Source organism: Mugil cephalus, chromosome 22 (genome assembly GCF_022458985.1).
Source record: "Mugil cephalus isolate CIBA_MC_2020 chromosome 22, CIBA_Mcephalus_1.1, whole genome shotgun sequence".
Classification (NCBI taxonomy): Eukaryota; Metazoa; Chordata; class Actinopteri; order Mugiliformes; family Mugilidae; genus Mugil; species Mugil cephalus.
Window position 1 is genome coordinate 216,610 of NC_061791.1, and position 121,896 is coordinate 338,505.

The 121,896-nt window shown below is 47.1% G+C and overlaps 9 protein-coding genes and 2 non-coding genes across 22 annotated transcripts in view; 1 reads left to right on the forward strand and 10 right to left on the reverse strand.

Moving 5' to 3' along the window:
• Positions 1-1,057, reverse strand: part of dusp16 (dual specificity phosphatase 16) — a 7,960-nt gene extending 6,903 nt beyond the window's left edge. Inside the window, exon 1 of the mRNA XM_047575759.1 lies at positions 843-1,057. The gene's annotated coding sequence lies outside the window, so the exon portion shown is untranslated. The remainder of the gene's footprint in view (positions 1-842) is intronic.
• A 996-nt stretch (positions 1,058-2,053) lies between these two features.
• On the forward strand, positions 2,054-6,278 carry gpr19 (G protein-coupled receptor 19). Its single transcript, XM_047575769.1, has 2 exons — positions 2,054-2,835; positions 4,466-6,278. Exon 2 carries the CDS (start codon positions 4,492-4,494, stop codon positions 5,764-5,766), a length of 1,275 nt encoding a protein of 424 aa, XP_047431725.1. The 5' UTR covers positions 2,054-2,835; positions 4,466-4,491; the 3' UTR covers positions 5,767-6,278.
• Positions 6,279-6,921: 643 nt separating this feature from the next.
• crebl2 (cAMP responsive element binding protein-like 2) lies at positions 6,922-8,661 on the reverse strand. Its single transcript, XM_047575780.1, has 3 exons — positions 8,441-8,661; positions 7,571-7,768; positions 6,922-7,487 (listed from the first exon to the last, which is right to left on the reverse strand). The coding sequence occupies exons 1-3, from the start codon at positions 8,453-8,455 to the stop codon at positions 7,338-7,340; spliced, it is 363 nt and encodes a 120-aa protein (XP_047431736.1). The 5' UTR covers positions 8,456-8,661; the 3' UTR covers positions 6,922-7,337.
• Positions 8,662-9,484: 823 nt separating this feature from the next.
• Positions 9,485-18,804, reverse strand: tbk1 (TANK-binding kinase 1). The gene is made up of 21 exons (XM_047575758.1): positions 18,651-18,804; positions 16,960-17,066; positions 16,702-16,842; positions 15,991-16,120; positions 15,720-15,901; positions 14,054-14,214; positions 13,866-13,976; positions 12,629-12,808; positions 12,345-12,541; positions 12,207-12,265; positions 12,036-12,127; positions 11,782-11,883; positions 11,570-11,648; positions 11,319-11,440; positions 11,153-11,229; positions 11,006-11,045; positions 10,813-10,914; positions 10,605-10,701; positions 10,374-10,474; positions 10,231-10,302; positions 9,485-10,111 (listed from the first exon to the last, which is right to left on the reverse strand). Exons 1-21 carry the CDS (start codon positions 18,694-18,696, stop codon positions 10,072-10,074), a joined length of 2,238 nt encoding a protein of 745 aa, XP_047431714.1. The 5' UTR covers positions 18,697-18,804; the 3' UTR covers positions 9,485-10,071.
• Positions 18,805-19,393: 589 nt separating this feature from the next.
• lrp6 (low density lipoprotein receptor-related protein 6) lies at positions 19,394-41,157 on the reverse strand. Of its 2 annotated transcripts, none has more exons than XM_047575751.1 (23): positions 40,847-41,157; positions 38,231-38,627; positions 33,743-33,940; positions 33,256-33,452; positions 32,214-32,345; positions 31,564-31,960; positions 31,313-31,484; positions 29,273-29,489; positions 28,311-28,600; positions 27,301-27,527; positions 27,042-27,226; positions 25,559-25,885; positions 25,268-25,470; positions 24,941-25,170; positions 24,676-24,866; positions 24,297-24,506; positions 23,444-23,569; positions 23,124-23,360; positions 22,932-23,042; positions 22,615-22,845; positions 22,381-22,517; positions 22,144-22,241; positions 19,394-21,888 (listed from the first exon to the last, which is right to left on the reverse strand). In XM_047575751.1, the coding sequence occupies exons 1-23, from the start codon at positions 40,899-40,901 to the stop codon at positions 21,573-21,575; spliced, it is 4,884 nt and encodes a 1,627-aa protein (XP_047431707.1). In that variant the 5' UTR covers positions 40,902-41,157; the 3' UTR covers positions 19,394-21,572. The 2 variants fall into 2 exon arrangements, with proteins under 2 accessions (XP_047431707.1, XP_047431708.1); XM_047575752.1 differs by having other exon boundaries at positions 21,868-21,982.
• Positions 41,158-42,238: 1,081 nt separating this feature from the next.
• Positions 42,239-78,101, reverse strand: LOC125000291 (filamin-C-like). 9 transcript variants are annotated; one of them, XM_047575742.1, is made up of 50 exons: positions 77,307-78,099; positions 71,197-71,445; positions 70,984-71,081; positions 69,673-69,823; positions 69,204-69,322; positions 69,039-69,116; positions 68,309-68,471; positions 67,915-68,115; positions 66,905-67,027; positions 64,983-65,120; positions 64,639-64,765; positions 64,358-64,494; positions 63,771-63,964; positions 63,571-63,684; positions 63,339-63,482; positions 62,633-62,756; positions 62,193-62,353; positions 62,016-62,106; positions 61,497-61,666; positions 61,301-61,418; positions 60,872-61,134; positions 60,183-60,780; positions 59,579-59,752; positions 58,268-58,430; positions 58,014-58,174; positions 57,770-57,937; positions 57,326-57,449; positions 57,097-57,253; positions 55,531-55,647; positions 55,071-55,260; positions 54,931-54,954; positions 54,603-54,850; positions 54,207-54,293; positions 52,158-52,257; positions 51,865-52,005; positions 51,278-51,406; positions 50,263-50,436; positions 49,968-50,129; positions 49,675-49,878; positions 49,448-49,600; positions 48,131-48,253; positions 47,728-47,964; positions 46,543-46,812; positions 46,298-46,435; positions 45,487-45,602; positions 45,048-45,180; positions 44,524-44,700; positions 44,225-44,443; positions 43,130-43,336; positions 42,239-43,046 (listed from the first exon to the last, which is right to left on the reverse strand). In XM_047575742.1, the coding sequence occupies exons 1-50, from the start codon at positions 77,683-77,685 to the stop codon at positions 42,859-42,861; spliced, it is 8,424 nt and encodes a 2,807-aa protein (XP_047431698.1). In that variant the 5' UTR covers positions 77,686-78,099; the 3' UTR covers positions 42,239-42,858. The 9 variants fall into 9 exon arrangements, with proteins under 9 accessions (XP_047431698.1, XP_047431703.1, XP_047431701.1 ...); XM_047575747.1 differs by lacking the exon at positions 47,728-47,964 and having other exon boundaries at positions 77,307-78,101; XM_047575745.1 differs by lacking the exon at positions 66,905-67,027 and having other exon boundaries at positions 77,307-78,098.
• Positions 78,102-82,258: 4,157 nt separating this feature from the next.
• LOC125000401 (coiled-coil domain-containing protein 136-like) lies at positions 82,259-89,379 on the reverse strand. The gene is made up of 9 exons (XM_047575950.1): positions 89,176-89,379; positions 88,197-88,391; positions 88,000-88,074; positions 87,584-87,602; positions 87,296-87,534; positions 86,325-86,427; positions 85,907-86,117; positions 85,691-85,837; positions 82,259-82,746 (listed from the first exon to the last, which is right to left on the reverse strand). Exons 1-9 carry the CDS (start codon positions 89,225-89,227, stop codon positions 82,657-82,659), a joined length of 1,131 nt encoding a protein of 376 aa, XP_047431906.1. The 5' UTR covers positions 89,228-89,379; the 3' UTR covers positions 82,259-82,656.
• A 527-nt stretch (positions 89,380-89,906) lies between these two features.
• c22h11orf98 (chromosome 22 C11orf98 homolog) lies at positions 89,907-93,076 on the reverse strand. Its single transcript, XM_047575779.1, has 4 exons — positions 92,950-93,076; positions 91,807-91,931; positions 91,575-91,672; positions 89,907-90,823 (listed from the first exon to the last, which is right to left on the reverse strand). Exons 1-4 carry the CDS (start codon positions 92,986-92,988, stop codon positions 90,681-90,683), a joined length of 405 nt encoding a protein of 134 aa, XP_047431735.1. The 5' UTR covers positions 92,989-93,076; the 3' UTR covers positions 89,907-90,680.
• A 719-nt stretch (positions 93,077-93,795) lies between these two features.
• On the reverse strand, positions 93,796-104,446 carry pthlha (parathyroid hormone-like hormone a). Of its 3 annotated transcripts, XM_047575528.1 has the most exons (5): positions 104,316-104,446; positions 103,555-103,595; positions 98,263-98,377; positions 94,831-95,415; positions 93,796-94,312 (listed from the first exon to the last, which is right to left on the reverse strand). In XM_047575528.1, exons 3-4 carry the CDS (start codon positions 98,370-98,372, stop codon positions 94,854-94,856), a joined length of 672 nt encoding a protein of 223 aa, XP_047431484.1. In that variant the 5' UTR covers positions 98,373-98,377; positions 103,555-103,595; positions 104,316-104,446; the 3' UTR covers positions 93,796-94,312; positions 94,831-94,853. The 3 variants fall into 3 exon arrangements, with proteins under 3 accessions (XP_047431484.1, XP_047431483.1, XP_047431482.1); XM_047575527.1 differs by lacking the exons at positions 103,555-103,595; positions 104,316-104,446 and adding an exon at positions 102,669-103,305; XM_047575526.1 differs by lacking the exons at positions 103,555-103,595; positions 104,316-104,446 and adding an exon at positions 98,487-98,665.
• On the reverse strand, positions 95,974-96,046 carry trnat-ugu. Its single transcript has one exon. It is a non-coding gene; the product is annotated as a tRNA-Thr (tRNA).
• Positions 96,383-96,455, reverse strand: trnat-ugu. Its single transcript has one exon. It is a non-coding gene; the product is annotated as a tRNA-Thr (tRNA).
• Positions 104,447-121,896: the final 17,450 nt, after the last annotated feature.

Consider the following 121,896-nt stretch of genomic DNA (forward strand, 5'->3'; position numbering starts at 1 on the left):
CTGAAATGACTTTTATCACCTTATGTAGGTTCTGTCAGCTCAGAGTCTGGTTCTGTTTTTAACGTTTCACCGATAATTACATTAAATTTCCACGTTTGTTTAAGGTGGAATTAAAGCTTTATTTAAGGTAGTCCAGCTGAAGTCTCACATTTATAAATTAAAGGTTAACATTAGTTAATAAAAGATTATTTGGGTGTATATAAGTAGAAGTCCTGTTATATTTTATGTTAATATTATTACTATTCATCCTAACTCTTTATTTTAAGATATTCTGGGTTATACACACAGATATTATTAAAGTATTTATTATTAATCTAAAAGACTCATTTATAAATTAAAGCTTTGACGTTAACATTAGGTAATAAAAGATCATATTAATGTATTTGGTGACTTTTGGTGTAATTTAAAGTAGTTTAAAGCTCTAATGTCCAGGTGTTGTGGTAGTTTCTCTTTCTGTCTCAGTCTCTGCGCTTTTTCTGACACAGTCTGGTTTATTTCAGGCCACTTTTCCACAGTTGTGCTGGATTTTAGTGAATAAAGAGGTTTTAAAGCAGGTTTTAATGGAGGTTTTAATGGAGGTTTTAATGGAGTCTCTGTGAACTTGTGGCGACATTTTCAGCTGGTAGCTGTGTTAGCCGTTAGCCGTTAGCTCGGCGACTTTAACGGAGGAGTGTCCGGTTAAACCCGCCGTCCTGCTGCCGTGTCCCGGCCTCAGAGTCGGTGTCGGTTCGGTGTGAACGGACCCTCGGAACAAACTTTAACTTTAGGCCCCGTTGACGGAACTTTACCGGACTCCGCCGCCGCTACCTGCTCACTTTAACGACACATTCCGGTAAACTCACCGTTTAAACTCGACGTCAGAGTCCGGTCGGCGGCTCCACCGTCCCGGCTGGGTCCCCGGAACAGTCCGGCTGGATGTACCGGGAGGACGGCTGGGGAGAGACGGAGGAGCCGAGGAGCTGAGGCTGGAGCGGCGGAGAGGAGTCGGTGAAGAGTCGGAGAGGAGTCGGTCGGTGCTGCCGTTAGAGATGAGGTCACCGCGACAGAAATAAAACATGTCGTCATCGGAGCGGAGCGCCGGCTCTTAAAGGGCCAGAGCAGCCGGCCCGGGCCCGCGGGCCCCGTGGGAGGAGCCAGCGGCTCTGAGCCGACAATAAATACTGCGCCTTTAAGAGAAACAACACACACAGTACAGAACACACGCTACAACACACACACTGAAACCAACTGTAAAATACACACTGTAAAATACACACTGGATACTTCAGGTACAGGCTGTAAAGTTCTCTGTTACGTCTCATTCTGCTTCATTAACTAGTGTTTTTTTCCAGGTTATAATTTGATCCAATCACGTGATTAAACTCATTAGAGTAACAATTGAAAGAATAAAAAAACTCCAATAAATGACCGAAAATCAAACATTTGATTTAATTTCTGTCTAAATTATGAAAACTGGACATTATTTAATTAGTTTAATTATTTAATGAGACATTTAGTGTATCTTTCCATTTTTTATTCTTTCAATTATTGTACTAATGAGTATAATCACGTGATTGGATCAAATTATAACCTGGAAAACAAAACTTGGTAAAAGGATGTTTAAATATATTATAGATATATTATATATTAATATATTAAGAGCAAATCAGAAACACAGGATTATTACATTTATAATTTATTTTAAGACAATAAATGAATAAAATGTTACTATCTCAGAGTTTGATCCATGAATAGTTTTATTTGTGCCAATATTTCATGTGACATTAACTGAAAGTCAAACATGTTCTCAAACCCTTCTCTTTATGAAATAAACCATCCACATCTCCTCCCCCTCCCCTCCCATCATCAGCACCATTGTTGGTTGCCCAGGACAACCGGTTGCTCTCCTCTGCTCTGCGGTTGTCATGGCAACATGCTGCGACAGCATCCGCCGTCAGTATCAACCAATAAGAGCAGACAGACGCCACCGTCTCCTTTTATAGCGGAGACGAGATGAAGGCTGAGGAGGATGAAGATGATGATGAGCATCAGACAGAGAGATAGATAGATAGATAGATAGATAGATAGATAGATAGATAGATAGATAGATAGATAGATAGATAGATAGATAGATAGATAGTTCAGCTCCCTCTGGTGGGACATCGTGGGGACAGAAACTAGCGCCCCGCAGAGGCAGAGCGGATCATTGAGCCTGAGTCTGAGCTCAGGGCTTTGAGGTGCTTGGCCGCTGTTGCTAGGCAACTACTGGTATCTAGAGCTAACGAGCAGCTACCTGATGATGATGGAAATGGAAAAGACGTAATGACAGGAGGGGTCTGGTGTTAGCATGTTAGCATCATTCTTATAATAAAGATCATGAAGATATTTTTATTGTATTTATTATTTTATTTAACTGTATGTCGTAAGAAGTAAATAAAATAAAAATAAAATAAACATAATAAATAAAATAAAATAAATAAGTCGGGGGAGGGGGGCTCGTTCTCTGCTCTGGCCCCAGAAACTGTCCTGCCGCCCCTGCTGGCCGAGAAGAAAACATCCATCCTCCTCTTCATCAGCTGCAGCTTCATCCTCCAGCTGCCATGATGTCTGCTGGCAGCGCGGACCTCCTCTTCCTCTCCCTCCTCTTCCTCCTCCTCCTCCTCCTCCTCCACCCGCAGCGAATCACGGAAAATCCCCGGGATGAAGCCTCGGTCCGGACCCCTGCAGCCCGCTGAGGAAGACTCGTCCTCCTCCGTCTTCCTCCTCGTCGCTGAGGCCGGAGACCTGATGCTGCGACACGGCTCCAGTGAGAGTCTTCATCCCTGAGAGACTTTGAGGCCGGAGGATGCTGAGCAGGTCAGAGCCGGAGCTTTATCTCCATTTACATTATTTCACTTCCAGCGCGGAGTCTGAGCTGCTCCCGTCTCCATGGAAACGGGTTTAAATCGCAGGGATCTGATGAAGAGGTTTGTTGGTGGCCTCGGGTTGAGAGTTTTTTAAGGGGCTCGTTGAAAGATTTATGACATTTAAAGTTAAATGTTTGGATGTTTACGTGAAATCAGCTGATGTTTGATCGTGGTGCCTTCAGGGACCTCAGTGAAACCTCAGCACTGACACAGAGGAGCTGTCCACAAACTTTTGACTGTTTAATCATCGGTGTTGATCGACCCAGTCAAGATGGCGGCTCCATCGCTTCCTCTGGTCGATTAATCGATTTATTGGTCGTTAAATGAATTTGATCATTAATTCGTTATTTCTCTTTTAATGATGTTTGTTAATTATTAAAATAAACAAATAAATAAATAAAAGCAAAGCAGCAACAAACTAAAACCCAAATAACTGATCTCATTTTAAATTATTTTTATTAATGAACTAAAAACACATGTCGCTCTAATTATCACTGAGATGATTCTGCCTCGATGCTCTCTCGCGCTGAAGTTGTCGGCCTGGATGCGGTTGCCATGGAGACGTCCAGCAGACTCAGCAGAACAGCAGCATCCATTAACGGAGAGCGTTCTCTCACGGGCTTCATCTCGTCTTAAAGAGAGACCTCAGAGGACAGGAGGTCTCTGGAGAGTCCGAGATAATCAAATAATCAGCCCGCGATGAAGGTGATGAAGAAGAAGAAGAGTCATTCATGAGAATATGAAAAGCTTCAGGTGATTTCTAAACCAACCAGGTCATTAATCAACTCAAAAACACAACCAGGCCTTCACCAGTCAGTCCTCCACCCAGAGCCAATAATAACCAGCCTGGTCCAAGAGCAGGTATCAGACCCACCTGGTCCCTGGAGGACCTGGTCCCTGGTGGACCTGGTCCCTGGTGGTCTGGTGGTCCTGGTCCCTGGTGGGTCTGGTCCCTGGTGGACCTGGTCCCTGGAGAACCTGGTCCCTGGTGAACCTGGTCCCTGGTGGTCTGGTGGTCCTGGTCCCTGGTGGGTCTGGTCCCTGGTGGACCTGGTCCCTGGTGGTCTGGTGGTCCTGGTCCCTGGTGGGTCTGGTCCCTGGTGGGTCTGGTCCCTGGTGGACCTGGTCCCTGGTGGTCTGGTGGTCCTGGTCCCTGGTGGTCCTGGTCCCTGGTGGGTCTGGTCCCTGGTGGACCTGGTCCCTGGTGGTCTGGTGGTCCTGGTCCCTGGTGGGTCTGGTCCCTGGTGGACCTGGTCCCTGGTGGACCTGGTCCCTGGAGAACCCGGTCCCTGGTGAACCTGGTCCCTGGAGAACCTGGTACCTGGAGAACCTGGTCCCTGGTGGGTCTGGTCCCTGGTGGCTCTGGTCCCTGGTGGACCTGGTCCCTTGAGAACCTGGTCCCTGGAGAACCTGGTCTCTAGTGAGTCTGGTCCCTGGTGGACCTGGTCCCTTGAGAACCTGGTCCCTGGAGAACCTGGTCCCTGGTGGGTCTGGTCCCTGGTGGACCTGGTCCCTGGTGGACCTGATGGTCGGAGGTCATGGAGGATGTTGTCAGTGATTCTTCTTCTTTGTCTCCACAGCTCCGGTCGGGTGCAGCGCTGCAGCGATGGTCTACTCCCGGTCCACGAACACAGTCGGTGTCAGTCCGTCCCTCTACGCTCCGGCCTTTGCACATCCGATGTCATTTAACTTCTCCGGGAGAGACAACGCAACTGTCCTGGCAACTTTACCCACAACCCCCCTGTGCAGCCTCGAGGGCTCCGCCCCCGGCCGGCCCAACGCCACCTCTGCCTCCTACGAGCTGACGTCGGGCGAGGTCGCGGCGCTGGGCCTGGTGTTCGGGGTGGTCTGGCTGGTGTCCATCCTGGGGAACGCCCTGGTCTGCCTGGTCATCCACCGCAGCCGGAGGACTCAGTCCACCACCAACTACTTCGTGGTGTCCATGGCCTGCGCCGACCTGCTCATGAGCCTCGGCTGCGGCCCCTTCATCCTCCTGCAGGTCTCGTTGGGGCGGTGGCCTCTGAGCGCCGCCGCCTGTAAGGTGGTTCGCTACCTGCAGCACCTGTGCCCTGGCGTGCAGGTGTACGTCCTGCTGTCCATCTCCATAGACCGGTTCTACACCATCATCTACCCACTCAGCTTCAAGGTGTCCAGGGAGAAGGCCAAGAAGATGATCCTGGCCTCGTGGCTGTTTGACGCCGCCTTCGCCTCTCCCTGCCTCTTCTTCTATGGTTCCAAGTCCACCGACAGCCATTGTGACTTTTTCCTGGCGGACAGCTGGGGGGGCGTGGCCTACGCTGCCGTCCACCTGCTGCTGGGGTTCCTGGTGCCGGTGGGACTGATCGTGTCCTTCTACCAGCGGGTGGTCCGCTACGTGTGGAGGATCAGCGCCGACGGACACACGGTGCGACGGACCATGAACATCGTCCCACGGACTAAAGTCAAGACCATCAAGATGTTCCTGATGCTCAACTCAGTGTTCTTCCTCACCTGGACGCCGTTCTACGTGGCCCAGCTGTGGCACCCGAGGGCGAGCGACGGCCCCGACAGGAAGGAGCTGCTCTTCTTCACGGCCATCGCCTGGGTCTCCTTCAGCTCCACGGCCTCCAAGCCCACCCTCTACTCCGTCTACAACGCCAACTTCCGGCGCGGCATGCGGGAGACCTTCTGCATGTCGTCCATGAAGTGTTACCGCAGCAACGCCTACACCATCACCGCCAGCTCCCGCATGGCCAAAAAGAACTACGTGGGCGTGGTGGACATGCAGGTGCAGGCGAAGACGCTCCACAAGGACTCGGTCTACGACACATTCGACCGAGAGGCTAAAGAGAAGAAGGTGGCCTGGCCCACGACGGCCAACCCCCCCAACACCTTCGTGTGACCCTGGACGCTTTCAAACTGTGAACATTTAAAAACCACGACAGCACAACGCCAGTGTTTGTAGGTGAGCTAGCTGGAGGCTAACAGGCTAGCACCATGTTTGTGTTCAGTTTGTACAAAGGGCTTTTCTCTCATGTAACAAACCTCCTGGCGGCCATATTGGATCATTTTATACTTCAGATTTGAATCTGATTTTAACCCGTGTTGTGTTTCGATGGATCGTTTTCAGCTCTGTGTTTTGGTAGCGTTAGCGCGCTAACATAGTCTGTGGGAAAACTGTCATTCTTGCGTCTGGTTCGCTGCAGTCATGTGTGTGTTAGAAGCTAACGTGCGTAAAGGCTAACGTGTTACCATTGACGTCATCTGCTTTGCTTCTTTAACAGTGAGCTAACAAGGCTAACGAAGCTAACAAGGCTAATGAAGCTAACGAAGCTAATGAAGCCCGAGGTTGCAGCTTGTTGACAGAAACTGGGCTCAAAGTGTTAATAAAGAGAATCAATGATGGGACATTAATCGAAGGGTTGATGGTTTGATTTGGATTTGAAATGTTTGAAAAAGGTCCCAGACATAGAACCTCAGCTAGAACGCCAGGATGAAGGTTCTGTGAGGTTCTAAAAGGTTAAAGAACCATAAACTAAAAGCTGAGTTAAGCCCCTTTGAATGTTTTGATCTGGTTCTACGTCAGAACCTCAGTGCTGGATATAGAACCAACATGAACTCAGGTTGGGTTTTAATGTTCAGTTATAAACCAGAAAAATCCTTTAGTTTTTAACATTTAATTCAGATCAACTAGAGACGTTTTATTCTTTTATTCTCTGGAGGTTTATTTTAGTCAGAGTTAGAATGGAAGGAGAAGCTTTATACCAGTGTGTTTGTTAATTCTCCAAGATTACAAGTTCATTTTGAGGTTAAAAGTCCTGTCCATGAAACATGGGGGCGCTAATGTCCTGGTTTGGGCCTGTTCTGCTGCATCTGCTCATCATTGATGGACCAATGAACTGTGAATTCTACCAGTGAACTCTGAAAGAAAATGTCAGGACATGAGTCCATGAGCTGAATGTGAAGAGAAACCGACCGTCCTGTCGTCTACGGGTCAGAATCAGCTGATTGTGTCAAATAAATAAAACAGAGGCTGGTGACGACATCGAGACGCTCAGAGAATCAAACACGTTTATTTAAGTTTAAAATGATTTTCATGGACAAAGTGCTTCAGATGTATTTAACAAAGTGCTCCAACGTTTTATCTCCTCACATAAACAGGAAGTTCAGAACAGAAACAATCATCATCATCATCAGAGCAGCTGATCCAGGACCAGCTGATCCAGGACCAGCTGATCCAGGACCAGCCTCTAACCTCTGACCTCTGACCTCTACAACACAACAGTAAATGTCACAGTAAACTAGAGACGAACAGAAAGTGGCGCCGATTCATCGGCTGTGACCTGGCAACCACAGAAACATGTGAATGAATCCAGCTTCAGCGTCTGTGGTTCTCCGTGGTTCTCTGTGGTTCTCCGGTTCCCTGTGGTTCAGAGGTCACAGCTGATGGCGGCGGAGGGTTCTCAGCGGGGTCTAACTCTGGCCGTTGCTGCTGATGCTGTTGTTCTTGCTGTTCTTGGACGTCTTGGTGCTCTGAGGCGTCTTCTGCTCGTCCCCAGTCAGCAGAGCTTTAATCTCTGACGGGATCTTGCCCTGGTCCATGGCTGAGCACCACTGCTTGTACTGCACCAAAAACAGAAGAGAGCGATGACACATTTATCTGAACACTTCATTCCTTCTCCTTGTTCCTTCTGGCGTCTCCTCACCATCTCCAGCTCCTCCCTCAGGGCACAGATGGCTCTTTCTTTGCTGGAGACCAGCTCCTCCAGGTACTGGTACCTCAGCTTCTTCCGGGCCCGACACTCTCTGGCGCTCTGCCGGCTTCGCTCCAGTTTGGCCTTCAGGTCGATCTTTGCAGGTTTGCGGCCGCGTTTCCCCGGCTTCTTCACTTTCCCGGCCACCACCTGAACACACAGTAGTGAGCAGGATTCAACCAGGAGACAAAGCTTCAGGGCTTCTTTATTTATTACGAACACAGAGAAAACGCTTCAATAAAACTAAATATCAACTCATTTAAATCCAACATGGCTGCTGCTTAAAGGGCATAAACAACTGAGTCACAATCTGAAAATATCAGTCAAACACCAGATGTTCAGTCTTTATTACCTTTAATCACGTGTCTGTACACACACATAAAATATAATCTCTCTTCTGAATTAAACATTTAATCCTTAGTGACAACATTAACTCACATTAATCAGATTAAACTGTGTTGACTTCTAATAATAACAATAATTATAATAATAATAATATGTTTCATCCAGTAGCTGGACCGTTAATAATAAACTGCTGCTCGGAGCTAATTCATGACTTTGTGAGATCAATACTAATTAAATGTCTTTAACCAACGTTTCGTAGTAACTCTTTGTACCTGTAAACATGCTAACTAGCGTTAGCTTCAGCTACGCGTAAACAAGCTAATTGACGTTGAACATGAAATCAACCGAGTCCGATCGTTTTAATGTTAACAAGTCGAGGACTAGTCGAACAAACTAGTTAAAACCCGTAAAAGCCCCGTTAACAACCGGGAGTAATCGCTGATCAGTTAGCATCGTTAGCATGGTTAGCTTTCTCACCTTGTTATCGTCCATTTTGGGCAGCGCTAGCGTACTAGCAGCTAGCTGTCGTTAGCTTCCTTCGGCCAAAAGCTCAGACTCGAGTTCAGAACCTGAAGCGACGTTAAAACTAAAAGCGGTTCTGGTGAGTTGTCGTTAAAAAGTTAAAGTGAACGCGGCGGCCATCTTCTCTCCTTATTTTTGTTTACGTCCAGCTTCTTCTTCTTCTTCGTCCCGATGTTTTGGCGGTTGGCAAACAACCAACTCATTAGCGCCCCCCTCTGGACTTCAGCGTGAACAGGAAACATAAACAAAAACAGGAAGTCGGTTCCAACATCCCGATATAATCACAAACCTCTGCCTCACTGACATGTATCACTGACTGGATGTTCTCTGACCATGTGGACGGTTTGAGAACCTTTACCAGAACGCGAGGGTTCTCCTCCATCCTACATTTACCCAACATGAACTCAGTTCCCTCTAATTCTAACCCATATCACAGTCTTACTTATTTCATTCAGGGTTAGGGTTCCTTAGATCCTTAGAACATCAGTAAAAACGGGTTTATTAGAGAAGTTCTCCTCTGGATACTTTAGATCTAGATGTAGATCTTCTAGATCTACACCTAGATCTATATATTCTAGATCTAGATCCTCTAAGCGCCGCTGATTGGTCCCGAATCAAAACAAACATCAGAACCTAGAATCAGTCAATGATCAGAACAGGACGTGTCCGTAGTTTATCTATGATATATATCTATGCGACGTGACGCGCTGACGTCACCCAGATGTCTTTCTGCCTTTTCAAATGAAACTTTATTGACAAAAACAAACTGGTCGAACAATCTGAATGTAAACAGGAAGTAGTCCAGTAATGTGAATAAGATGCGATTAATTCAAATAAACTAAAACTATAAAATATAAGTGACGTCAGTGAATATAATAATAGAATCTAATCTAAGATTTCTTTGTTTCCAGGCGGAGCAGCGGTGACATTAAACAGTTAAATAAAGTTAAATAAAATAAGGAAACAAAGACAGTGAGTCTGAGAATAAGAGGAAACGTGTTAGAAGAGGCTTTAAATAATGAATTATTTATAATAATAATGAATTATTTTGACAGGATCTCATTTATTGAGGCTGAAGCTCCAGACTGAACCAGTGACTATAGACCAGACTCACCTTCACCAGCGTAGACAGACTGAAACATCGCACATGTATTTATTTACAGACTGCTGACAAAGAAAGAAAGGACTTTACAGAGGAAGAGAGTAAATAAAGGTCGGATTTAATCAGGATCTTCTGCTTCATCCTTTTATTTTAACTCTAAAATGTTCATTCGTAATAAGATGAGAGGACAGGAGGGTTACTCGAGCTTTTAAAACATAAAAAAACATGAGGTCCGTGCAGAAGGATGAAACCTTTTAAACCTGATTCCAATGTTAATGCTTCTCTGAACATCTGAAGGGTTGAAGCTCGTCAATAAAAAGCTCCTGACATGAAACAAGAAGACAGAACCCGCCTCGCTCAGGATGAGGTTCTCCTCAGGTTAATCAAGTTTGTTTGTTTCCCACATGAAAGTGTCTCCAGCATCTTTCTCCTCCTCTCAGGTATTTACAGGTAAACACAGGCTATGTACAGACAGAGCGACGTCTCAGCCTCTCAGGCCTCCGTCCAGCGTCAGAGTCCCGAACCTGGAGCAGAGGAAACACAGGAAACAGAGACCATGAAACCTTTTTTCCTACATTTATTCTTTGGATTCATTGGTTTATTTGTTGATCGGCTGAATAAAGTTGTGTGAAGGTGAACCGACCTCTCCAGGAAGTGGTTGTTCTCAGCCAGCTCCTTCACGACTCCCTCCATCTCCTCCTTCAGCTTCTTCATCCTGAAACACAAACCACAGTCACATCCAGCTCACAACACGCGACCGGGAGGAGGAGAAGACGAAGGCCTCACCCCAGAGTCATCTCCACCAGCGTGTTCTGGCTCAGATACGCCTGAGGTTTCATCCCACTGGAGACCAGAGGAAGCAGCTTCTGAGGCAGCTGCTCCTGGAGCTGCACCAACAAACCGACAAACCGACAAACCAACAAACATCAGCGGATCAGAGAGGAGCCAGTTCACAACATCATCAGAGAACCTGGACCCGGACCAGGACCAGCGCTAAGAACCAGAGGTCAGGTTTACCTTGATGGTTCGGTCCATCAGCATCGTCACCTCCTTCTCGATACTGATCAGCTGACCAGACAGACCGAGCACCTGCTTCTTGACGTGATGAATCTTCCTGAGGACACAGTCAGAGGACACAGTCAGAGGACAGAGGACACAGTCAGAGGACAGAGGACAGAGGACACAGTCAGAGGACAGAGGACAGAGGACAGATCGGAGACTGTACCTCATCCACTCTTCGCTCTTGGAGATGAACAGCCGATACTTCATGGCACATTCCTCCGTGAACAGAGACCGAGCTTTACTGGCATGAAGGACCAACTTCTGTCTGAGGACACAGAGACACAGGACATAGTGAGAGGACATAGTCAGAGGACATGGTCAGAGGACAGAGGCAGAGACGCTGATCTTCCACTCACTTATCAAACTTATGGATCTGCTCCTCGTTATAGGGAAGACCTGAAGACAGGACACAAAGGGACTATTAAAGACCTGGAAATACTGAGTCAGGAGGACAGAAGACAGGGGACAGAGGACAGAGGACAGGGGACAGGATGTGATCTCACGTCTCTCTGCTTTGTCCTTCTTGAACTGCTGGTAGATGGCAGTGATGGCGTCCAGCAGGACTTTGATTTTCTCCACACTGCAGAGACAAAGACAGAGTCAGTCTGGTCCTCACGGGACAACGTCCTCACGGGACAACGTCCTCCGTATGAACACGCTCCGTCTTACTTCCTGTCCTCGGGATGCGTTCCAACTTGTTGTGTCCAGGTGTCGGTCAGGAGTCCTCCAGGAAGGAACTTACTCTTTATGTCCTGAGACGTTCGTTCAATGGGCTCCAGAGACCCAGAGACCTGAGGACGGGGACGGACAACGGTCAACGCCTCATTCATTCATCCATTCATTCATTAACACCTGAGTCATCTTTTTACAGTGCAGAGGCCAAAGATCTTCAAAGATCTCGTATAAGTGTGAGGACTCACTCTGAGGATTTTCTTGTGCATGTCTGAGATCTCATCATACTCTGATGACAACATGTTGGCCTGCATCAGAACCTCGAACCTGGACACAGAGCAGCATGAGGAGGAGAGGAGGAGGAGGAGGAGAGGAGGAGGAGGAGGAGAGAAGGAGGAGGAGGAGGAGGAGAAAAGGAGGAGGAGGAAAAGAGAAGGAGGAGGAGGAGGAGGAGACTCACAGCTGTTCCGTCTTCTCCAGAGTCTGGGTGCAGTAGTTACAAAGATGGAAAACCTCCGACTTCTTGTGCTGAATCTCAGTGAAGTCGTCCTTCATCAGCTGACTGCAACACAGGAAGTAAACAGGAAGTCAACAGGAAGTCAACAGGAAGTAACTAGGGAGTCAACAGGAAGTAAACAGGAAGTCAAGAGGAAGTAAAGAGGAAGTCAACAGGAAGTAGCCGGGATGTAGCGAGGACGTAAAGCGTGGACTCACATCAGACCTCGGACTCCTTTCCTCACCAGCTCCTGATAAACCAGCAGAGACTCGGAGGTTTTCCATAAATGTCCAACGTCTCCTGCAAATGTCTGAACAACAACACTGAGTTAACGTCGGGAGACACAAGGCGGCGCCACAGAGTCGCATGTCAACACGTTAGCGTGTTACCTTAGCGTAGCTGGCGTCCAGGTCCAGGTCGTAGCGCGGCTGGACTTTAGGAAGACTGGCTGTGGACACAAGACGCAGAGACAGTGAGAACCTGTTGCTCCTGGAGGACGGGGACAGACGAGGGACAGGGGGACCTACGGTCTTCAAAGATGAGTCCCACGGTGGCCAGGGACTCGCGGCTGACCAGCATCAGCGGGTTCTCTCTGGAGGTCTGGGGGAAGGTCTTGGCCTGGCGGCTGGGGTCCAGCAGGAGGCGCCGTCCCTCGTACAGCAGCTCCTGGTTGTGGACGGGAATACTGGTCCTACGGCACAACAGCTCCTGGAACAGCGCCGCCCTGAGGAACCACACGGAACCACAGCTAGAGAACCAGGAAGAACCAGGAAGAGCCAGACAGAACCAAGCCCAACAGAACGGGACTCACGTGTTGTACTCGTAGATGTAGACGTGGTGCAGCGTGGCCTGCTGCAGGCTGAACACGTAGACCACGTTCCTGTGCAGGATGTCGTTGGTCTCCGTGAAGAACTGGTCGAAGCCCCAACACTTCTCCTGGTCGGCCTCCAGGATGTTAGCAAGGACCGGGATCAGGAGGCTCTGCAGGCCCCTGCAACACGTAGCATAGCACAATGTAGCACGGTGGAGCAGGTAGCATGGTGGTAGCATGTAGCTAGCATGTATCATGGTGCTACTGTGTAGCATGGTGTTAACCTGATGCTAGCGTGTATCATGGTGTTAGCCTGATGCTAGCGTGTAGCACGGCGCTAGTGTGTATCATGGTGCTAGCGTGTAGCATGGTGCTAGCATGTATCATGGTGTTAGTGTGTAGCATAGTGTTAGCCTAATGCTAGCGTGTAGCACGGTGCTAGCCTGATGCTAGCGTGTAGCACGGTGCTAGCGTGTAGCATGGTGCTAGCATGTAGCACGGTGTTAGCCTGATGCTAGCGTGTAGCACGGTGCTAGCCTGTAGCACGGTGCTAGCCTGATGCTAGCGTGTAGCATGGTGTTAGCCTGATGCTGGCATGTATCATGGTGCTAGCGTGTAGCACGGTGTTAGCCTGACGCTAGCGTGTAGCACGTTGTTAGCCTTATGCTAGCGTGTAGCACGGTGCTAGTGTGTATCATGGTGCTGGCGTGTATCATGGTGTTAGCCTGATGCTAGCATGTATCATGGTGCTAGTGTGTAGCATGGTGTTAGCCTGATGCTAGCATGTAGGACGGTGCTAGCGTGTAGCACGGTGTTAGCCTGATGCTAGCATGTATCATGGTGCTGGCGTGTATCATGGTGTTAGCCTGATGCTAGCATGTATCATGGTGCTAGTGTGTAGCATGGTGTTAGCCTGATGCTGGCGTGTATCATGGTGCTAGTGTGTATCATGGTGTTAGCCTGACGCTAGCGTGTAGCACGGTGTTAGCCTGATGCTAGCGTGTGGCACGGTGCTAGTGTGTATCATGGTGCTAGCGTGTAGCACGGTGCTAGCCTGATGCTAGCGTGTGGCACGGTGCTAGTGTGTAGCATGGTGTTAGCCTTATGCTAGCGTGTAGCACGGTGCTAGTGTGTATCATGGTGCTGGCATGTATCATGGTGTTAGCCTGATGCTAGCATGTAGCATGGTGCTAGCCTGATGCTAGCATGTAGCACGGTGCTAGCCTGTAGCTCCTACTTGGACAGGCTGCAGGACGCCGGCATCTCTGAGCTCCACTCGATCTTCCCGTTCTCACACTTCTGGAGACCAGAGATGGTCCCTGACGGTTTCTCTGTGATGATCTTATACCTGGGACAGAAGGACACGGTCAGACCTGAGGACACGTCTCCGGGACACGTCTCCGGGTCACGTCTCTGAGCTCTTACATGACCTCCTTGTTCCTGCGCGGTCCTTCGAAGGGTCTGAAGGGGAGGCTGCCGGTGGCGGCGTGGTAGAACGTGACGCCGATGCTCCACAGGTCCACGGTGGCGCCGTACTTCTTCTGGTGATCCTTCCTCAGCACGGCGCGCTCGTACATGTCAGGGTGCTGCCAGAAACACACGAAGAAGAACGCAGGTTAGGCCAGGACACGCCCTCTACCGCCACCTGGAGGCCACGCCCCCTACCTCCACCTGGAGGACACGTCCTCTACTGCCACCTGGAGGACACGCCCCCTCTGCCACCTGGAGGACACGCCCCCTACCCCCACGTCCTCTACCTCCACCTGGAGGCCACGCCCCCTATCTCCACCTGGAGGACACGCCCCCTAGTGTCTCACAGTGTCTCTCATAGTGTCTCATAGTGTCTCACAGTGTATCATAGTGTCTCAGAGTGTCTCACCAGGTGTCTCAGTGTCTCATAGTGTCTAACAGTGTCTCAGAGTGTCTCATAGTGTCTCTCAGTGTCTCAGGGTGTCTCACCAGGTGTCTCAGTGTCTCAGAGTGTCTCACCAAGTGTCTCAGTGTGTCTCACAGTGTCTCAGAGTGTCTCTCAGTGTCTCACAGTGTCTCAGAGTGTCTCAGTGTGTCTCATAGTGTCTCAGTGTGTCTCAGAGTGTCTCAGTGTGTCTCAGTGTGTCTCATAGTGTCTCTCAGTGTCTCAGAGTGTCTCACCAAGTGTCTCAGTGTGTCTCACAGTGTCTCAGAGTGTCTCTCAGTGTCTCAGAGTGTCTCAGTGTGTCTCATAGTGTCTCAGTGTGTCTCAGAGTGTCTCAGTGTGTCTCAGTGTGTCTCATAGTGTCTCTCACAGTGTCTCAGTGTGTCTCATAGTGTCTCAGTGTGTCTCATAGTGTCTCTCATAGTGTGTCTCATAGTGTCTCTCATAGTGTCTCTCATAGTGTCTCACAGTGTCTCATAGTGTCTCAGTGTGTCTCAGAGTGTCTCATAGTGTCTCACTGTGTCTCACAGTGTCTCATAGTGTCTCACAGTGTCTCAGAGTGTCTCAGTGTGTCTCATAGTGTCTCTCAGTGTCTCAGTGTCTCAGAGTGTCTCAGGGTGTCTCAGGGTGTCTCATAGTGTCTCTCATAGTGTCTCTCACTGTGTCTCACAGTGTCTCATAGTGTCTCAGTGTGTCTCACAGTGTCTCAGTGTGTCTCATAGTGTCTCTCAGTGTCTCAGTGTGTCTCATAGTGTCTCTCAGTGTCTCAGTGTGTCTCACAGTGTCTCAGTGTGTCTCATAGTGTCTCTCAGTGTCTCAGTGTGTCTCATAGTGTGTCTCACAGTGTCTCATAGTGTCTCAGTGTGTCTCACAGTGTCTCAGAGTGTCTCATAGTGTCTCAGTGTGTCTCTCAGTGTCTCAGTGTGTCTCATAGTGTGTCTCACAGTGTCTCATAGTGTCTCACAGTGTCTCAGTGTGTCTCATAGTGTCTCTCAGTGTCTCACTGTGTCTCATAGTGTCTCTCACTGTGTCTCACAGTGTCTCATAGTGTCTCAGTGTGTCTCACAGTGTCTCAGTGTGTCTCATAGTGTCTCTCAGTGTCTCAGTGTGTCTCACAGTGTCTCATAGTGTCTCAGAGTGTCTCAGAGTGTCTCAGGGTGTCTCAGGGTGTCTCACCAGGTACTCTTCTGTCCCGTACAGAGACACAAACTGCTCGTCGTCCTCCAGTTCCCTCGCGGCTCCGAAGTCCGTGAGCTTGTAGACGGAGCGTCCGTCCTCTCCGATCACCCTCATGATGTTTCCCGGTTTGATGTCCCTGTGGACGATGCCGTACTCCCTCAGGTGGTTCATACCTGCCACTGGAGGGGACAGGACAGCCAATCAGAGACAGGGACAGACGTCCACACCCCTGGGACACGTCAGGTTTCCAGATCAAACTGTTCCTCACCCACATCGTGAAGAACGATGAGGAACTCGTCCTCGGGGAGACCGTAGGCGTTGGACGCCTCCTCCAGGACCGTGTAGAGACTCCCACAGGGACAGTACTCCATGACCAGGACCTTATGACGAGTGTTGGACTGACGGGACGGGGACGGAGACGGAGACGTTAGACACAAGTCTCACAGTCAGTTTGACTTAATAAATAATATTCATCGCTTTAAATAAAAAGACAACGAGGATCAACATCATCAAAACTATTCATAGAGTCAGATATTTATTCAGATTTATTCAGATTTATTCATATTTATTCATATTTCTAAACCCAAACACAGAGAACAGAGAAGTGGGAACGAAAAGGAAGCAGTGGTTTTATAGTACGATCATGGAGACGGGAACTGAATGAACATGAAACACACGACGCATCAGACTCATTATTCTCCTTCAGAATAAAAGTCATGTTTTCTAAGTTTCTCCAGGATCAAACTTTATCTCCTGGTAAAACTCTGGGACGTTAGTGTTGAACTGTATTAAACCACATATCAGCCTCCAGACACACAAAGAAATAAAGAAATAAATGAAGTGTTCAGTCGATCGACAGAAGATTTAGACACAAACAGACGATAAAACCTTCCTTCGCTCTGATTTAGCTGCTTTGAGTTGATCCTGTTCGGTTCTAAAGTTTCTCCCACTAAACCGAGTGAAGCGGGTGGAGACTGACCTCCTCCTCCACAGCGAACAGTTTGACGATGTTCTTGTGGTTGAGTTTCTTCAGAACCTCGAACTCTCTCATCTGGACGTCGAGCGGCCGCAGGAAGCTCAGGTTGTTGAAGACCTTGACGGCGTAAAGGTCTCCGGTTTTCTGACAGACAAAACCTCAAACTATCAGTGCTTTAAACCGACTTTCACCAAACGTCAAACCTCACGTCGTTTCAAAGACTCAGTGATTTATTCTGAGCTGGTCCAGTTCGTCTCGTACCTTGTGACGTCCACGGTAAACGTTGGCCGTCGCTCCCTGACCCAGAAGGTCCGAGATCAGCCACAAGTAGTTGGTGGTGCTCTGCATCGTGACAGCGGCAACTGGTCCTGTAGGCGGGAAAAAACAGGATTAATAAACCGGGATTAATAAACCAGGATCAATAAACCAGGATTAATAAACCAGGATCAATAAACCAGGATTAATAAACCAGGATCAATAAACCAGGATTAATAAACCAGGATCAATAAACCAGGATTAATAAACCAGGATCAATAAACCAGGATTAATAAACCAGGATCAATAAACCAGGATTAATAAACCAGGATCAATAAACCAGGATCAATAAACCAGGATTAATAAACCAGGATCAAAAAACCAGGATCAGTAAACCAGGATTAATAAACCAGGATCAATAAACCAGGATCAATAAACCAGGATTAATAAACCAGGATTAATAAACCAGGATCAATAAACCAGGATTAATAAACCAGGATCAATAAACCAGGATTAATAAACCAGGATCAATAAACCAGGATCAATAGTAGCTGTGTTTTCATTCCAGTTCTTCTGTAAATACAGGTGATATTTCTGACGTCTGTACGTGTTTCCAGTCGAAGGTGTTTTTAATGTATGAGCTGTGACTCATCTGCTGATATCCCATAATTCTCTCCATTTTTGAGATGAACTGGTCAAATGTATCAATATTTTATATGAATTCATCTGAAAAACCACCTGATGAGAGCGTGAAAATGTTCGAGCTTTAGATATTTGATGAAATGTATTAGAAACGTGGGTGTTTCGTTTAGTATTCGGTTTATTATTGAGATATTTAGGTTTTGCTCATTTCTAGGAGAAAAAGAAACACAGCAACTATTGCAGCTTATTAATCATTCCTATGGATAAACTCTATAATGTCTCTGTTTCTTGTACATTTGTTCATATGCATATTACTTATATATATATATATATATTTATATATTTTATTGTATCTTTATTTTTACTTGTGGCTCTTACGGGTGTTTTTACATGAAGTTACTGAGACCAAAGCAGTTTCCCTTGTGGATGAATAAAGTCTAAATGTAAATGTAAGAAAAATGAAATGTTAGAAACGTAATCTGATTTTATTGGTGCGTCATTCCGTACGGCATGACGTCACTGCGGGGAAAGTCCCGTAAGAGGCCTGAAATAAGAGAAAGATTTAAAACCACAGAAGAAGAAGTGGAGGCTGAGGGTGATTCAGGTTCTTACAGAGGATTTAAATTAAAGATATTTCACCGAAACATCCAACTCTTCACTGTTTTAACGAGGAGCCGCTAAACAAACATGACGTTAAAGTAGCAGGACACCAAACAAACATGACGTTAAAGTAACAGGACACTAAACTATTATGACGTTAAACTAACATGACGCTAAACTTCGTGTTTGTTTCCTGAACTGCGGTAAAACGCCGCGGCTCGAGTTTTTCTCCTATTTTCACTTTCTGTCGGCGGATATGAACTATCTGTCTCTGACTCTCTCATCGGACTCGACGCTTTAAAGCCTTGTCGTGCTAATGTGCTAACAGCTAACCCGCCCCAGAGCACCGGGTCCGGGTCTAAGAGGCCTCTCGTCAGACCAGTAGCGACTTTACTCGCCTCGGTTTCTTATTTCTCGTCTAAAATGGTTCGTTTCTATTTTGTTTATTTCCTCACCTTCCTCCTGCTGTCGAGCCCTCTGCTTCCGCTCTTCCTTGGTCATGTGACGCCAGCTGTCCAATCCACGAGCAGAGGCATCTAGGGGCGTGGCCAGGGGGCTACCGTAATACCCAGAAGAGCAGCGGCAGATACATGGAGCACAAAACAATTTATTTTCTGAACATTTTTCGACGTATTTATATTTGAACGAACCTGAATCCAAACTTTTGATACAGTTTTGCTCGATATGGATCCGAGTCCTGAGCCTTGGGCGGCCACATAATGTCTGGCTCAGGGAGGTCCTCGCTAATATCTAACCTGAGGTTATATTCACACCTGCGGGTCGGTATGTGTCGATTATTGTTGTATGTGAACAAAATTTCAAATAAAAAGGTTTTTATAAAAGAATATTCCGGTAAGTGTTGATGTTTGTGAATAATTTATGGATGAAATCAATCTGAACAGACTGCGGTAACACAGGGCGCTGGCTCTCATAAGTTATTACGGTAAATCAGAAATCAAAACTGATACCTATGAGTGACGTCATAAAATGTCGACCTAATTTTTACCGTCTCCTCCTTTATTGTTTTAGACTAAAGTGTCTATAAAAACTAAATACTTATAAAAATTGTTAATTCATATTTTCGTCTTCTTCAGTTTGTTCCATCTTTTATAAAATAGTCCTGAACATAAACTGACACACGTGTAATATATAAATATGTAAATAAATAGATTCACTGAGTCATCAATGAGACAGACAATGAGGGAGAAGTTCACTCACTTTATATTTAACAAAAAGAAAAGAAAATAATCAGCATTTGATGAGTTACATCAGCTGGTGAGTAGCTGGATGGGCTGTACAGGTCCATCTGGAGTCAGGTTTACAGGTAAAGTCATACAAACGTCCAGTCAGAGGAAATTAAACGCGACAAACCAAATGTTGGTTTGTCCCGACAGAAGCACCATGAGATCGACACCAAGGAAACACCAGCGTCTGTTTCCTGTCGACCCTTAAAAATAAAAAATAACCCGGAGACAAAAGTGCTTTTAAATTTTAAAAATGACCGTTTCAACCATTTTCTTTTAGTGTTTTTTTTTTTAAACATTTCTACTTCCTGTGACCATCTTCATCCACGTTCACCACAAACATCTGTCAAACCGTTGTCATGGAAACCTCCTGCTCGTCAGCTGGTAAAAAATAATCATCTTTTATCAAAAATCCTCATTTTAGATCAGATCAGATGGAGTTAGTGTAAAAAGCTGTGACTCGTCACAACACGACCAATAAAAGATGCTTTCAGTCTAATCTGCTTCACTGTCTCTTCGTTCCACTCGGCCGCGACGCTTCTTCTTCTTCTTCTTCTTCTATTTTTGTTCAGTTTTTTCTTTTTGTACCGAAATTAAAAAAAACAATAAAATCCTGTAAAGTGCAGTCAGGAAACGAGAACGTGTCCCAGAGAAGATGAGCTGAATGTACCACAGGTAGATCTGAGCCGAGGACGAGGACAGGGACGGGGACGAGGACGGGGACGAGGACTGGGACGAGGACTGGGACGGGGACTGGGACGGGGACGAGGACGAGGACTGGGACGAGGACTGGGACGAGGACTGGGACGGGGACGGGGACGGGGACGGGGACGGGGACTGGGACGAGGACTGGGACGAGGACTGGGACGAGGACTGGGACGAGACAAATGTCCAGGTTTTAATGAGATTCATTGGGAGAAAGTGAAAGTTGAAGCGATCGCTCGTCTCTGAGGATCTGGACCAAACGTGTCAGATTGTCTTCAGGTTTATGCTGGTGACGTTTGAAAGACACGACGTCTGATCTGAATACGATCCAGAACCAGAACCAGAACCAGGACAAACAAAAACCGTTGAAACCAAAGAATCTCAACATCAAACGTTATGACAGAGACTAAAGATCTGAATCAGCTCCGAGGCTCAAACATGTGAACGTTGGAGAATTAAAGCCGGGTCCCGGTCACGGTCCCGGTCCAGGTCCAGGTCCCCGGTCCCGGTTCCGGTCCCGGTCCAGGTCCCCGGTCCCGGTCCCCAGTCCAGGTCCCGGTCCCAGACGTGGACGTGTTGCTGTGGACTGATCTGAGATTGTCACCATTAGCGTCTGTAGAAAAATATAATGAGGCGATATAAAAAAAGAGGGAATGAAAGGTAGTGCGAGGCTGAATGGAGAGATTTACACTGATTCTCTAGAGTAGCTTATAAATACGATATCTACACAATATACGGTACAAAAATACTATGATGCTGCAGGCAGGCACACAGTCCTCCAGCTGAAGGACCACAGCTTTTGGTTTCCATCCTGGACGTCCACACCAGGTCTGGACGTCTGGATGTGGGTCACGCCGCCTCCCCCGCCTCCCGCCTCCCCCTCCTCCCCCCTCCTTCCCCCTCCTCCCTCTCCTCCCCCCGGGGGCCGGAGGAGACGACTCGTCCACCAATAAATATGTGATATGTGCCTTTCAGTCGCTGCTCACGACTCGTCCTCTCAACCACGACAAGAGGACGAGTCCGAGCACGGAGCCAGTACCGACAAGATGGCGGCCGAGCGGCGTGGCGGCGGCGGGGGGAGGAGCTCGTCTCTGCCCCGCCTCCTCCTCCGGTCATATTTGGCATCAGATAAGTTAAATGTCCTTCAGCTTCTCCTCCTCTCCTGCTTTAAGGCAACTTAGATCTGTGATGATTTTAATAAAACCTTTTCTTAAAAAATGTACAAATGTCTTAATACAAACCTCTATGACGTCATCAGTAAACACTGTATAGAAAATATATAAATATGCTTCTCTCTCTTTCAATGTACAAAAATTCTGCAGCTCCTGGTTTCCCTTTGATCTCCTCTTCCTCAGTCTCTCTTTCCCGTTTTTATTCCTCATTTATGCACAATTGCTATTTACAGTGAGGGGGCGGAGCTTGTGCGGCTCAGGACGAGTCCGTGCATGGCGACGGCGGCGGCGGGTAGAGGTGGTGGGAGTAGCTGCGCTCGGTGTAAGGCGACGGGGGGCAGCTCTCGCAGTTCTCCTCCGCCGACAGGTACTGGCTGCGTGGCGTGGGCGGGGGCGGGAAAGGCTCCGAGTCGTAGTTGAGGTCGCTGGTGTAGCCCTTGGTGGCGGCGGCGGCGGCCGAGCCGTTGGACTTGGGCGGCGCCCGGCGTCCCGGCGTGTAGTCGCTGTCACATACGTCGGTGCTGCAGGGGGTGGTGGGGGGGGCGAAGTGGCGGTAGGTGTAGGGGCGGTAGCTGGAAGACAGGAAGAGGAAGGGGTCAAAAGATGGAGGAGCGCCGTCGCCATGACGACCCGGCACAAGGCGAGAGGAAGGAAAGGACGGAACTACTGCCAATAACAACAACAAGGAAGGATGAAAGGAAAGAAGGAAAGAGGAGGCGCACAGGAAGTGAAGAGAATGTAAACAGGAAGTGAAGAGAATGTAAACAGGAAGTGAAGAGAATGTAAACAGGAAGTGAAGAGGATGTAAACAGGAAGTGGGCGGGTACCTGTAGGACCTGTGAGTGGACGGACTGTTGGAGGAATAACCGAACTCCATAGTGTACTGAGAACGAACGGTGGCTGGAGACGGAGGAGGGTTCAGGATCTGGAGACAGAGACGACAGAGACGACAGAGAGGACAGAGAGGACATCATCATCAATAACAACAACAACAACAACAACAACAACATCATCATCATCATCATCATCACACTGAGGTAAAGGAGGGTGAAGCTGGGACTGACCGGGGGGAAATACGTCCCTTTGGTGCTGGACGAGCTGCTGGATGAGGCTCCGGTGACGTGAGCTCTGTCGTAGGGGGGGCCACTGCTGCCCCCCATGATGCTGAGAGAACCCATCACTGACTTGCCCCGGGACATCCCTGGAGACAGGAGGGCACGTTAGAGGACACGTTAGAGGACAGGGGAGGAGGGGGGGGCCACTCCCTGAGGGAAACAGACTGTGAAGTGCGCCCCCACCTGGCAGCGAGCTGGACAGCGAGCTGGGGTGGGGGACGTATCCCAGAGGCACCGAGGACGGGCCGTGGACCACGAAGTCGTTGGTGACCGTCTCCCCGTCCTCCTTCATCTGAGGACAGAGGACGCGCTGGCACACGAAGTAGATGGCCCCCACCACGAAGAGAGCCATGACCACCGCCACGATGGAGCCGATGGTGTTGTTGGGAGGGGGCGGGGGCTCCTCGGTGGGGTCTGAGGACAGAGACGGAGACGGGGGGTTAGAGGCGGGGTCTGAGGACGGAGACAGAGGTGAGACATGGGGGGGGGGACAGACTCACAGCAGCCGATCTCGTCCGAGTTGTCGCTACAGTCCGTGTTGTGGTCACACTTCTTGTGTTTCCCGATGCACTGACCGTTGGAGCAGGTGAACTGGTCGGCCGGACACCGCACTGCAAACAAACAGGGACTCTGTTAGACCTGGTCCTGGAGCCACAGCACCGAGTCCTCCCAGGTCCTGGTCCAGGTCTCACCTTCACACTTGTTCTCGTCGGACCGGTCCTGGCAGTTGACGTCCCCGTTGCAGCGGAGGCTCAGGTCGATGCACTGGCGGCTGTCGCACTGGAACTGGTCCTCGGAGCAGACGGGACAGTCGTCCTCGTCGCTGCTGTCGTCACATTCGGGGTAACCGTCGCACCGCCAGGCCTGGGGGATGCAGTCCACCTCCCCAGAGGTGCAGGAGAACTGCTCCGGGGAACAGGTGGGGGGTTCTAGGAGGAACACAGGAACCTCATCAACATGAACCAGGACCAGACCCAAAACGTCGTTCATTCGGGACAGGAAGTGGTTTTACCTCCACAGGACAACTCGTCCGGCAGCAGGACCAGGTGGACTGGACACGAGCACCGAGTCGTCCCGTCCCCCTTCACGATGCAGATGTGAGAGCAGCCGCCGTTATCCAGTGTGCACGGATGTTTACCTGGAAACCAGATCGAACAGGATTAGACCAGACTGGACCAGGTTAAACCAGGTTAAACCAGATTAAACAAGATTAAACCAGATCAGACCAGACTGGACCAGGTTAAACCAGATTAAACCAGGTTAAACAAGATTAAACCAGATCAAACCAGGTTAAACAAGATTAAACCAGATCAGACCATGTTAAACAAGATTAAACCAGATCAAACCATGTTAAACAAGATTAAACCAGATCAAACCAGATTAGACCAGACTGGACCAGGTTAAACCAGGTTAGACCAGGTTAAACCAGACTGGACCAGATTAAACCAGATTAAACCACATTAGACCAGGTTAAACCAGGCTGGACCAGGTTAAATCAGATTAAACCAGGTTTAACCAGGTTAAACCAGACTGGACCAGGTTAAACCAGATCAGACCAGAATGGACCAGGTTAAACCAGATTAGACCAGATTAGACCAGATTAGACCAGGTTAGACCAGATTAGACCAGGTTAAACCAGATCAAACCAGATTAGACCGGATTAGACCGGATTAGACCGGATTAGACCAGATTAGACCAGATTAGACCAGACTGGACCAGACTAAACCAGACTGGACCAGGTTAAACCAGATTAAACCAGGTTAAATCAGATTAGACCAGATTAGACCAGGTTAGACCGGGTTAAACCGGATTAAACCAGATCAAACCAGATCAAACCAGATTAGACCGGATTAGCGTGGACTCACTGTACTCGGCCATGTCCAGCTCGTGGACGGCGTGGATGTCGCTGAGGTAGGCGATCCGGGCCTGGATCTTGGTGCGTCCCTCCCTCGTGGTCTTATCGATGCGCTCGATCATCTGCTGCTGCTTGTCGATCCAGTACAGGTGGTTCCCGAAAACCGTGAGGCCGACCGGCTGCAGGATGTTGGAGTCAGCGATCACGATCCGATTGGCTCCTACGCTCAATCATTTAGTAGAAGAAGAAGAAGGAGAGGAGGAGGAGGAGGAGGAGGAGGAGGGGAAAAACAAAAACAAGGAAAAACCTTCAGGAACAAACTTAACGGGGAGACTGGGGGTGAGGTTGGGGGTGAGGCCGGGCTCGGGGGGGGGGGTGGACTAACTGACCGGACAGGTCGCTGCTCTCGATGCGTCTCAGGTCCGAGTCGACCCAGAACAGCTTCCCGAGCTCGTTGTCCACGGCCAGAGACGCTGGTTTCCCGAGGCCGCTGAAGAACAGAACCTCCCTCTCCGTCCCGTCCAGGGCGCAGCGCTCGATCTTCGGAGAACGCTCCAGCAGGTTGGTGAAGTACAGGTACCTGGGGGGACACGGACGTTAGGGAGGACAGGGGGAGGAGGTGAGGAGGAGGAGGGGGAGGGGGAGGACACTCACCCCCGCTCCGGGTTGACCACGATGGCTCGGGGCTTGTCGTGCTCCCCCCTCAGGACCACGCCCACCCGGCTGCCGTCCGTCCGGGTCACGTTGATGACGTTGGTGACCTCGCTGGTCCAGTAGATGAAGCGGCTGTAGATGTCGATGCTCAGGTCGTAGAGCTGCAGACCCCCGCTGGGCCCCCCCAGGGACCCGGACCCCCCCAGGGACCCGGACACCACCGTCATACTCTGAGTGGACCAGGGACGGAGACGGGACGTAATGAAGCCACCATCATAAATAACACATAAATCACACAGAGAGACGTATGAGTGAAGGTGTCCTGACCTGGTTCCCGTCCTCCTGCGCTCGGCGGATCACGTTCTGCTTGGAGTCGATCCAGTACAGCTGCTTGTCCAGCGGGTCGTAGTCCAGGGCCCGGACGTTCCTCAGGCTGTGGATGGGCAGGATGATGTCCGGGCTCTGCTGCTCGTCCATCACCATGCGGTTTATCGCCGTCTTCTGGCTGAACAGCAGGAAGGAGGTGGGGGCTGGAGGACACAGGAGGACAGACGGGCGTGTTTAGCCTTTAGCTTCGGCTGCTAGCATTTATCCCGTAGCATTTGGGCTAACGCTCACCGCTGCAGGTCTTGTTGTCGTAGTTGAGGGAGAAGTGGGCGGGGCATCCGCAGACGAAGCTGCTGACGGGGACGGCGAGGCAGAGGTGGGAGCAGTGTCCGTTGGTGGACGCGCAGGCGTTCCAGCCGCCCTGCCGGGACGAGTGGAAGACCAGGATGTCCATGACGTAGTCCAGGTGGCCCTGGATCACGGTGCGGTTCTGGCCGCTGGTCTTGTTGGCCCGCTCGATGCTGCGCTGGCTCCAGTCCGTCCAGTAGATGTAGTCCTGGTACTGGGTGAGGCCGAACGGGTGAGGGAGGTCGTCGGCTATCACCTCCCGGTCCTGACCTGGAGGACGGGGACAAGAGGACACAGAGTCTCAGGAGGACGACACGACAGGAAGACAACTTGGACAACCACGAGGACGACGTTTAATAATGAGACTCAGAACAAAGTCTAAGACCTGGACCCTGTTCCTACAGGTTCCTACAGGTTCTTAAAGATTCCTACAGGTTCCCACAGGTTCTTAAAGATTCCTAAACGTTCCCACAGGTTCTTAAAGGTTCCCACAGGTTTCTAAAGGTTCCCACAGGTTCCTAAAGATTCCTACAGGTTCCCACAGGTTCTTAAAGATTCCTACAGGTTCCCACATGTTCTTAAAGATTCCTAAACGTTCCCACAGGTTCTTAAAGGTTCCTACAGGTTTCTAAAGGTTCCCACAGGTTCCTACAGATTCTTAGATGTTCCTACAGATTCCCACAGGTTCCTACAGGTTCCTAAAGATTCCTACAGGTTCTTAAATGTTCCCACAGGTTCCTACAGGTTCCTAAAGATTCCTACAGGTTCTTAAATGTTCCCACAGGTTCCTACAGGTTCCTAAAGATTCCCACAGGTTCCTAAAGATTCCCACAGGTTCCCACAGGTTCCGACAGGTTCCTACAGGTTCCTAAAGATTCCCACAGGTTCTTAGATGTTCCTAAAGGTTCCCACGGGTTCCTAAAGGTTCCCACAGGTTCCTAAAGATTCTTAGATGTTCCTACAGATTCCCACAGGTTCTTAAAGATTCCTAAACGTTCCCACAGGTTCTTAAAGGTTCCCACAGGTTCCTAAAGGTTCCCACAGGTTCCCACAGGCTGGCGTGTGACCCGGAACAAAGATCCAAGAAAGAGTCGCAGAAGAAGAAGAAGAAGGTAAACAGAGCTGGTAGAAGAACCATCTATCTGCTCCACATCACATACGAGATTAACAAAATCCACTATTGTTAAAATGTCTGACACATGAACGAAAGGAGCCGTATTAACGTGGGATTAACCCACAGAGAGGACACATATCGCCCCCTGGTGGGGAGGAGGAGGACATGTCCCCTCCTCACTAACATCATAGCTCCTGTCCTGGAGTCCCTCCTCAGACCAGACTCCTCTAGACTAGGAGCTGGGAGCTACATGTCTCTTTAGGGATCTGGGTCCTGGTCTAAGCCCCAGACTAGTCCTGTTGTCGTGGTTACCCAGCATGTTGGAGGACTCGATGAGCGTAGTGTCCAGGTCCGTCCAGTAGAGGCGCCGCTCTGCGTAGTCGATGGTGAGTCCGTTGGCTCGGCCCACGTCCGCCACCAGCGTGATCCTCCCGGTCCCGTCCATCGCCGCCCGGTCGATCTTGGGCTTCCCGCCCCACTCGGTCCAGTACATGTACCTGAGGACAGGACGCGGGTCAGAACCGACCGGGTCTCACATGGACTTGGACCTCCAGCTGGTGCCTGTACTCACCCCTCGGCCGGATCCAGGGCCAGAGCCCGGGGGCTGTCCAGGTCCTTCCAGACCAGGACCTGCCGGTGCTGCCCGTCCAGCTTGGCCACCTCGATGCGGTTGGTGCCGGTGTCGGCCCAGTACAGGTTCTTCCCCAGCCAGTCCACCGCCATCCCCTCAGGGTAGTCCAGACCGAACTCCACGACGTGCTCCAGGGCGCTGCCGTTCATGAAGGCCCGGCTGATGGTCTGCACAGGAACAGGGACCGTTACAGCCCGTTAGCTAACCAGTCAGAACCAGAACCTTCCACCGTTACACAGATAGAAAAGATAAAAGATGAAAGAGTGTATGACTCTGACCGACATTAGGGACATGGACGAGACAAGAGCACAGAGAGGAGGAGGAGGAGGATGAAGAGGAGGAGGAGGAGGAGGAGCAGGAGGATGAAGAGGAGGAGGAGGAGGATGAAGAGGAGGAGGAGGAGGAGCAGAAGGATGAAGAGGAGGAGGAGGATGAGGAGGAGGAGGATAAAGAGGAGGAGGATGAAAAGGATGAGGAGGAGGAGGATGAAGAGGAGGAGGAGGAGGAGCAGGATGATGAAGAGGAGAAGGAGGATGAAGAGGAGGAGGATGAAAAGGATGAGGAGGAGGAGGATGAAGAGGAGGAGGAGCAGGAGGATGAAGAGGAGGAGGAGGATGAGGAGGAGGAGGATAAAGAGGAGGAGGATGAAAAGGATGAGGAGGAGGAGGATGAAGAGGAGGAGGAGGAGGATGAAGAGGAGGAGGAGGATGAGGAGGAGGAGGATAAAGAGGAGGAGGATGAAAAGGATGAGGAGGAGGAGGATGAAGAGGAGGAGGAGGAGGAGCAGGATGATGAAGAGGAGAAGGAGGATGAAGAGGAGGAGGATGAAAAGGAGGAGGAGGAGGAGAAGGAGGATAAAGAGGAGGATGATGAAGAGGAGGAGGAGGAAGAGGGTGAAGAGGAGCAGGAGGATGATAAAGAGGAGGAGGAGGAAGAGGAGGAGGCGCCACCTTCAGGGTGATGTCGGTCCAGTAGATGCGGTTGTCGGTGACGTCGAAGTCGAGGGCGGACGCCTCCTTGACGCCGGTCAGCGGGATGGCCACGTTGTTGTTGTTGGTCTCCAGGGAGATGCGGCGGATGTCGGTGTGTCGGGAGAAGAGGAGGAAGGCCTCCGGGACGATGCACGTCCTCATGTCCGCGATGAGCTCCAGGCCGATGGGACATCCACACTGGACGCCCTGAGGCTTGAACAGGCACAGGTGACTGCAGCCGCCGTTACTCTCAGCACACGGGTTGGTCCCTGAGGACAGACACAAGAGACATCACCAGACAGACCTGGACACGGAGGACACGGAGGACAGGGAGGACAGGGAGGACAGGGAGGACAGGGAGGACACAGAGGACAGGGAGGACAGGGAGGACAGGGAGGACAGGGAGGACACAGAGAAGACGAGGATCTTGCCCAGGGATGGGTCCTGATACTGGGCACCATGATGCTAACGGTGCTGATGCTAACGGTACCATGATGCTAACGGTGCTGATGCTAACAGTACCATGATGCTAACGGTGCTGATGCTAACGGTACCATGATGCTAACAGTACCATGATGCTAACGGTAGTATCCAGACTGATCCGGGTGCTTCATTTGGTTCCAGTGAGTGTTTAATTAGCTTAGCCTCCTTAGCTCTATAGCTGCATGGATGGAAGTGAACCTTCAACACTGGTTCATTTATTTCTTATTTATATCATTTAAATTAATATTATTTCCAATTAACACGTCACAAACTGCCTTAAAAATAAAAAGGCTCTGTTTTTGGACAAAGCTGATATTATTTTTATAAGGAACCGGAACCGTTTCCTGAGGATAAAACACGTAAATACTGTGAGGTTTTCATGAGGCCTTTGTTTACGTCCTGGTTCCAGGAAGTGGAGCGTTAGGCTCCTCCCCCTGTGCGGCTCTAACAGGACTCACCGAGGGCGTGGTTGACGTAGGTGGCCTTGAGGCCCATGAGGTCGGGCAGCTGGTCGATGATGAACTCTCTCTCCGCGGTGCGTTTGTGGACGCGTTCGATGCTGCGCCGCTGCCAGTCCGTCCAGTAGATGAAGTCCCCGAGCAGCGTGAAGCCGAAGATGTGAGGCAGCTTGTCCTCCACCAGGACGCGGCGGGACGTCCCGTCCATGTTCATCACCTGCAGGAGGACACCAGGACCGTTAAAACCTGCCAACATGGCCGACAGCTCCCAGCATGCCTCGCTACGGAGCGCGCTCACTAGAGCTCGTAGCGCCGCTAATTAGAAGCAACAGATGGAGCAAACAAACAGCAGCATATGGTCGACACATTTACTCCTGCTCCTCCTCCTCCACCTCCTCCTCCTCCTCCTCCTCCTCCTCCTCATCCTCCTCCAGCTCCATGAGTCACAGATTCTCCGTTCACTAATTACAAACTTATTATTTAATCAACACTTGCAGGTCTAATCCAGTTTGATCCTGACACAGTATAAACACATTATTTTAATTATGTTGGTTTGGTTTCATGTAACAGAACTAAACATACTAATAATAATAATTAATAATAATAACGTGTCTCTGGTTTCAGGCTGGACGTGTCCACCTCTGATCCAAACAACAAGCTGAGCCTCCGAGTGTCAACACTGGAAAAATGTGAGGAATCTGTAGAAAAGAAAACCCAGTGAGGCCTGTAATCTCGGCGCTGCCTCCAGAACAGCCCCCGCGTGGCCGGCCGCCATCTCCCAGAAACATCCTCCGCGCTCAGACTCGCAGCCGTATAAATATAAAGCGAAGTTTCCATCCTCGGCGCGATGGCCTCAGCCAAAAGGTCTCCGCTGGTTTGGAGCCCAGGCCACAGATTCTGGGTCTATTCTAAACAGAGCCGACCGCAGCTGGAGGCCCGGCCACAATCGGAACCAGATGTTGGACCTCGCCACAAAAGCTGGGTCCTCCGAGGAACCTGAGGGAGGGGGGAGGGAGGGGGAGGGAGGGAGGGGGAGGGGTGTGAGGAGGGGAGGGAGGGGGGAGGGAGGGGGGAGGGAGGGAGGCCAGAGGGGCCCTCGGTCGGGGCTGGAAGGCTCAGACGGGTTCAGGTCCTGGTCAGAGGGGAGGTCCGCCACCCCGGAGAGGAAAACCAGAGAAATAAAATAACCTAGCAACATGGGGGGAGGCGTGAGCACGCACACCACAGAAGAAGAAGAATTAGAAGAAGAAGGAGAAGAAGAAAAGACCTATTTGTACGGGACTAGTTTTCTTCCTATTTACTGTTCGTGGTTGGATAATAAAACTAGCATCTCCGCTAGCACCACTATGAGCATCTCCTCTAGCATCGCTATTAGCATCTCCTCTAACATCACCATTAGCATCTGCTCTAGCAACGCTATTAGCATCTCCTCTAGAATGACCATTAGCATCTCCTCTAGCATCGCTATTAGCATCTCCTCTAGCATCACCATTAGCATCTCCTCTAGCACCACCATTAGCATCTCCTCTAGCACCACCATTAGCATCTCCTCTAGCACCACCATTAGCATCTCCTCTAACACAACCATTAGCATCTCCTCTAACACAACCATTAGCATCTCCTCTAGCATGACCATTAGCATCTCCTCTAACACAACCATTAGCATCTCCTCTAGCATGACCATTAGCATCTCCTCTAACACAACCATTAGCATCTCCTCTAGCATGACCATTAGCATCTCCTCTAACACAACCATTAGCATCTCCTCTAACACAACCATTAGCATCTCCTCTAGCATGACCATTAGCATCTCCTCTAGCATCACCATTAGCATCTCCTCTAGCATCACCATTAGCATCTCTAAACTCTGGACTAGTTCAGATCTTCTTCTTCTTTGGTTGAGTCAGGTCTTATCTCCTGGTGGCAACACTGCCCCCTCCAGGACAAACGTATTAACAACAACCAACATCTGTGTAGTTCAGACTCTGGATGTTGTTCATTCTGTAACGAACATGAAACTAGATGAATTAGAAGTTGGACCTCGATCTTGTCGGTCTTGGCGTCTCCCCAGTAGATTTTGCGTTCCTCGTAGTCGAGGGCGAGTCCGTTGGGCCACCCCAGAGACGTGTTGACCATCACCACCCGCTCCGTCCCGTCCAGGTCCGCCCGCTCGATCTTCGGCACCTCGCCCCAGTCCGTCCAGTACATGTACCTGCACCACAGAAGAAGAAGGTCACAACCAGTCAGACAAAGAGGCGGAGTCCGTGTTCAGCGCCGGGTCTCGGACTCACCCGGCCACGGGGTCCAGGACGATGGCTCTGGGCTCGTCCAGGTCCTCGGAGATCAGGATCTTCCTCATGGTGCCGTTGAGCCGGGTCACCTCGATGCGGTCGGTGCCGGTGTCGGTCCAGTACAGGTTCCGGGCGATCCAGTCCACCGCGATGCCGTCGGGGTGGTTGACCTGAGACGTGACCACGAACTGGGCGTCGCTGCCGTCCAGCAGGGAGCGGCGGATGGCCTTCACGTCGTCGTCCGTCCAGTAGATGTAGCCCTCCACCGGGTCGTAGTCGATGGCGATGGCGTGACGGATGTCGTCCACCTGCAGGATGATGTCGGTGAAGTCCGGCGTGTCCAGGGAGATCCGCCGAAGGTCGGTCCTCCGGGCCAGCAGCAGCATCTGGGTCGGACCTGGAGGAGGAGGGAGGAATAAATGTCTGGAGTCAGGGTCAACGTCCCGAAGTCTCTTTAACTTTGAACCAGGAACCAATAATGTTCTATTTTTATTTTATTTCCATGTTTTCTATCATGTCGTTCATGAAAATAAACAACAAGCTAATGAAGGTTTTGTTGTTTTTGTTGTACTTCCATCTATTACTCGGAGACATGTTCATGAACGTGCACTGTCCCCATCACATAAACGAACAGATGAAGACGTCCTCACCGTCTCTGCAGACCTTCCCGTCCTCCAGCTGCTGGACTCCGGTGGGACAAGCGCATCGGTAGAAAGGCGTCGTAGGAGAGAGGAGGCAGAGGTGGGAGCATCCTCCGTTATTCAGGGAGCAGGGGCTACTCTCTGCAGGACGACAACACATGGACACATGACCCACCGGACTGGAGACACGTCACATGACCCCGGAGACACGTCACATGACCCCAGGGACACGTCACATGACTGGAGACACGTCACATGACCCGGAGACACGTCACATGACCCCAGGGACACGTCACATGACTGGAGACACGACACATGACCCGGGGACACGTCACATGACCCCGGGGACACGTCACATGACCCGGAGACATGTCACCTTATTTCCTGAGCTCATGTCTGTTGGTTTTAATCTGTCATTATTGGGGTTTCGTAGTTTGTGGTGTATAGGTGTTAATGATGTCGTGGTGAAGTCTGTGTGTGAGTGATGTGTGTTAGTCTTTGTTATCTGTGTGTTCAGTGTGTCTCAGTGTGTGTCAGTGTGTGTTATAGTGTGTCTCAGTGTGTGTCAGTGTGTGTTATAGTGTGTGTGTCTCAGTGTGTGTCTCAGTGTGTGTTAGTGTGTGTCTCAGTGTGTGTTAGTGTGTGTTATAGTGTGTTAGTGTGTCTCAGTGTGTGTCTCAGTGTGTGTTATAGTGTGTGTGTCTCAGTGTGTGTTAGTGTGTGTCAGTGTATGTTAGTGTGTGTTATAGTGTGTTAGTGTGTCTCAGTGTGTGTGTGTCTGTTACAGAGTGTGTCTCAGTGTGTGTTAGTGTGTCTCAGTGTGTGTGTGTCTGTTATAGAGTGTGTTAGTGTGTCTCAGTGTGTGTGTCTCAGTGTGTGTTAGTGTGTGTCTCAGTGTGTGTTAGTGTGTGTCAGTGTATGTTAGTGTGTGTTATAGTGTGTTAGTGTGTCTCAGTGTGTGTGTGTCTGTTACAGAGTGTGTCTCAGTGTGTTATAGTGTGTCTCATTGTGTGTCTGAGTGTGTGTGTGTGTAGTGGGGGGCCGGACTCACGGAGGACTTGTCTCTTGGGGCTGAAGACGTGAATGTCCATGGGGGAGAAGATGTTGGCGTGGACGACGCGCTGCTCGGTGCCCGTCTGCTTCCTGCAGGAGTGGATGGAGTGAGTGTTCCAGTCGGTCCAGAACAGCGTGTCCTCGTAGAGGGTGAGAGCGAAGGGGTGAGGCAGCTCCCCCTTAACCACCACCTCCCTGCAAGACACACAGCGTTAGGGACGTGGTCCCGGGACAGACGTCCTCTGGGTCTGACCCACCGCAGCAATGTCCTAATCAGTTTTACACTAAAACCAACAAACTCCGTTTATTAAATCACCCACAGAACAAAACACTGACACTTTAAAGTTTATTCAGTTTATTCAATGCAAACTTTCTCTAATCCACTTGTTCTTCTTTTCTCTCCAACTAATGGAAAACGTCTTGTCGTTATCTGCAGGTTGTTACTGTGTTGTGTTACTGGTCTGGTTCTAGGATGAGTTCAGTACCTGGAGGACCCGTCCAGGTTGCAGCGGTGGATGAAGTTGTGTTTGGCGTCGGCCCAGTACAGTTTCTGCTGGCTGTAGTCCAGCGTCAGGCCGTTGGGCCAGTTGATCTCCTTGTCTATGATCATGGAGCGACTGGTCCCGTCCATCCCGGCCCGCTCGATCTTTGGGACCTCGCCCCAGTCGGTCCAGTACATGAACCTGGGGGACGGGAAGAGGACGAGATCAGCGAAGACCGGAGACACTGAGAATCTCAGACAGACACAGGTTATAAAAGCTCCACGACTGGTGATGAATAATTCTTTAGATTTTTATTCAGAACAGAAACACGAGGCAAGAACCCAGAGCTGAGACAACGAGGCTTAAACTGGTCCAGTCTGAGTCCGAGTCTCTGACCCTGGTCCAGATCAACATCACCTACATGGACCCACTCACAGGTACATTTACAGGGATGCTGCTGTTGCCAGGCAACCAACCAAAGAAGAAGCGAAAGAAGAAGAAAGAGGAAGAAGAGGAAGAACATTTGATCCGTTTCCTGTGATGAGACTGAGCTGATCCAGAGACGCTGGAATCATCACGTCTCTAAATGAACGTGACCCAGAAAGCGAGCGTCCGGCCGCGACACGTCATCTCATTCAGACCCAGACAAAAGGAAAGAATCAGCTGGTCTGGTTTCACCAAACACAAAGAGACAACGACAGCACGACTGTGTGTGCAGGGGCCGGTTTAACACAAACATTAAGAAACAACAAACACACAAAACAGAAAAGTCCCAAAGCAACAGCGAGTCAGTGAAAAGACGAATGAAAGGACGTCGTCTTCCAGGGACGGACGATGGTTCAAGCTTCTGGAGGAACAAACTTTTAACTGGAACACGAACGAAGCCTGAAGCTGATCCAAGATGGCCGCCCCGTGTGTGATTATGAGGGTCCTGTAATATTCCTCATTAGCTCTTCTGATTAAATCCTTTTTCCTCATTCATGCGTTTAAATCCTGTCATAGTGTAATTTAGGTTTTCATGTGTTGTGTGGGAACTACAAGCTCATGTCACGCTAACAAACGCTAACGTTAACGCTGTCACGCTAACAAACGCTAACGTTAACGCTGTCACGCTAACAAACGCTAAAAACAACGACAGGTAAAAGCAGAACAGAGACAAACACGGTGCTGAACTGGGACTAGTGCTGGACTCTGTCTTGTAGGTTTCATCACTGTTAATAATTCATACACTTTTTACCCAGAAACAACACAATGATCATTTAGTTACTTCACTAAACTGAACATTCTGGGATATTTTTCATTTTGCTGATAAACGGTATAAAAACAATGACTTATTTGTGATGGACCAGAGACGGACGTCGTGGTTTTTATCTCTGAAGCTTTGTTAAACTCTGCAGCTTCACAGCACAATGGAAAATATAACAGAAGAATGAAGAACGGCCTCTGAGTCTGGAAGCACTTACTGGCTGTAAACATGAGCATTAGCTTAAGGCTAACGATGACGCTATCATTAGCGTTAGCACGCACCGCTTATTAATGTTAGAGCAGTGATGTCATGTTTGAACAGGAAACAGTTTGTGTTTCATTGTGTTTATGTTAAAAGCTCCAAACATTTACAGCTAAAATGTTAAAGGAATTAAAGTTCGTTTAAACACTGGAACGATAAAAGCTGCATCATCATAATGATCTTTATGTTTATCTTTATATTTATTATTATGGGGGGGGGGGTATCAGGTGAGGTCTGGAGGAGCAGGCGGGAGGAGGTGACCCGGGGCCTCCTGGGTCCTGGTTCCAGAGGAGGTTTTTCTCCTCGTTCCTGAACAAAGCAGCCGAGGCCACAGAGAACAGAGCTGCTTTGTGTTTGGTACCTGATGCATTAATCATCCTCCTTGAACCGGGGCCAGCGCCGCGTTCCAGCCTGGATTTAGAGAACCAGACCTGACTCTGCGCCACACGCCAACCAGGACCCAGCGTTTAATCCAGACCGAGTTTAGGGGGTTTAGAGGGAAACATGATGCCAGCTTTTCATCTGGTTCTAAAGGAGGAACTCCAATAAAACCAGAGCCCGCGTCCGGGTTAGTGTGATCCTCCTCCAGGTGGAGCTGGTCCTCAGGAGGAGGCGGGTCCTCAGGAGGAGGCGGGTCCTCAGGAGGAGGCGGGTCCTCAGGTGGAGCGGGTCCTCAGGAGGAGGCGGGTCCAGGAAGGAGTCTCTCCATAGTGAACCCGGTCCAGGTCTCCGTGGTCCAGGTCTCTGTGGTCTCTGTGGTCCAGGTCTCCGTGGTCCAGGTCTCTGTGGTCTCTGTGGTCCAGGTCTCTGAGGTCCAGGTCTCCGTGGTCCAGGTCTCCGTGGTCTCTGTGGTCCAGGTCTCCGTGGTCCAGGTCTCCGTGGTCTCCGTGGTCCAGGTCTCCGTGGTCCAGGTCTCCGTGGTCCAGGTCTCTGTGGTCCAGGTCTCTGTGGTCTCTGTGGTCCAGGTCTCCGTGGTCCAGGTCTCCGTGGTCCAGGTCTCCGTGGTCCAGGTCTCCGTGGTCTCTGTGGTCCAGGTCTCCGTGGTCCAGGTCTAAATAAACTCGGTGCTTCTCCAGATTGGAGACAAACACTGATGGAAACGACTTCTTCTTCTATGAATCTAATAAGCACCGGTTTCTCCGGGTTCACAGATTAAAAGACCAAAGATAAATTTACTCTGAAATCAAATCAACTCTGATTTATTTATTTAGTTTAATTCAGAGTCTGAAACCTGAAGGTTGAAATAATTTTAGTTCAGTGTATTGAACATTTATTCTGGTCTGAATGTGACGGTTATTTGATTAAACGTAAAAGCTTCAAAGGAGCATTTCCACCTGGTTTGACCTGTAGTTTGTTTAATTTGGAGCAGAAATAAATGTGAACGTTAAATGATTATTAATGAATCCTAAAGTCAAGGTCGACTCAGAACCAACCAGAGCAAAGAGGAACCAGCTCAGAGACTTTTATCTCCGACACCAGCGCATCCACCAAGACAGAGCGACACATTTAAATAAAACTAATGAACACATCACAGCCTCTTTTATCTGCTCCTAATGGATGTACATGCTAATCCAGCACCTCCCCGGAGCAGGAGGAGGAGGAGGAGGAGGAGGAGCAGGAGGAGGAGGAGGAGGAGCAGGAGGAGGAGGAGGAGGAGGAGGAGGAGGAGGAGGAGCAGGAGCAGGAGGAGGAGCAGGAGGAGGAGGAGGAGGAGGAGGAGGAGGAGCAGGAGGAGGAGGAGGAGGAGGAGGAGCAGGAGCAGGAGGAGGAGGAGGAGGAGGAGGAGGAGGAGGAGCAGGAGCAGGAGGAGGAGGAGGAGGAGGAGGAGCAGGAGCAGGAGGAGGAGGAGGAGGAGGAGGAGGAGCAGGAGGAGGAGGAGGAGGAGCAGGAGGAGGAGGAGCAGAGGAGGACAGCAGAGAGGAGGAGGAGGATGCAGGAGCAGGAGAAGAGAGAGGAGGAGGAGGAGGAGGAGAGGAGGAGGAGAGGAAGAGGAGGAGAGGGGAGGAGGAAGAGGAGGAGGAGAGGAGGAGGAGGAGGAGGAGGAGAGGAAGAGGAGGAGGAGGAGGAGGAGGAGGTTTCACTACGATCATGAACCAAGAACAAAAACCAGCTCGTATCAAGTTTCAACAGGAACTGAGATTTATGAGAATCAGAAAAGTAAAAGTTTCATTTCACGTTTCTCTGGAAAATGTTCAGGAGAAACTGGATTCAACCACGAACACTGATGAACCAGGTCAGAGGACAAAAAGAGACGCTAACATGAGGACACGCTAACAGGAAGACATGCTAACAGGAGGACACGCTAACGGGAGGACACGCTAACACGCCAACAGGAGGACACGCCAACATGAGGACACGCCAACATGAGGACACACCAACGGGAGGACACGCTAACGGGAGGACACGCCAACATGAGGACACGCCAACATGAGGACACGCCAACATGAGGACAGGAGGACACGCCAACAGGAAGACACGCTAACGGGAGGACATGCCAACATGAGGACACGCCAACATGAGGACAGGAGGACACGCCAACAGGAAGACACGCTAACAGGAAGACATGCTAACAGGACGACACGCTAACACGCCAACAGGAGGACACGCCAACATGAGGACACGCTAACATGAGGACAGGCTAACAGGAGGACACGCTAACAGGAGGACACGCCAACAGGAGGACACGCTAACAGGAGGACACGCCAACGGGAGGACACGCTAACGGGAGGACACGCTAACGGGAGGACACGCTAACATGGGGACAAGCCAACAGGAGGACAGGAGGACACGCCAACAGGAGGACACGCTAACAGGAGGACACGCCAACATGAGGACACGCCAACATGAGGAGACACCAACATGAGGACACGCCACCATGAAGAGAGTATTTGTCCCCAGTGGGGACCACTAAAGTATTGTCCTACGCTAATATAAAGACATGCTAAGGCTAAGGTCTGAGACTGGACCCGTCCCCAGAGGCTCACCCTCTCTCCGGGTCCAGGGCGATGGCTCTGGGCTGGTCCAGCTCCTGCCAGAACAGGACCTTCCTCAGAGACCCGTCCAGCTCGGCCACCTCGATCCGGTTGGTTTCTGAGTCCGTCCAGTAAAGTTTACTCCCTAACCAATCACAGGCCAGTCCGTCTGGGGAGGTCAGGCCCGGCACCACGGTCTGGACCGGGCCGGCGCCCGACTGGTTGAAGAAGGTCCGTTTGATGGCCTCCTCGCTCACGTCGCTCCAGTAGATGAGGCCCTTGGAGAAGACGTAGTCCACGGCGGCGGCGTCCTCCAGCCCCCCCACCACCACCGTGGCGTTGGCCTTCTCGTGGGACGCGTCCACGATCCGGAGGTCCCGCCGGTTCGCATAGAGCAGCAGGGGTTCACCTGGACGGGACGGAGACGGAGACGGAGACAGGTAAACGCTCAGGAGGACACACAAAAAACACTGACAACAACAACCAGGAAGACATGGCTGTCACAAAACACCAACGAAGAAGACAGCGCGACCACAAACTAAGATCAGGAAACAATCCAGAACCAGTTCCTCCGGGGCCCAGATGAAGGTCCGGGGACGTCCTGGGTCTGGTTCTGGTCTCAGGTTCCGGCTTTGTTAAACCGACCAGGTTCATCTGGTTGCGTGTTTCATCTTTCATTAAAAGCTTTTAACTGATTCTTTCAGTTAAAAGCAGGATGTGAATTATTTTAAAGTTTACGGAAATGAACCTAAAACCAAACATCAAAACAGACACGATTCATTAAAGACGCTGGTAAATATCTGGACCGCTGGGACGCTAATGGAGAAGCTAATGGAGAAGCTAACAGCTAGCATGTCTTGTTTCTGTTCATACAGACGTCTCAAACTAAACCAAACAACAGGCCTGAAGGAATTAACTTTAGTTTAAAGTCTGACTCTTCATCCAAAGATGTTGAAATGTGTTAAAGTTGATTATTTGGTAATTAAAGGATTAACGGATGATTCAGAACAGAGTGGATAATTCTTCCTCTTTCTATCTGACAGAGAAAAGATCTGACAGATTAAGCCAGGAAACATATCCATAATAATAATAATATTAATAATAATAATAATATTAATAATAATAATCAGCCCCAGGTCAGTTCATTTATTCACTGAACTTCTAACTAATCTGAATATTAGTCAATTAACTGTAAATTAATTAAAATCCAGTAAAACAACAGAAATGATCAATGTTGATATATAATATTAAAATATTCCAGATCTATTTGAAGATGTTTTAACTGGTTGAACACACAGAGACCTGCAGGTTTTTAGATGTTATTTACTTTAGAAAAGATTTTTAGTTTTATTTTCAGACCATTGAGACGTGTTCCTGCAGATACTTTTATTCAGCCTTTTACTGACCAACTTTTATTTTAGTTTCGTGCCTGTTAAGTTTATTTCCAGCCTGGACGGTTTTATTTATACAAACATGTTCTTTTACTCGTTTCATTTCAGTTTCAACCTAAAGTTAAATCAACAGTTTTACTATTTTAACTGTAAAAAGGCAAACTGACTTTTAAATTCTGATCTGATCTTATTTATCTGAGTGTTTTACTGTTGATAACACAACATACAGTTTATTTATTAGCTTTATTAACATCACACTAACCTGTTCTGATCCTTCTTATTCACTTTGCTTATTTTCTGTTTCATTCTAAATTTAATTCAACATTTTTCTGTTTCATCCTTGTTTTTGTTGTTGAAGTTTTTCCAGATGATCTGTTTAATCTAATTTATCTGAATATTTATTTAGTTTAGATATAAAACTTGATATGATAATTTAGTTCTTCTGTTCTTCTTTTTCATATTTAATTCCACTTTAAATCTTAATTAACATTTTTACTTTTCAACTTTGTTTTTATTGTTGAAGTGTTTTCAAAGTTTTCTCTTACATGTATTTCGCTTTAATATCTGCTCTAATCTGCTTTATCGCAACGTTTTAAAGTTAATAGTAGTTTTTTTCAGCTGATAATATTTAATCGGATCTTTTTTAAGAGGTTACGTCTATTTTGAAGGGTTTTACTTTTCAGCCAACCTGTTAGCTACATGCTAAGCTGCTAACTAGCGGAGTGACTTGCTTTGATAGCTTTTGTTGTGCTATTCCCGATCCTGTTCATAAGTTATACGAGTTATCAAATAATAAGTTAAACTGTCTCCATCTGCTCCAAACTGAGATAAATAAAAGCATTAAAGGGTGAAATGTGCGGGGGGGGCAGCGGCGCCGCGGAGGTTCTCTGGGGAGGGGGGGGTGTTTTTCCAGCTAACGCGGCTAACACGGACTGTGTTTGTGGTTTTATCCCGCTAGCATGCTAACGCGGCTAACACTAGTTGTGATTGTGGTTTTGTCCCGTTAGCATGCTAACGCGGCTAACGCTAGTTGTGTTTATGGTTTTATCCCGCTAGCATGCTAACGCGGCTAACGCTAGCTCCGCTCGGGAGAAACGGGACCCAGTGGGCCCCGGGCCGAGCTCCAAAAACCCACCGAGAAAACCTCCTCCAGCGGCCGCTAACCCCGCTTCCCCCCGCGCACAGAGCCCCGGAGCCGGGGCCGAGGCCGCGGAGCCGGACTGGAGCAACAACTCACCTCGTATGAGGAAACAAAAAGTACACAACAACAGAGTCCGCAGCTCGACACCCATCTTTCCCCGATTCTCGGCCCAGCCGCCGCGGCTCCTCCTCAGCGCAGTATTCCCATCGCTGCGGCCGCTTCCTGGGGCCCGGAAAACGCTTTTTTATTCGGCTGGGTTCTGGTTCGGGTTCTGGTTCTGGTCCGGGGCTCGTTACACCGTCCCCGCTTCCATCCCGGCTGGCTGCTCGCTGACTGCGTCCGATCAACTCTCACATTGTCCTGCGGGAGCTCCGTCGTCTCCTTCCGCTGTGAGGAGCCTCTCCCCCCGCCTCCTCCCGTCCTCCCGTCCTCCCCCCTCCGCTCTCCCCCCGCCTCCCCCTCGCCCTCTCCCCTCCATCCTCCCCCGTCCTCCCCCTCTATTGTTGTTGGGTTTCATGCTCTCAGGCTCGGGTTTCATCCAGGAGACGCCCTCAGAACCAGAGTCCAGAGGCCCCGGAGTCCGCTGCTGCTGTGGGACTAGTTTATCCCTCAGACCCGGGCCCCCTCAGACCCGGGCCCCCTCAGACCTGGAGCCCCTCAGACCTGGAGCCCCTCAGACCCGGGCCCCCTCAGACCTGGGCCCCTCAGACCACGGACACCACCCAGGTCCGCAAGTTCATTAAAAGTTAAAGATCATGTTTAAATAAAGATTCATTTTATAACATCTACATAAATCTGCTTATCACTCACCCCCAGGATCAAACCAGACACAGAGGCCCCCACATCCACCCACAGAGACCCCACATCCACCCACAGAGGCCCCCACACCCACAGAGACCCCACATCCACCCACAGAGGCCCCCACACCCACAGAGACCCCACATCCACCCACAGAGACCCCACATCCACCCACAGAGACCCCCACATCCACAGAGACCCCACATCCACAGAGGCCCCCACATCCACCCACATCTTGACATACTCATCAGAGAATCAAACACCATCAAATAAATCAGATAAATGTTTATAGAGATGATGGGGGGGGGACTCAAGGCTGAGACAGAGAAGAAGAAAGAAAGAAAGAAAGAAAGAAAGAAAGAAAGAAAGAAAGAAAGAAATAAGGAAAGAAAGAAAGAAAGAAAGAAAGAAAGAAAGAAAGAAAGAAAGAAAGAAAGAAATAAGGAAAGAAAGAAAGAAAGAAAGAAAGAAAGAAAGAAAGAAAGAAAGAAAGAAAGAAAGAGGGATTATGGAAGGGGAGTTTGGTTTGTGTAACTAAGCAGCAGCGCCACCATGTGGTCGGTTGGTCCCTGCATCTGGATCTGTTCCTGCCACCGGACCAGAATCAGTTCTGAGTTCTACCTCCTGGTCTCCAGAGGATGAACATTTTATAATTTAAGGAGAAGAAGAAGAATTGAAGGCTGCAGCCTCTTTGGTGGTAGATAAACTTTTATTATGCCTGCACAATCTCACTGAAGGTTAACAAACTGTTTTCCAGTCGGATGCATAGAAAATCACTATAAAACGTCCCTCTGTAATATCAGGGATCATCAGCTTCATCATCCTTCAACATTCACAACATAAACCTCTTCACTGCACTACTTCACCTCCTCCTCCTCCTCCTCCGTCACCTCCTCCTCCTCCTCCTCCTTCTTCTTCTGTGGTAATAAAAAACTGATCAAAAACACCAAGCTGCTTCTCGACAATAATAAGACGTTTTTTTTTTTCTGTCAAAGAAAATAAATAAAAAAGTCACAGCAGAGTTTGTTGAGACGTGGCGTCGCTCAGCTCCGAGGAGTTCATTCAAAAAACGCCGACGTCTTTACATCCAGAAAGACCCAGAGGAAACATGTGAAATATAATGGACAGGAACATTTAAGGGGAAGGACGGGAGAGAGACGAACACGGATCATATTTATCTACAGACTCCATCTAAAACAGATCTTAACTCCACACACTGAAAACAGAACCCGGGTTGATCCAGACTCCCGGGGCCTGAGGATGGGAGGGTGGGGGGGGTCCAGGTCTGGGGAGAGGACGGGGGGGGGTCTTTAAGGGACGGTGACGTGGAAGGGACTCCCGGGGACGTTCTCGTCCCCCCACTTGACGATGAGGATGTAGCTGCCCTGCTCTTTGACCGTGTAGGTGACGTTGTACATCCTGTTGCCCATGTGTTTGACGTACACCTCCTCGCACGGCGTCTTGGGCCCGTGGACGCCGACCATCAACATGTTGGTTCCTGCAGAACAAAACAACAATCAACGGTCCTCAAACAACCACGAGCAGGAGCTGGTCTCTCGTGTCCAGGACGTCCGTCCTCACCTGCTTTGCTGCAGTCGACCGTGAAGGCGTTCTTCTGACCGACGAAGGCCTTGGACAGGCCGGCGCCGCGGGAGATGACTTTACTGGCGTCTGACGAGAACGTGGGCAACGAGGTGAAGGCCCCGCCCACCGCCGAAGACTTGGAGACGGTTTCCACCAGAACAGAGGACGTCTCGTGAAGACTGTGTCCTCCAGAAAGATGAGGACCTGCAGGAGGAGCCAGAGAGGGGACAGGTGGAGGTTAGCTTAGCACTGATATGTAGCATGTAAACCCCATCAGAGGGTTTAACTGGAAGGAACGGCCTGTTGATTCCCACAGATATGAGCAGTGACTGAGTGAAGGGTCATCACAGATTTACATCTGGTGTAAACGATACAGATTAACTGTGTTTATGACGTATTTATTTTTTTTATTCTGACTATAAACACCTGACACAGAGAGTTAGTCTCTCAGGTGCATTTACTTTGTCATAATGATGATTAATGTGCATCATCCCTCTCAAATAAAAACTAAATCTGGTGACTGGATCAAAGTGAAGCTGGAGATCTGTTAATAATAGGAAATAATTATGAAACTGATTAATGGTTATTAAGGAATTATTAAAAATGGAATAAGTGAACAACATGGAGGAAATCTCCATCTTCTTCTGGATCAATAGGACGTCGCTTCTGGATCAGGAGAAATAAAATGTCCAAAGGTTGAATTGTGTGAACGTTGCCTCCTGTAGTGAATCAGTAGCATTTTGGAGCCAGATTCACTTTAAGAGGTAAAAACCCAACGTGGAGGAACTTTGGGTTCTTTGGTTTGATCCTAATGTCCAGATGGAGAGTGGACCTGGTTCTGTTTCACTAGAACCTTTGGAGAACATGTGAGCTCTGTGGTGTTTCTGGGTCCAGGTCTGGTCCAGGTCCAGGTCTCGTCTAGGTCTGGTCCAGGTCTAGTCCAGGTCTGGTCCCGGTCTGGTCCAGGTCTGGTCCAGGTCTAGTCCAGGTCTAGTCCAGGTCTGGTCCAGGTCCAGGTCTAGTCCAGGTCTGGTCCAGGTCTGGTCCAGGTCTGGTCCAGGTCTGGTCCAGGGGTCGATGGATGAGTCCCACCTGAGACTTTGGCCTTGAAGGGGCTGCCTACGATGTGTTGGGGGCCTCCATACTTGATGGAGATCATGTAGTTTCCAGGGGCCATGGGGGTGTAGGAGACCTTGTACCCCTCGGGACACTCCTGACAGTCCATCTTCACCTTGGACGGTCCGTCGATGGTCACGGACAGAGCTCCTGATCCCGCGTTACACGTGTTGACAATGAAATCTGACGCCACGCCTGAACAAGGAGACACAACATCAGCGCTAGAACACATCTAACGTTTCCACCACGAGCTTCAAACGGAGTAACTGTGGTACCTGTGGTTCCTCCCTCCAGTCCTGGTCCGAAGGCAGACACCATTCCTGGGTCTCCGACCTGTCCCGGTTCTCCCACTCGGATTTTGAAGGGACTGCCGGGAACATGGCTGCCGTTGAAACGAACATCTATGGAATGAACGCCGTTCTCTCTGGGGATGAACCTGATAGCGTACTGGTCTGTGTGGACATGCAGAGGATGGAGATTTGTATTAGTTTTCATTAAAAACACTAAGGCAGGAACCTTAATTAGAAACACTATGAGTTAATAAAAACGATGAAAACGTAAACACACGTAATAAAAACATCATTTAGTTTTAACTTTACATGTTGTTTAATGAAGAGCAGCATATTTGACTCTTTGAGGCAGTAAATGATGAACACGTAGAGCTGAGTGTCGTCTGTGTAGTGGTGAATAATAATAACAACGTTGTGTTAATGAGTGAGGCCATGGAAACATGAAAGGCTGAATGTGGTGGGCCCAGTCTCGGGCCTTGAGGAACTCCACACAGCGTTCAGGTTTTCACCGTTTTCCAGCTCGGTGATGAAACACTCCTCGATGGCTCCGGACGGCGTGTGGATCTTAGCATCGATCAAACCTCTGGCTCCGTTCAGCTGGACCGCAAACGAGGCCTCCTGACCCACCTTCAGACCCATCTCCTGACGAGGGACAGGAAGCAACGCAGATTTAGTTCTATCCTGGTCTGTCCAGAATCAGAGTCTGGGAACTCTCTACCCGGGTCTGGACAGTCCAATCAGACACACTTCATTCATCAACAGCCTGAAGCTGAGAGCTGGTCAGGCAGGAAGATTATGAAACTGAGAGGTTTTTGCAGTTTGGTACTGACCCAGACTATATGAGATAAATCACTGAATGATAAAGGTTCAGCCAGACTTTTTAGAAGATAAAGTTTTTTCCCGTTGTTCTGCCTACATGTGGTCATTGTGCTGCTGTTGTCAGCTGACCTGCAGGCTGGTGATGGTGAGGCGCCGGGCGTCGTCGGAGAGCGTGGCCACCGGGACGATGAAGGGCGAGTCTGGGATGTGTTCATCGTTGAATTTAATGGAGATCTCATAATCACCTGAAAATAAAAGAAAATAACTTTATTCTCAAGAGGAACTGATTTATTCTGATTCAACATTAAACTTTGTTCTATTAAACTGCTTTAAAATATATGTGAATGTTTATTTTCTTTATTTACATATTCAAAATAAACGTTTCATTCGTTCAAATCAGTTCTTATTAAGATCATCAAAATCAGTTATAAAAATCCAATAAATAAATAGATTAAACCTGTGTTTAACAGCAGAAAGAATAAAAGATTTAATGTTTTGAATGTCGGTCACGTTATAGTGACGCCTGGAAGCAGCGATAAACCCAGTGGTGCTGTGGTTATTTCCTGCTCAGACGCATGAACCGACAGAATGAATGAATCAGGTGATGAATGAATGAATGAATGAATCAGGTGATGAATGAATGAATGAATGAATGAATGAATTAGGTGATGAATGAATGAATGAATGAGGTAATGAATGAATGAATGAATGAATGAATGAATGAGGTGATGAATGAATGAATGAATGAGGTAATGAATGAATGAATGAAGGGATGAATCAGGTGATGAATGAATGAATGAAGGGATGAATGAATGAATGAGGTAATGAATGAATGAATGAATGAATGGATGAATGAATGAAGGGTAATGAATGAATGAATGAGGTAATGAATGAATGAATGAATGGATGAATCAGGTGATGAATGAAGGGATGAACTGACCGGGCTCCTGCACCACGTAGGCCACCCCACAGGACCCGTCCTTCCTGTCTTCGAAGCTGATCTCGGCCTTGCTGGGTCCCTCCACGGCGATGGACAGACCTCCGGCTCCGGCCTCTCGGGTCCAGATGCTGAACTCGGCTACAGAACCACACATGGGTTTACTACATGCAGTTCCTCCAGCGGCCACTAGAGGCCCCCGGCCCCCCCCCCACAGGGTAAATGAAGCCAGAGTAAAACCAGCCCACCTGGGATTCCTGCCACCCCCCGGTCCAGGCCGGTTCCTCCTGCTCGGACCTTGTGGGCGCCCCCCTCCCCCAGGGGCCCCACGGTGAACTGGAAGGGGCTCCCAGGGACGTGCTGCCCCCGGTACTTCACGTTCACCGTGTGGGGGCCCATCTCCTGCGGGACGAAGCGAACGCTGTAGGTGCTGTCCTCCCCCCGGATGATCTCAGCGTCCTCCATCTTCCCCCCGGGGCTGGTCACATGGGCCGTCATCTCCTGGTTACCCCCCTCACCTGAGGAGGAGGAGGGGGGGGGAGGAGGAGGAGAGGAGGTGAGGAGGAGGAGGAAGGGAGGAGGAGAGGAGGAGAGGAGGAGGAGGGGAGGAGAGGACGAGGAGGAGGAGGAGGAGAAGGAGAGGAGGAGGAGGAGGAGGAAGGAGGAGGAGGAGGATGGGAGGAGGAGGAGGTGAGGAGGAGGAGCAGGAGGAGAAGTAAGAGGAGGAGGAGGAGGTGGGGATGGAGGAGGAGGAGGAGGAGGAGGGGAGGAGGAGGAGGAAGAGGAGGAGGAGAGGAGAGGAGAGGAGAGGAGAGGAGAGGAGAGGAGAGGAGGAGGAAAGGAGGAGAAGGAGAGGAGGAGGTGGAGGAGGAGATGGAGGAGGAGGAGGAGGAGGAGGAAGACAAGGAGGAGGAGGAGGGGAGGAGGAGGAGGGGGAGGAGGAGAGATGTTAACAGACACATGAGGAGTTCCTGTCTCTTGTTCCAGGTCAAAGGTTAAACCCAGAGGACACAGACCATCCTGGAGGACAGTGTCTCTGGAGGACAGTGTCTCTGTGGAGGACAGTGTCTCTGAAGGACAGTGTCTCTGTGAGGACAGTGTCTCTGTGGAGGACAGTGTCTCTGTGGAGGACATATGGATTGATTTTTTTTTTAAGTAACAACAATAAATGAATGTAAACATGAGTTTATCTGTCATCGTCTGTTTAGACTGAGAAGTCGATCATGATCGATTAGTTCTGTCTGCAGGGACCATGAGGAGGAAGACACTGTCTCTGTAGGGGACACTCTCTCTCTAGGGGACACTGTCTCTGTAGGGGACACTGTCTCTAGAGGACACTGTCTCTGTAGGGGACACTCTCTCTGTAGGGGACACTGTCTCTAGGGGACACTGTCTCCGTAGGGGACAGTGTTTAACTCTGTGAGGACACACACCGTCCTGGATAGTCCCGGAGAACCCGCCCAGATTGTCCCGTCCCAGGAAGTCTCCGAAGACGTCCCTGAAGGGATGTCCTCCGACCTGGGTGCTCTCCTCCACCCGGACCTCCCTCTTGGTCTCCCCGGCCCTGGTCTTGCTGATCTCCGTCCTCTCGGTCCGGGTGTAGGTGTGACTGCTCCGGGTGAAGGTCCGGGTCAGACGGTCCTGAGCCGAGACCATCTGAAACCAGTTCCCTGAGACCGGGGGGGGGGAGGAGGAGGAGGAGGAGGAGGGAGGGGGGAGAAGAGGAGGAAGCAGGGAGGAGGAGGAGAGGATTAAGAAAGGAGGAAGAGAAGAGGAAACAGGAAACAAGGAGCAGGAGGAGGAGGAAGTGGAGCAGGAAGTGATGTCACAGCTCACCTGGGATCTTGAGGTTCAGGTCACATGTGCTTCCCACGGTGGCGATGGACGGAGCCTGGCGCCTCCTGGTGATGCTCTCCTTCACCCGGCCCTCCCCCAGAACCCGCACGGTGAACGGACTCCCTGTCAGAGAGAGCGACAGGCGCTCTGGATTAGAACCAGACTAGAACCAGACTAGATCCAGACTAGAACCAGACTAGAACCAGACTAGAACCAGACCTTACATTAGAACCAGACTCTGGATTAGAACCAGACTAGAACCAGACTAGAACCAGACCTTACATTAGAACCAGACTCTGGATTAGAACCAGACTATAGACTAGACCCAGACTCTGGACTAGAACCAGACTATAGACTAGAACCAGACTCTGGATTAGAACCAGACTCTGGACTAGAACCAGACTAGAACCAGACCCTACATTAGAACCAGACTCTGGACTAGAACCAGACTATAGACTAGAACCAGACTAGACCTAGACTAGACCCAGACCCTACATTAGACCCAGACTCTGGACTAGAATCAGACTCTGGATTAGAACCAGACTCTAAACTAGAACCACACTAGACCCAGACTATAGACTAGACCCAGACTCTGGATTAGAGCTAGAACTAGACTAGACTCAGACTAGACCTGACCCTACATTAGAACCAGACTCTGGATTAGAGCCAGACTATAGACTAGAACCAGACCCTACATTAGAACCAGACTCTGGATTAGAACCAGACTAGACCCAGACTAGAACCAGACTCTGGACTAGAACCAGACTAGAACCAGACCCTACATTAGACCCAGACTCTGGACTAGAACCAGACTATAGACTAGAACCAGACTAGACCTAGACTAGACCCAGACCCTACATTAGACCCAGACTCTGGACTAGAATCAGACTCTGGATTAGAACCAGACTCTAAACTAGAACCACACTAGACCCAGACTATAGACTAGACCCAGACTCTGGATTAGAACCAGACTAGAACCAGACTCTGGACTAGACCCAGACCCTACATTAGACCCAGACTCTGGATTAGAACCAGACTAGAACCGGACTATAGACTAGACCCAGACCCTACATTAGAACCAGACTCTGGATTAGAACCAGACTAGACCCAGACTAGAACCAGACTCTGGACTAGAACCAGACTAGAACCAGACCCTACATTAGACCCAGACTCTGGATTAGAACCAGACTAGAACCAGACTAGAACCGGACTCTGGTCTAGACCCAGACCCTACATTAGAACCAGACTAGAACCAGACTAGACCCAGACTCTGGTCTAGACCCAGACTCTGGTCTAGAACCCGTCTCGTCTCTGTACCTGGGACGTGTTGGTCGGCGAACTTGATGTTGATGATGTAGTTCCCCGGCTCGGTGGGACAGTAGGTGACTTTGCAGGTTCCGTCCTCCTGGTCCTCACAGTTGATGTCCACTTTGCTGGGACCCTCGATGGACAGACCCAGTCCCCCGTAACCTTCAGACACAGACACATCCGGGTTCAGATCTAGAACCTCGAGCCAGGCTGAGGCGTGAGGTCTAGACGTTCACCTGCGTTCCTGGTGTCCACCATGAACTCGGCCACCTCGAAGGTGTGTCCCTCCACCAGTCCCTGCCCGTGGACTTTGACCTTAGAGGCGTCCCCGATCTCAGACTGTCCCACCATGATCTTGAAGGGACTGTTGGTCACGTGCTTCCCGTTCTTCTTCACGCTCACCACATGTTCACCCACTTCCTTCGGAGTGAAGGAGATCCCTGTGGACACGTGAGACACACGAGACACGTGAGACACATGAGACACATGTATGAGACACATATATGAGGCGTGTCCTCTGTGGACCCACCGATGTGTCTGTTGGGGAGTCTCTTGAGGAGACACGGCTCCTCGTGTCCGGACGGCGCTCTGATTATCGCCATCAGGCTGCTCAGGTCCGTCTCCGTGATCTTCAGGGACACGTCTGTGGACGTTCCAACGTTGAGCTGGGACGTCCTCGTGGACTCGTCTCCTGGAGACACATGGACATGAGAGACGAAAGGTGAGAATGCTACGCTATACGTTAGCTTAGCCCCACAGGCTAACATGGATTTATAACACTCGTCTGTTATCGTATTATCCCCTCAGACTGAATGTCCCGGTACCGGTGATCTTGGAGGTGAAGGGGCTTCCAGGAATATGTTTATCGTCGAACTTGACGATGATGTTGTAGTCTCCGGGGGCGGTGGGCAGGTAGGACACCGTACACGTCCCGTCTTTGTTGTCCTTACAGCTGATCTCTGCTTTAGACGGACCTTCCACGGCCAGAGACAAACCACCTGCAGAGGGACACAGGTTTAATATCGGCCTCCTTCAACACTGTCTTTATGTCCCTGGGGTCAGTTTGACCTCAGTCCTTTCTGTCTGTTGGTTGGTTGACGACCTACATGAATCCATCCATTGTACCTGTTAGACGACTTCAGAGCAACATAAAAACAGTCATTTTGTCTCCTTTAACGTGAATAATCGCCTGAATTAATCAGCACTGACTGAACTTAAACTGGAAATAGACGCGTTTAAATGTCTTGATGTCATTTCTAAGTTCATGTTCTTGTTCTCTGTAACATCTGTAACATCTGTAACATCTGTAACATCTGCTACATCTGTAACATCTGTAACATCTGCTAGTCCACCTTCAGTCCATGAGTGTTTCTGTTTATTGAAGTGTTTGTGTTTATCACAGTGTTTGTGTTTATTAAAGTGTTTGTGTTTGTCACAATGTTTGTGTTTATTAAACTGTTTGTGTTTATTAAAATGTTTGTGTTTATTAAAGTGTTTGTGTTTATTAAAATGTTTGTGTTTATTAAAGTGTTTGTGTTTATTAAAGTGTTTGTGTTTGTCACAGTGTTTGTGTTTGTCACAGTGTTTGTGTTTATTAAAGTGTTTGTGTTTATTAAAGTGTTTGTGTTTGTCACAGTGTTTGTGTTTATTAAAGTGTTTGTGTTTGTCACAGTGTTTGTGTTTATTAAAGTGTTTGTGTTTATTAAAGTGTTTGTGTTTGTCACAGTGTTTGTGTTTATTAAAGTGTTTCTGTTTATTAAAGTGTTTGTGTTTATTAAAGTGTTTGTGTTTGTCACAGTGTTTGTGTTTGTCACAGTGTTTGTGTTGACGTGCCGACACCTTCTCCAGCGTCTTTGGTGACGATGGTGAACGTGGCCGGACGGTTCACGGTGCCGTGGCTCAGACCAGGACCATACGCTGTCACATGACCACTGTTAATAGCATCAACGTAGAACTGGAGAGGACTTCCTGGAACAGAACGAACACCAGAGATCAGAGCTAATTAAATCATTAAGATTTCAAGAATTCAAGAACTTCACTAAACTGATGATACTGTCCTGTTAGCTGATGAAACTGTTAGCTGATGATACTCTACTGTTAGCTGATGTTAGCTGATGATACTCTACTGTTAGCTGATGTTAGCTGATGATACTCTACTGTTAGCTGATGATACTCTACTGTTAGCTGATGATACTCTACTGTTAGCTGATGTTAGCTGATGATAGCTGATGTTAGCTGATGATACTCTATTGTTAGCTGATGTTAGCTGATGATACTCTATTGTTAGCTGATGTTAGCTGATGTTAGCTGATGATACTCTATTGTTAGCTGATGTTAGCTGATGTTAGCTGATGATACTCTGCTGTTAGCTGATGATACTCTATTGTTAGCTGATGTTAGCTGATGTTAGCTGATGATCTTTTTACCTGGGATGTGGTTTCCTTCGTATTTGATGTCCATCTCATGTAGACCTCGTTCTGTTGGTGAATATTTCACGGTGACGGTTCCGTCCTTGTTGTCGGTGATGTGAGGATGAGCTGTTCGCCCTGACGGCATTCGCACTTCACCTGGAAGATAAAACATGGACTCTCTGACATGAATAAATCTGGTTATATTCAGACTTTATTTATCCCAACAGGGAGATAATTCCTCCACATTCATCCCACACACAGAAACAATAAGTACGTAGGACGTAAGGATGGATCAGACGTTAACCGACCTGTGATCTCTCCTTTCTGCACCGTGAAGGGAATGACCAGACTGAAAGGACGCAGGATCGGCTCGGTCACGTCTGCAGGGCTGATGGGATCATCGGTGGCCTAGACCAGAGCCAGAGAGGAGGAGTTAGTTACACCACACTGGGAACTCTGGGAACCCATCCAGAGACCGGAGGGAGGAGGAGGAGGGAGCAGGAGCAGCAGGAGGAGCAGGAGCAGCAGGAGGAGCAGGAGGAGCAGGAGGAGCAGGGCTGCAGAGGAAGAATTAAATAGAAATATGTGTAGAGGACAGGTGTCAAACATACGGCCCAACAGAGGGACTGATCTGGACTAGACAGAACCAGAACCAGGACTAGACAGACCCAGCTCTACACAGCAGACAGACACGAGTCCATATTACACTGACTATTATTACTACATTATTACTATTATTACTGATTATTATTAAGAAATGTCATATTCTTTAAAGGATATTTTATTACATCTAAACATTCTCTAATCTCCCTGTTCTTCTTTGCTCTGAAACAAATGTTAAAATCTGTAGTTGTCGTTACTTCCTGGTTATTATTGTGTTGTGTTCCTGATCCCTTTAGATCAGACCTGGGCATTTTACGGCCCTTTGGACATTCCCGTCCGGTCTGTCAGTCATGAGCACAGATGAACTGTGCATGAAACACGACTGTGTTGCTTTTATTTTGAGCCATGATGTGTTATTTACGTCATGATGCTGTTAGTTCGTCAACAACAAAAAAGTAAGATTGAAACAGCTTCTTGCATCTATTAACCATTTAAAGCCTGAACGGATCGCTGGCATCCGTCAAAGCAGCCGATTTTGAATTACCGTAAGTCACAGTGGTTTGGTTCTATTGATAATATTCATTGTGAGTGATTAAACACTGGTTAGTTGTGTTTTTGCCTGAAAGACCTTCGTGACATCTCGAGGGTATAACTAACTTTGTTTTTACCAACAAATTCCTCCAAACAAGTCTCTCTTACTGAGGCTCCGTGATCGTTGCTCTCCAACCTGCAGCTACAGCAGCATCATTACCGTAATGGCAGCATTTTTTCTAGAAAGCGCAACTTGAATATTATCCATCAGGGAATTACGGTAATTCAAATACAGCAAACTTCTCTTTGTGGGCAGACGGACATTCAGGTTTTAAAGGGTTAAACATTTATTGAGCTTTATTGAGATACAGAAAATAATTCATGTAGCTACATGGTCACTTCTTGGTTCACTGACGTTTTCCAAAGAGGACAAAGTTTCCAACATTCAAATGCGTTTTATCCAAAACTACAGATCGATTGTGTTTCATTTTTCTCTTCAACCTACAGCAAAACTCACAAATTTAAATAAATATTTACAGAATATTCTTATGTGTCTGATTACCAGTAGCAGCTTATCAACATATATAATTTACTGCTTTTTACAATGGGAGAAAATTAATATTGAGCAGAATAATGTTGAAGTTATCGTTTGGTTTGGCTTCAACACAGTTCAGATTTTTCATGCGGCCCCTGTAGAAATGAATTGCCCTGCCCTGGTTTAGGTCGAACCGGTCTGAATGTGGCCCCTGAACCAGAACCAGTTGGACCCAGTTTACAGAACAAGAAATACTAAATAATATATAATAAATCAAAAACATCACAGTAAAAACAAAACAATGAAATAATATAAATACAAACTAAACTAATCGTTCACTGATATCAATAAAAATATAATGTGCTGCTAAAAATTGTGTTTTTTCTTGTTTACTGAACAAACGTGCCTTTAGCACTTAGCAATTATGCTAAGCTAGGCTAACAGAATAATAAAACCTTAAATAGAAAGTAACTTGTTAGAAGTAATAGGAATCACATAAACACGGTGAATAAATAAAGTAGCTGAGGTTTGAAGCGTTTCAGACCTGCTGTGTCCAGGCGATGATCATGCAGATTAAACATGCAGCGACATGCACAGCCACGAATAATCAATACATGAATCTGGGCTGATATCGACTGTCAGACAGGAAGCTGAACAGAGGATAGAGAGGAGGACGTGAGGCTGGTACCCAGGGAGGGGGGAAGCCTACGTAGGGAGAGTAGGTCGGCTGTAACCTGTCACACGGCTCCTCCACTACTGGGACGGAGTCACCTGCCTAACGAGGAACAATTAACGAGGAACAAGTTAACGAGCAAACAGTTAACGAGCAAACCCTGAAAACATCTGTCTCCGTCTCAATCACAGCTCAATCTGAAAGATCACGACAGAAGGAGGATCAGGAGACATACGTTTAAATGTCAGAGCTCTGAAAAAATAATTTAATTTACAAAACTTCAACAAACATTAAAAATAAATTAAATTAAAAACATGGAAACATGGTCAAGTTAAGCATAAAAATGTAGAATTCAAACATTATATAGTTAACTGAACTATGCTGAGCGTGTTCGGGGCCTCGGACACTCACCACCACGTGGAAGGGGCTGTTGGGAATCTGTTCCCCTCCGAACCGGATGGTGATGACGTACTTCCCCGGCTCCGGGGCCGTGTAGTAGATGTCAAACGTCCCGTCGGGGTTCTCCACCACGTCCACGTCCAGCTCCGCTCCGTCCGGCGTGGACACCTTACAGGTGACTTTACCTTTCCCAGCGGCCTTAGCGTCCACGGTGATGACCGTCTCCTCTCCGATCTGGATGGTCGGCCCGATGCCCGAACCTGACGAACCAAACGTGTTCATGGACGATTTAAATTCATTAGATAAAGACACAAAGATCTGATTCTGAGGGGACACTCACCGAGTCCATGTCCTCCAATGGACACTGTAGGAAAAACAACATTAGACTCAGTCAAAACAACAACAACAACAACAATAACAACATTAAAGTCTTGGTCTTGGTCTGATTGGTGGACGGAGGGACGGGGGGCGGGGCCTGACCTGTGACCAGGCACTTGCTGGCGTCCCCGGTGGGGAGGGCGTGGATGCGATAGGGGGAGTACGGGATCTCGTCTCCCCCGTATTTGATGGTGATGGTGTAACGTCCGGCCATGTCTGGGACGTAGGACACCGTGTACGTCCCGTCTCGGTTGTCCCGGATGTTGGCCTTCTTGGGTTTCCCCTCCGGGTCCTGTGGACACACGGGGAGGAGTCAGTTTGTTTAAGGGACCTCCCCCCTCCCCCCCCTCCTCCCCCCCAGCTTTAACCTCCTCATGGAGAAAACGTACAGAGGTTAGAAGAGTTTAGATTCACACAGCAGCTACGTCTACTCACAGCAGAGGACGGAGGGACAGAGGGACAGAGGGACACGTCTCTGTTAGCTCATCAGACACACTAATGGAGTCAGAGGAGGTGAAGGGGAGGTGAAGGGGGGAGGTGAAGGGGGAGGTGAAGGTCTTACACAGCCTCTCTTCAGAATACTGAAGGGGATGGTTCTCTTCACTATGTGAGCGTCCCAAACCCTCCGTCCCCAGTCCTCCACCCACAGGGACGTCTCTCGCCTGGAGCCGCCCGGACCCTGGAGCAACCACACACACATCACTGCTGCTCCTGCTGCTCCTCCTCCTGCTGCTCCTGCTCCTCTACCACCTCCTCCTGCTGCTCCTGTTTCTACTGCTCCTCCTACTGCTCCTCCTCCTCCTACTACTCCTACTGCTGCTCCTCCTCCTCCTCCTGCTGCTGCTCCTTCTACTACTCCTACTGCTGCTGCTCCTCCTCCTGCTCCTACTCCTGTTTCTACTCCTCCTGTTCCTCCTCCTCCCCGTTTCTGCTCCTCCTCCTCCTGCTCCTAATTTTCCTGCTCCTCCTCCTCCTCCTGCTCCTCCTATTCCTCCTCCTCCTCATCCTCCTCCTCCTGCTGCTGTTTCTGCTTCTCCTCCTCCTCCTGCTCCTACTTCTCCTGCTGCTCCTCCTCCTACTCCTCCTGTTTCTGCTGCTGCTCCTCGTGCTCCTCCTGCTCCTCCTCCTACTCCTCCTCCTGCTCCTGCTGCTCCTAATACTCCTCCTCCTCCTCCTCCTACTGCTCCTCCTATTACTACTCCTGCTCCTGCTCCTCCTCCTGCTGCTCCTCCTGCTGCTGCTCCTCCTGCTGCTCCTCCTCCTCCTCCTGCTCCTCCTCCTCCTGCTCCTCCTCCTCCTCGTCTCCATGGTAACACGTCCTGTTATTATCATTAACTGGTTTAAACTGAGACTCAGGATGAGGTCATGTGTTCTTCTCCTGAGCCGCCACCAGGAGGCGCTGTGCTCACGCTCTGGAGGAGGAGCAGACTAATGACGCGCCTCCTCAGAAAGGGGAGACATGTGGCCTCCCTGGCCACATTATTAGGTACACGAGCCAAGTCATTCCCATCTAAATAATGAGCTTATTTTTATTTATTTATTTATTTATATGACGTGAACAGACCTGTGGTCTCCTTCATGCAGAACAGGTTCTACTGTTAGAACACGTTCACTGTTCCTCCTCCTATAAACAGCACTTACCCCGTAACACAACAGAGGACAACAACTCCATCACTAACTATTAAAGCCTGAATAAAACTAGCGGCTACTGACGACAAACACAAAAACTACACAGAAATAAATGGTTCCTGATTTTCCAGAAACTCCTGTAGAGGAAGGAACTTTAACTCAAAGCTTCTCTGACCTCTGAATCGCAAGAATCCAGGTTCTCTCCAGATTATCCAGGTGTGAATGTGTGACATGAATTAACTGAAACTAAAGCAGGTGGTGGGCACAGGACCTTTATCTGACGGCTTCTTGTGTGCTCCATTATTATTTTTTTATTTTATTTTATTTTATTTTATTTTCCTCGTGTTCTGTATGTTCCTACTGAATAAAAGGATGGATCCCTGTGTACCTAATAAAGTGGCCGGGCCAGTTAAAGTCAGTTCAGTGAGCGGCCGTGTCCAGACTGACTGGTACTGGACCCTGGTACTGAACCCTGATGGTTCTGGTTCTGGGGACTCACCAGGATCTGGACCGTGAGCAGACCCTCTCCAGCATCCCTGGCGTCGATGGTGAACTCCACGGGCAGACTGGCAGGAACCCCCGAGGCGTTCAGACCGGGGCCGCTGGCTCGGACTTTACTGGCGTCGTGAGCCGGTAACGTCTTGATCTTGAAGGGACTGAGAGGAGAAGGTTTGAGACGTTACCATAGAACCAGGAGAACCAGAACATCCCGGTGGTTCCACACCCACCTGCGAGGGACTTCCTGCTCGGCGTACTTCACGCACACGGTGTACGGGCCGTCGTGGGCGGGGGTGTAGTTCACCGTGTGCGTCCCGTCACCGTTATCTGTGATGCTGACGGGCTCGGCCACACCTGCAGAACCAGAGGGTCAGCGACACAGAAACAAGAACACAGAGAGACAAGAAACAAATACACGTGAAACATCTCCAGAACCATGAGGTCCATCCAGAGAAACACCAGGGTCTGGATAAACCCCCCCAGCTCTGTGCTGCCTGTCACTCAGAGCAGGACGTGTTGAACCAGGCTGTAAACATGTGTAATGTAACGGTGTTAAACATGGGGGGCGCCTCTAGTGGCCACTGGATGAACTGCAGGTGATTTGGCTTCATTAATGATCATCAGTGTTTCCGTGGCGACAGTGTCTGTGCGCTGGTCTCGGGTAGCGGGCCCACCTGCCGGCCCGTAGAGCTGGACCTCTAGGGGGGCCACGCCGGCTTTGCTGCTGTCCACCGTGAAGGTCTGAGGGACGTGAGCTCGGACTCCAACGCCGAGGCCGGGACCCGAACACCTCACCTTACTGGGGTCCACCAGCTCCCGGACCGGGACCCGGAACGGACTTCCTGCAGGACACATGGCTGGAGGTTAGAGGATTCAGGTCTAAGGTCAGAGGGGGGGTGGGGTTGGGGGGGGACCCACCTGGGATGGGGAGGCCTCCAAAGGTGATGTTCACATCGTATTCTCCAGGTGTGAAGGGGATGTACTCCACGCTGCAGCTGCCATCTTTGTTGTCCTTACAGGACATCTTGGCCTCAGACGGACCCTCAATAGCCAGACCAAGACCTCCGGTCCCAGCCCCCCTGAGACCGGACCAGACCGGACCAGATAAAGAGTTTAGGTTCAACACATTCAGACGGGGAGTAAATTCATTAACGCAGTCAAACTGAGGAGACCTGGTCTCGACTGTGAAGCGGTTTGGTTTGTTGACCAGTCCCTCCTCCAGACCCGGCCCGTAGGCTCGGACTCGGCTCGGGTCACAGCCCTCGGTCACGGACACCCTGAACGGACTCTTAGGAACCGAGACGTCGTCAAACAGAACCTCGATCAGATGCAGACCTGCAGACAGAGCAGCTCTTTCATAATCTGTGTCTCATTTATAAATGTTATATATTACATTTGTGTCTTTTAAGCCAAAACATTGTTAAATCCTCATAATGACAATAAATAAATAGTTGTTTGTGTTTTCACAACATTTAAAATCACAGTCCGGAGACTCCAGCGCATTTCAGTGTCTCCACATGGCCGAGTATTTCCTTCCCACAATGCAACAGTCTCCAGCATGTCACACATCACTATCAGTGGAAAACCATCTGCTGCCTGCAGACAGACTGCAGCTATTAATACCATGTGTTCATCCGTCCTCTCACCCTGCTGCTGTCCCTCAGCCAGCGCTTAAACATGGACGGCTACAGTCACGTGATCACTTCATTCAACAACAGATTCAACCCGACACCAGACGTTAATGTCTCTGCAGTCGGTCTGGAGGTTTACACACGTGCTGATTTCTACCACGTGGCTAAGTTTAGGTGAACCAGACGCCTCGTGTTCCTGGACGCGTCTCTTTCTCAGACCTAAAAATGTGTCAAACTCAAAACTTTAAAACTGTTTCAAACTTCAGGGATTTTGAGCCTCAGACATGTTGATCCATTAGCATGCTAATATGCTCCTGGTTCATCACATAGTTAACATGCATGTAAAGCTGTGCTGCGTGTTAGCATGCTAGCATATTTCCGTTGTCTGGTTATGGTGGTTACTATTAGCATGTGAACCTAGCATTTATTAGCCCCAGTATGGTCTTATTAAATTGTTACATGCAGCTTTTACTAGCATGCTACTTAAGTTAGCATGTTTTTCATTGGTAAATGTTCCATAATTAGCACGTTAGCTTAGTTACAGCATGATGATAATTTGTGTATTTTTTCTGCTAAAAGCCAAACTGAGGCTCGTAAACATAATGTCATCAGCTCTGCTTTTTGTGTTTACTGCTGCAGAGGGACAACAGCAGCTTTATAGAAGCCACAAGGTTTTTTATTTTACAGTTACGATGTGTTGCACTGGAAAAACATCCATTAAACGGGAGTAAACCCTCCTGCTGGCTCCCGCTCTGTTGATGAACTGTGGCGACACTCATTCGGTTTCTGGACTGAAACCTGCGTCGCCGCCAGACTTCCTGCCTCAGGAACATCACGCCGCGGCGGCCTCACCGTCCTCGTAGGGGGTGTACTCCACCCTGTAGGTCCCGTCTCCCTTGTCGGTGATGTAGGCGTCGGTGTTGGCGCCGGATGGGTTGGAGATGCCGGCTTTGATTTGGCTGCCACCGCTCTTGTAGTGAGCACGAGCGTCCACAATGAAATGTGTTGTCACTTCCCTCAAGACGCCTGCAGAGAAGAAACAGAAATGGTTTCCACGGGAACAACAGATGGAAACGGAGCTGGTTCTCCGTCTGGTTCGGTTGGAGCGTTGAATGAAACTGGTTTTAAGGAACCCTGATCCATCCTGGTCTCTCTCAGAGGTCGTTTCAGGACAGGTCCAGGGACTGTGAGGGAGTGTAATAGTTTATAGGATCCAATTTGTTCCCTAAATATGTGGCTTCATGACTTCACTCTGCTTTTATTCTCCCAGTTTAATTTAATTTGAAACTTGGGTCATAAAATAAAAGAAAAGCCTCGTTGGAAAAGTGTAACCTACAAAACTGTGAATGTTCTGCTGAGACTTTATGAACTGTCATAATAGAGTCTGGAGGAATCCAGGAGTCCAAACCAGAGCTCGGAGGACGGGATGTGTTTGGATCTGGATCCGTGCTCTCACCTCTGGGTTCCACTCCTGGTCCGTAGACCTTCACCCCGCTGGTGTCGATCGCCGGGTCGACCTGTAGTCGGGCCGGGAACTTGGGCACCGTGTGTCCTCCATACTTGATGGTGATGGTGTACATGCCGTGGCTCTGGGGGATGTAGGTGATGGAGTACGTCCCGTCGCTGTTGTTCTGGACGTGAACCTCAGCTTTGGCTCCGGAGTCGGACTCGATCTCGATGGTGAGCTCGGCCTCTCCGGCTTTGGAGCAGTCCACCGTGAAGGACCCGTCCTCGTTGACCTTGCCTCTCTCCAGACCGGGGCCGCTGGCCGTCACCTTGCTGGGGTCGAACACCGACTGGACCACGGCCTTGAAGGGGGACCCGGGGATGTGCTGGTCTGCAAACAGGATGTTGATGGCGTACTCGCCCGGCTCGGTAGGCAGGTAGGACACGGAGCACGACCCGTCCCCATTGTCCTGACATTCGATCTTGGCCTCGCAGGGTCCCTCCACCGTCAGGCCCAGACCTCCGGTACCGGCACCCTTCGTGTCAATGGCAAAGGGGGCCGGTTTACCCACCACACCCCCCTGAAGACCTGGACCATAGGCTCGCACCTGGAGGGAAACAGAAGAGAAGGGTTTGACAGCAGGTAGAACAGCAGGTGGAATTTTTCTCAGTTTGAGAACGTCACAAATGTCTCGAGACCTTCGAGGGGTCGGGGGGCATGACACCCTCCACGGTGAACGGACTTCCTGGGACGGGGTTCCCGTCGTAGCTGATGTCCACCCGGTACGGTCCTTCCTCTGGGGGGATGTACTTCACAGTGTGAAGCTCATTGGCTGTGCCGGACTCCAGCTTGCAGGGGATTGGTCGGCGCGACGGAGACGTGATCTTAACGTCCAGTTTGCCCTGACCCCCGGCACCGCGGGTACTGATGGAGAACTCCTGGTCCTTCCCCACGTCCACTTCTACAGAAGGAAAAGTTACAAGATGTCACATTATTTAAACGGTTAAAGAAGAGAAACTGGACTCCAGAGTTCCTCCAGTGGATGGTTCTCTAACGTTCTAACAGATGTTCCTGTTGACATCTTTTAAACTATGTAAAGATAATGAGTGATGCGGGTGTGAGCTTACTGTTGTTCATCCCCTGGACTTTGACCTTGCTGAGGTCCAGTGGAGGCGCCACGCTGATGCTGAATGGACTTTTAGGGATGGGGTCTCCTCCGTGACACACGGTGATGGACATGTTCCCCTGAGACAAACCACATTCTTTAAGTGTAACTCAGGTTATTTGTCGTCTCGTACTCCGTCTGTGGTGTTTGGGCGTTACCTGCTGCACCGCCGTGTAGCGGACGGTGTACGAGTAGTCGTGGTTGTCGATGATCTCAAAGTCTCGCACGGCTTCGCCTTTAACTGCTCCAGTGAAATGAACCTCAGGTTTGGCTTTACCGGCTCCTTTAGTGTAGATGGTGAAGTGAGTGGGTTTACCCGCCTCCACACCTGCACAGGTCGGACGGATCAGGATCATAAACACAGAACAGATACAGGTCCTACACCGCCCCCCTTCCCCATCACGACTATCGCCTGGAGCACAGAGAACCTCAGCAACTCAGGTTTTAAGATTTTTGGAGTTTAATTAAGTGGATTTCTCATCTTTCATATTTGGTTCTTGGTAGGTTTTATAATTTCTTTTATTTATTTATTGTTGTTATTAATCTTGACAACATGAAGGTTCATGTCAGACACAGAGTCAGGATTAGAGGATTAGAGACTAGAACGAGTTTCGTTCAGGGTCTGGGCTCTAAAGTCATGGGCTCTGAATAAATGAATGATGTTTCTGAGGGCTCACCGGTCCTGTTGAGTCCAGGTCCTTCTGCTCGGACTTTAGCTGCGTCATGAGAAGGATCCACTTTTATTCTGAAGGGGCTGATAGGGATTTCCTGTTAAAAGCGAGAGGCGTTAGTTTAAAGTTTAGTTTCTACCAGAGTGAATCTCTAGAGGCGAGTCCACCCTTCGAGCCTCTCACCTGATCGGCGAACAGCACCATGATGGTGTACTGGCCGGGACCTGGAGGCATGTACTTCACCGTGAACGTGTCGTTATCGTTCTTGATGATGTCGAAGTCAATGTCGGCCTCCGCGGGTCCGACCACGCCCGGAGCGCATTTGATCCCGATGCTGACGTCTCCTGGAAGGACAAACGGTGACGACTAACTTCATATATCTACATCCATGTCATCTGGGACAGATAGTTGTTAAATAAAGCTCTGATAGAGGTTTAACTCATTAATATGCAAATTTAAGTGGCAGGAAGGAACCACTGAAGCACGATGTTTCTGAGTAGAGTTTAGCCACTTGTCTCATTATTTAGAAAGGGTATGTTTCCCTACTGCTATAAATTTGAGTTACAGTGATTTCTGCTAATTTAAATTGACTAAGGACATGAGATGGTGGTTCTGGACCTCACCCTGTCCGGCCTCGCTGCAGTCCACGGTGAAGTAGGTCGGCTCGTTGGCCTTCAGTCCCGTCTTCTCAACCCCTGGACCGTAAACCTTCACGTTCTCCGGATGGCTGCCCTCTCCGATGGCCACCTAACGCACAACATGTCAGTTACATCAGCTACGTCAATGTCCTGGACTACACCACCCGTCCCACACACAGAACAACTTCAAACCCAATAAAACTGAACACTGAGAGCTGGTCCTGCATCTACAGAGCTGCTTAAACTAGTTTCGCTTCCTTCACAGTTTTCTACATTTCTTCACGACTCAAAACATCAGTTGCTGCGATTCCATTCCCCCTAAAAATGTGCAAAACCTAAATATCATGATAAAAAACTGGTAACAGAAACGCCTACATTTCTAAAAACCCAAATATTTAATTATCTCAGAAGTGCAATGAAACACTTTTTTGTCATTTCCCTGGAGATGACGCAGGGGGTCATGTGACCAGTGACAAGAGTTTAAGAGAATTATGGGATGTCACATAAAGACGAGACTTTACCAGAGTTACAACACTTTTCAAAGGAAACAAAGAGAAACTGGACTTTATCCACATTTCAGAAATATCACTTTCATTTTGAGAAAAACTGGGACGGAAACGCAGCCACTGAGACTTTAGTTCTATAAAAACACATGTATTTGAACAGCAGTTCTTATGAAGTCGTGTTTTACCCTGAAGGGGCTGTTGGGGACGTTGACTTCGCCCCAGGTGATGATGATGGTGTGTTTGATGGGTTTGGTGGGAATGTAAACACAGAAGAAGGTGCTGTCTCCGTTATCTGTGATCTGAATGTCGATGGGGAAACCTTCTGCGTCCTGAAAGCACCAACAGGTTTCACGTGTTAAAGAACAGTTTAATTAGAGCAAGGATGAGGTGGACATCGGTAGATCACGTCTGTCTCACCTGAGCGTACAGCTTCAGCTCTCCTCGGCCGGCTCCACAGGTGTCGATGGTGAAGTCCGCCGGTTTGTTGACGATGCAGCCGAGAGGCTCCAGACCTGGACCGTAACACTTCACCTGAGGAAGACACGCAAACGTTCAACACATCGTGAACAGTGACACATCTGAGAGATCGTCCTGAAGCCAGTCCGGTCCCATCCTACCTTCTCAGGGAAGACATCGCTGGCAGCAGGGAGGATGTGAGCCATGAAGGGACTGTCCTTGATGTCCTCGTCATCACATATGACGTGGACGGCGTAGTCTCCCGGTTCAGTCGGCCAGTACCGAACATCACACGAACCGTCGCCTTTGTCGTCGCACTCGATCTTCGCCTGAGACGGACCTTCAATGGAGAAACCTGCACACAACAAAGGACAGGAACAAAAACAGAAGGCTGAGAATCTATGGTCACAGGTGCAACTTTATTTACATGGAAACAAGACTCATCGCTGCAAAACCAACTTCCTTGTTTAGTTTCCAACTAAATGTCTCTGTCCAGTTGATGCAGAGACATTTATTTCTCTGCATCATAATGAATTCCAGATGAAGAGTTACCAGATTCTGATATCTGCTGGTAATAATTTACTTTAATAAAGTTATCTCCTGGATATTTGTGATCACTGTATACTGATGACACCCTGTTTTAGTTCAACAAGAAACTACAGCAGCAGCTTCTCTGTTTCTAATATTTGTAAGTTTCAGATGATCATTCTCCATCTTCATCCCTTTGCCTTCTCCTCTGGTTACCTACCAAGAGTTCCCACTTCAGTGCCGATGGCCTCCACCACAAAGTCAGCGCTCTTTCCAACCATGCCGGTTTCCAGACCAGGACCCCAGGCCCTCACCTTCTGAGGCCCCGCCTCTTCGCTCACCTGGACCTCGAATGGACTAAAAACCACAAACACACATGAAGTCTGACTCTCTCCATCATCCCAGAGTAAAATAAGATACAGTAATGTCTGGAGTTCCTAAGGGTTGGATCCTGGATCCTCTATAATTCAGTTTTAATATAAATTGTTAAATTGATCTCACCTGCGTGGGATGCTGTGTCCTCCCCAAGTGATGGTTACCACATATTTTCCTGTCGTGATGGGGTAATAATTACACTCATAGACGCCATGTTCCAACTCCTGCACCTTCACTGGCTCCTCCAGGCCCTCTGGGTTTAAAAATGAAAATATCATCATCATCATCATCATCATCATTATCATCGTGTTCAAGAAGAAAGAAGAAAACTGACTCAGACTAAAGATCCTGATACAGATTTCTCAGCAGTTTATCTGTGGTTTTATTTGTGGCTTTAGGTTTAAACCAGGTTCATGTTGGTGGTTGTTTCTGTTACTTTTCTAAACATGGTTTCAGTTTTTGTGTCTTACTTGGTCCCTTCACGGTGACTTTCAGTTCTCCACTTCCGGCTCCTTTAGTGTAAACTTTAAAATCTGCCACCTCCTTCATCCTCAGACCCTTCGGCTGGAGACCTCGGCCCGAAGCTCGGCAGGCGTTCGGGTTACAGGCTGAGAGAACGAGAACAAGTCCTGGTTAGACTCAGACATAAAGTTAAAATGTTAAGGAAACACACACAATTTTTATAACTTTATAAGAAGAACCCTGAGATACGACCATTAGAAACTCATTAACTAATTTACTGTAAGTTTGATTAACCAATAACACTTCTACTGTCAATGATTATAAATTCATTCATGCTCTAAGATGAATGTGTTTCTCCACCAATAATTCACAGATTAATCATAAAGCAGCACTAGTAGTTAATGTCCTTTATATTACATTTAATGGGTCTGTGAAGTTCATGTGAGAAGTTTTTTAACTTAAAAATGGTTTCTAATTAACTGTTATTGGTATATTTGCACATGTCTGACTTCACAACACAACGCACCTCTAACCCTGTAACCTCCATCTAAAACCAGGACTGTCAAAATTAACACACTATCATTATGACCTTGGCCAGACTGTAGTCTACGAACCAGGAAGTGTTTAAAGGAGGAGACACCCCCAGTGAAAACCAAGTCTAAATAAGTTTTAACCCTTTACAACAGCTTTATAACAGCTTTACAACACAAACACACTGAGCGCTGCAGGAGTTAGTCAGCTGATCAGCGCCACGAGAAGCAGTTTGCTGAGGCTGAAAATAAAAAGCAGCAAAGATGAAGACGAGTTCAGAGCTGAGGATGAAGAAGAGTCGGCTTTAGGCCAAATGTACTGTTAAATATCTGGAGTTTGAGGAAAGTTTGAGAAGAAGATCAGAGTTAGCTGGAGGAGGAAGGGATGGTGACAATGAAGATGATGATGGAGGGATGAAGATGGTCACTCGGGAAACTACACCTCCTATTGGTTGTGTCAATAGTTGTTATTTAAAATTATCTGATGTTTTCATTCATTGTTATTTTCATCTGAATTAGTCCAATGAGAAGAATTTAATGTTTTTAATTCATCATCTAACGTCTTATCAGAGAAGCATCAAAACGATCCGACACAAAGTGAAGCAGGATGGTTTAAATTGTCTATAATAACAAATGTGTTTTTAAACTAAATCTTTGGACCAACGATGTTGACAGGAAGTAACTCAATACACTCACCGACCTTCTCCGGATGCAGCTGGAGCATCAGATCAGATAAACTGATATCTGCTATTAATTCAATTAATGTATTTACTTTGAGGGCACAACTAGAAGCTGCAACCAATGAAATAAATCATCAATTTAGCCTTTAGCTATGTAGCTTAGCTTACTGTATGTAGCATCTTTCCTTGATTCTTGCATTAACGACGACCCGGATATAAATGATTTATCAGCAATTTATCAACTCAAATCATAATATGATCTGGTACAATGGTTAATTAAACGAGAAAAGAATCTTTTATGATAAAACGGCATCAGTTTGAATCCCTGACAGAAATCAGCAGGATAACATACCGCGCAGAGACCGTGCATAGACGGTTGGTTACACTTAAATTATCACGACGCTCTAAATAAAAAGAATCTGCACCCTAAGAATTAATTCAGGAGACAAATGCGTCAGTTAAAACTTTCCCCAAGAAACGAATCTGTCAATCTTTTTAGCTTTGGTTACAGCAAAAGTAGAATTAAGCCCTGACACCATCCAGAAAGGACTCAACATTCACTCTGAGAAAAGAAAAGCTGCTCAGGACGAAGCTGGCACATGCTGTGAAGCTGGGAAACCCGGAGTAGACGGGCCGAGGCGGGATGGACGGAGCTGGACAGGGAAGGACCAGAGCAGCGCAGGCAGCCTCCAGCTACACCCGCCCATGGCCTGTACTAACTTGGTCGCTTGGTTTTGGGTGGTGTTGGAGGGGGGGCTCTCCTTGTCTTGTCTGAGGGTGGGGTGCGTATGGACTGAGGTACAACATGCACCGGAGACCCAGGAGGGGGGCCGCTCTGTGAAACTGAAGGAGTCAACAACAGTCATGATACATTTCAAACATGAGGAGACGTCCAGACACCAGCGGGGACAGGTTTTAAGTCTCAAACCAAGACCTGGGTCACGTCCTAGGGTCCTAGTCCCAGACTAGAGCCTCAGTCAAAGGTAGTCCTCTGCAATCCCCAAGTCAAAAGTCAAAGACAAAGAGAAGAATGTTTAGCGTCCCATCTTAAAGGGACACAAGTTCTATATTAAGTCCAAACGGACAGTTTGGTTAAAATAGACACAGATGTCACAAGTCCAGTTCTAGGTCAAGGCAAACAAGTCCAAGAAGTCCAGTCCTCAATCAAGTCCCTACGCAAACAGTATAGTCAGGATAATCCCAGACCATAAGTCCCAAGTCATAGCCTCAATTAAAGCACCCAGTCCCAAAATCCACAAGTCAAGGCAGAAATACTTCAAGTCCAAACCAAGTCCCAAACCCTGAGTCCCACGTCCCTACAAGAAGATAAAGAGGTTCCAAGCCACATTAAGTCAAGAAACTGAGACCAGGGTCACATCTAAGTCCTAAGTCATAGGAGTCATACCCAGATCAGTCCTGTGCAATCCCAAAGTCCGAAGTTAGTCCGAACTCACAAGTCCAGTCCTAGGTCAAGACAAGTAAGTCCTCAATTACGTCCCAACAAAAGAAAACAACACAGTCAAGACGAAGAGAAAACCATCAGAGTCCTGGACCCAGACTGGGTTCAAACTGTTACAGAAAACTTTTAGTGGTTTACGGAGTCAGTCTGGACATGAAGGTTCAATGAGACCCAGATGGGACAGGGGACAGTCAGTGAATTAAGGTGAATATATTAAATGATGGACTGGTGTCTTTAACGAGGACATTCAGCTTTGATCTGAGAGTCCTACCCTCTGAGATGTGGACGGTGAACGGACTTCTGGGAATCTGCTGCCCAGCGAAGGTCACGTAGACGGTGTGCGGACCCTCCAGGACCGGAACATAGGTGCACCGAAATATACTGTCGCCTTTGTTCTCCAGGACAATCTCCACTGTGTCCCTGCGACCGTTGGAGTCCACAATGATGACGCCCACGTCTCCGGCACCCGCCCCTGGTGGACAGACAGAGGACAACGAGACCTTTAAACACTGACAGGAATGCGAGCGCCGCTGGAACCAAACCAGAACAGAACATCTGTGCAAAATTGAAGACACCGAAGGAGCCGAGACGAAGTCCCCGCTCCTCCTCATCCTTTAATTAACGTTGTTTGAAGAAGACTAACGAGCAGCTTCATCACCACTTACCTGCAGTGTAAATATCAAAGTATGTCGGTTTGTTGGCCACGTTCCCTGACGCCTGCAGCCCCGGCCCGCGGGCCTGAACTCTGGTCGGGTCGCCCATGGCCTTCGAGACGTTCACCATGAAGGGACTTCTGTCGATGTCCTGTCCAGCAAACAGCACCTTCACCTGGGGGGAGCAAAGAGGCCTGGTGGTCAGAGGTTCAGATGAACACATGAACTAGTACATGAGGCCATTTACTGGGACATTCAGACAGAACCAGAGGATGTGAGGTGGTGGTAGGAGATCATCTAAACAGAACCCATGGACTCAGGTCAAAGGCTGCAGACGAACAACAACAACAACAACAAACACTGAACGCTGCAACGTTTAAAAGAAGAGAAACGTTTCCTGGAGACTAGTCTTCCAGAGAGGGTTAGGGAGTTTATGGCAGCGTTGGAGGACCAGGACATTTCTGGAGTGTTTCTGGCCTTAGACAGATGGTTCTTCCATATGAGCTGGATCTACTCGAGGTTTCTTCCTGATAAAAGGAGACTTCAGGCTGCTCTGGAGGTTTCAGATCGTTTTTTTGTAAAGTGTCTTGAATCAAAGAAACAAAGGTATGAGCTCCCATCTCCACACTAATTAAAGATTCAATGGACTGAATCCAGTTGACTCTAGAAAAGACTTTAGGAAGCTACAGGGACCAACTCTAGGACATTTAAAACCGGACTGGGACGACCCCTGTGTCCTTACCCTATGAAGCCCCTCCACTTTGGGCAGGTAGACCACGGCGTAGGTCCGGTTCTTGTCGTTGTTGGGGATCACTCTGGCCTGAAGGAGACAGAAATCGATCTCCATGAATTTCAGCTGAGTTCCACTTTAATGTGTTTGATTAAAAGTTAGTTTTTCTTCTCCCACCTCCTCCGTGTGTCCTTCAGGATCCTCCACGTAAACCAGAACCTCACCCAGTCCGGCCTCCACCGTCTCCACCAGGAACTCAGCTGGCTTCAGAACCATGTTCCCTCGAGGCTCGATGCCTGGGAAGGAATGAAGATTCAAAGTCAAGACACTTCCTGGATTTTATACCATGATTACCTGGAGTTTGAAGAAGGCAACTGGACTGTGGAGATTCATAAAGACGTCCAGTCGCCTTTCTTTAGAGGTTCTGGATAAACCATGAGCTGAGAGACTGAGAACCTTCACAGAACATCGTTGGAGTTGGTTTCTGTTATTTTAAACTTTACTTTGTACTTTTAAACTATTTTTTAGCTTCTTTTGTAGAAATGAACCAAAAATTACAAATGATTGATTATTGAAAACGTCATCAAGCACTTTGCTGCTGATGGACCCAAAGTTCAAGTCCTCTCATGTGCTGTATGTTCCTCACCTGGTCCGAAGGCCTTGGCCCTCTTCGGGTGCAGCGTCTTGGCCCTCAGAGGGGCCCCGGGCTTCAGTTTGGCTTTGGGGAACTGAGACAGGTAGGTCATGACCGAGTGCTCGTCCACGTTCGGGTCGACGATCTCCTCTGGAGCGATCACCTGGAGAAGAATTCAGACAACACGTCGATGATGTCGAGTTTTATGTCGGTTATCAAGAGTTTCATCTGAAGACGTTTTTACCAAAGCTGCTGCTCTGCTAACAAGCCTCTGACATGATTAATGATCAATCAGACAATCAGTTCAGCTCAAACTAACAAATAAATGATGTTTTTTATTTATTTACTTTAGGAGGATCCATGTGCAGCTGGGATCGTTCATAAACTAATATTCACATCTGTGAATGATTGTGAGAAAACACCGGAGGCATGAACGCGAAGCTGGAGACAAATCAAAGTTTCTTCGTCTGATCAATCGACTTTTAACGAGACGAGTGAAAAGATGCATGTGCTCATTCATTCCACTGAGATTAAAGACATGTGTGACAAACAGCAGGAGGAGAACATTTACTACGAGGCAGCTTTATTCTTTATTCTTACGGTTCCTCTGTCCCTGTCGGTCTCAATCCAATGTTGAAATGAAACCATGAGGAAGGTTTTATTTCTAGAGTCTGAGCCGAACTCTGACCTGCAGCTGAATCTCTGATCAGACTTCCTGGAACATGTCGTGGTTCGTTATCAGAACTCTCAGTCCCTGCACTGTCCATTTTTAAAACTTGTTTTTAAAACTCCTTTTAATTCTTTGACTTTCAGCGCAGCAGGAGTCCCTGCTCTGGTCTAGTGCTCACTGTTTTTTTTGTTTTGTCTCATATTCTCATTCTTTTCATTTAAGAAACATTCAGAATATTTTAGAGAGAACAAAATGTTAAAGGATTTTTTAATTACTTGTACCTGCACAGTTTAATGTATATCGTAGTTTCATAGAGACGTAGAACTAGACTGAGGTCCTTCAGGCTGTGTAGGAGCTACTACTAATTTACACTAGTTGATGTTTTAACTTTTAATTAGCTGCTTAAACCTGGTGCAAGATGTAAAAAACACATCATTTGTGTACCTTGAACTATTTCTTGTATCTTTTTGTATTTTACACTGTTGCTCCCTCCGGCTGTAACCTCCTTATCCCCCCGGGATAAATTAAGTCGTATCATATTGTATCTCATCTTATTTAGAGACGTTGTTGTTTGTCATTTTCCTTTTATTTTCTAACGAAGACCAAGTGTCTCCATGTCCACCATGTCCTCCATGTCCCCAGGTGAGTCTTACCTGTGGGACTCCCAGCCAGTCGTCTGCCTGCTGCATGGCCTCTCTGGCGTTCTCCACCGGCTGACTGGGATCCCATGTTTCCCAGTCTGGACAGAGACCTGAAGGCAGCGCGGACACAGCGAGGTCATTTAACAGATAATAAATAAAACAAACTCATTGATCGTGATCCAAACTAAATGTTTTTAGACTCATAAAGACGGTGTGAGGACGTACCGGGGGCACAGTTGTCCACCAGAGCCCCCAGGGCCTTCCCGTCCCTCCAGTCCCGGTGGAAGTTGGTGATGGGGAGCTGGGGCACCTTGTTCTGGATCCAGCCCAGCAGACGCTGTTTGGGGGTGAGCTTCTTGGCGTCCTCGTCGTCCTCGTCCTCCCACATGGGCATGGAGATGGAGTAGTGGAGGATCAGGGTCCAGATCAGACCCAGGATCAGCTTCAGGTTCCCGTCCACGATGGCTTTAGAGTCTGAAGGTGTAAAAAACATAAAAAAAAAGATTGAACTGAAGAACGCCAAAATAAAAGCTCCTGTTTACATTGTTGACTGTGGTCTAACCTGGTCTGAACCACGGACTGTATGAAGACTGATGATGGGACATGAAGTCACAGCTAGTAGAGCTCCCCCTGGTGGCGGGAGGCTATGGTATAGGTCATAAGCTCCGCCCCTGCGTGTTAGTGGGCGGGACTTGGACTGAACTAAACAAAACACTAAAATACACGCCAAGTAATTTCTTTTGAATGATGGTTTCTGACATTTAAGGTAGTTGATATAATGTTGATGAAGGTTCAGTTTAGTGTTAATTAATTATAGAGACAGGATGTGACATAATGGCGACCACCAGTTGCCATGCCAACCGCTGTTTAGTTTGATGTTGGTTTAATATTTTGAGGTTTGGTTTAATATTATTTTAACGTTCTGTTTAAGGTGAGGCGATGGAAACCTTCCTGTGAGTGTTTCCAGTCATGAAATCATATTTTCCTTCAGGAAGCTCAGAGCCCAGAGATTAGTCTGGTCCGGCGTTCGGAGCGTCGCTGTAATCTTTCCCCAGGAAACAGGAGCTGCAGCCGTGGTCTCAGGTCACATGAACACATCCTGTCCTTTCAGTTTGTTCCACACAGATGTGAAATCAGCCGTACATGAAACCGTCCAGGCCTCTTTTCCTCTTTTCCTCCTCTTTTCCTCTTCTTTTCCTTTCCTTTCCACTGAAGTTGCGTTTCTCTGTGTCGTTCTCCTCCTCATCAGTTCTATTCACTTTGCATTGAGCGGAGGTGAAGTTAAGTGCGACTGTTGAGGTCTTTGCTCAACGACCTTCTCTCTAAACATTTAACTGGTCAGAAGCTGAATGAACTTCCTGATTTACCACAGACACGAACGCATCATCGTGCAGCTTCATGCTTCGTGCTGCAGCGAACGTGGACGTTCACGGACGGAATAAGAAACTAGTTTCCATGTTTTTGTCTTGGTTGCATTTGAAGCTGAGTGTCTGACATGTAGAGCAGTCGTGCCCCCTCCCCGCCCCCCAGGAGGGACCTCTCCTCCCTCGTTTTCACCACCTCTCTGTGCTCGTGTTCAGACGTGAATGGATGAATAAAATAAATGAGCTGGTGTCCTGCCAGACGCTCCCTGAGCTCAACAACAACTCTTCTGTTCGTTAACGTCCGACGGCCACGCTCTCCGTCGCCAACGGTTACCAAACAAACACGGAAACAATGGAGTCCTGATAGACCCCCCCCCCATCCTAACAGGCCTGGGGGTGGCAGAGAAACTCTGTTATGTGACATTTAGAGAGGAGGATGACGACGGAGGGAAAGAATTAACAAGATGAACAGCATGAAGCAGGAAGTCACAAAAACGATTAGAGGTCTGAGAATCTGTCGCCCTCGGCTCTGACTGCCAGGTCCACCACCACGGGAGGGACAACAGGAGCGTCCACAGGAGGACACACCTGAGACACTAACGAGGGGCAGAGCACATCTTTAAATCGATCATGATATAGAAGGTGGTGGAGGTGAACTACACCCACACTGATCCGGTCTCTGGAGTCCAGCTTAGAGTCTGACTCTCTGGTTCTGTTCTTGGCTGCAGGCTGGACAATCACCGGTGGGGAGGACGACACTGAACTCAGGAGTCCCAGATGATCCCGACCTCCTTCTCCACCAGGTGAGACCGAGCTCGGTCTCCATGAGGCTCAGACAGAGTCTGGACTCACTGTTCCTGCTCATTAACGTGGTTGTTTGCAGGTACGAGGAGTAATGGATTACATGTAACCAGGATACAGCAGGATGGATCCATGTGATCCATCACATCAGGGAAATGGTCACGTATGTGATACTTAGCAAGTTACTGATTACGTTTTTCAAGATTAGGCCCAAATGTCCTCACTCTGATGGTGCAAGACTCAAACTGGTCCTTGGACAGACAGCAGCACAAGAACACACACACACACGCACACACACACACACACACACACTGACACACACACTGACACACACACACACTATAACACACACACACACACTGACACACACACACACACACTGACACACACACACACTATAACACACACACACACACACACACACACACACTGACACACACACACACTATAACACACACACACACACACACACACACACACACACACTGACACACACACACACTACAACACACACTGACACACACACCACCACACACACAACACACACACAACTATAACACACACACACACACACATAACACCAACACACTGACTCTTCGACTCAAACACACAACCTGAGTCATAAACTAGAACCAACGCTGATCGTCGACAGAACAATCAACTGATCATTGACTAAAAATCTACTGATCATTGACGAATAATCAACTGATCATTAACTAAAAATCAACTGATCATTGACGAATAATCAACTGATCGTTGACTAAAAATCTACTGATCACTGACGAATAATCAACTGATCATTAATTAGACTTGGACTTTATTTGTCACTCAGATTTAACTCAGAGTGAACGTTTGGTGCATAGGCTCAGAGTTCAGCAGGAAAACGTTCAGAGACAAAACAATGTTTAAATGTTAAAATGATGAGAAATAAACAACATGTTGATGATTAACTGATGACGCTGGTTTTAGTTGCAGAACTCTCCAGTTGCTGATTCTGATGCTTTACAACAACTGTGACGACAGCTGATAACACACACACACACACACACACACACACACACGCACACACACACGCACACACACACACACACACACACACACAGTCATGTGGTGTTGGTGTTGGTGTTGGTGTTGGGGGTGTAGCTGCGTAGCTGCATTGTGACAGTCAGCAGATCTCTCTGAATAAACAGACTCCCATTCAGAAGTCCATTTAAAAAACACAGGATTTTAGGTCTCCACCTCAGAATCACAGTGATGTCATCAGGCTGCAAACAGGAGCCGCCATGTTGAGTTTTAGGGTTCACTCTCTGTAGCTGCATGACTTTCTTGTTCTTTCCAAACTATCCTCCAAATAATCAGCCGTCTTCCTCTAAACTTCTGCCGCTGTCATTCAGCTTCACTACGCTCATGATTCTCCTTCCCAACGACGTCCTGGTCCCAGTTCACATGCAACGGAGAAAATGGAATAACTGACGGGAACATGTGCTCCTCCTCCACACCAGGGGGCGATGTGTGTCCTATTACATCATATAATAAACAAATGGAGTGGTTCATTTCAAACAACAACCAGATGGAGACTAGTTCAGCTTTTAAACCTCATTACCGATTCTGTATTGATAAGAGTCGTTAACGCGTCGGCCATCTTGACTTTAGTCATTCAGGAGATAACGAGGATGACCTCAGACTGACCTTTATCGATTAGTTTATTAACAAATATCAGCTGATTTCAATCTAATAAAAGGATCTGGGGAGGATCAGCTGATCATTACCAACCTTCAGTTTAAAAACACTGAGTTTATAAAGTTCCTCCTCTTTAATGAATGAGTGAAAGCTTTTAGTTTGAGACACGATGTTGTTTAAAGATACTGGGGGGGGGGGGGTAATGTTCCTGGATGTTTCCTCCTGAACCTGAACCTGAACCTGAACCTGAACCTGAACCTGAACCTGAACCTGAACCCGACCTCTGACCTCTGAGGCTCTGGACGATGACATCCAGGGTGACGTATCTGTGCTCAGATAGATGGATGAAATGATGAGTGTGTGGTGAGTTACTACTGAGGGGGTGGTGCAGGGGGCGGGGGGCTGGGTGGGGGGGTGGGGGGGTGTTCTGGCTTCAGCTGACATTCCTGTGAGCTGACGGCTGCAACACATGGGACCCATTACAGACACAGAGCTAGAAGTGGCAGATATGTGAATGGAGTTTGGTTCCTGACACGGAAAAGAGACTGAAAAGAGAAACAGGCCTGTCGACTCAGAACCAACGACAACACCACAACAACATCGACACCAACAACACAACGACACAACGACACAACAACACAACGACACCGCAACACAACGACACGGCACCGATGACTCAGCGCTGTTCATCAGTTCATACAGTTTGTTGGTTTATTATTAGGTCACTAGTTCATTCCTGCTGGGTCCAATATGATACAAACACAACTAGATCAAACAAAAATTATCCCTGAACCAAACAACAACAAACATTCTGTTCTACAGACTCAGAATGAGACAAAACCACAACAACTAACAATAAAACCACAAATTAACCAAACTCCTTTTTATTTCCTGGTTTTCTTTGACCATCGTAAACGCTGATATTATCTCTGAGTGGTCGGGGGCCACAGGGGCCCACCATCACCCCCCCCCCCCCCCCCCCCTCACCCCCCCCCCCCCACCCCCCCCCCCGGTGGTAGCAGCCCTGCGCCTCTGATGGTCTTCAGCTGGTTCCTCTCTGGTCTATTTTCAGCAGCTGTTGAGGAGCGACACCAGAGCTCAGCTGTCCTGCATCAATCAACTCCTACTCACCCCCAGACACAGGAGGACTCCCCCGTCCTCCCCCCACCCCCCACCCCCCCACACACACTTTATGCTTCTGTGTTAAGTTAAGTTAGCGTAGACGCTAGTGACATAGCTGGTGTCCACTGTGTTTCCTCCATCTCCATTTTCTAACTGATGCTTTTGGATCAACAGAAGCTGTGTACGTGGTTAGCATTAGCAGCATTAGCATTAGCAGCATTAGCAGCGTTAGCATTAACAGCATTAGCTTTAACAGCATCTAAAGTGGAAAAAGAAATTAAAACATGCTGTTGTTTGTTTGGCTGAACCAACAGATCAGAGAGATATTTTACAGATAAATGTTTCGCTGCATTAGAAGAAACAACTGAATCCAGACTCAGAACCTGGTGTTGTGGTTCATTTAGTGTCAGATTATATGTATTTAAAGTTACGTGCTGTTTGGCTAACGCTACTTCTCAGTAGCTCTTAGCGTTAGCATCTTTTATTCAGCTACATTTATCAGAACTGAAACTAAGTGAAACTGAAACAAATACTCTGTAAGAAGCTGTTGTTGAAGTGTTTCCTGGTGTCGATTTAAATCTGATATAAATATTAGTAGAACTGGTTCCTGGACCGTTTCTTATCTGCTAGTTTCTACGGATCATTGTTGAGTCCAGTTGTTCTTAGTTTGATCTGATAATCCACCCGTTGAGGAGGTTTATGGACACGGACATTTGGACGACTCAGTCTCCACTGATGAAAAAGAAGCAGGAAGAGGAAACTAAAATGAAGCCGACTGGTAAAAAGACACAGCGCCACCTAGTGGCCGGGTGGAGTTGTTCCAGAGTGAACCAGACTGAGGAGGAACCAGTAGAAATGACTCAGACCGGAGGAGACTACGTAGGTAGAGCTGAGTCCATGAACCGACTATAAACACAACGACACGAAGAAACGCTCAAACCTGTTGATTCATCAGCTGATTGGTTCAAACAGGAAGTGACATCATTCCTCACCGACTGTTCATACAGAACAACCCGAATCAGCACTGAAGTCCAACAGCTGCTCCACCCCCTCCCCCCATCTCTGACCTTTGACCCCGCCCCCCAGGAGCCAGGACCAGGTCTCTGATCATTGGTCGGTTTTTACTAGACTTTGTTCCACAGATGAAAGAATGAGAATAAAACATGATCCATTCACATAAACTGGAGCGGGTGTGGTCCAATCAGGAGCTGCTACACCTGTGCTCCACACACCTGCTTCAAGCTTTCAGACCCCCCCATCAACAACCATGTGTCTGATCCAAAGCTGAGTCCGTTCTACCCTCTGTCTCTATAGAAATATATTTTACTTTCTTTCTTTTAAGTTTCTCTGGATCTGAGCTGAACTCACCGATGGACACCAGCCTGATGTGCTCCCTCTCCAGGAACTCCAGCGCCACGGACACGTTCTCCAGCTTCATCTGCCTGAAGTTGGGTCTGGAGTGGTACTTCCTGAACATCTTCTTCTGGCTCAGCACCTCCAGGAGCCCGATGAGCTTCAGGCCGTCGCTCAGGTCCTTCTGCAGGTCGTTGATCCGCTTGTTGATGACCTTCAGGTGCTCGTTGCACCACCTGGTGAATGTGTTCTGCTGGATCTTCTTCCACGGAGCGTCCTCAGCCAGGTCCTTCTCGGTGGCCGGCATCTCCTCCTCCTCCTCCTCCTCCTCGCCGAGGTCCGCGCTGCTCTGGTAGAAGTGCTGCGGCTCCAGGAAGCCGCTGTTGCTCATCATGGCTCCTTCTTTTATAGCTGGACGGGAGTGGGAAGAGAAGAAAAGACCGAAAAAAAGAGAAAAGGAGCGGAGGAGCGGAGCGGAGGGGCAGTGCCAGGCCCGCGGGGAGTGACACACTTCAGCGGAGTTTGCGTAAAGCGTGCGTAAAGCGTGCGCTCTGATCCAGGGGGTCAGTGGGTCCGGAGGCTCCGGTCCACCCGGAGACTCATGGACTCGAATGTGTCCCAGATATGAAGACAGGGAGGTGGAGCAGCTTTCTGGTCCGGGCTCTGGTCCGGGTTCTGGTCCGGGCTCTGGTCCGGGCTGTGAGGCGAACAGGGAGCAGAGCTGAACAGACTGAGAGGTTTAAAGAGCTCGGCGTCACTGCGCTGGACTCCCAGGAATGATCCAGCCATGACCATAAACTACTAGAGTCGAGGCAGGGGGGCGGGGCCAGACAAGACCCCCCCTCACACACACACCCAGGACCCCCCAGCACCAGACCCGGGGCTCCGCATCACCGTGACACCTCTGAGTATTTATAGAGACTCCAAACCGGGGACAAAGACCTGCGGGGGGGGGGCTCATAAACTAGAGACAGCAGGAATCATGTCGTCATCACCCAATCAGATCTCTGCGTCACATGTAAACAATAATATGAGAGAAAAGTTGAGGAAAAGTCTCAACGTGATTGAATGAGAGGAGACGGAGCTGCAGCGCCGCCTGGTGACCGGACCGAGGCTCTACAGGGAAAACACATCAGTTCATTCATTCATAAATATGAATGAGTTAAAGTGACCTCTATCCACAGTGGTGTTCAAGTGTTCCTCCTTCCTCCTTCCTCATTTCTTATTTCTTCATATTTGTCACATTTAAATGTTTCAGATCTTCAGATGAATTTAAATAAACCTGATACCTGGACTGTGTTAGTCTCCATCCGTTCAGACGTGGACCTGTTGCTTCTGGATCATTTTCCTGCTGCAGAAGATAAATAGATTTATAAACTTTACACAGTGATGATGAGGAGCCTCTCCTCTTTCAGCTACAACACCTTTGTAAAAGTATTTTTCCTAATGAGACCTGGAGGATTCATGTGTGTTATGTTATTAATATTATTATTAATGAACAATTATTCATGTTTAGAATAAATAAAAACAGACACATGGAACAGACACAATGCAACAAACATCTTTTTATTTTTCTGTTCATTTACAAAAACGACCCAATAAACATAAAGAACATTTAACACAGAAAATAAAAGCAGCTCAGACCCTTTAACTTCGTCCTGTTCAGGTTTCAAGACTTTTTCTTCATCTTTGAGTCCAAAACAGAGGACTGACACGTTAGCCTAGCTTAGCACCTAGCTTAGCGCCTAGCTTAGCACCAAGACTGGAGGGGAACAACTATTCATAATACAGGAGACAGGAGACGGGGTCTGTCCCTCATCTCAGGGACATTTCCTTCCTCTTGGTGAAGACGATGACAGAAAGTATTTTGTGACATTTTCCAACAACTTTTAGATTCTCAAACTACCAAGAACCATCATCAGGTTCTGGTTCTGGGTCTGAGTCTGGTTCTGGGTCTGATTCTGGTTCTGGTTCTGGTTCTGGGTCTGGGTCTGGTTCTGGGTCTGGTTCTGCTCACAAGATATAAATCAGATTTATTTTTTTTAAATCTATGCTAACCGCTAATCGCTAGCTGCTGAATCTGTGCTGGACTCAGAGATGAAACTGAAACCGCTGGAAACAAGAAGAAGTTTAAAAGTCAAACTTTTATTTAACAGTTTAAAGGAGCTAATGGAAGAGTTCATGCTACCGCTGTCACCTTCAGTGACGGCTAACGCTAAAGCTAACGCCATAGCTGCTACAGCGTCTGACTCATGCAGATATCTAGACTTATTCTGATGCTTCATTTCGTTTTCTACGTGATAAACAGAGAATAAAAGACGAGATAACTCCTCCTGGAGGCTGAGCTCACATTAGTTTTTATGTCGTGTGAAATCATTTGGTCTGAAGTTGATGCTCACATTTGTTTCTGTGGCTTATTTGCATTAACATGTTCTTTTTTAAAGAATCATGAGTTAAATAGTCATATTTTTTCTGTTGCTACATCTGACTGAAGCTTTTAACCACAACACCACGATAAATACAAGGCATCAAATATTAATGAAAAACAACGACACAGAGAAAAGTCTGCATGCACAAACTAAACTGATGATTATTCAGTGTTTTACTGATGACTCTGGTTCTTCCAGACGGAGGAAGAGCTGCAGGTCACATGGTCTGAGTTATTATTGATAGAAGAGAAAGATGAAGCTTGTGGAAGCCCTGATACACAACAACAGGAAGAGAAACAGAATTACTTCCAGGACAATGATGATAATAATAACACCAGATCTGCACAATAACTCAACTAAAATTGTGAGTCTAAATTAACGTTAAATCAATCATAAAATACACTGAACACTTTTTTCCTCCAGACATTTACAGCAAGTCGCCATTTTGAGTAATAAATATGAGTCTTTTCTGTGTCTTAAAGTTCTGACATCTCATCAGACCAAAATGAAGCAAAGGTCCTAATGACACATGTTTATCATGTGGAATAATGTCCTGCTATTAATCCCATTCACGAAAAAATGCTGCATAATTAGTGTTAATATGAGTCGATCCAGTTCATCTCGATCGTGGTTCAGTGTCGTTCGTTGTCACGTGTTGTAAATAAAGAGGAATGTCTGTCAGTTTAATTAAAAGCTTAAAATAAGATCACAGTCATTAGTTCTCTGAGATTATTTGGTCTCCATTTAAATGTAAACATCACTAAAGATGAACGTAAAGAACGGAAACGCTGGAGGAATTAAACCTCCAATAAAAAACAGATGCTCTTTGGAGTTTAGATTCTAGTTTTTCCTTCTACAGCCTCGTTCAGACATGATTTAAATCTGATTTTCTTCTCTTCTCCAAATTAAAAATGTTTCTTTGTGTTTATTTATTAGGCGTCAGTGAAGGTGTTCCACAGGGCTCTACAGTGGGTTCACTTCTGTTCTCTAGTTTCAGGAATAAAAAGAATAAACAACCTCATATGTTCCTGACAAAAAATTAATTGATTAACTAATTAGTCAATTAATAGTAAATGTCCAAACTTGACATTAATATTTGTGGAGTTTGATTGTTAAATAAATGTAAAATTTGAGTTGTTTTCAATTAATTCTGTCCTGATGAGGACAGAATTAATAGAGTTAATCTATTATCAGTTTATTTAATGTCCATCTGTCAGACGTAAAATAAAGTGTCATCTGCATAAAATGTGAGTCTCTCAGTTCTCCTACAAAAATACAGCCATAGAAGAAGCATCTGTCCCCATCATCATCATCATCATCATCATCATCATCATCCTCATCATCATCATCATCATCACCATCATCATCATCATCATCATCATCATCATCATCATCATCATCATCATCATCATCACCATCATCATCATCATCATCCTCATCATCCATCATCAACATCACATATCATTTCATCATTCATCATCACATAGTATCATCACATCATTCATATCAACAATCAAGTCATCATGCATAAACCACATCTCATCATTCTTCATCTCATATAAATCATCCTACATCAATCAATCATCATATCCATCATCATCATATCTATCATCATATCATCTCATCTCATCATCATCATCATCATCCTCATCATCATCATCCATCATCTCTCCCACATCATCATCCATATCACTCACTCATCACATCCATATCATCATCATCACCATCATCATCATCATCATCCTCATCAACCAACCAGACGTCACCATGGAGCTTTACACAGTGAAACCAGTCAAGAGGAGGAAGCTCACATCATTAGAAAGAATCAGAGAGACAGGCAGATTAAACCCATTCTGCTTTTTCATGCTACATATAAACTCTGAGATAAAAAGAGACGTGAAGCGAAGTCAAAATTAATTAAGACACTCAACGATCAGCTGTTCCCTCCGTCAGCAGCCGGTGCATAATACAAAAATAATACAAAAATAACAGAATATCATCATTTAAATCTAAAAACATTTACTGTGGTTGTCAGACTGAATGGAACTGATCAGATTTGTTTTCTGGAATAAACAACTCAAATAAATAAGTCACTTCCTGACCTGATCTGATTCATCTACTGATCCAACAATCAATGGTTTAATTGATTAGCATTTAGCTAATCAGCTAATCAGGTGATTGTCAAACATCTGCCATCATGACCCATGAGGTGAGATTCAAGTTTTCCTTCAAGACTGAGTTACTGCCCTCTAGTGGTCGGAAATCACTAAACACTTCTTTAATATTTTAGAGGAATTAATGTAAAAATGTAGATTATTAAATATAAAGGGAAAAAACATTTAAATTTAGATAATTAACTGCACTCCAGCTAACATGAGGAGTTGATCTAGTTTTCTTTCCAGCTTCAAACAGCACATGAACCAAGCCAAGCATACGTTAGTCGGGGATTCTGCTAGCACTTGGGCTAACGCGGCTAACAGCTGAAGACAAACCAAGACAAACCAAGACAAAGACAAGCCGCCAATGCTGCTGCTAATATGTGTCCACTCCTGCAGCCACTGTTCACTGGGAGACACTGTTCTCAATAAGAAGCGTCAGCTCTCCTCTGGTTGGACAATGTCCACAAGTTAGTTTGTCTCCGTAGCAACAGGGACACATTCATGTGGACACATGTTGGTTAACTGGAGCGACTGACTTGATCTAAAATGAACTAAACTCAAGTGTAAATACCTGATTCCAGTTTGACTCGTGGGTCATGATGGACGTTTGAAAACCAGCATCGTCTGACCTACAGGACGAGTAAAGACTCAGGAAGGACGACGTCTTATTGCTTTTCCCTCCTCACTGACGTCTGTGGCGTTGGGGTCGAAGCGTCATGGCGGTGTGACAAGCAGACATCATGTATGAGGGCGGCGCTGGATGGTTGACTTCACCTCTCAGGCCCTGGACAAGCTGGGGACGACCAGAATTAGGACGGCTGCCACGGCAACCGCTGCCACCATCAGGTTCCAGCCTTCAGCATCAGTCTGAGGAGACACCACACAATAAACTTTATTCACTCACACAACATCTAGTTCAGCTCAACTTTATTTATACAGCGCCAAGCAACGAAACAACAGAAAGAAACCCGGAGCAGCTCCTATAAAGAAAAAGAGGAGATACAGATTCATATGTGGAGGAGTGGGAGGTGGCTAATAAATTTAGGCTACAGCAGCAGTTTATAAAGCAGAAATGATTGTTGTGCACTAACGGGGCAGAAATGTCACGGTGCAAAGGGTCGACTGCAGATACATATAGAAATAATAATAACTATAAAATGTTCTGTAGCTGTGCAATCTGCAAAAATAACTCTGCCACCACAAAAGAAGAATAAGTATATATGTGAGACTATACTGAGATTGTCATGTGTCTATATATATATATATATATACATGTGTCTGTCTGTATGTTGTTGTATGTGAAGTATATCTTCATGATATCATCTGTTATTCAAACCGTCCCCTTATTAAAAGCTTTAAATAGTGTCCCGCATTCACACATTTAACCAAAGGTCCCCAGTCCCCACTGAAGACAGAATAAAACCAAACATCTGTCCCCAACTATCATACGGACGTATTACAGCACGGCCATTTTGGAAACGGCTGCCAAAAGCTTGTGACTGCAGAGCCTGGATGAATCCACCAGGGGGCAACAGTGACAAGTTTCAACGATGTGAAGCATCAGGGTTCAAATATATGAGACATGTGACATTTGAGGGTTAAGGATGGACACGCTAACGCTAACGCTAACGCTAACGCTAATGCTAACGTGGTTATAAACTTGACCCGGAAACGGAGCCTGAAACCTATGAAACAACGAGGACCTGTTAAAATGTCCTCGGTCTCCTGAAACGTCCTAAAACTAAGACTGGTTCTCATAACATAAAGTGTACCAGACAAAAGGCTGACTTTAGCATGCTAGCTAGCATGCTAAGTAGCCCTAAACCTATGAATCAGTATTGTATTATCATTAGTCAATTAGATGTTTCTGTATTTGTTGATATAAAACAACAAGACACACTTTTAAATATCTTATCTTATCTTATCTTATCTTATCTTATCTTATCTTATCTTATCTTATCTTATCTGTGATGGGCTGATGAGGCTTCGATGTTTCGGTGAAATTGTGTCAAACTAATTGTCACAGATGAGACGAAGAGGAGCTGATATTTAGAGTCTCAGTAGCTGCGTTTCCATTCCAGTTTTTCTCTGAATAAAAGTGAAAGTTGTGAGATGTTGATGAAGCCCAGTGGCTCTTTGTGAAATGGAAACACAGCTGCAGAGAGAGGAGTGAACTGGTCTGGTCTGAAGGAGGCCTGGACTGGGGCTCAGTTTGTGTCGGATCTCGGGCTGTGATCTACAGCGTTGTGGTTTCTCCATTGGCCGGTAGAGAAAGAGGAGGCGTGGCCATACCTGGTCCCTCTAGGACGCCAGCTCCTCCCACCAGCACCAAATCAAGGCCACTATTACAATCATTCCTATGAAGGGGATGGAGAGAACAGGGGGCTCAGACGGACGAGGGCAGTTCTGGGGAGAAGACAAAAGGAAGGAGGAGCGTAAAAGAATTTAAATAGTTTTAAAGTCGGGAGGCGGGAGGGAGGAACAAAGCAATGCAGCTCATCAAAAGCAGAGAATCAGATGAAGACGTGAGGATGGAGGAAGATTCATGCAACGTTCAACCAGCAACGAGAATGAGTGGATGGAGTGGACCGACCTTCACTACACAGAATAAGACCTGGACCCGTCTCCCTCCACATCCTCTGGCTCTTAGCTGAGACTAAAGGATCCAGCTTATATCTTTACCTCCGTCTACTCTCAGCTTGGAAGGAAAATCCTAGAAAACATCAGGATTCTGGGAATGATTCTTGAATTTCCTTAGAATTCGTCCTCTAGGAGCAACTCTTCAAACTTTATGAACACGGGTCCAGGTTTAGTCTGAGGTCAGAGGATGGATGACAAATAAACCATGGGTAGCTAGCTACACAGCTAGCAGCTTCTCATCGTTGTTTTCTAGAAAAGCATAAACGTCCAGGGAGTGTCCATGAAAGTCTACGACAACCAAGATGGCAGCTGAGGTCTGGTTGTGTTTACATCCTGGAGCTAAAACAGTTCTGGTCTCCAGAGAAAATCTGAATGTTTCAGACTGTTTACATGAGATCAACCATTAAAGTTCTACAGAATTAAGAGGGCGTAGCCTAGCCTCCCAGCTAACAGTAGCTCTACCTAGCCTCCCAGCTAACAGTGGCTCTACCTAGCCTCCCAGCTAACAGAAGCTCTGCCTAGCCTCCCAGCTTACAGTAGCTCTACCTAGCCTCCCAGCTAACAGTAGCTCTGCCTAGCTTCCCAGCTAACAGTAGCTCTACCTAGCCTCCCAGCTAACAGTAGCTCTTCATAGTCTCGTAGCTAACAGTAGCTAAGAGTAGCTTTCTCCTCTTTAGACTGATGAGTACAGAATACCGCCACCTGCTGGTATGAACAGTTGTTTTAATTTTAGCCTCAGCTCAAAGAATCTGTAGGAACACGGATCCAGGTCCAGGTCCAGATCCAGGTCCAGGTCCAGATCCAGGTCCTGGTCCTGGTCCAGGTCCAGGTCCAGGTCCTGGTCCAGGTTGGGACAAGGTGTTGAGTCTTGACAAAGTCCTGCGTTCAAAGGTTCAAGTCCATCAAGTCAAAAGTGGGCGTCACCAAACAGCATCAGGTCAGATGTCAGGGCGGCTCCGCCCACTATTAGAGGAAACAGGTAAGTGTTTGGATCATGTGACCCCGGTCGTCTCTGATTGGTGGAGACAGACACATACAGATGGAAGCAAGCGGCCAATGAGGAGAGTTCATTTAACCTGACCCGTCCTCAGACCTCTGTCCTCAGACCTCTGTCCTCGGACCTCTGTCCTCAGACCTCTGTCCTCCTCTCTCTCGACCTTTGACCTCTCACCTGTGACCTCCCGTCCCCCAGTCCGTCCCCCAGTCTGTCCAACTCGTCCTTGCAGCGCTGCAGCTCCTGGACGAGCTCCGTCCTTTGACGCTGGCTGTCCTCATAGAGCTGCTGCAGCTCGTCCAACTCGTCCTTCAGGACGTCGCACTGACACAGAGACAGAGACATGTTAGACTGAGACGGGACGTCCTTGTCTGTCTCTAGAGGAACCCTCACCTCCCTCTGGACCTTCTGGGCTGCGTCCTCTGCCTGTCTCAGCTGGACCTTCAGGACACTGACGTCCTCTCCGGGTGAAGACGTATCCGGGTCCGGGTGTCCGGGTCCAGACTGGTCCAGGTGTCCGGGTCCAGAGTGGGACAGGGTGATGTACCTGAGCTCAGGCTCAGTGCTGCCCTCCGCTCTGACTGCCAGGTACACGTCATCACACCTGAGGACAAAGACGAATCATGAAGACATGATGGAGACGAAGCCACGATGGAGACACAGGAGACCAAGACAAAGACATGATAGAGACAATGACGAAGACATTGTGGAGATGAAGACATGACGGAGACCAGGACAAAGACATAATGGAGATGGAGACATGGACATGATGGAAACGTGGTGTTGATTGACAGCTGCTGGGAGCACTCACGTGTCTTGTTGCTGCTGAAGTTGCTCCACTTTGTTGCTGAGTTGTTTGTTGCAGTTAATGAGATTCTGCCGTTGGCCAATCAGAGCCAAGAACTCCTGGTCACCTGATCACAGACATCCAATCAGAGCCCTGATCCAAAGACGTAGACGCGGACAAAGACATGATGGAGACAAAGACGAAGACAGGCTAGGTAGAGCTTCTATTAGCTGGGAGGCTAGGAGGCGCTACAATCAGCTAGAATGAGCTACTATAGAGCGTATGCCATCACTTCCGCAGAGGGCCACGCCCACCTGAGTGGCAAAAATATAAACAGACACTAAGAAAAATATGGATCAGATCAAATTAAAGACGACTGATTCAGCAATGATCCAGACAAACTAACAAGCAAATAACAAGGAGCTACTATTAACTAGGAGGCTAGGAGGAGCTACTATTAACTAGGAGGCTAGGAGAAGCTACTATTGACCGGGAGGCTAGGAGGAGCTACTATTAGCAGGGAGGCTAGAAGGAGCTACTATTAACTCAGAGGCTAGGAGGAGCTACTATTAACCAGGAGGCTAGGAGGAGCTACTATTAGCTGGGAGGCTAGGAGGAGGTACTATTAACCGGGAGGCTAGGAGGAGGTACTATTAGCCGGGAGGCTAGGAGGAGGTACTATTAACCGGGAGGCTAGGAGGAGCTACTATAAAGCGTGAGGCTATGGGATGGCTACTATTAGCCGGGAGGCTAGGAGGAACTACTATTAGCTGGGAGGCTAGGAGGAGCTACTATTAGCCGGGAGGCTTGGAGGAGCTAATATTGACTGGGAGGCTAGGAGGAGCTTCTAATATTAGCTAGTAATATTAGAAGACGAAGATGACATAATGGAGACGAAGAGGAAGACACAGGAGACACGAAGGAGACGGATGAAGACGCCACGGTGGAAACAAAGACATGAAGGAGTAAAAGATGGAGACAAAGACAAGCATTACCCTGCGTTGCCGTGGCGACGCTCGTGGGGTTAAGCCCCGCCCCTTTCATGCTAAGCTCCGCCTTCAGCGTGGCAGCCTCCTGCTGGTACTGGGCTGTGTTGCTGTGGAGACGCTGAAGCTCCGCCCTCAGCCGACACAGCTCCTCCTGCAGGGAGGCGATGTCGTTCTCCCTCTCGGCCGCCGCCTCCTCGGCCTCCTGCTGCAGCACCAGCTCCCTCCTCCTACAGCTCTCGCTCCTTCTGCCCCTCCTCCAGCTGTCCTACTCCTCCTCCAGAACGAACTGGCTACCGGACAGAACGAAGCTGGGCTGGACACACAGGAGACAGAGACATGATGGAGACATGGGGGAGAGAGACATGTCGGGGACACAGAACAGACTGGGAGAGACTGAAGACATGGTGGACGAGACATGAGAGAGAACAGGAGACATGGTGGAGACGGAGACATGGTGGAGACGGAGACATGGTGGAGACATGGAAACAGAGACATGGTGGAGACAGAGACATGGTGGAGACATGGAGACAGAGACGGAGACGGAGACAGGGTGGAGACAAACTGGCTGAGACATGGAGACAGAGACGGAGACAGGGTGGAGACATGGAGACAGAGACATGGTGGAGACATGGAGACAGAGACGGAGACGGAGACAGGGTGGAGACATGGAGACATGGTGGAGACGGAGACAGGGTGGAGACAGGGTGAACCTTGAAGTCTCTGGATGTGTCGGGTGAAGCTCTCCGCCTGGTGGGCGCTGGCCAGTCGCTCCTCCTCCAACAGACCTGGGATCAGAGATATTAATCCACCAATTAATGAATGAATTAATGGTTAATTAATGAATCCATTAATTAATTAATGAATCCATTAATTAATGAATGCATTCATCCTGATGACTGATGCTCACCCTGCATCTCCATGAAACTCTCCTCATGTCTCTGGGAAACCTCCCGAGTCTCCTCCAGCTCCAGGAGCAGCTGGAACATCTGAGCCCTCAGCTCCTCCTCCTCTTCCTCCTTCACCTCCCTCTCCTCTTCTTCCTTCTCCTTCTCCTCCTTGTCCTCCTTCACCTCCTTTTCCACCTTCAGCTCACAAATCTCTTCTGCAGAAAGGAACAGACTCTGTTAGTTGGGAGGCTAGGTAGCTAGGAAGCGCTACTAATAGCTGAGAGGCTAGGAAGAGCTACTATTAACTGGGAGGCTAGGAAGGGCTATAATTAGCTGGGTGGCTAGGAAGAGCTACTATTAACTGGGAGGCTAGGAAGGGCTACTAATAGCTGAGAGGCTAGGAAGAGCTACTATTAACTGGGAGACTAGGAAGCGCTATTATTAGCTGCTAGGGTAGGAGGTGCTAATATTAGCTGGGAGGCTAGGAGGTGCTATTATAAGCTGGGGGGCTAGGAAGAGGTACAATTAGCTGGGAGACTAGGAGGAGCTACTGTTAGCTAGGAGTCTAGGGATGGCTAATATTAGCTAGGAAGCCAGGAGGAGCTTAATTAGCTGGGAGGCTAGGAGAAGCTACTATTAGCTAGGAGGAGCCACTTTTAGCCGGGAGGCTAGGAGGAGCTACTGTTAGCTAAGAGGCTAGGAGGAGCCACTTTTAGCTAGGCGGCTAGGAGGAGCTACTGTTTGCTAGGAGGCTAGGAGGAGCTATTGTTAGCTAGGAGGAGCTACCATTAGCTAAGAGGCTAGGAGGAGCTACTGTTAGCTGGGAGGCTAGGAGGAGTTACTGTTAACTAGGAGGAGCTAATGTTAGCTAGGCGGCTGAGGTCACCAGCCAATCAGAAACCTCGACCTTCTCTAAGCTGCAGTTCCACTAAAGTCCACTAGAGGCTCCACAGGGCGGTAGCTAGTTAGCAGTTAGCTCTCAGTAGGACTCAGACTGACCTGCAGCCTCCAGAACCTCCTCGATGACGGGAGGCAGCCGGAACACGTCCATGTCCTCCCACCGAGGAAAGAAAGGAGAGACAGGAGGAGGAGACGGACGGAGGACAGGAAGGATGCTCTGACTGTGGGATCAGAGAGACGCTGCAGTCCCTTCATCCTCCTGGAGACTGGAGGGGAGGAGGGGAGGAGGGGAGGAGGGGAGGAGGGGGGGGGGGCAGCTCCTCCTCCTCCTCTTCCTCCTCTGTCCTATATTTGCTCCTCGGTGACGTCAGCACAGACAGACGCCATGATGAGAATCCACAGCAGCTTCTGACGTGTTCATCCACAGTTCACCCAGAGGGTCGTTCACCGCTTCATTCATTCATTCATTCATTCATTCATTCATTCATTCACTCATTCATTCATTCATTCATTCCTTCATTCATTCATTCATTCATTCACCGCTTCATTCACTCATTCATTCATTCATTCATCATTCATTCATTCATTCATTCCTTCATTCATTCCTTCATTCATTCATTCATTCATTCATTCATCGTGTGGGTTCTGTCTCAGAATCAAACAGCTGATTGTTATTGTCAGGATCAGCTCATGTGTTCCTGTGTTTTCTTTGCAGGTCTCTCTCTCTCTCAGCTGATCGCCGTCTCTGCTGGTAACCACGGAAACGCTGCATCCGAGCCATTGCTAGGCAACACGCATCCAGGCTGAGCATCATGAAAGAAACCAGGACGTTTGGAGGAGACACAACGATGACGCATTTATTATTAATAAATGATTAGTTAATTATCTGATATGAACCAATCAGCTGATCATCGGTGGAAGGATCCATGAAAGTTAATGAGTTAATTAGTTCTGTCTCATTAGAGCCACTTCAATTAATCTTTAATTCTTATTTCTACACATTTACATGAGAGAACGAACAAATCTGATCTCACCTGGAACAAAACTGTTTCATATAAATAATTCAACAGAAATAAACATTATAATAATAACATTAATAATATTAATAATAATAATAATAATAATAATAATAAGCATATAATAATAATAAAAGTTTTCTATTCTGTTTTAAAACTGATAAAGACTCAGAAAGATCATTGAATCGTTTTAATATGATAATACAAACATTTATAATATCAAACCAAAATAAACTAAGACTTTAAATCATTCCTCCGCCCTGGAACCAGCCCTGGTTTCTGCAGGAGGAGGAGGAGGAGGAGCAGGAGGAGCAGGAGGAGGAGGAGGAGGAGGAGGAGGAAGAGCAGGAGGAGGAGGAGGTGCAGGAGGAGGAGGTGCAGGAGGAGCAGGAGGAGCAGGAGGAGGAGGAGGTGCAGACAGAGACTCCCCGGTCGGAGGTTTAAACTGTCTCGGGTGTTTTGTGGACGTGTTCTCCTCCAGGATGAAGCAGGAAGTTAAACACTGAACCATGAGGAAGAACGTGGGAACGTCTCAGGTTCTGATTAAAGAACCAGTTCAACTCTGTTCAGGAACCTGAGGACGTGTCCTCATTCGGCGTCGACCATCTCCACGTCCTCCACGTCCTCCTGACTCCCAGACCCCGCCCCCGCCTTCTTCTTCTTCTTCTTCTTGCTCTGGGTTGGAGCTGGGGGGGCGTCCGTCTTCTTCTGTGGTGCTGCAGCCGGTGCCACTGGAGAGAGATTTATTATAGTTAGTGTCGTGGTGGAGGAGCCTCACAGGTTTGTTCCTATAGAAGATGGTTGATGATCTATGAACGTTGTAATTTGCCGCCTTGATCTCAATGAGCTCAATGGAGCTGAAACACATAAATAATTATAATATAAACTAAAGTGAGTTCCCTTCACATTGTCCATGGTGTGAAATGCTCTTCCTTCCACTATTAAACACAGCCCTGAGTTCTACTGCTGCTTTTCTTCCAAACGTTTCTCCATCAATCAGGATTTATTTCTTCCTGGTAGAACATGGTTCTCCACTGTCCTTCCAGTCTGGAATAAAGGTCTTAAGCCAGATGTTTGATTTGACCCTTCTCCTCCAGACTAACATCTCCTCCACCGCGGGATGTGGAAGAAATGAGAAGCTCCTCATTAAATAACTTGTTGAAGTAATGATCCACCAGGAGGCGCTGGACTATGAGCTCAGTTACATCCAGGTGGAGGAGACTCTTTATGTGGGTCAGGTTACTGTATATATATATAAATATACTGTATATTTACTTGTCTAAGTTTTTCTTGTAGATTTATAAATATGCAAATCTTGGATCTGATTCTATTCTGATTTTTAATCTTGTTTCCAACTTTCCTTTTTACTGTTTTTAAAGAGAGTTTATTTTTATTTTTATGAGCTACCAGTAGCCTCTAAGCCTCAGCCTGGTTCTGGTTTTTGCTCTGTGTCTAGTCCTGGTCCTGGTTCTGGTTCTGTACCTTCCATCACGTTCTTCTCCTGCTGTTGATGATGCAGCTGCTTCAGTAGCTTCCGTCTCTTCTTCCCAGAAAGAGTGATGTTGGCTCTGGGACTGGACCTGAGGAGACACAAGGGAGGAGGAGAGATCAGGAGGAGGAGAATGAGGAGATGGAGGAGGAGGATGAGGAGGAGGAGGGGTGAGGAGGAGGAGGAGGAGAGGGGAGGAGGTGAGGAGGAGGTGAAGACACTGACTTCCTCTTCCTCAGGTGGTGGATGGTGATGAGACCTTCATCGATCACGGCTCCAACGATTTGCTTCTTCCTCCTTTTCTCTCGACTCTGAACCCGACGACGCTTGAAAAGATTCTTCCCCAACTCCTGAAAGACCAGAACCAGAGACTTAAACCTGGACCAGGTCCTCTAAAAACCAGAGAGACCTGAACCTGGACCAGGTCCTCTAAAAACCAGAGATTCATTCATCAATAATCTGACTCTTTACTCCAGTAGAACATGAACCTGGACTAAATCTAATCTAATCTAATCTAATCTCATGTTATTTAAATTTATTTATATTTATTCATTCAAAACAGAAACTGTTACACAAAGTGCTTCACAAATAAAACACACACACACACACACACACACACACACACACACACACACACACACACACACAGCATCAGTTAGCATCAGTTAGCATCGGTGCTAACTGACCTGGGTCGTTTCATTCACAGAGAAACAGAGTTTAACAGGATCTGGACTTGTAGAGTTTAGAGAAGAAGTTTCATCTGAGGAGCTCAGACTTTAATGATGCACAAAGGAAATGACTTGATCTCAGGAGTTAAGTTTAGTTTCACATTAAAAAGAAAGATAAAATAAAACATAAGTTCTATCATGAAGTTTGTGGGTAAAACTGGTTCAATAAAGTCCATGAACGTCTAGATACTGATGGACTGAGACATGAGTCCATCTATGTCAGACTGGACAGAATCTGATAATGGGTCCAGACCATCCATGGGGACAGAGGACAGAGGACAGGGACAGGGACAGGGACAGGGACAGAGGACAGGGACAGGGACAGAGGACAGGGACAGAGGACAGGGGACAGAGGACAGGGACAGGGACAGGGACAGGGACAGGGACAGAGGACAGGGACAGGGACAGGGACAGGGACAAACAGCCCCCACCCCTTTAACTAACGTTACAGGTCCGTGTCTAGACGACAGTGGACATTAGTCTCCCGCAGTGTTTCTATTTAAACCTCTATAAACTAGAAGCTCCTCAGATTTAACGTCGTGTCTGAATAAACTCTAAAGTCCAGTTACCTCATTAAACTCCTTAGAAGCTTCTTCTCAGTTTCTCGTCTCTTCCAGACACATTTCTCGTCTTTTCTTACGGTTTTCGGTCGGTTGATTTTTCCTCCTGGAGGCGACATGCTGGATCCAAACACATGGACCGGAAGCAGCTTCTTCTTCTACGCTCTGAATCCCGTCACCATAGAACCCAGCGGCTCCTCGCTGCCCCCAGCGGCAGTGAGGGGGAATTACAGAAGAAATGTTTTTTTATTTAGACTTAGACACAAGGGAAATAAATCGATCATAGTAACTAATTGACACCAAAAGATGAGCTGTTATACAGCTGGATTTTTATTTATTAAAGCGACTTTTATAAAATAAATAATTATAAATGAATTTAAATACAAAAGAAAGATTAGTGGTTAAAGAAAAATGTATTTGTTCATACAGTTATTAATAATGATGATGATGATAGTAAATACTATCAATTATCATCATTTTTGCATTATTTTAAGGTAACTCGTCATCACCTGAAACACATTTATTTTTATTTATTTTTGTTCCATTTTTAAATAAAAGTTTTATTAATAGGAGTTTGACTGGGGGAAAAAGATGCAAATACCGACACCTGGTGGACACGATTAGGTACTACAACTATTATTATATTATATTATATTATATTATGTATTTATTATATTATATAGTATTATATTTTATTATATTATGATATATTATATATTTTTGTATTTATTATATGAGCACTTTGTGTCATAAATACAGACAATATATAAACCAGTATATTTGTTAAACCCGTCTGAGCATCTGGACCCATGACTGGTTTTTGTGACTCAGTCATGTTCTCAAAGAAATGTGGAACATAAGAACCTGAGGAGGAACCCTGGAGAACATGATCTGGTCTGAAATGAAGACATGACAGAGAGGAGAGCTTGTGTCAAAGGTTTAATCCATTCAGAACAGAGTTTAGATGATCTCAGTGCAAAGTGGCCAAAACGAGAAGGTGGATCCGTGTTTGAGTCCAGCTGAGCTTTGGCTTCAACAAGCAGAGGAAACAGCAGCAGAGAAACAACCGAGTGAACAGACGCTTATTCTTCATTTCAATCACAAAACAAGTCAATGAACAAATTAATGGTATATATATTTATATTTATATATCTAAAGTGCATTATGGTACAAAAATATAGAAGGTCAGCAGCACCTCGATACATTTACAAAATAAATACACCATTCAGACAAAATAAATTAGGACGGGAATTAAAAAAGGAAAAAACACACAAAGAGGAGGAGAGTCTGTGTCTGTCAGGACGGGTCGCGACCTCATCGCTACTCTGAGACGTCGAGAATATGTACACGAAATAAATACGATCCAGGTTCTGTCCAAACGATCACTATCACAGAGACAACTGCAACAGGACGATTCAGGAGTCACTGCCAGAGTTCATGGTTCTGAAACAGACAGAGAGAGAAACGGGTCAGAGATCTGGATCCAAACACAGCAAACATGGACGACACGTCTCCTGCATAGACCGTATATAAACATGGACGACACGTCTCCACTTCCTCTCATTGGTCCAAACTGACGTTATTTAGCTACACAGAAATGCTGGATTATTCACTGAACTTATTTTTATTTTTACACGGAAACTCTTCATGGAGCGTTTGGCTGAACTAAAATAAAACTAATCCAAATAATTGACATTTAAACATTCATCAACATTATATTAATTACCTAAAGGACAGAAACAATCCCTGATTAAAAAAAATAAAATAAAATGATGCAATGTGTATTTTAGTGTTTTAGTTTGGTCCAAGCCCCGCCCCCTAACGTGGAGGGGGTGGAGCTTATGACCTATTGATGCATCCTCCAGCCACCAGGTGGAGCTCTCGTAGCTCTGGCTTCACATTAGAGGAGCAGCTCCGTCTTTATTTACAGTCAGAACTAAGAGCTCCAGGAAGTGACTGACCTTCGTCAGAGACTGACGGCGTTTCACTGCAGCGCCCTCCGCAGGCCGAGCAGAGACCTCCACTCCAGGTGGAGTCCGCTCCCAGACTCGTCCTCCGGCCTCCAGCCCAGCGAGCGCGCCCTCCTCTTCCTCTTCTCCCCCTCCCTCCTCTTCCCAGACCTCCCTTTCTTCTTCTTCTTGCCGGGCGCCTTCAGGACGCCGTCTTTGTACGTCTGGGACTTGTTGGTCTCCTGGGGGAGGTTGGTTCCCTCCTCCTCCTCCAGCTGGAAGCTGAGGTTCTTGGTTCCCCCGGGGGGTTTGGAGTGCAGAGTGCTGCCGGTGGTGCTGGGGTTGATGCCCAGGCCGACCCCCGGCAGACCCAGGCCCGGTAGGCCCACCCCTGGTAGCCCGACGCCGGCGCCGCTGCTGCTTCCTCCTGCTGCTCCTCCTCCTCCTCCTCCTCCTGCCGTGGTCTGGACCGCGAGGTCCCGGATGTCGGCCGTGTGGACTTCGTCTAAAAGCTCCTTCAGCCACATGCGACGCCGGATGTCCCACAGCGTCCGTCCTTTATCATGCATCAGCTGAGCGTGACTCACCGAGCGCTTTCTGGAAAACACAGACGGGTTCTTCAGTTACAGATTCATTACAGGTGAAGTTAACTCACAATCAGAGAAGGTCAGGAAACATCCTCAGGTCTAATCACAGTCTAACGTGAAGAAGTGACATTGAAGACATTAATTCCAACTCCTCCAATAAACGTATCTGCTGTTCCAAGGTTTCACACAGTTTTAGTGAGAGTTGTGGAAATAACATAAAACTGAACCTGGAACTAAACAGAACTTGCACTTTTTCTTAAAAAATGTCTGATTGTTAATGAATGTAAACACTTCTTTGCACATCTGGAGTTGTTGAATACGTTGCTGTGTTGTTACTGCCCCCCCCAGTGAAACCATCTGTCCCTGTGTGTTACTGCAGGGCATCCACATACTTTTGACCATGCAGTTATTTTGATCGACCAGCAGGTGGAATCAGAGGCAAACAAACGATGAAACAGTGAAGATTTGATAGAGAAAAAGAAGCATATATGTCCTTCTCCTCTTTGAAAATGTTTCCTCAGACTGAGAGAATATTTTTTTTATAACTTCCATTTTTAAAAACAGACGCAGGCCCCAGCGAGATTTGAACTCGCGACCCCTGGTTTACAAGACCAGTGCTCTAACCCCTGAGCTATGGAGCCTGTCACGTGGTGCAGCGAGACAGGAAACGTTTATAAACCGTCTATTACCACTATTACTACTGTTACTGTCTATTACTGATACACAACAACGCACAGGATCAAACGGTCACAAACTGCCACTGATGCTTCAAGCTGCTCCTTCTTTTAAGTTTTTGCTTCTGAATACGTTTGCATCTGTATTATTTGAGTTATTATGAGTTAAACTTCGGAGTAAAGAAACTCTGATAATGATTTAAATAGATGTTATGCAAGAGAATATATACTACACTCATGTGTTTAACATCATATAAGAGTTAAGTCTGTTTATTCTAAATAGTGAAGCTACAAAAGCGAGTGAGGCCCCAGCGAGATTTGAACTCGCGACCCCTGGTTTACAAGACCAGTGCTCTAACCCCTGAGCTATGGAGCCCGGTGGCCACGCTGACATCACAGGTAGAGGCCACGCCCACACCTGACCACACAGGTACGACAGGTAAAACCTGACGGCGCAGTTATGATGGTAATCGTCCACACGATGGCGCTGTCTGCACAGACTTTAACAGGCTGAGCTTCAGGACCAGACTTTGATAAAACATCAATAAACACGTTTGAAGTGAAGCTGATATGATGAATAAAGTTTCTACCACTAACCAGAGAGAAACAAACTGAGAAGAAGAAGAAGAGGAGCTGCTGTTCGATCAGCTGATTGTGACCAGATGTGCTGAGCTGTTATCTTTGCAGATGCAGCAGAAGAGCTGAGGCTTTGCTTTGCAGCGGTGTCTCGTTACTCAGAGTCTTAAGTCTTAGGAAAACATCTCGGATCCTGGGAACCAGCGACGTCCAACACTTCAGGTGTCTGAGCACACAAACACCGCCTCGCCTTCCCATGATGCTCTGCTCCGGGATGCATCGTCTTCTTCTTTTTAAATGTTTAGATGCTGAATAATGAAACTCTCCACGGAGCCGCTGATGTTTTCATGCACAGATATTTCCTGTCGCTCTGAAAACGGATCCGACTCAGTTTCACCGTTAATAAAAGTCACATCAAACGCTTTTTAGAGAGAAACATCCTGCAGCGCCGGCGCTCCAGAGCTCCTCGTCCCCGTCCTCGTCCTCTTCTCCGTCCTCGTCCTCATCCTCTTCCCCGTCCCAGTCCTTGTCCTCTTCTCCGTCCCCGTCCTCTTCTCCGTCCTCGTCTCCATAGTCTTCCTCGTTTCTCTCTGCAGGAGTTGAAGGTAAAGACGGAACGAGGACGCTTGTCTTTTAATTCCTTCTTGGTCTTGTCATGTCTTTCTGTTGTCTGTGTCTCTGTCGTCCTTCAGACTGGAACAATAAGTCTTTGGTCCAAACTAAATAAGAGTCTGAACGTTTCACAGCCGCGTCTCTGATGAAGGAGGATGAAGGAGGATGAAGGAGGATGAAGGAGGTCAGAGGTCAGTTCGGTCTCAGGCGGCGGCTTCGTCTCAGGATCCGTTCAGTCTCACAGAGCAGAGAGAGAACGTCTCCGGGAACCGAGTCTCACAGTCAGAGACACGACGTCCATCACAGCTTCACTAATACTACACAACGGTACACAACACTACACAACACTACACTACACAACACTACACAATGCTACACTACACCTCAGAGACAACAGGGACAGAGACGGAGACGATGGGACATTGAGGGTCCTGGTGGAGTCGAATCAAACATAATCTGACACTTAAAGACTCAAATATTCACAGATTGAGTCACAGAGAAAGAAAGAGGAGGAAGGAGTTTATCAGACTGGTTCAAATAAACTAAACTAGACTAAACTAAAACTAAACTAGACTAAACTAAACTAAACTAAACTAAATTAAAACTAGACTAAACTAAACTAGACTAAACTAGACTAAACTAAACTAAACTAAAATAAAACTAAACTAAACTAAACTAAACTAAATTAAAACTAAACCTAAACTTAACTAAACTAAAACTAAACTAAACTAAACTAAACTAAACTAAACTTAAACTAAACTAAACTAAACTAAACCTGAAGTGGAACAAGTTAAATTAAAGTTCAGACTAAAGTGACTGAAGGTGAAACTGAAGCAGTGACTAATATTAATAAAAGTCTGACACGTTAAATTCTTCTGTACGTTGCTGTTTTTTTCTCTTGCATTGAGTCTAACCCTTGTACTTGTGTGTGTGGTGAGAGTCTGGTTCTGGTTCTGGTTCTGGTCCTGGTGCTGGTTCTGCAGGGACACACTTACATTCTGCTGCTCAGGCTGGAAGCATCGATGGGGCGGCCGTGGTGAGGAACCGGAGAGCAGAGCAGGAAGAGGGCGAAGCAGCACTGCTGCAGGACTGTGGAGCACAACATCGTCTCTGCAAAGACACAAAGGACAAGATGAGGACTCTGCACATTCCTGCTGCGCCACAACAAAGACTCACAAAAAACACGGAGCCGAGGACCAGAGACTCTCAGGAAACTTACTGAGACACAGCGTCCTCTATGTCCACAACAACAAACACAAATCAATCCAGGTGAGGAAACTAGATCCCATGAGCCAGGACACATCCAGACTCCCGTCCCCGTCCTCGTCCTCCGTCCTCCGTCCTCCTCGTGGTCAGAGGTGAGTGGAGCTGCTGCAGGTCGCTCTGATGGGAGCGTTTGCTTCATTCTGCATGAGAGCGGCAGCAGGTCACAGGAGAGAGGAGGAGGAGGAGGAGGAGGAGGAGGAGGAGGGAGGAGGGGACGGCCTGGTAACGGGGGGGAGGGCCTCCAGCTCGCCTCCCCCCGGGGGAGAGACCGGAGTCAGGGCGGCAGGAAGGTGGCGCTACAGCTGCACCCTGACTCACCTCCTCCAGGTCCAGGTCCAGGTCCAGGTTCAGGTCCTGGTCATGGTCCTTGTCCAGGTCCAGATCCTGGTCCTGGTCCTGGTCCTGGTCCAGGTCCAGGTCCAGGTCCAGGTCCAGGTCCAGGTCCTCCTGGTCCTGAGCCTAGAGGAGTCTGGTCTGAGGAGCGACTCCAGGACAGGAGCTGTGATGTTGGAGTCACATCCTCAGACTGAACCCTAGAATCTATGTATATGTATAATACTACGTCTACTTTAAAACCAGCACTGTAACTGTAGAACTGATGATCTAATAAACTGGTTTAGTTTATCTGAGCTCAGACATTTTCTCTTCAGTGAATGTTTGATCCTGTTTGTTGAATCTGATGAAGTGTAACAGAAGAACTTCCCTCGGTGTCTTTTATTCCGTCGGACACGGAGGACGAGACCAGGTTGATTTATCTGAGATAATTGAAAAGTTTCTCATGAGTCACAAACACGAGGCACCGACGCTCTCGACTGAGTCGTGGTCCAAATATCAGCGACTCATCACATCTGCACCGGCAGAAACAAACATCTGGGAAAGAAACACGACGACTGTGGGATTAAAATGTCTGAATCTGGTTAAAGAGACAAAAGTAAAAGGATGTAAATTTAATGTTAAAGTTAAAGCTTTAAAGGACCAGAGTAACTGGTGCAGGGACATCTAGTGGTGGGAGAACGAACTGCAACGACAGAAACACTGGAGCTCTTGTTCTGATGAGATTAAATGAATAAACGATTAAAAGTCTGATGTGTCTGGGATTCACTCTGATGTGATGAGATGAACGTGTGAATCCCCTGAGTTTGATGGAAAGCCCCCCCCCCCCGGTTTATTTTGGGACCAGTTTAATCACAGCAGCATGAAAGTCGACCATTAGCGCAGCGTGCTCTGAAAATGTTTAGCTAACGCTGAGGACGACCTCCCGGGGTTCAGTTTTTCCTCGGGGGGGGGGCTGTGGAGCCCGTCTGGGTTTGTAATTTTCTCTATCGATGTCCTTGATTCTTTCTCCAGCAGCAGCGAAGGAACACGAACACAATGAACACATTATTTGTTGGAGGTGATGCAACCGTTTCATTCATTAGAATCAGAACCAGATCCACGGAGCCAGAGAGGATCATGGGAGCAGTTTGTCTGCGAATAAGCTGCGTCCAGTTTACGAGCTGGTCCGGTTAGAGGAGGGGGGGGGGGGGGGGGGCGACCTGTCCGTGGAAAAGGAAAAGTCACCTGAACGAAAGCAGGTACGAGGAGAATCAGAGTGTTTCCTGGCAGCGGCGGCGTTCGGGGGCCGAGCCAGGAAAGCTGCTTCACATTCAGACTAAATTGCTGCGTCTTGGCAGAGCAGCACATACACAAGAAACACAAGAAACAAATGTCCGCTTTTAATCTGGCACCAGCCCCCCCCCCCCCCCCCCACAAAAAAAAAAAACATCCAGCCCCCCACCACCACCACCACCACCACCCACTGCCTCCACCTCTGAGAACAATTCCCCTCACAGACATGTAGTGTTAGCGGCCCCCTCCCCCCTTTAAAGCAGGCTCACTATTTGGCAGCCCCCCCCCTTCATCCGATCACCTGGAGAAACAAGGAGCTGGATATGAATTATATCTAATAACTTTTATCTAATGTTTTTCATGGTCCAACTGAAACACGACAATAATTCACTATTTTCCATCTGCTCCAGTGTCTTTGTTTGACATAAATATTATTCCGGAATAAGCTCAGACTGACACACAGGTGGTGAACGTAGATCTACGTGAGACTCCCTCACAGAACAGCACGTAGAAAACAAACCTCGACACGTTTCACGCATCAGAAACACGTTTCTAGTTAAACGTCTCCTGGTGTGACCCCCCCTTAAATCCTGCTGGGCTGAGGAATGAGGGGACGAGTGATGGACGACTGAGGACGATGAAGAGTCGGGGACTCGTCTCCCTCCCCGGGTGGCCTCCCCCCCCCCCTCCCCCCTGTAACCTCTGTCTTACCTCGGACCCTCCTCGTCCTCGGTGGCGTCACGTTTGACCCGAGGAATTCAGGAATGTACAGTTTGCATTCAGTGGGAGAGGACGGACACAAACTCTCACCCTCACCCCCTCCCTCCCTCCCTCCTGTTTTACTCCCATTAAACAACTCACGCCCACCACAGGAACACATGCTGCACCACCGCCACGCGACCACAAACAGTAACTCTGGATTCTCTGAGGTTTTGAGGTGCTCTGACATAACTGGAAGTTCACAGGCCACAGAGCTGAGAGACGCTCTGTTCAGCTCTGTTCAGCTCCAGCGTTTGTTTTCCACTTTCTGCTCATCATCCATTCAGCTTCCACGGTTTAAAGAGGCAAGAAAAAATCTAAATCATCTGGAAATCAATCTTCTAGCTACAGGTATTAGCCTCTCTGTGGTTCTCTGTGGTTCTCTGTCACCATGTGGGTGAACATCATCTACTGGAGTCTCTCTGGGATCCCACCCAGGAAATCACGTCTCTGAGCTCAATTACATCTGATTATGGTCAACGAACGGGATCAGAAGACGGAGAAGACGCAGTTCAGTTTAGACCAGTTCTGAACAGTTTTTATGGGTTTGGCCCTTCAGGGTCTAATGTGGTCTACAGGGTCCCCCTTTGTATGAACTAGTGTCCGAACCAGTTCTTATGTTCTGACGGTTTAAATACATGTTTACATTGTTTACCTCTCAGGTAAAATTCAAACAGATCATATAGATCATATCACCTAGATGATATCGATCAGATAAATTAGATCACATAGATGATATAGATCAGATGATATATATGACATAGATAATATAGATTATATCATATAGATCAGATGACATAGATGATACAGATTTGTCTCCTTGACCCACGGAGGCTCGGAGGGAAACGCCGGCGTTTTGACTCTTGGAAATGTCTCAACAACATGCAGAGGCAACACTTAACAGCTAGCGAGCTAACGGCTAACGGCTAACAGCTAACTGTCACTGAGTAACACAAACAACGCTCTCAGACACATTTGGTCACATTTCTGTCAGTGTTGGAAACAACAAAACTATCAGTTTTGACTGAACTAAAACTATGAATAAAACGTAAACTAGTTTACTCTGTTTTAGAAGCTAACATCAAACTTCTCCTGAGTAACAGTAATAAGGTCTAAATCATGATTGTGTGCAGGTTATTAACTAACAGCTCTTAGTTAATAACACGCACAGTTTATCAGGACACGGTCCAGTCGCATGGAAACACTTTGCAGCTTTTTTAAACTGCAGCAGCAGCTGCACGAGTCGTGCATGAAGAGATCGTTTTTACTCTTTCCTGATGTTTCTGCAAAAGTCATTTTTTAGTACAAACAACAACCAGTGTTGAAAAGACACAAGAGGACATGAACTATTGAGACAAACAGCTCAAAAGTCACGTGAAGCCTTTGCAGCGCTGCCTGTATTCATCCAAACCCTCAAACACCTCGACATCTTCTCTGAGCTCTGGATCAGGACCCGGGACCTGGTCTGGATCTGATCCTTCACCTCAGAGACACATAAAACCCATAAACCACGGGGGACGCAGAGACAGGGGGACACGGAGCTACTCTGACTTTTCCTGCAGACGTTTCAAACTCCTGCACCAGTCGACGGCTGCTTGACCCAAAATGTGTCTCCAGGAAAACTAGTCTCTGCCTCAGGTTTAGTTTCAGATGCACCGGGACGTCTTCATGGACAGACAGAACATGGACCCGGTCGTACGATCTAAACCTCCCAGGAACTGATCTGCATCCAGTCCAAACCCAGAGCGAGTCCTCGGAGCGTTCTCACCTGTGTCAGAGCTTCTGGCTTCTTGTCAGCGTTGGGAATCCACTGAAGAGTTGTCAAAAAGGCAAAGAAGTCCTTGGTCCTCTGAGCGGAGGACGTCTGGTGGCGGCTGGAGAGGCTCTGCCGACTGTTTGCTGCCTCCTGAAGCCTGGAGCCGCTTTTAAATAAGGTTAAACCCTCCTGCTGACATCACACCATCATCACCATCCACGGAGCTTCACTCTGTTTGTAATTAGACGGATGGATTTACTCAGCCGTCGTCCCTCCTCCCACATCGGGCCGACGGAGGAAACACAAAGCGCTCATGACACATGTGAGGCTCCTCCATGTGTTCGCCACTAATGTAGGTGTTTCTGTTTGTGGTCGCTCCCCTCTCGCTTTGTCTCACATCGCGTGGTTTGTGTTCTCCTGCACGTCACTGAGGCCATAAAACCTCCACGTTCACTTCAGCCCCACCAGTGCTGTCGCTGCACCTTCCAACCTTCTCTCAGATTAAATGTCAGGAAAACAGAGGCCGGGCCGCGGCGCTTTAGTTCCCCCCCATTAAATAATGACCCCCGCAGCCAGAGACCGGGACGCGCTCCACAACACGCTCCCAGTGGTTTTACTGGTCAGGCCTTCCACCGCGGGACCAGCCTCCGTCCTCTCCTCCGTCCTCTTCTCCGTCCTCTTCTCCACCACCGCAGCAAAGTGCTGCAGCTTCCAGACGTCTGGTCTGGTCCTCCACGTCCAGACGGGTCCAGGGTCAGAGACCAGGGTCAGAGACCGGGGTCAGAGACCGGGGTCCGAGTCCAGGATCAGCTCCTGCTCCATGAATCGATTAGAGGCTGGACAGTAGTAACTTGTCAAAGGTTTTAAATGAACGTGGATCACAGGTGGGATCAGATACCTGAGTCTAGGAGGAGGACGAGTCGTCTCACTGCTGATCACCTGACAGGGACACAATAAATGAAGTTATTCTTCCTGTTTATTCACTTCATCTGGATCACATTTAATTAATATTATTATTTTCATTTATTGACTCTGAGCTGTAAATGTCTCATCATTCCTCCTCCAGCATTAACTCCTCTCTACCAGCGGAAAACGCTGTGAACATGTGATTCTGCATGAAACATCATAAGCATCATAATAAACAGTCGGAAAATGACTACAGCTCCACAATAATAATTTAATTTTTTCCAGTTTCAGAGAGAAAGTAACAATTTACAGCTATATCAGACATGATGCTATAAGATATATATTCGTATTTTGTCCCGATCAGTGGAACCTCTGAATCCCTTTCATCATGTCATTGCTAATTCAAAAGCACCACAAAAATTAACTCAATCAACGATCTTAGATCAAATATTACGGGTTTTATCCACCTCTTCATTGCGCATCATCTAGCTGCTTTGCTATGCTAATGCTATGCTAATGCTAATCTTTCCGAACACAGCTGCTTTACGCAGTTTTCCGTGTGAACTTTGGACCTTTCATGCTTCTTGATATTTGCTTTAAGTCAGTTCGTCCAGTCTTTGTCCAAGTCTTTGTCCAAGTCTTTGTCCAAGTCCAACCACATGTGTCTCTTGTGAAGAGGAAACAGGGGAAACAGAAAAGTCACCAGTCATGTCTCCGGCAGAAACTTAAACATTTATAACATTTATCTTTCACCGTGTTTCGCTGTGAAATGTTCATTTCTGGCTTGTCGGGTCCGAGCTCCTTAACGAGACGTTTTTCCTCCGTCGTCCGCCTCGAAAAACGAAACATTAATAATGATTTCACCGAATTTAGTGGAAGCTGCTCTTGAACTCCGGTTGTCGCCGCCATCGTATTTTCCCGCCGTAGCGTGGGACGGAGTCTGCGCGTGTAGCTTTAGTAATATTAAACCGTCACGCATTTTACGTAGCAATTGGGGCTAAATTTCCAGCGCCCACTGGCGCTAAATGTGGCGACGTTGATTGGCCAATTATTGGTAGTTACCCCCTAGCAACCGTAACCTGATTGGCTGTTTAGCTGCAGGTCTGTTTAATGAGGGTCAGTTGGTGGAAATGTTGTTCAAATGATTTAAAGTACATATAGACACACACACACTATTATGTAAAACTCACATTAATCTAAAAAAAATTCAAAAAAATATTTTTCCCCTGAACAGGCGGCGGGGCTGAGCAGAGCGCCCCCTATGGGCCGGTGATGTAGGTGTTTGGTCCCTGAAGGAACATGGGAACAAACATGAGACTGTTCCTTAAACTCATGTTCCTTAAACTCATGTTCCTTAAACTCATGTTCCTTAAACTCCTGTTCCTTAAACTCATGTTCCTTAAACTCCTGTTCCTTAAACTCATGTTCCTTAAACTCAGAGTGGATCAAACCAACGAGACGAAAATATAAAATATACCAGAGCTATAACTGAAATAACGTCTTGGCTCTTTTTCTTCCTGAGTTTAATCTTCGTTCATATAAAAAACAGATCATCTGTGTTCGTTCAGTTATTCATTCGTTTCTGCTCTGAAATAACTGAGTCTGGATCAGAACCAATTAGAATAAAGTTATTATTATTAATATAATATATATAATATAATATTATTACGACTCAGGCTAACTGAGATTCAGACGGTTCCTCCTCATCCTCCTCCTCCTCCTCCTCCTCCTCTCTCCTCCTCTCCTCCTCCTCCTCCTCCTCTACCACCTCCTCTCTCCTCCTCCTCCTTCTCCTCCTCCTCTCTCCTCCTCTCCTCCTTCCCCTCCTCTCCTCTCCTCCTCCTCTCCTCCTCCTCTCCTCCTCCTCCTCTCCTCCTCTCCTCTCCTCCTCCCTCTCCTCCTCCTCTCCTCCTCTCCTCCTCTCCTCCTCCTCCTCTCCTCTCCTCCTCCTCTCCTCCTCCCTCTCCTCCTCCTCCTCCTCCTCCTTCTCTCCTCCACTCCTCTCTCCTCTCCTCCTCCTCCTCCTCCTCCTCCTCCTCTCCTCTCCTCCTCTCCTCCTCTCCTCCTCCTCCTCCTCCTCCTCCTCCTCCTCCTCCTCTCTCCTCTCTCCTCTCTCCTCCTCTCCTCTCCTCCTCCTCTCCTCTCCTCCTCTCCTCTCTCCTCCTCTCCTCCTCCTCCTCCTCCTCTCGTCCTCCTCCACCTCCTCTCTCCTCTCCTCCTCCTCCTCCTCTCCTCCTCCTCCTCCTCCTCCTCTCCTCTCCTCCTCCTCTCTCCTCTCTCCTCTCCTCCTCCTCCTCCTCTCTCCTCCTCCTCCTCCTCTCCTCCTCCTCCTCCTCGTCCTCCTCTACCACCTCCTCTCTCCTCCTCCTCCTCCTCCTCCTCCTCTCTCCTCCTCTCCTCCTCCTCCTCCTCTCCTTCCTCTCCTCCTCCTCTCCTCCTCTCCTCTCCTCCTCCTCCTCCTCCTCCTCCTCCTCCTCCTCCTCTCCTTTAGGAGGAGAACATGTGGAGCTGAAATGGAGCAGAACGAAGTGGATCCGTTGTGTCTCTGCTCTTTGACATTAACGGCGTCAGACATCAGGACATTTAATTAAGTGGAGACGTTTAATCGTCTCTTCAGCTTCGGCCTCGTTATTTTACATTAGAGTCACAGAAACATGAGTCCGGCTTTAATTATGAAATAATCATCATGAAATAAATAGAAATATAATTAAAGCTTTTACTCCAATAATCATCATGTGGAAAGTGATTTGATTTGAGCTTCTGTTCTAATAAACGAACTCTGTTCATTATTATTTAATCTGGTGCGTGTTATTTCTCAGTGCGTCTTTTATGTCTGGGTTTCTGTGATGATTTTATTCCCGGTGTGTACGTCCCTGTGAGGCCGACGCTTCGTTCCTGCTTCATTAAAGACGTTTCAGTCAGACTCGGATCCTCGGCGTCGGCTCCAGTCGGAGAATCCGTCGTTTTCATCTCCTTGACAATAAAAACATGTTTATCCACTGAAGTGGTTGTGAGTGAGTGTGTGGCATTAAGGAGCTTCTTCTGTTTCTCTTCCCAGAATCTATTTCCCCCTGAGTCAGTGGGCATATATTACCGGGCTGATCCCTCTGTCAGCTCTCAATATGGTTTCACTTTGAGCGTTTAATGCGATTCAGCTTCGCTCCACGCACGACCACGTCCACAGCGTTCCCACGGCGTTCCCACAGAGAACACATCCCACAGAGAACACAGGTTCCTCCAGGTCCAGGTCCAGGTCCAGGTCCAGGTCCAGGTCCAGGTCCAGTATCTGGATGTTTCAGACCTGAACTCACCTGAAAACTAAATTATTAGAGGTTCAGAAGATAAACCGTGACAAGTTCCCCAAATGTTTCTCTGAAGGAAACAACGTCCACCATTTTGGTTCCTACCACCACATCCACCGTGTTGGAGAAGAAGAAGAAGAAGAAGAAGAAGAAGAAGAAGAAGAAGAAGAAAAGGGGCGGGGCTTCGCTGGAGGCAAAACATCTCAAACATCAGCTTGTAAATGACAGTTAGCATGTTTCAGTGGAGACAGTGGACGAGGAAAAGCTGTTTGTTAGAGAATATGCGAATACACTCGCTCCCTGAGACCATAGAGAGTTATCTGAATTATTATTTATGGGACTATATTCACCGTCCTCTACACTCTCACTCACTGGACGGACGATTTGACCAAAGAGGGGACGAAGTCTGGTCTGTCTTCATCTAGTGAAGCTTTTCCAACAAAGATGTTACACGAAGTAAGAGGAACCACTGAGGAGGGGAACGTAGTAAATACAACTTCAGTTTGGACGCACACAACTAACGCTGAGTTAGCTAGCCTAGCAGTTAGCATTAGCATTAACGTGTAACAAGAATCCCCCAAATAATGATGAACGTGAGTTCAGTCACAGTTTATTCTGACGCATAACATCGTCCAGGCTGAAGATGTTTTACATATGTGAATGTATTTTATGTATGTTTGTATATCTGAGTTGAATAATTTTACAATTTGTTTATTTTATTTTATCTTTCTTTGTCTTTTTATATTTTTTGCACAATAAGCACAAATTCCTTGTATGTACAAATATATCCTAAATATATATAAATATATATAAATACACACTCTTTTCTTTTCTTTTCATCGTGTTCAACCAAAGTTGTCTCTGACAGTAGCTGATATGTGTAATGGCAAATTCAATTCATTTGTTTTAACCATCTGAGACACCCAACCTCTCTCCTTTCTAACATAAGGAACCAAATGGTTTTGTGTGATGTCTAGACTTAACTTGCATCTGAATACAAGACCCTGCAGGACACCCCAGGTGTAAAACACACCCAAGGGAATCGGCGCCGATGCCTGCAGCAGACAAAGGGTGTGAAACGTACCCTGGGGGCTGTCCTCAGGTATAAATGTTTAGGTCTCCCCGTATTCGGGGTCTTTCTTCATCATTGACCGCTCGCATGTTGATTGACCTTTTCTTTGCAAAGAAAATAAAACCTTGTCGGCCGGCAGAAGTCTCTATTTCATTCTTCACCAGCAACGGAGAAATTTCCACGACATATGTGACAAACTTTAAGTCAATGTTTCTGATTTTTCAGTTTCGGCTCCTGGTTGACAGTGTTAGCTTCAAGCTAAAGCTGTGACGTCACAGTGACTTAGGCCATGAAGGGGTCTAGAAGAAGAAGAAGAAGAAGAGGAGGAGGAGGAGGAGGAGGAACTAGCTCCGCCCACACTCTAGACATGTTGTGATGGTTGTGATCTGATCTGATCCCATTCACTCATTGGTTTTTAACTTTAAATAACAGAATTCACCTCCTCTGTGTCCACGGGAACATTCTTTTCTCTCCTCCACATGAAACCTTCTCAACATCCATCTCTGAGAAATAAACATTATAGACAAAATCATTTGTGATGGAATTTTTACGAGCCAATGATCCGCTGATAGATTTTAAACGTGACCCAGAACCTGTGTTGTGTTTGTCAGAGGTAAATCTTCTAATGAAAGAGCTGCAGACTCTCTGGGTTATTTACTGTGTGATGAGCTGTTTTTCTTGCGGCCGGTCGACACGAGTTTCCATGTGCGAAGGTGTCCTCTGAGATTAAACTCCGATCTGTAATTCCAGCTGCATTTCTTCCAGAGGAGTCGGAGCCAGCACATCTGATTTTTCCAGTTCGAGGCGGATGAAGTGGTGAATGCCAGGAGGCAGATATACAGTACTGCTTTAAAGTATTTGCACCGCTCAGAATTTTCAACATTTCTGCATAAAAATGGCTCAAAACATCAGATGAGTTTCACACATGGAACTAAAACGAGACAAGATGACACGTTGTTAGCCTGCTAGCATAAAACTGTTACAATATCAATAAAAACACCAACGTGCTGCTAAAAACTGTGTTTTTTCTCGTTTCAAATGTGACGAAGTCAGTTACGCTATCAGGCTAACGCTATCGGGCTAACGCTATCAGGCTAACGCTATTAGTGAAGTCCACTGACCCAAGTTCATGTGTCCTGAAGTGTCTCCATCAGTGAGATGAGACTCAGTTCCTGGTTGAGTTTCTATGAATCAGGGATTTGTCTCATGTTTGTGTTGAAGTGTGTGATGACAACAGATCAAAGGAGCTTTGTGAGGAGCTCAGAAAAAGAGTTGTTGTTGCTCATCAGGCTGGAAAAGGTTCCACAACCATCTCTAAAGAGTCTGGAAGCCACAAATAATCCACAGAGAGTCAGACAGATTGAAGACGACTGTTCCCCTCCACAGGAGTGGTCCACCAACAAACATCACTCCATCACAGTGGGAGAGGAACCAGAGGAACCCAGGGGAACTTCTAAGCAGCTAAAGGCCTCTCTCACATTGGCTGATGTTCATGTTGATGAATCCACTCAACAACCAAAGACACTGCTCTCTGTCCACAAAGAACATGTGGGACAATGTTTAGTGGACAGATGAGACCAGAGTAGAATAGTTTGGTTTAAATGTTTGGAGATGAACCAACACTGCATTCCAGCATCAGAACCTCATCCCTCCATGAAACATGGGGGCGCTAATGTCCTGGTTTGGGCCTGTTCTGCTGCATCTGCTCATCAGTGATGGACCAATGAACTGTGAATTCTACCAGTGAACTCTGAAAGAAAATGTCAGGACATGAGTCCATGAGCTGAATGTGAAGAGAAACTGGGTCATGGAGGAAGACAAGGAGCCCAAGAACACCAGTGGTTCTCCAGAAGAACCAGATGAATGTTTAGGAACAAGTCAAAGTCCTGACCTTCATCCAGTAGAAATGTTGGAGCATCAGCTGATGAGAGGAAACCACCAACATCTCACAACTCAGCTGGTTCTGATCTGAATGGGATCAGATGTTACCAGGAACATTTACTCTGAAGGACTCACAGACTCACACACTGGACACAAGGACTCAACAACATGATCAACACTGGACACGAGGACACGAGGACATGGACAAACGAGTCATTTTTATGTAGAAAGGTCAAATCTGTTGGAGTTTTCTGGAGGGGGGGTGGGGGGGGAGCATATCTGCCTGACTCCACTTACCTTGAGTTTCCACGTTGCCTTTGTTCCAGCTGCAGCAGACGAAGCAGATGAGAGGAGCTGACTATAGCGGCTATAAATACCTCCATAACATGGAGCTGCTGCTGTTAATGCGCCAGTTTCCATGTGATGAGATGTGAAGGAGCTCAAAGCTTCATTAACGGAGCTTCATTTGGTTTCTGCTCTGTTTTCATCTCAGAGTGCAGGAATGATAATAAAGAGCAGAACGTCAGGAAGCAGACGAGTAAACACAGATGGAAAATATCTGCACATCTATAACGGCCTGTCTGAGGCTGTGTGATGGACGCGTTTCCGTCCTCCTGCTTTAAGGCCAGTTTGAAATATTACAACTAAATATTGTCGTAGACTCATTGAGCGGATTATTAACGTGGTCTCTGCACAGGAAGCAGACGTCAGGGTTTAACGTTTCAGTTCTGGAAGTTTATATCAGATAAATGATGAGTTCTTCCTTTTATTTTGTTTGGTGTTTTAATCATTATGGCTTTTTTTTGTTTGTAATGTGAAATATCTTCATACATGTTTGAATCGTTCCAAATAAAAATGCCTTCATTCATAATGTCGCCTGTTGAGTTTCTATCAACGGAAACAATACTGACTTTATTTTGTGATAAAACTCTTTGCTGGTCTCCGTCCTGGTCCTGGTGTTGGACCTAAACCCTCTGGTCTGTAGATGAGCTGATGTGACGGGTTATTCTGGTCCGGTTTGTGTCCAGCGTGACCTCCAGGAGCAAAGGCAGCGTCCGCCTCCGTGTTTGGAAACTCTGAGAATAGAAGCAGCTTCTAAGTTTAGCTGCGTTGTTTGAGGTGACGTCCTGGAGGAGATCCTCCGTCACAGGAGCTGAGAGCCAGTGTTCGGATCCGTGAGGAGACCAAACCGCCGTGGTCTGTGGTGTTATTACAGCATTATCCAATCAGCTCCCAGACACCAGCCCGTGGCTTCGAGCTGGACGTCCACAAAGGTTTCAGGCTCTAAAGAAGAGCTGGAAGAAGCAGCAGAACAGGAATAAGTGACCTTAGCTTTTTATAGAACGGGACAAACGTCTCTGATTTGTCATCATAGTGATGATGTTTTTATCGATGCTGCTTCTCTCCATCTTTATTTCAAAGATCTTTTATTATAAATAATCTGAGGCCAGTGATTCGTTTTATTCCTCTGTGTTTTTATGCCACTTAAAAGTAGAACAAATGGTTCTTCAGGAGAACTGAACTGTAGAACTTCCTTCTATTCTATTCTATTCTATTCTATTCTATTCTATTCTATTCTATTCTATTCTGTTGTGTTGTGTGTTGATGCTGCCAGAGGCCCCAGTTATTTCTTAACTTTCATACCATTAAAATGAGCTTTAAATGGGAGATTTAATAAAAATTGAATGATAAAGTTTTAATTTCCCAGTAAAACCTTCAGATGCGTCATAAAGTCATGAAGTCAGACTGATTTGGTCGAATGTTTGAAACATGTTGTATTAGTTAGTTTAGTTTAGTTTAATTAACCTTTATTATTTAATTGTTATTTAAATATCAGGCTGATGTTCACACAGTGTCAAACAGACCGGAGGCAGGTTTATGATTTATTCTCATTAACAGTCGCCCAGAAAAGTTATTTTTTTCTTTTTCAATTATTTCTGTATTTAAAAGAATAAAAATAGAAAGAAACGCTGCAGCTGGAACGGCCCCTAGAATCCACAAATAAATGGAAAATAAAAGGCTGAGGGTCAATAAATAATGAAAGAGCCTCTGCGCTGACACCAGACGTTCATTTCTCAGTAATCTGAGTCTACGGATCCAGAGCTGCTCATAAATCCACACGTCTGATTTATTAATGCACACTATTAACGACACAGGCCAGAGGCTCTGGACCCGCGCAGGGTTCACAATAATAATGAGTTAGCATCACTAACATAACCAGTGTACGTGTTAGCTTAGCTAGTAGCCTGGAGGCTCTTCGTTGGGAACTTGTTCTGCTCCTGCTATGAAACCTTAGCCTGGATGCTAAATGCTTTAATAGCACAGGTGGAAACTGATTCCTGGACCAATCAGATCCTTTAATTAGTTCACAACTAAATGGAGAAGAAAGATGTAATTAACATTTAGAGAAGGAGACGTCATGTGATTCATGGCTCTGACTGGTTGGAGGATTAGCTAATAGATGCTAATTAGAAAGAATACAACAAAACAACTTCAGGATTATTTATTATTATTTACTGTCATTTTCCACAGAGAAAAAACAAACACTGAAAACCCCAAACACTAACACTAATGAACAAACACACAGTCTAATGAAAACATGCAGATTATAGCAGAGATGCTAATTTCCAACAAGCTAGCAGCACACATCAGAACCTGTGACAACCACTCACCGTCTAAAAGACAAACACTGGTTAAAACTAAACCAGACATGGACTCACATACTTTTCTTAATCTGATGCATTCTGTCTGGTTCTTGTGCCATGATCTTTTTTATTTATTTATTTAAGAATTGTGGGTCAAATGATTTGTCATAATATTGTGTGTCTGTGTCTGGTTGTGTGTCTGTGTTGTGTTCCTGCTTTGGGACTAAGAGTAGATTCATGTGCATCGTCCCAGTTCAGTAAACTAAAAATAAGAAGAAGAATTTCTGTGCTCATGTTTTCACCTCCCGGCTCTTTGACCTGAATCAGCTGTGTCACATGGCTCGCGTCCCAAACCGCCCGGCCTCCTCCCGGTGGCAGCCCGTGGCCCCGGGGGCCCCGGCCTGAGGGGGAGGCCCACACAGAGCCCAGGCCAGCGCTGCCAACAATCACAGAAACAAATGTGACTCCACGGTGGAGGCGGGATTCCAACCAGCGCCCTGTCCGTGATGTCATCCAGGAGTCCGTGGGTTCGGAGGCTCTGATTGGCCGATGACAGCGTGGACGAGTTGGCGGAGGGCGACTTGTCATCACAGTGGGATTCTTTACATAACAACTCTTCTTCTCTCTTAACCCTCTACGGGCCGGGAGCCATATTTATAGATCAGACCCGTGTTTCAGTGAGTGGCTTATAATAAAGGGTTAGTGTCTGACTCACGCTGTACACATGTGTGGCCTCCTGACTGAAATGAGTGCGACCCCCCCCCCCGGCCTTGGGGGCAGGAGACAGCGCAGATATTAATGAGTTACTAATGAAGTGAGGATCCTGTTACAGTTCATAAAAGTCTTCACTGATTCTGATTCTGATTCTTCTGGCGCGATAAAGGCTGATGAGCCTGAAGTGATTTTCTTCCATATGTGAGCTATAAAAAGCCGCCGTGGGCGTCGTGTTGTGGATAAAGTCTGTGGTGTCGCTCTAAACTCGGAGAGCTCCCACTTGTTATGACACTAAAGTAGTTTTCTCTGGTCTCACGTCAGAGGCCTCGGGGTAAAGCCGGGGTTTTACCGAGTTCCACCGAGCCTGGCTGAGTGTCTGCCAGCTCAGCTCTGCGGTCTGATCTGACAACACGCCGCCGAGCGAAGCCCTGCTCACCGCCGCACTTTATTTAAACGCCACCTTCCTACAGACCACGTCACACAAACACAAACACAGGCCGCGAGGGAAAGGGTGACTCGGAAAAACCCAGAGAGCCAGGAGCTTCCAGAGGCTGCACCAGGCTTCAGTTAAACAGGGATCATTAGCCTAGCTAGCATTAGCCTGAACCAGCTAGCATTAGCTTAAACCAGCTAGCATTAGACTGAACCAGCTAGCATTAGACTGAACCGGCTAGCATTAGACTGAACCAGCTAGCATTAGACTGAACCAGCTAGCATTAGACTGAACCAGCTAGCATTAGACTGAACCGGCTAGCATTAGCTTAAACCACCCGTTTAAATATGAATGAATACGTCAAAAAATTAAATTGTAATTTTCCAACATTTGCTGGTTTAGATTTATATAAACTGGCTTGGGCTAATATATTTTTAGCTAGTTTAGGCTAATGTTATCTGGTTTAGGCTAATGTTAGCTACTTTATGCTGTCTTGGACAGAACTGAATTTTACAGAGAGGAGGTGCTACAGCAGCTAGCTCGACTTAAACTGAAGCTACAACAGTCCAAGGAACAACTAGCTAACTGCTAGCTAACTACTAACTCGCTAACTACTAGCTGACTAAACAGTTGGTTTAAGTTACGGTCCAGAACAAACTTTCAGAACACAGCGTGTTTTCTCAGGAATGGAGGTTATGAACACTGATGGTTGGAAACAGGAACAAACACCAAACTTAATGTTTGCTGCAGTAATAACTAGTACAGCTAGGGGGCGCTGCACATTATAAGAATAAGAAGTTAGAATATAGAGTTTTCATTATCATTGTCTGGTGAAAAACAAAAATACAATTTACCAGCTCTTTGGTTCGAGAGCAATAAAATAGAAACTGTAGCAGCATAACGCTCAAAAAACTACAGCAGCTATGCACAATGAATACAGTATACACAATATATACAACCTATACAATAAAACACAAAATAATACAATAAAATACAATCTATACAATAAATACAATATACAGAATAAAATACAATATACACAATAAAACACAATCTATACAAAAAAAACACAAAATAATACAATAAACTACAATAAATACAATATACCGAATAAAAGTACACAGTAGCACGGACATATAAAACTATAAATATAATATAAATATAAATATGCATCAGTCGTCCACAGACCCACCAGAGATGAGAACATCACTGAGTTATATTCAGAGATAAGATTCTCATCTGAAGGGAGTTGGTTGAACTTTACGCTCCTTTAAAAACCGAGTGTGAGGTTTGTCACGATGATTTAGAAGCTACGACTTTAATCCCGGGAGTTTAACATGAAGTTTAACTTTCTCAGCATCTGGACCCCCCAGGCATCATCTGGAGGAGGGGCTGCTGGGAAATCTGCCAGCTGGAGGCAACGGCAGCTTCTCAGGAGGTCGGAGGAGGAGGAGGAGGAGGAGGAGGAGGCAGATGTCCAACGCTGTGACAGACTGGAAAAACCTCCTCCCTGGTCGGGTCTGACGAGTCCTTTTATCTCTGGACCTGCCTGGACTCATCGTAGCTTCTGGGAAACTATTATGGTCTGAAAAGAGTAAAACTTGATACAAGTACTTACTTATAGTAAGTGACAGTTATATATTATTTAACATACATTATGTTATAATATTAAGAAAGTTATATTTATTGCTGATTTTGGCCCATGAGTCACATTGACAGCAACAGTGAGAAGTTTGCACTGAAGTAAAGAAAAAAGCAGGACCCAGAATAGAACCCTGTGGAACACCACTAGGGCTGATTCATAGATAACACAAGGATTCAAGGAAACTTCAGTGTCATTCCAACAACATATACTGCTTCAACTTACATTAACAACAATATAAAAGTATAAAACAGTGTTTGCAGTAAATAACAATAAAGATATTTACTAAAAAGTAAATTTAAACGTAGCTTGCTATAGCTAACACAGCGGTGTGTGCAGGGCGGGTGGAGGCCTTCATGTTGCTGGAGGAACACATTAACCCTGTGGAGCTGGTTTGTGATGAACCAAAGCAAAGAGAAACACATGAAGAACTCTCTGTAAAATATCTGATTTCCGTTTTAGAAAGAAAGAAAGACACGTGTGTGTTGACATGTTAAATCAGACAGAGATTGTTACTGGGACGAGATGTTTTTAACTTCAGTTGTTTATTTGTTTTATTCATTTCAGATTAAAATCAGACGTTAAAATACATTTCAATAAAAAATGAAAGGAATATTAGTGCATTCTAAAACTTGTGACCAGCAGTGTTTATCTGTATAACTCTAAACCTTTATTTGTCTCACAATGAGGAGACTGTAAACATTAAGTAAAGGGCCGAGCAGGTGAAGACATTTACCGGTGTTTAAAATAAAGACTTTAAAGAGTGTGTATGAAGACGTAGCAGCATCTTGTTTCTCCGTGATATCTCGTATGTGTGATAATAAAGGATCTGTGAGGGTCAGAGGGACGGACAGAGGACACCTCCAACTACCTCAGGAGCTTTAAAACCCCGTAAATATCCTCGGAGATGACCTCAGCCTGTCGTCCTGATTAGTGTGTTTAGATGTTTCAGAGAATCCGCCCTCCCACTATTTTCTGTGACATGGAGACACAACAGAGTTGGACGTGGGTTTGGACCCAGGGAGGAGCCAGTGATGCTATCAGCTGTTTACAGTCCCGTGGTCCCGTCATGTGTCAGCGCTGGTGGTGGGCGTTGATTCAGAGATGCTAAATGTGGGGAGGGGACAGAGTGTCCCCGTCCAGGCGGGACGAGGTGGGACGAGGCGCCTCAGGAGGACGACGTCACGTTTGACTCATTGGTTCCATGATGCAGTTTGTTGAGTTTGAATCGTCGCTGTCCTGCAGCTTCATCATCATCATCATCATCATCATCAGATCTACTTTAATTTGTATAAAGTATAGTATAGTGTAGTATAGTATAGTATAGTATAGTGTAGTGTAGTGTAGTATAGTATAGTATAGTATAGTGTAGTGTAGTGTAGTGTAGTATAGTATAGTATAGTATAGTGTAGTATAGTATAGTGTAGTATAGTATAGTATAGTATAGTATAGTATAGTATAGTATAGTATAGTATAGTATAGTATAGTATAGTATAGTATAGTGTAGTATAGTATAGTATAGTATAGTAGTATAGTATATGTTTAGTAGTAGTTAGTAATTATTTTAGTATATGTGTTTAGTATAGTGAGTATAGTGTAGTAAGTATAGTATAATATAGTGTAAATAGTGTATTCATACAGTATAGTATAGTATAGTGAAATAGTATAGTATAGTATAGTATAGTATAGTATAGTGTAGTATAGTATAGTATAGTATAGTATAGTATAGTATAGTGTAGTATAGTGTAGTATAGTATAGTATAGTATAGTATAGTATAGTATAGTGTAGTATAGTATAGTATAGTATAGTATAGTATAGTATAGTATAGTGTATTATAGAACCAGATGTTCTATTGGCTCGTGTTTGACATTTATTTTTAGATGAACTGTGGTTTGGAGACAAAGGGGACGTGGACTGAGCTCTGGAACGTCTCCGGATCAACATCTGTTTACAACATGGAGGATAATTCATCACCAGTCCAGGACTCCCCCCTGAACCAGGACCAGGACCACGAGATCTGACGTGGTTCGGTTCCCTCTGCTGGTTCTGATGGTTGGGTCTGTGTGAGAGGAACGCTGACATTTAAACAGATTGTTTGCAGGTTGTAGTTTTAATGAAGTCCTCAGGGAACTGACACCCATCCAGGATCCAGGATCCAGGATCCAGGATCCAGGATCCAGCCTGGACATGAGCCTACGTCCTTAGACCTGGACCTGGATCAGGCTGTAAACCACCATCAGGATTAAGTCTAAGTCGACTTTATTGTCAGTTCTGAAACGTGCAGCATCTACAGAGGATTTAAATCGTCTGAGGCTGCGTTCAGCAGCGAAACCAAAGCATGTGAATATAACAAGACTAAATGTTGAGATGAAACTAATATTTACATATAAAAACAGGACGGAATGAAAATCTAATGCAGAGACTTTGCTGTAGACACAGATTAGATTCAGTCTGACATGTTCCTCGTGTTTCATCATCCGACATCGTTCTGTACGCAAGAACCTTAAAGAGCCTCTGAATGTTCCTGTAAAAACCTGAACTGTGTCATGTAGGAGGACGGAAACAAGCTCCTTCTTCTTCTTCTGGACGTCAGGTCCCGTTAGAGCCTCCTCTGATCTGGTCCTGGTTCTAATCTGTTCCAGATCCACTGGGTCGGTCCCGGAGGAGGATTTTAACATCTGATCTGTTCGTGCTTTCAGCGCCTCTCATCAGGTCTGAGTCAGGAGACGCTGCAACGCATCACTACACGACAAAATAATAGGAACAGCAGTTTAAAGCAGAGACGGCAAATGTTCTTCAGGATGGTTTCAAGAACAAAGAGGAACCAGAGAAATGTCTGAAAGGGAACTTTAAAGGGACGTGTTTCATTAGGAATGAATACGTTTCTGATAATAATGATGTGTATAAAGTAGTGTTTCTCTGCTGGTTTTAAGCTGACTGTGATAAACCAGCAGCATGATCACGTCTGCTCTGAATTCCTGCGGCCGCTTGTGAAACGTTTCACCCTGAGTTCAACCTGCAGGTTCCTCTGAGCTGACGAAACCTCCTGACGTTTGACTCGACTCCTTTGTGAGGTTCACATAAAGATTAACTGAATCATTCCTGACTCCGTCCTCAGTCACACTCTGGACAAAAGACACTTATCTCCTCCTTCCTGTCACATGACCACAGGGTCAGAGGTCAGCAGGTCACAGGAGGAATATTCATGTTTTCACACTTCAGACACGAATACACAAATATTAACTTTTTTAATGTCATGAGCCAAAACGTGTTCATATTTATATTTTCTCAGTGAGATGGTGTGAAGATGCACAGGAAAGAATTTATAGTGTCAGAGTCCAACAACAAGAAACATGAATAAAGTAGATGTGGACTAAATAGGAATAATTAAATAACTGATTTAATGAAAAAAATATGTAGCAGAAAAAAAAGAAGAAATCCAGAATGAATGAACAGATAAAGTTTTTATCTGCAGGAGAAACCAATGAACCAATCACAGGAGAGGAAGTCAGCAGCAAAGAAGAAACTTCTGGAAGCTCAGAGAGAAAATGTTCTAAACTCAACACCACATGACTTTATTTAACTGTAGATGATGATAAACACATGAATAATAATAAAGTTTGATCTGTCTAATATGGTTGGAAGGAGAGAGAATGCATGTGGAGCAGCTCACATATAAATGTTTAAATAAATCCATCAGTAACATCGATGAGAGCTGATTTAACGCGATGTTTCTTCCTCTCTGTCCAAATGATCAAACTCCAAGAAGATAAATTTGTGCTGCAGATAAAAAGACATTTACTGGAGAATAAACAGAGGAACCTCCTAGAATATGGAACAGAGAATAAAATACAGAGTTTATTAAGAAATACAAACAGAGGGAAGTCTGGAAACCATTTATTCATTCATCTGTTAAAAAGGAAAATGTCAGAGGGATCAACATGAACATCATTTATATTTTATTTCAAACAAAGAACTGGAAACAAACACGTTTAGACACGAATCATTTTCATTTCCTTCTTGTATTTAGAAGCTCATAAATGAATGGAAGCTGGACTCGTGTTCGTGGAGTTTCCTCTGTCTCTGTGGACGTCATCAGAAAGTCTCCATGTCTTGATGTTAGTCCGTTATCGTCCATCTGAGGGCTGAGACCTCCTGTCCCGATCAAAGCTTCACATTTCTCTGAAGATAAAAACAACAGAAACTATCAAACTATCAAACTCTGCATGAACCCTGAGCTGAAGATGACACGTTTCTTCTTGCAAACATCAAACCTCCGGAGCAGCACTAAGATAAACTCTAAACTCTCTGAACATAAACTCCCTGTAGTGGAAGAAACATGGATCAGAAACATGAAACATGAAGCTCTACAGATCAGAAACATGGAGCTCTACAGATCAGAAACATGGAACATGAAGCTCTACAGAAACATGAAGCTCTACAGATCAGAAACATGAAGCTCTACAGATTAGAAACAAAAAAACATGAAGCTCTACAGATCAGAAACATGAAACATGAAGCTCTACAGATCAGAAACATGAAGCTCTACAGATTAGAAACAAAAAAACATGAAGCTCTACAGATCAGAAACATGAAGCTCTACAGAAACATGAAGCTCTACAGATTAGAAACATGAAGCTCTACTTAAACAAGAAGCTCTACAGATCAGAAACATGAAGCTCTACAGATTAGAAACAAGAAACATGAAGCTCTACAGATCAGAAACACAAAGCTCTAAAGAAACATGAAGCTCTACAGAAACACAAAGCTCTACAGATCAGAAACAAGAAGCTCTACAGATTAGAAACAAGAAACATGAAGCTCTACAGATCAGAAACATGAAGCTCTACAGAAACACGAAGCTCTACAGATTAGAAACAAGAAGCTCTACAGATCAGAAACATGAAGCTCTACAGAAACATGAAGCTCTACAGAAACACGAAGCTCTACAGATTAGAAACAAGAAACTCTACAGATCAGAAACATGGAGCTCTACAGATCAGAAACATGAAGCCTGAAGCATGGAGGACGGTGGGTGATGCTCCGGATAAACTCAGCTTTCATGGCAGAACAGGAGAATATTTCCTCACGTGAACCAACAGATGAACGGATCATTTATCTTTGAATAAAGTTTTAATGCTATGAGCTGAATGACGTCGGAGCCGAACGCCTCCACCTGTCCAGAGCTGAGACTGAAACACGATTCACCTGCTGCTGTTTGTTTTAACGGGCTCCGTCTGGGTTTGTTGAAGGAACCGGAGTCATTCAGGGTCTCTGTGGTCACACATGGACAAACTCCCTCAGCATTTCATCATGTTTCCACCTGAGCTCCAGCTAACGACATAATTGGATCGGCTGCAGTGTTTGATTGGATCCTGTTAACTTATTTCCTCTGCTCCACCTTCAAACCCACCGACCGGACCGAGCCCCAAGGCTGAAAGTCCACACCGCCCAGGATTACGGGTCATTACGAGACCAGAGAACATCTTTAAACAAACGCTCTAATGAGACCAGGTTCTCCAGAGCTGGAGACGTAACACGAAGAACAAGCCTCGAACAGAACGACACGAATAAATATTGATCAGGAGAAAGAATAAGAATGTTTAAAACCACAGGACTGGACGATGGAGAGAAGACGCGTCAACGTGGGTCCTGAGTCAAGAAGACGTCTTCACAAACAACATGGACCCAAACAGGTAGAAAATAAAACCAAAGAGACACAACATGGACATGGACAGATTAAAAAAATGACCCAAGTGGAAAAGAAGAAATCTGATTTTAAATAATAATAATATCAATCAGGAGACAGGTATTTATACATCATGTACTGTAATAATGAATGAATGAGGAATAAATTCTGATATTAAAGATGTAGACCTGTATTTGTCCGTGCACACATCGTCTGCACCCGGAGCTAAATATAGACCCAGTCTGTGGATGTTCTGGTGTAAATGAAGATGAATCATTCTGCAGGTTTTCAGACCTGAAGTGACTGTGAAGTGCATGTGTGTGTTTGTTTGTGGACCGTGGCAGGTGCTGTGGATTCCCGTCAGAGGTTTCTGGTGGTTTTTGTTGGAGGGGGGGCTGTGGTTTGGGGTCTCTCGCCTCGGACCACCGTCGGTTTGCTCTGCGGCCTGGGTCTGGTCGCCCGGCGCTGCTGAAGGAGTTCTCAGTGTGCAGCCTCACGCTCATCAGACCTGACAGGTTAATGGGGGGCTGAGGCCAGCGAACCAACACCCCTCTGTTAGCGTTGGCTCAGGGTTCAGGCTGAGGAATTAAAACCAGAAAATACTCCCTGAGGTTTTCTGGTGGTTCAACTCATTGTTCTGGACTTCTTTAAACTGTATCTCCATTAATCCAGGCTGACTCCTTATCGCCTCTCGGACTCAGGGTTTCTTCTTCTATCACCGTCAGAACTCCTCTTAAATATATTCTGAGCTTCACCTGGATCCTCCTCCAACCAATCAGATGACACCTTATAACAAAATAAAATAATCGTCTCTTTCCCTCCAGGCCTTTATGAACCCTGAAGACTTGATCTTTGTTTCTAGGAAATAAAACATTTTGTGTTCTTGGACCAAATAAAGTTTCATTTTCTCAAAGGAATCACTTCTGATTTCATCTTTCTAATCTTTTTTTGAACC

Bases quoted from the DNA above. Each gene is read 5' to 3' on its own strand.
- tbk1 (XM_047575758.1), bottom strand. From the start codon at position 18,696: ATGACCAAGGAAGAGCGGAAGCAGAGGGCTCGACAGCAGGAGGAAG. The intron at 13,977-14,053 runs GTAAGAGCTCAG...CTTCTGTCCCAG, and splicing joins CGCAGGAACAAGGAGGTCAT to GTATAAGATCATCACAGAGA. The intron at 10,702-10,812 runs GTACAGTCTCCG...CTGTGTCCTCAG, and splicing joins AAGAGCGAAGAGTGGATGAG to GAAGATTCATCACGTCAAGA.
- c22h11orf98 (XM_047575779.1), bottom strand. From the start codon at position 92,988: ATGTCGCCTCCAGGAGGAAAAATCAACCGACCGAAAACC. The intron at 91,932-92,949 runs GTAAGAAAAGAC...CTGGTCTTTCAG, and splicing joins AAATCAACCGACCGAAAACC to GAGTTGGGGAAGAATCTTTT. The intron at 90,824-91,574 runs GTACAGAACCAG...ATCTCTCTCCAG, and splicing joins GGAGAAGAACGTGATGGAAG to TGGCACCGGCTGCAGCACCA.
- crebl2 (XM_047575780.1), bottom strand. The intron at 7,488-7,570 runs GTGAGGAGACGC...TTTTTGGTGCAG, and splicing joins TGAGGGAGGAGCTGGAGATG to TACAAGCAGTGGTGCTCAGC.
- LOC125000291 (XM_047575742.1), bottom strand. From the start codon at position 77,685: ATGATGAGCAACAGCGGCTTCCTGGAGCCGCAGCACTTCTACCAGAGC. The intron at 68,472-69,038 runs GTAAGGACACAG...TGCTCCCCCCAG, and splicing joins AAGTGGAGGGGCTTCATAGG to GTGAAGGTGCTGTTTGCTGG. The intron at 62,107-62,192 runs GTGAGAGGCTCG...CGCTTTTAACAG, and splicing joins TGGTGCTGTTCGCCGATCAG to GAAATCCCTATCAGCCCCTT.
- LOC125000401 (XM_047575950.1), bottom strand. From the start codon at position 89,227: ATGGACGTGTTCCGGCTGCCTCCCGTCATCGAGGAGGTTCTGGAGGCT. The intron at 88,392-89,175 runs GTCAGTCTGAGT...TCCTTTCTGCAG, and splicing joins GGAGGTTCTGGAGGCTGCAG to AAGAGATTTGTGAGCTGAAG. The intron at 88,075-88,196 runs GTGAGCATCAGT...CTCTGATCCCAG, and splicing joins GAGTTTCATGGAGATGCAGG to GTCTGTTGGAGGAGGAGCGA.
- gpr19 (XM_047575769.1), top strand. From the start codon at position 4,492: ATGGTCTACTCCCGGTCCACGAACACAGTCGGTGTCAGTCCGTCCCTC.
- lrp6 (XM_047575751.1), bottom strand. From the start codon at position 40,901: ATGGGTGTCGAGCTGCGGACTCTGTTGTTGTGTACTTTTTGTTTCCTC. The intron at 33,453-33,742 runs GTACTGAACTCA...TGTGTCTTGCAG, and splicing joins AACCTGGACGGGTCCTCCAG to GGAGGTGGTGGTTAAGGGGG. The intron at 23,570-24,296 runs GTGAGTCCACGC...TCTGGTTTCCAG, and splicing joins GCTGGACATGGCCGAGTACA to GTAAACATCCGTGCACACTG.
- pthlha (XM_047575528.1), bottom strand. From the start codon at position 98,372: ATGTTGTGCTCCACAGTCCTGCAGCAGTGCTGCTTCGCCCTCTTCCTG. The intron at 95,416-98,262 runs GTAAGTGTGTCC...TGTGTTTTCCAG, and splicing joins TCCAGCCTGAGCAGCAGAAT to AAAGCGCTCGGTGAGTCACG.